At 35.0% G+C, this 144,179-nt stretch overlaps 1 protein-coding gene across 3 annotated transcripts; it reads left to right on the plus strand.

Annotated features, from left to right (window-relative positions):
• Positions 1 to 1,445: 1,445 nt before the first annotated feature.
• HNF4G (hepatocyte nuclear factor 4 gamma) lies at positions 1,446 to 85,309 on the plus strand. Of its 3 annotated transcripts, XR_015743241.1 has the most exons (12): positions 1,450 to 1,657; positions 42,674 to 42,839; positions 45,800 to 45,894; positions 60,906 to 61,012; positions 62,696 to 62,854; positions 64,077 to 64,164; positions 65,192 to 65,344; positions 67,177 to 67,413; positions 69,560 to 69,679; positions 71,365 to 71,963; positions 75,517 to 75,634; positions 84,543 to 85,309. XR_015743241.1 is itself a non-coding variant. In XM_026706070.2 (10 exons), the coding sequence occupies exons 2-10, from the start codon at positions 42,694 to 42,696 to the stop codon at positions 71,481 to 71,483; spliced, it is 1,224 nt and encodes a 407-aa protein (XP_026561855.1). In that variant the 5' UTR covers positions 1,450 to 1,657; positions 42,674 to 42,693; the 3' UTR covers positions 71,484 to 73,993. The 3 variants fall into 3 exon arrangements, 1 of the variants encoding a protein (XP_026561855.1); XR_015743242.1 differs by lacking the exon at positions 69,560 to 69,679 and having other exon boundaries at positions 1,446 to 1,657; XM_026706070.2 differs by lacking the exons at positions 75,517 to 75,634; positions 84,543 to 85,309 and having other exon boundaries at positions 71,365 to 73,993.
• Positions 85,310 to 144,179: the final 58,870 nt, after the last annotated feature.

Genomic DNA, 144,179 nt, shown 5'->3' on the forward strand with positions numbered 1-144,179 from the left:
GATGACACCATAAATCATGTCAGAGCAATGGCACAGGGACCGAAACGCTCGCTTACTAGTGTCTGCATTTGTAAGTTTACCGAGGCTTGTGCTCGAGTTACTTTTTAACGCAATCTTACTTGGTTTATCCATGTTGTATCGAGTTGGTAATCAAATGGTGAACTTTGGAATCAGGCTAAATAAGACCACCACATCCGAGATGCAAAAATGAGGACGAGATGGCCAAAAAAACTAGCTCTCCTATTGTCATTTAGGTGGCTGCGTGGATAATCACAGCATAACCCAGGCAAGTTAACCTTAGAGTAGCTTTCAATGCCAAATGTTGGAAGGCTCACCCATTCAACCAAATCCTCATGCCGTGGTAATCTGAAGACGAAATTCAAACCCCTGTTTAATTCCCACTAAATCAGCAGTGTGATTTAGCTGTATCCTGACCCCTTTTAAAATGTGCATCTCACGGAGGAACTGATTTCTTTTTTTTAAAAAAGGTTATAATTTACATTTCTTAGGTTTTAGGTATTAATAGGTTCGTTGGAATCTGTTTCTTCAACCTCTCTAGGTCTCCGCAGATACAAATCCTATTAATCCTTGCCTAGGCTTGTTGTAATTCGCTTACAAATTATTCTCATCCCACCCCTGGCAGGGGACAACTCTAGCTGACAGAAGACCTACGGAATCTGGGCTCCTGCCCACTAGCTCCGAATGGAGATGGGCAGAAGAATGGGCTCCGTCCAGCCTTGCAAGCGCTGGACGAAACCCGTCAAATCTCACATTTGATTACACAGAAGTTCAGTTTAGGATGTCCATGTATGTGCGTTAAGTCTTAATTTAGATCAATAAATGCACGCCCTTGGGATGCTATCGGCGTTCTTCCTGCTACACGCACATTTTTCTTGGAGTAACGTTGGTACCAGCGTCCCAAGAAGCTGAAGCGAAGATGTTCCTCCTCCTCAACCCTCCCGCGTTTGGTGTATTTAACGGGAAACTGCTTTCAGGACAGGTAAAGGCTAAAGAGAAACCAGACAGGCGCCTAAGGACCGTGGCCACGCCCACGGGGAGGTCGCTCTACTACCCGCACCCCTCGGTAGCGGCTCCTTGGGTGGCAATGCGCGACCCTCTGCAAACCAAGTTGGATTAAAATTTCAGAGAATGCCACGAATAAACGCACACCTCGTTTCAACGCGAAAGCCCTATCCCACCTGCGACGCGTGGCAGCTCTTCGTGAGTTGCATTCCGTCTAAGCACAGAGGCGCTGGGTTTTTCCAGCCCAAAGCAAGGCTGAACGTCGGGCACAAGGCGGGCAGGAGCTCGCCCGTGAGGGAAATGGCTCCCGGGTATAAGAAACTGAAGCCCAGCCGACATGCGGGAAAGCAAAAACTTTCAGTTTTCCTTGCGCTCCTAGTTACTGTTTAACATCCCCACCCACGTCTCAGTTTGTTTAGTAAATCGATCTGAAAGCAACTGCCGGGGCTCCGGCGCCGGCCCCGTCGCCATTACGCTAGGTTCCTATTTTGTTTCTCTCTTCCCCCGCCGGGGCAGATTGCGCTTGGTGGCCGGCGAGCGAAAGTCAAGGCCCGCCGGGGAAACTGAGGGGGAGGAAGCGCGGATATGTTCCCCAGGCGGCTCTAAGCTGACTCGCAGTTGCTTCCCCCGCCAGGTAAGTTTTTATTTCCGCCGGCGCCTCTAGAAAGACGAGAGCAGAGCTCGGCCGACCGTGCGCCGGCGCTTTTGCCTTGCTCGGAACTACGAGGCCTTTCTGGTCCAGCTGGGAGCCGGCGGAGCTCCAGTGCCTCTCGCCGCCGGGCTGCTACCATGACAAGGCGAGAAAGAAGCGAGAGCGACGGCTTCGCAGTCGAGAGGTCACGCCGCCGCCTTGCCTACTCAGGGCCTCCCGCCCCTTGAAACGGCGGGACTGCAGCCTCCTATTGGGGAACGAAGGCAGCCAGCTCTTGCTTCCCTTTCTGGCTGGAAGGGGCTGGATCCGCTTGTCTCTCTCCGAAAATGTGAATTCCAAGATTTTCTAGCCCTGGTTACCTGCCCTTTTATACTGAAAGAAGTTTTAATTCACTTTGGAGTTGGATTTAAAACAAGTTCTGGGAGAGCTCTCCCCTTCCCGATAACTGGAGCCCTTTCTTTTATCCCACTTCCGGTGGGATGGGTTTCAGAGTAGATTGTTAAGGACAAGTTGCCCCACCATCCTGCTTCCTTAAAAAACCAACCAAACTTGGATAGCTTCCTCAAAAGTGCAGAGATTTCTGGTTATTCCCAGGGCGTTTCCCCAAACCACTATAAATTCCACTGCGGTTAGGAAGTGCTTGCCTCCACCTGAGAGCTAACAGAAAGAAAATGTTAGGAAATATTAGTGCCTCTGTTATCCATTGTCCTGACCCTACTTTGGACTTTGTCTCCAGAGTTCGGCTCCATTGTTGTTTATCTATTTCATTTCCTAAATTGACCAAATGCTGTTTGGCTATAATAACAGGTGGTGGTATAATCTAGCATATTCCTTGCACTCATTTTAAGAATTAAGTTTTGCAGCCCCATATTTAGGGCAAAGAGGTCTAAATAAAATAAAGATACTGACAATTGAACAAGAAAAGAGTGAGAGACCATTACATTTGGTGAATCTAAAACTATCCAATATAAAACTCCCTTTTTATAAAAGATTATTTTGTTATGCAGATCTTTCAGTGTTTGATTAATTCTGCTAAGTTGCTTCATATACATGACAGTACATTTACATGAAACTTCCTTGTCTGATTATGGTTTTAAAAAGCAACTGAATGAAACAGTCATATTTAAAATGATAACTCTAAAGATATTGTTTTCCACCATACAGTTAATGCCTGAACCCAAAGTGGCTGATTATTCAAATCAGTATATTTCATTACCTCCCACTCTTGGTTACATTTTTTCCCCAAGATAGTAAAAGCAAAACTGATTATTTTTCTCTTTCTTGTTTTGTCTTCATGACAATTCTATAAGTTATTAAAAAAAAAGTCAATTGGCTCCAAGTCTTATCAACTGCCTTTTAAGATAATGTATAACTAGAATACTATGTGCTAGTATTCTAGTTATACATTATCTACAGTGTAACTCTTTAAAGGACTTCTAGAGGTTTGTCCCAGGATACCTAAGGGATGCTAGTGGAGAATACTGATGTAGAATATGAATTATTTAAATGAGATGAATGAAAGAGATGATAAAAAGGCCCTGCAGATGCCATTGTCCATCAATTACCTTTCACTATTGAGTCCTCTTCTTTCAGCCTGGTATTTCCCTTTATTTTAATTCTACCTTCATCTGGGGTCTTTGGGATCTTAGAGGGTTATTTCTCTGCTTATTTCTTGTCACAACAGTTTTATAGCGTAAAGTACTAGGTGAGTTTTAAAGGTAAGCCTCCTAGTCTAGATGAGGAATGAGCAGTGAGCAGGTCCTACCTTTTTGATATTGTTGACCTCAGTTCCATTGTCCTAATTCCCATGGACAGTGGAGGCATCTGTGCAGTACCATCTGTGCAGTACCACAGAATCCGGCTCAAATCCTGTGATTCCTAAGCCATCTGGGTCTTTCTTTTTATCATAATCATTGAAAATTCAAAAGTATAGTTTCAAGATAGGAAATAGGTAAACTATGGCTAGATATGTATAAAACATTTTTTTTAAAAAAAACTCCCAAACTCTTCAAATTCAGCACAGTCCTCATGCATTATGTGTACCATTCCTGCTGTATTAAGTGGTTATTATCCACTTGAAGATTGGTGACCTAGTCTAAATCATCACGGGCCTCTACAGTACACCCTGTTTTTGCACTCTTTCCACACACTGATACAGACACACCCAAACTGGTGATATTATCTTTCTGGACTGAATGACAACTTGTCCAGCTCTCTGGAAGAAACATCAGTGGTCAGCTTGCTTATGTAGCTATTTCTGTCTCTACGGTAGATCTACACAAAATAATGCCCATGGATCACATGTTGCCTTGTGCTGCTGGCACTTTTTGAAAAATAGTCTGTGGCCAGACACTCCCAAGAACACTCCCAAGAAAGACCTGCTGCTTCACAGCCATATCTGCCTGTAAGAAACATTGCCAAGCACCCCTAGTGGTATCAGGCTCATGGACACTGCCAGTTTCATTGCTGTCTTGGAGACACTGGCTATCAGTTAGTTGATTGGCATGCTATTTTCTTGTGGCCTACCATTATTGTAAAGATATAAATCTGACTCTTTCTCTAAGTTGCGCAAGCTACTTAGAGCCTAAAGCTACCACAGTACTATTAGTAAGTATTGCAATGAGAAAAGTGATACTGTCTTTTCTAAAACTGACAAATCAACTTCCACCAAGAAAGAGTCTGGATCTCATGTGGCATATTGGCTACTCTTTATAGGTACAGTGTTCAGTATAATAAGCATGTATAGAAAATTCCTGAAAGTGAAAGAATAAGTCAATTGAAAAAAGAGGAACTCTAAACAAACTTTTGGAGAAATAGTTATTACTGTATTAATGGAATTTAACTTTGAATTAAATATGTTTGGAATTTAGAACTGATGACATGACAAAATAATAATTCCTTGTTCTCCAGTATTAGATGTCTTTTATTCATTTAGTTACCTATTTCTGAGGAAGTTGGAGTTCTAAGCTCCTTGTAGATAAAACACATACTTGTATATGATTGCTCAGAAGTAAGTCCTACTGGGTTTAGTTTGGTTTGTTCCTCAAGGAGATGATTTTGCATTTCATGTAACACCAACAGACACAAAAGTAGACTATACACTATGAAATATTCAGGTAAAATGTCAGTTGTGGGAAGGCTGTTTTGAATGTTTTATTGATCATCCCATTCTCTTTTTCTCTTCTTCCTCTTGTTGCTTTTTGAAAACGTGTTTAAAGGGAGTTAAGATGGAAAAACACTTAAAATGTTCTTTTGTAACCGACTCCATGCTTCCCATAATTCCTCTGTCACTCTGTAGCTTTGAGAAAGGGAAAAAAACAGTTTAGATGCTGTTTTCATTGCGTGCTACTTGCTTCCCTGTCTCTTTCTTCCTGTCTCACAGATGCACAACAGCTCTGCCTGAGGCACACCTCATACACATTAAAAAAATCAAGCATAGGACAAGATCCCAATGCACCTACTTTTTTCAGAACATTGTCTTTCATTTTTGTGGCTTGTGCAATTGGAAAACAGAACCATTTTTCTCTTTCCTCCAATGTTCATCAGACTTGATTAGGGATAGCAAAGTAGAAATTGTCTTTCCTCATTTAACACTGAGTAAAGTGGAAGATCTGGTCTGCTTTCAAATTAACAGAAAGGTTGTATTTTCCACTGTGGGGTGAAATCCCAAGTGATATGTAGAGGGAAAGAAGCTATTGCCCAGTGTTAGCTGTTATTGTTGTCCTTCAACATGGGTTCTCAACTTCAGCAACTTTAAGATATGTAGACTTCAATGCCCAGAATTCCCCAGGCAGCATTCTGGAAGCTGAAGTTTATGTATCTTAAAAGCTGCAGAAGTTGAGAGACACTATGTTGGACTATAACTTCTTGTCTTTTCAGTTTGCAGGGGATGATGGAAGTTTTAATCCCATGTGTTTTGTTGATGCCAGTTTGCTGAAAGTGTAAATACTTTACACTACTATCAAACCTCAAAATAGCAGAAACCACGCCTTCAGTTTTTAGTAGCATGATCAGAGGCCATAAACTCTGAGGGTTCCAGAAGAGACTTGGAGGGCATAGTGTTCCCATTTTGGCAATCGGCCAGTGTGATGTGACGCCATAAGGTGTAGAAATTAAAGCCATTTAGCTAATTCAATAAATTATGGTTCAGTTACTAGAAGATACTGTGTTGCATAAAAAACACAGCTATTATGAAAGTAGTCTCATTATTACATCTCATCCCAAATTTTGGAATATTTTATTTATAAAGTTTCTACTTACTTTGTTATACTATTCACTAACATTAGTAGGAGTAGCACTCTGGAATGGATGGTAGTATTGAATTTCTTCTGGATTTTTCAAGTATATTTAAACCATTATCCTGTTTTTGTTTTGTCGTATGGATTACCTTCAGTGTTTTGCCTATAGAAATAAGTTCAGTTGCATTGAGAGGGATTTATTTCCATGTAGTAAGGTGGCATTTGATTGAAGAGTCTAACAGTACAATGTTGGGAAACAGGCAAATTCCAGAGAATTTAATGAGATTTATTACCAAGTGGGTATAGCAGAGATTCAACAAGTTTTAGTGCATGGAGGGGAACAAAATTACGGTGCACAACATGCAAGAGTAAAATACAGGCAGACAACTTGTGATTTTTGGAGCATCTAGTTTTGGGAGTTAGCCTTTATTTTTAAACTATATTAAGCCTTTTTTAGACTTAGGCTACAGTTTCCTAGTTCAGTACAATGAAAAAATGTTTTAAATGGAGCTTTAGTGCCACAAAAAAGATGTTTTTTACATTGGAGTATAGTATGGATGTTTTAACTATGAATTTAAGCAGTTCACATTTTGCTTCTTCACTGAGGTCCCCAGGTGGATTTAGGCAAACCATTATCTTGAAGCCTCTGTTCTCCATTGTTTAGTATGGAACATGACAATGGTTTATTTCACAGGGCTGCATTAGATTTAGAAGTGTGCTGAATTCTTGAAAGGCAGTAATAACATACCATACTGCTGTAATTTCATAGCTGTTGTTCAAGAAGCTCACTCAGAAAACGTCTTTAAAAAACAACAACCCAAGGCTTTTTTCTTGCTTTTTTTTTTTTTTTACTCATGGATTACTGAAACAGAATTTTTAAGATAAAGAGAAGTTTATGTTGATTTTCAGAGCAACCAACAGATGATGTCACAGTGGCATATGTATAAATTTAATTGGGACTTTCTGTTTTCTAACAGGGCTTCTTTTTCCCTTCTATCTAGCTATGCAAATATAATTTTATCACATTTAAGAAGTGTTCAGATTTTATTTCCCTATCCAGGAAGGCTTTTCTTATTATCTGTCTTAGTAGTAGATGGGAGGTTTCTGGACAAACAATATATTGCAGCAGGTAAATAAATAAATCAATTTTTAAATAAAGTATTAAACAAAGACAAACAAATAAAAACAAACAAATAAACTTCTGATCCATTGCTACCATCTGGTGGTTATCTGGATTTTTTTAATGAGTGCTTAACCCAGCTCTGGTAGTAGATATTTTAAAGACTGGAGTTGCACTTTAATACTGATTAATGAACCAAATAAATAAAGGTATGCATATGGTTTCTTTAGGTCTGGCTAACTGTAATGTGAAAACCCAGCACTGATTTTTTTTTAAAAAAACAACATAATTTTTGAAATCTGAATTCTACAAATGATATTGTAATCAATAAAACTTGCTTATAAAAATTGTAACTTAGCATGTTGTGCAAACTGAACTATACATTATAAGAAACAGTTGAAAGAAAACCCAGCATAAATTAATATAGAGGAGGCAAACTATTTTCTGCTACAGAGATTTTGTGCTTTCCTTCCCATCCTTATTTATGATGGTTTTTTTTCCACTATTTTTTTTTCTATCCCAAATTGGTCACATTGCTGCTGAATTTTGGCATCAGGATCTCAGAGGGCCTTGGGGTTTACAAACTAGGGCTGGGGATTTTGTATTCCTTTTTAAGAAAAGAAATGCAGACAGGCCTTAAAATGTTTGCACCAAACATTTTCCCTGACTTCCAGGAAATGTTGGCTCTCTTAATTCTGCTTAGCATTGTAGTCCTTGTCTGTAGAGGACTTGCTGCAAATTTTTATCCCAGTGCATTTGCTCCCAGGTAAATGTGTATTCAAATACCACCAGTATCTAATTCTAGTTAATTCAATAGTCTTGCATCCAAATAAAATTCATAAAGTTACTTGGAATTGGAGGAATTTTGTAACAATTATATTAAAGCTACATACTAAACTGAGAAGCTGTTGCTTTTTCATAATGCTTTTTTTTCATAATGCTGAGAAGCTGTTGCTTTTTCATGTTCTGACCAATGTTTCAGAAGGTCCAGCATTTAGTATTTCTTTTTTACAAATTTTTATTTTAATAAAAAAGTTTATTTAACATTCATACGTTTAGAACAAACAAACAAATAAACACACACACAAATACACATACACACACATATATTGGGTACATACATATACCCAATGTATATAATATTTCTAAAAATGTGTTTTATTGTTGCATAATTTCATTACGAATCCTAATCTATGGATTGGATGTATATATATAGTTAGTATTCACTCTGTTCCCATTTTTAACTGAATTACATTAAGATGTTACTAGAAAATAGACTCAAGGAAAAAAAGATAAGGAAGCTACTTGGAAAAAGAGTAAAGAAGTATGTGCCTCAGAAATGCATGGAGTTGCATTGTTGGAAATATGAAAAAAGAGGTATGATGAAGGAAAAGAGGCTGTGGTTGAAAAAGAATAATTGCTACAAAAATCGGGGTGAAAGGTACTGTACATGGTGCATAGAGAGAAAGGATTGTTGTATATAAAGGAAGGGAATGTTAAAATCAAAAGAGGCACATAACATGTAGAATGAATTGTATGGAAATAAGTATTTTGCATGTGGGTGAAAAGGACTAAACAAATAGCTTTCAATATGATGAATGAAATTAAAAATAGAAGTAATAAAGCTATTTGGGATAAAACTGAAATGAAGGTATGCTGGAAGAATATTTTAGAGACTGGCAAGGGAGTGACAGTGAGATGTTGAATGACATGCCACAAATGCTCATGTCTTCAGAAAAAATATGAAAAAGAAGTCATATTTGATCAGAAAATATTAAAAAAAGTTTAAGATACATTGATTGGTAATTAGAGAAATTCTAATTCATTGTTGTGGTTATACTTATAGAGTAACTTTGGTTTGTTTAACATGTTTCTAAACTAAAATTAAATCTGTGCCTGTTGATTGGAAGAATATTTCTCTTCTACAAAGGTAGCCAAATTGAACGCAAAAATAATATGGTATTGCAAATTGGTTGCTGAAGGCAATGAGAATAATATATGATGGAAGTAAAACGTGAGGATAAATGAAATGGTTTGTGAATCAACATTGATAAGGTAAAAAGGCAGGCATTTATGATATTACTTGGTTGTTTAATGTATTTACAGAAGATTATAATGAATGCTTGCAATGACATTAGACACATTAGTTGGAAATGCAAAAATATGCATACCTTTTTATGTAGACAATTTTGTGTTGTTGATTAAGAACCCAAATAGTTTGCCGTGAGATTGATACAACAAGGAGTTGGGACCTGAAAATTAATATGTGAAAGACCAAGGTAGATCCTAACTCCTTGTTCTGTCAATCTCACAGCAAATCATTTGGGTTCTTAATCAACAACACAAAATTGTCTACATAAAAAGGTATGCATATTTTTGCATTTCCAACTAATGTGTCTAATGTCATTGCAAGCATTCATTATAATTTTCTGTAAATACATTAAACAACCAAGTGATATCATACATGCCTGCCTTTTTACCTAGGTAGTTCTGCTGGCAGGAAAAATGGAATGAAGGATTGTAGATTAGATGTAAAAAATAATAAAAAACTATTCTAAATAGAAAAACATGTAAACCTTAGTTCAATGTTTATTAAAGATGGGGAATCAATGGAAACAGTTTTACAAAATTTTAAAAATGTAATCTTTTGTAAGGAATGAAAGTGAAACTGACTGTTTAAGACTGCTATTTCACTTACTTTGTTATAGGTAGTTAAGAGTTTGGGTAAAGAGAAGCAGAAAGTTAGTTGAATGTAGCAGAAATGGAATACATTAAAGTACTTAAGAAGTATATACAGTAAAAGAGGAAGAGATAGGGTCAAGAATTCAAAGCATAATATTAGGGGCTATTGTTAGTTTGATCCTCCCGACTATATCCAGTTTCCCTTTAAAACCATGCAAACTGGTTGCTGTTAACATCACTACTAGCAATGAATATGTACTTGGTGAAAAATAATGGCAGTGAAGAGAGTGACTCAGAATTGTAATATTGTAAGAGATGAAGAGAAAATGCTTTGTGTCATCTAAGCTATATGTGATTTTAAATGCAGCACTTTTGTCATGTTTCCCTTTACCTTCCTTTGTTCCAAACAGAACAGCACCAGGGTTCTGCCATAGGTTTTTTTTTAAAAAAAATAAATAAAGAAGTCACTCTACCATCCTATTTTTGTCTATATTTGTTCCTTTTGTTTTTCTGATGTGGTAACTGAATTTGTACCCAAGTGTGCACTCACTACATAGTTTTAAAGAACATTATTGAATCAGTGAGCCTGTTTTTCAGTTTCTTTTCTAATGATTTTAAGCATTGATTTCTACAAGAGCTGTGCACTGGTTGACATGAGATATCCACCCTGACTCAAGGATCCCTTTCATGTTTCTTCCCTACCAGCTGACATCTCATTAATATATAGGCAAAATCTGCAATGTTTATGCTAACAGATATTATATTTGCCATTTAAAAGCCTATTCACTAGGAAAGATCTTTGTGCAGCTTGACACTCTACACAATTCCTTTTTTATTTTTCCACTTTGAATGTGGAAACCATATGCAAATACGGCCACTTAAGGGCTCGGTTCTAATTCCAGGTTGCCATTATGCAAGTTAAAAACACTTGGGCTCAGCCTTCCATCTTGCATAACTCACCAATGTGAGAATTATCTGTTTATTCCTATTTCTTGTTCTATTAGCAGTCATGGCAGTTAATTATTACATAGAGAAAAATAACCTGATATAAGATTCTGCTAATGACATAACTAAAAAGAGATGAAAACTGGACTTCCCATCAAAAGGAAAGGTAGTTCAGCCCACTTCATAGCTTAAGCAAGAGAAAATGTGCAAGAATTTGAACTTGGATTTCATTATAAATATAATTTATACCTGAGAAACAGCAATTGCAGTAAATTTTTCATATTTCTTGGATTTTTCTACAGTACAGCTAGTCCTCACTTGTTCAATGAGCATTCCAAGTTATGATGGTGCTGAATAATAGGGATTTAAAACAGGTCTGCACAGTTGTGGCCATCACATGATCATGATTCAGGAGCTTGGCAACCAGCCTGCTATTATGGCATCACAGCATAACCATGATCATGTAGTGGTGGTTTGAAACTTTCACTGCTGGCTTCTGAAAAGCAGAGTCAATAGGAAAACTGTCAATAGGTTGCAAATGGCAATCATGTTACTGCAAGATTCTGTGACCACATTGGATTTGCCTATCAATGGCACCTGGGACTGCTGGATCTGCCATCGTAATTTGGTGCAACTGTACTAATGGTTGTACCTAGTCCCAATTATCATTGGCAAGCCTACATTGGTAAACAATTCATCAGAAATTTTTAAATTTTTGTGTAATTCCAACTTAGTCTGCAAGAAAGAAGATGACAGTGGTTGACAATGGCAGCTAAATTTGCTCAGAGCCTTTATTGAGGGATTTGTCAGGAATCTATTGAAAATCTATGTATACAGTATCTGTTGGTCCACTCAGACATCTCTCTCTTTTTCACTTTCTCTCTCTCTCTGGATATATTACTAATAATTTAAACTCCAATCTATAACATGAAATTTAGGTCAGTCTAAGATTACAGCTTTGGACCTGAAAGCATGTGAAAGAATGTGATTTGTCTGATCACATAATAGCAATTGAAAGGTAGGCTTTGGATGCTGAGTGGCTTGCCTCACAATGCTTTGGCTCATTGATCTCCTAACTTTATTTTTTAGCAGTATTAATGGTAATTTTATAGGTAGGTATGCAATTTTAAATGATGATTAATTTCTTTCTGACATCTTGTTTAAGTGAACCCTGTATGAGAACCCATCCTTGCATGGCAACTAAGCTGAAAAAAACAGGTAAAAGAAATTCCTTATTACAGCGATGTTAAGCATGAAGTAAAAGCAGGGTTGCATATCCAGTATGTTATATGAAGTCAATTCTTGTTGTTACCTGATTTATTGTTCTGATACTTGCTTTATTTCAGTGCTTATGCACAACCTTACAGGATGAAATGATTGTTATTGTTTGGCTGATAGGTGAATTCTCCTACAATATTATCATTGCAAAACATAAAATGCCATACTTTAAGCAAAGGAGCACATAGAATTCTCATTTTATTTGTGTTATATTTTATATTAAAACTTAAAGTTCAATTTGATGAACACCAGATGCCCATACTGAACTTCGTAGTACACAAATCTAAGTAAATATTCTCAAGGTTGGGTCATGAATGCATTATTATTGTGAAATTCTGATATGATAACGTAACTGCCATAATTGACAGGTGGATACATCAAAAGCAAAACACAAATGTGCTAAATTTTTAGGTATTTTGTAGATATTTTAAAATATAATTCAATCATTGTGATTGAATCAGGTTTTCACTTTACATTTTCTTTCTTCCTTTTTTTTAAAAAGGTAAATTCAGGTTGGAATAACACATATAATGTCAAAGCTGAAATCTATCAAACTGATAGAGCCAGGCTACATTTTCAGCCCTTTTCCAATTGTCAATTTAAGTTAATTGAAAGCGAAAGGTCTCGGATTCAGGATTGGGCCATTTAAACACAAGCGTGCTGCTTTCATTTCATAGAAGGGCAATCTCCCTGCACACACGTATTTTTAAAAGGTTCATTCATAATTCTCCCTTCACACTTCTATTGGAAATGACAGAATTCATTATTTTTGAGCTTCAAACTATTTTCCTCCAACTTGGGTGATGAATTGTATGAGATTTACTTCACAACATGACATGGCAGCCCTTGAGATTTTAAAATACTATGAGCTAGTTGCCTGCCCTTTGTAGCCTCTGAGGAGCAAGAGTAAAAGGAACTTTAGACTAGCCTTCTGTGTCTTAGGGCGGATCACAAAGTATTTTTAGGCCATCATGCGAACCATCATTTTAGAACCTTCAGCACTAACAGCCAGAAGTTTTTGAGGGACAACTTGTATGCTTTGTCCTGCTTCATTTCCATGGCAGTAACCAACTGGCTAGTACCCACTCTTCCCAAATATTCCATTTGTGTGCTAATTGTAAAAAATGGCTTATGATTTGGTTTGGTATCTCCAATTGGCTTGGTGGTCATGTGACTGGCTGGGCGTGGCCAACTCAACATCACTCACATCGAGGCACACATCTCTTCGCCTGGCCTCTCATGACTGTGAGGATGCTGCAACAGTCGTAAGTGTGAAAAATGGCCATAAGTCACTTTTTCCAGTGCCATTGTAACTTTGAATGCTCACTCCACACAAGCAAAGTACCAGCAAAGGAGGGGTAAAAAACTCCAGAAAAGTTCCAGAGACAGGAAGTCTAGTCCTGCCAAGAATGTAATAAGAGTTCATGGAGAGGCAGTTTCTGTAAGCAACACCAGAATGTTTCCTTCCTGCCTTCTTTTCAGGATTAGGCCAGTAATTTCTTCTAACAACCGGTTCTCCGAACTGCTTAGAATGTTAACAACTGGTTCTAGCAAATAGGTGCGAACCTGTAGAATCCCACCCCTGCATACTACTGTTAATATTTTGATGATAAATGTAATGGAACAAAATAGATGAAGTTTATCTCTAGGTTTTGGATCAATTTATCGTGCCTTGTTGGCCAATTTTGGAATGTTTCAATTATACAGAAACTTAAACATTTAACCTTACTTTCATGGATATAGATTTGCTCTTCTGATTTTTCTTTAGGTTTGCATTCTACCTTTTTGACACCCTAATATTTGATGACTCCCAATGTGTCAAGGGGCCCACAAACTTTTTCCACCAAGTTTCCTCCTCTGTGTCTCACACACAGACACATATATTTGAAAGTGGGAAATAAATACATTGCAAAGTTTTACATCTTTCTTATTAATTTTATTTTAGGAAAAAAATGATGAAAGTATGAAATTAAGTTAGAGTGTCAAGATGAGTAGGAGGTAAAAGTGCTTGGCTGGAATAGGGGCTAAAATCTGGGACAGGGAGAATACTAATACACTGAGGCTTGCATGATTATGATTAAATGATTATGATAGCCATTCTATGAATAAACAAGGCCAGAGCAGATCTGTTGAGAAAACACTCACAATACCATCTCAACATTCCAAATGTCTCCAACACATCAAAATTTGGCTATTTTTATCATATAATTTTAATGTTTTCTTTTGATCTAATAGCTATGAGATTAGCATATGCTCTCTCTTTGGAATCCTTGAGCTCTTTCAATGGGAAAATATTAGAAAGCTTACTAGAACTATCCATCAGGGGTGGGTTTCTACCAGTTCTGTCCACCTCTGTAGAACTGGTAGCTCTGAAGAGCAGCAGACATCGAACCAGTTCTGTGTCTGCTGCTGTTTTGGCCCACCCGCTCGCCCAGGCTCTTACCTGACCTTTATTTCCTGCTATTTCAACCGCAGCTGCTTTGCATGACACAGCTGCAGTTGAAAAAGCAGGAAAAAAGGGATTTTCCAACTGCTGCACACTTGCACGGAACTCTGCTCAGCTGTCCAGGCAGCTCAGCAGGTCGTAAATAGCGCTCGTGCGACTCGCGTGTGCAAAGTGTGCATGCGCACGCAACGCAGAGTAACAGAACTGGTAGTTCTACCAGTCGGATCCCATCCCTGCTATCCATCCATTATATATGGAAAAGCTTCTTTGTCATGGTTTTGCCTTTAGAGGGACACAGAAAGCCTCTTGAAATTATCTTTCCTTCTTTCCCTGATCTGTTTTTTTTAATTGACACTTTAAATGCAAATAAAGTTATTAAGACTGAATTTTGAAATCTTGGTTTACTGAATATTTTGGAAGATTGGCTGAGAAAAATAGACTTCTTGTTTATACTAACTTCTCTTATTGTTCTGCCTGATTATATGCTAAGCAAACAGGAATGCTGTTAATCATATTTGCACTTCAGTTCAGCACTTAGGACTTAGGACTGAAACTAGTCTCTACTTTACAACAAGAGTGTGCAGGTCAGCACACAGACACATGCTCTAAGAGCTCTGAAAGTGAAACTTATTAGATTATTCCAGATAAACAACTTAAGTATATATCAGTGAGATGATTAACATTTTGAATACTGTAAATAACATTCAGATTTCAACTGGGATATCACAAGAAATGTGCACTTTACAAGGCGTTCATTTTGATTGTAAGAGCCAACTGGGAAGCACTGAGTATGAAAAATTATAGCAATTTGTCTCATGATGTTTGATTGGTAGCATTTCATTTCTTTCCTTGATAAAGGGCAAATGAGGGAATATATATGGCTACTCTTCAGTTAGACAAACCACTCATTCCAGAGTACAGGTCATGGAATCATGATAATAAATTAAGGAAAACTTTCTAATGGTAAGAGCAGCTTAACAGTTGACTCCTCCACCTCATTAATGGGATATGTTCTAGCAAAAACTGAATAGATATTTGCAAGGGAAGCTTAAATTTGGATTCCTGCATTGAACAGAAGGTTGCATTTAATGGCCAATGTGGCCCCATCTGACTTTATGCTATAATAAGCAAAGTAATGGATATGCCTTAATTTTCCTTTCCAAACTAAGCAAATATACAGAAAGCAGGCTGGGTTAGTAAAATAGAATTCCCTGTAACTAGACTTGGACGTTTCTTCCTGTGGTACCTAGCTCATCTCCAGATCTGGTTCTGTATACTGTACTTCAAAGAAGTTGAAAACATACCAAAGAAACTTGGAGGACAGCATAGTGTAATATAGCACCTATTCTTGAAAAAATTTAGTAGATTTAGTCTAGATGTTAATGACCTCGTTAAGAAAAAAGTAAATTTTAGGAAACAGTTACGCCACTTCAGCAATGATGCTAGTTATCTTGGGAGATGAAGGTAGATTCATTTTTGCTGGAGAGCTTTATGTATCAACTAGATCAGGGGTTGCCAACCCTTTGGACCTCAGGGACCACCAAACTCATAAGTTTAGATCCCAGGGACCACTAACTGGTTCTGTGGGCGTGGCCTAATTTATGGGTGTGGCTTGGTTATGTGACTGGCTGGGCATGGCTTGTATGTAAATATTATAAATATTTATATAAATATTGAATTTTTTATAAAAAAAGAGCAACTTTTACCCAAAAGCAGGCAAAGCAGGCAGGGAGATTGAGTTGCTCACAGAATCACAGATTCAATCAGAAATCTATCTTCCATTGGCTAGCTCAGTCTGTCACATAAAATTTGCTAGCAAGCAAACTCACAAAATTAACGCACAACACACTATGCATGTAAATATTGAATTTTTTATTTTAAAAAAGAGCAATTTTTACCCAAAATCAGGGTAGGCAAAGCAGGCAGATTGAGTTGCTCAAAGAATCATTCAGTGATCTATCTATCTGCCATCGGCTAGCTCAGTCTCTCAAATTTGCTTGCCGTGAGTCTGCACTGAATTTGCTTGCAAGCAAACCTTCAGTCCTAAGGGAGGTTGGGCTATGCTGAGCCGAAGATCTAAAGACTAGATAGAAAGCAAGAAATCCAACCATTCCCTGCTTCCTAGCTAATCTAAATCTCCCAGCACAGCAGAACAGATGATGGTCAGAAAAAGGAAAAACAGCAATTTAGCAGGCAAGTTTACCAGGTAAGGAGTATGTGGGCGGGGAGGGTTCCTGGGGGCCATGTGGGTGGTGCAACCTTGTGTTTCTGCGCAGCCTGGATTAATTGCTTTGTGGGGGTGCTCTGGGGGTAAGATTTCTCTGTGGCCCACCAAAATTTTCTCACGGCCCACCAGTGGCCCACCCGTTGGGACCACTGAACTAGATCAGTGTCTCTCAAACTAGGCAACTTTAAGATGTGTGGATTCCCCTTCCTAAGAGGCCTTTAAGGGACATGCAAAAGTGCACCATCGTGCCTCCCATCCATGTCCTATTGTCCCCATTTATTTGTACCTATTTCCTGTATTCTTACTCATGATTTTACTTATACCTGTTATCTTGTAAGCGATTGACAAATCAAATAAAATCAAATAAAAAAATATGTGGATTTCAACTTTCAGAATTGGCTGGCTAGGGAATTCTAGGAATTGATCTCAATGTAACTTAAAGTTGCCAAAACACTGAGAAATACTGAACTAGGCATAACTTTTTGGAGAGGCTCTACTTTGGATAGGGATACAGAAATAAATGTACAGAGTCTGAGTGCTATATGTAGTGCTAATGTTTCATACTATTTCATTCAGATTTCCAGTGAATCAAACATAGCAGCAAGAGTTTGGAGGTATCTGCAGGTTTTGATATATGGATTTTGTGCATAATTTTGCATAATAAGTTTTTCCTATGCAACTTACCTAAATACCTGCATTTTACTTTTTTCTTATAGAAGCACACTTTATGCACATTATATTTTCACAACCTTTTAAAATAAGTGCTGCTTTGTATGGGCTGTCCTTCACAATAATGGATCATAGAAGACTGTTTACTGCTGCTGTCCGTGATGTGGCTAAGTACGTTTGGGAGAATTGTAGCATAATGATGTAAAATCCATAACTAGTGGTATCTGTCAGGTCTGCTTAAAAAAAGTCAGTGTGGCGATTGCGATAGGTGGATCAGTCACACTGTTATAGCTACCATCTTGACTTTTTAAACCCTTGTCTTTTACCTAGTTAGCTCTGGATGCTCAGCATAAAGCAAGGAGGAAAAAAGGCTGGGAATTCCAGGAGTTGACTCCACACATCTTAAAATAAGCCAGGTTGAGAAATACTGGGTCAGTGATCTGGGTTAGTTAGACTCAATAATTTACAATTCTCCATGCCTGTGAACAATAGGCTTTGGATGTGTTCATTTTGATGTCCCCAAATGAGGAGCTTGCCTTACACATTCAAATTCATCATCATCCATGTTCTTCAAGAAAACAGTTTATAATACAAAACTACAATGCAAGTCTCATTCGTGTCTCTTCAGCACTAACTTGTTTTTTCTCTCTCCCATTTTTGTACCTTCTAAATGAAGTTGTCCAACACTGATTTCTTCCAAGTATCTGCCTGTTTATTCTTGACTAGCACTGATATTTTTTTTCCTAATGTGGCTAAGGAATTATGTGTGTTATATTTTTAAAGAATCTAAACCTATCAGTCCCTGGATGAAGGGATGATGTGTGAGATGACCATTGACAATCTCCCCTCACTGACGAGAAGCATTTAATTCTGTTATTGGTATATGACATTCTAGATCACTATTGAAAATCAATAAGCTGCTAAAGGTCAGCCTTACAGCTTGACCTAAATCCATTTAGAGCCACTTTATATACCTCATTAGGAATGTAATTTAAAGCTAAAATGCCTTACCCACATACTGTTATATAGTGTCATTAGTATGTTTATTTTTATTTTTCCCGTCACAGAGCGTCTTGATAACTCTGTACGTGCCCAGTGGTCTCTAGACACTTACATTTACAGAATAAATAGATCAGAGGTTTTTGCATTGTGGTCCAGAAAGCTTTTCTTGCTGGTTTGCAAACAACTGATGGATGACTTGATGGTGTATCTTCTTCCTTATTTACAATGAGTAAATTGTATTAGTAGAAACTAAAAACCCATTTAAATTTTTCCCTTCTCATATTATCTATATGAGTAATTGCAGTAATTTCAAAACAATTATATGCACTTTTGAGCATGAGAAGTGATCTTATGCAGAAATGTCTGTCTACTATAAAATAATTCATAGTATAACTTAATAACTTAATAATACAAGAATATCTTTGCACATTTCTAGTGAGTTTATTGAAAATATCCAGAAAATTCATCCTATTAAGAATCAAGTGATGATTAGCATTTTATGTGAAACCTTTCCCTCTGCTTCTCCCAGATGATTGGCATATAATTAAGTTGAATAAAATATAATTTCAGTCATTTGTTTATTTATTGAACATGGGAATAAAAAGATTGATAGAATTGAGTCTATAAAAAGGTGATACAATTGTTCCTATGAATTGATAAAGTGCTTTCAAAATCATATAAAATCTTAGCAAACATACAGATACAGATACATTTTTTCTGTGATGATCTGTCTCTCAGGTGATTCTTCTGGTAATCCAATGGAGCACCCATTGCTATTGTCACTGCCCTTTCTTTTTCCTTGTCCTAGCACCAGAGCCTTCCCCATAGGGCTTTTCATAATGTGTCTAAAAGTACCCAAATGAACCATTATGATCCCTGCAACCTTCCCCAGTGATGCCCTGCAGGCATAGCTGCATTACAGTTCCAAACTCTGCAGTTGAAGCTCACAGAAGTGCAGAGTTCATAGGGCAATGTAATAGATCAATTTTGGAAAGGCTGCTTATTGAATTGAATTGAATTGAATTCTTTATTGCTATTGTACGTATATACATAGTATACATACAATGGAATTTACATAACACCCAGAGACCAGACTCAACATGCACACTCACATGATAATTCCCAAACACCTCCCCACCTGCCAAAATTCCCCGCCTCCTAAAAACACACAAGCATCCACACAACAGACCAAATAATACTGTCCAACAGCTCACTGATGGTGGTCTTAAGTTCATTGTTAAGTGCAATTATAGCTCTGGAATAAAAGCTATTCAGAAAATGTGTGGTCCGAGTTTTATAGATGGAAAGCAGCTTGCTTTGAATCATGCATGCATTTCTGTTCAAAAATTTCACCGTTCCTGCCCTGAAATGGCAGAAATATGCACTTCCCATGCCCTGCAAACAAAAGGCAGACAAGCATCATTCTGTACGAAGTTCTTTTGATCATATTTTGTCAATGTCACAAACCCTTTTGCATAATTAGCTGGCTCATTATCTTATTCTGGATTCAATAGATGCTCAATTGATTTTTTTTTCCAGTTGCCCAGCCATGTTTATTTGATGTGTTTGCAGAAAATATTACTCATTCTAACCTGCCATCTTCTAGATGCCTTTGGCTAAAGTTCCCATCATGTCCCAACAGCATGAATATGAGTGCAAGCCAGAGGTAGTTTAAATAAGACTACTGTATAGCCAGTAGTTTAAGGCTCATAAAAACACTATTCAGTAGTCCTTAACTTATAACAGTTCATTTATTGACCATTTGAAGTTATAACAAATGATATGACTATTTTTACCCTTAACAACCATTGAAACTTCTCCATGGTCATGTGATCAAAATTCAGATGCTTGGCAATTGACTCATATTTATGATGGTTGCAGTGTCCTGAGATCACATGATCATGACAAGCAAAGTCAATGGGGAAGCCAGATTCAATTAACAACTGTGTTACTAACTTAACAATGGTAGTGATTCACTTAACAACTGTGACAAGAAAGGTCATAAAATGGAGCAAAACTCACTTAACAAATGTCTCACTTAGTAACAGAAATTTTGGGTTCAATTGTGGTCATAAGTAGAGAACTATATCAGGAACAATTTGTAATTGTTTTTTTAAGCTAATCAGTGGATTTTGTTATATATAGCAAAAATTCATTTTGGAATTCTTCAGGAAACCTCAAGAAAGCACTTTTTAAAATCCATTGACAAATTGTTTCCCCTATGTGGGTGGGAAGTGCTTTGGAGACTTTAGTTTTATAAGAACAGAATATTCTGGAATGGATGAAGACTGTTATTGTGTTAGAGAATGCATCAGTGATATACCAGTGTCTCATGTAATTGTAGCTGCTTATGTTTTATTATTTTTCAAATAATTTAAATGAAACACAAAGGTATGTGAATATGCTGTATGCTTTGAATCTCACTCTGTTTAAAGTGGCAGAACAATAGATCGAGTGATCAGCGTTTTGAAAATGCAGGTACCATATTAGACCTGCTAAACAAAGGGATGGGTTTGTTCTACATGAAGACAGATATTTACATATTCTGAGAAATAGGTTGTTGCAAGGCAAAAGTTATGAGATCAACTCCAGATTTGTTCCGTGTCAAACAAATTTGCTGAAATCATTGGGTCTTCAATTAAACTTCTTGACCTAGTAGGTTTGGTCCAAGTATAACTCCTAGAATTTTCTAGGACAGAATATAGAAATTCTTCATGGCAGAATATTTTTTCTTGGTTGCTTGTAAATATTTGCCAGTCATATCTGCTGTAACAATTGTCTTGATGGACAAGATTGTGCCAAAAGAGATGAACAGAGGGAATGAGTGGGTTATTGCAATGAAAGGTTGAATTATGCTATAACCAAGCCGCCTGGAGGCCAAGAAAATATTTGCATTGTTGGCATGGTATTAGTCCATCTGTAGATTGTGTAATTAGTTTCAACATAATCGAGAACTCTGAAGCCTGTCGAATACAAGCCACGTTGGTCATGAAATTAAAAAGATTAGGAGGCCGCCTAGATCCAGTTACTTTAAGGTTGTTTTAGTCTCATTTAGGATTCAGCCTCCTGTCTGGATCCAGCTCATAGCTTGTGTATTTCAATTCTTTCCACATTGTATTACTTGGGTGCTGAGCTAGCAATTGGTATTTACAATCTACTGCATTTGTAGGAGATCTCATTTTATTTAATCCTTTGTTGTCATTCCCTCTGCAGTAGCAAAAACAGCTGCATACTCCCTGAACCTCAGGTTTGTTGATGAATCAAAAAGAATTGCAGAACTTGTGAGAATGGGGCTTATAAGATTGGTTGTGGTTGGCATTCTCATATGTGATTTCCCCCCCCCCCATTTTTTTCTTTTCTCACCCCCCATCCCCTTTTAATTTTGTTTGAGATTGAATTTTAGAAAGCGCTTTGTTCCAGGCATAGCTTTTGGCAGTGGGCTGCAGAGATGAGATTTAGTTGAATCATGCACGAACAGAAAATATGTGAAAATTGAAATGACAAGGTAGAGTAGCTTGGTTGTTGAAGTACATAAAATAACTAGGTTTGCAGAGAAATGAGAAGGATTGTATATGTAGGTGTTTATGAATCTTGAGTCATAGTTTTTGTTAATATGCTTATAGATTATAAACATATAGTTATATATTATAAACATAAATGAATGAAATCTGTTCCCCCCTACATAACTATTGCAGCTATTTCATTGTCTGACAAAATGGGGCAAACAGTTAGGAAAAGGTGGCTAAAATATTGATAAATATGCTTTTTGTTAGCGTTTTTATTATTCTGTATAATTTCTACATCATATCACTGTGTTGCTTACTCCAGTGATAGGGAATTTGTACTTGAAAATAGCTTTCCCTGCATAGATCATCTGCTCCATGAATATAAAAGGTTTATATGAATGAATAAACTCTATTATTCCCAGCTTTCACGAGCATAGTATAGCAAAGTTGTAGACTGTGAAGTCTCCATTTTTTTTCACTTTTCTCCTATTTCATAGACCTCAAATCTGATGCAGTGCATGAATCTGCACTTATGTACGGCATATTGCTATAAATTTCAGTAGTGGTGTTAACAGATTCTGTTTTCTCATCATTTTCACATTTGCTATTAGGAATATGCAAAGCCACAAATGAGTGATTTGATTCAAAGGATTTGACCAAGTCATTTCTTCAAATAAACTTTTGAACCAAGTCAAAGTATCAAATCAAATTAGGGGGCTCTGCATTACTTTGGAAAATTCAGAAATGGTTTGGAAATCTGGTGAACATTTTAGCTTTGAAGAGACTCAGATATTGCTTCAGCTTTTCTCCTGTCTAGAGACAAAATTGTGGGGGCAAATTGACTGGTATGATAGTTTTTACTCATCCGTTATATTTAAAATCTTCAGAAACATGTGTTTATAAAGCAACTGGTTACAAAATAGCACCAGCATATAAATACATGTATATAGCAATAGCAATACTCATCTTTATTAATTGTTTGATTTATCATGCATGTTGTTTATTTAGAAAATCGATGGGGAACCCACCTTAAATAACTGGCTAACAGTACAAAACTGAAGTTGTTCAGGAATCAGAAATCATGTATTCTGATCCAGCAATGATTCATTTAAGCAGTTGTACAGATCATGCAGAGTATGAAAAATATATTGAAGAACCCTTAGCTGTTTACAATTGTGGATTTATTAAACCAGATTATAATCATAATAGGGGACAGTTACGTTCTTATAGTCTTTTGTTCTTCAGGGTTCATAATAGTGAATTCGAGTGGAAGGATCTAAATGGGTTCTTCCTAAAGAAGAAGGAAAAAAAAAGAAATTGAGAGAAAAATGTCTCTCTGATATCTGATTTTATTCCAGTTACAATGGTAATCTTGATGTGCAATGCTGGGAGAGATTCTTTTCTTGGTAGGTGTAGATGTAGGAATGAACCATTTTGATGACAGTTTCTCTTCTAAGGGAAGTCAAGTTAGTTTCTACTGTAATATTATTTCGTCACCTCATAAAAGTTGTGAAGTGCTAGGGATATTTTGTTGTTTGGATGAGGGATTTCCAAAAGATTTTAAAGAGTACATTAATTTTTAGTCTATTGCTATCCACATGCTTGCAAACAATTGTAAAAGTATTTGAAAGACTGGTCTTTCTCTTCAGAAGCTAAGTTGAGTCTACCTATGTAAGGTACTTTTTTTTCTATGTTCTTGATAATTTTACCCTAAATAAAGTTCTGAATCTATATTTTGCTTCCTGCTTTCCTGAACCGTTCTCTGCTGGGTAATGGAGATCAAATTGCTGATTCCTGCAATTATTATCAGTGGGGAATTGTAATTGTTATCAGGATTAGTGGGGTCATGTGGATAAAACTCATCTCCCGCCCAGCTGGCCTGATCACAGAACTGCTGAGGCCTAGGGGAGAGAAAGGATTTAACATTATACACATCCCTAGTGAATTCCTGAAGAAAAACATTGGTCTTTAACGGAATCACTTGGGTGAATGTGCGCCTGAGGCTAATGCCTCTCAGTAAGTCGATCTGTGACAGTATACATGTGGTATATGTACTGATCCAGTTCACAAGGCCTCATACATTTCTTGAGATCTTCAGAATGATTATTACTTATCTCTTATTATTTCTTAAACTTTCTGAATATAAGGATAATTTGCTACTATGATATGAGTTAGTATCTAAAAATTAGCATAATGAAAGTACTGTTGATATTGGAAGGTTGTGCAATTTAGTTAAAACATTAATTTTAATTGTTGGGACCAGAGGTGGTATTCAGCAGGTTCTGACCAGTTCTGGAAAACTGGTAGCAGAAATTTTGAGTAGTTCCGAGAATCGGCAAATACCATCTCTGACTGAAGATTTTACAGTATCCTTCCCCTGCCATGTCTACCAAGCCACTCCCACAGAACCGGTAGTAAAAATTTTTTGAATCCCACCAGTGGTTGGGAACCTGTTTTGACATTTGTTAACCGAGGCATGCATTTGCATGACTATTTCATCCCATGAATGCTGCTTTTTCTCCTAATAGTCCCTTTCCCGTCTCTTTGTTTTGAAGGTTTCTCTTATTAGGTTGTGAGACTTTCCAGTTCCAAGAAAGGTGGGGATTTCTCAGAATAGAGACATTATCAGTGTTTACTTAGAATGTATTGCTTTTCTACCATAAAAATAGCTATATAGCTTACAGTGGCTATAAACATATAGATCAGACCTTTTTTTCCAAGAAAGCTTAATGTAATTTCTTCAATAAAGTCAGATAGGAAACTCTTTCAGTGATTATTATCAGTATTAAAAGCACTTATGATAATGATAATTATGATGGCTATTATTACAAGTTTTTAAAAAATGTTTTTATTAGGATATGTTTTTTATTCATATATCACACCCATTCTGTGATTTTGAGTCATTTTATAAATGGCTGCAAGATGCTTCCACAGAGATATACAGCAAAAATATTATCTATGTTGAGGCTTCAAGGAGCAAAAGAAAGGGGAATTTTGCTTGATAATAATCTGCAAATAACCAGCTTTTGGAAAAACTTTTTGAGCTGGGTTGAGTTGACGACACTTAACTGCTTCATGGCTTGGAAGAGTGAATCAAATGAGTATGTCTTCATAGAGGTCTAATATCCAATGCTAAGTTTATTATTATACACAAAAAACAACGGTGTACACAGCAAACGAGATGACTATGCTGGGTTTCGTATCATGAATCACTAGTTGAACACTTCCCAAGCATTTAGGACTGCGTGATATATCAGCAGATCATGCAAGCAGATCCCAGTAAGGTGGACTTCTGCAGCTGACCAATGGTGATTTTGTCAGTGCCAATTGTTTTTAAGTGCTTGCCTAGGTCTTTAGGCAGAGCACCCAGTGTTGAGTACCACTGGAACCTCCTGCACTGGTTTATGCCAGAGTCTCTGTAGTTCCATTTTCAAGTCCTGATATCTGGTAATTTTTTCAAGTTGTTTCTCATCAATTCTGCTGTCACCAGGTATGGCAATGTCGACAATCCACACTTTTTTCTTCTCCACAATCGTGATATCTGGGGTATTGTATTCCAAAACTTTATCAGTCTGTATTGGAAAGTCCCACAGTAGTTTTGCATGCTCATTTTCGACCACTTTTTCAGGCTTATGATCCCACCAGTTCTTTGCTACAGGAAGATGGTAGTTGTGACACAAGTTCCAGTGGACCATCTGAGCGACTGTGTTGTGACGTTGTTTGTAGTCAGTCTGAGCAATTGTCTTACAACAGCTCAGTATGTGATTGATGGTTTCATCTGTTTCTTTGCAGAGTCTGCATTGGGGGTCTTCAGCAGATTTTTCTATTCTGGCTTTGATTGCATTTGTTCTGATGGCTTGTTCTGATGGCTTGCTTTCTGTCTCTTTCTTCAGTGTTCCATTGGTCAGCCATAACCAGGTCTTTTCCTTATCTACTTTTCCTTGGATCTTTTCAAGGAACTGTCCATGCAGTGCTTTGTTACACCAGCTGTCAGCCTGAATTTGCATTGCTGTTTTCCTATATTGATCCTTGGTTTGCTGCACTTTGAGCAGCTTCCGATTGTCAACCTGCATCAAAGCTGGTTCAACACTGTCTTTCACATAATCTGCCAGAGCATGCTTCTCTTCTTCGACTGTCTGTTTCACTTGCAAAAGTCCTCTGCACCTGCTTTTCTGGGCAAATATAGCCTGTCAACGTCACTACCCGGGTGCAGTGCATATTATTATTATTATTATTATTATTATTATTATTATTATTATTATTATTATTATTATTATTAATAATAATAATAATTTAATTGTCAATTGTACAATTGTTTCCTTCAACATCTTCAAAGGATGTCTATTCAGAAACGTAAATAGAATGCAATTAAAAAAAAACCTTAATGCATTGATACATTAAAGCCAAATTGTAATTAAAAGAATATGCTTTAGTTAGTAATGTCTAAGCCAGATGTATTTATATTCTAAGCAGGCTGCATAATATGAGATAATAGGAGAGTCTGATTCTGAGGCAAGTAACATATTAATTTCTTTGCTAGTTAATAACATGCCACTAACCTCGATCAAAACCTGAATTATAACATTTAATTCAGTTATAAATAAGTGATATAAAGACTCAATTTCATTAGTCAGACTAAATTGTCAGTCAGCAAATAGTTTGATTTTAAAAATAATAATAAACACATTTCTTAAAAGATGCAGATATAAAAGCATTCTTAAAAGAAGCAACTTCCTCCTGTGGTTAAAATGGTGCCATTACTTTTTCATTCCCGTATATTAAAGTGTCATATTGGATAAGAATTACTTTTTAAAATTTATATTCTGACTGAATCTTTTGGTAGATTCCCACCTTTAAAACATTTATTTTGTTTATTTCTATCCTACCATTATCAGGTTTTATCAATAATTCAAGGTAATGAACATATCTAACATATCTCCTTCTTACACAGTAACGATCCTGTGAGTTGGGCTAGGCTGAGCTCAAAGAGAGATGTGAGTGTCCCAAAGACATCCAACTGGCTTTCATGCATAAAATGGACTAGAACTCACTCTCCTGGTTTCTAGCCTGGTGCCCAACCATTAGACCAAACTGTCTCTTATTCCATTAAGAGTGGTCTTAATTTTTTTTTAATCTATGTATATGTATGACTGTATATATAAATAATCCTGCAGCATGAAGAAAAGAAATAATGGGTATTGCTAATGCATTATCCTACAGTATCAAAGAGGAGTGGTGTAAATTCTGTGGTCTTTCTGAAGAGCCTAAACCATTTCTCCAGCAAGGGGATGATTTCCATCAGTGGCCCTTCTCTACCCCAATATACCCCCAAAATCTCTGTAGAATTAGGGACTCTATGGAGCAGACTTTGAAGGATGTGGATTATAGGGGGAATGGTCCTGACCCTTTTAGCTTTCAGACAGATTTTGAAAACCTGGCTTTTGCTTTATCCATAGATTTAGGTAAGCTCTGTTGTTAACAATTGGAACGTATCATTTTCCTCAGGGTTATGGACTATTGTTTTTAACCATTTGGCATTTAATTCTTGCATGCTGTCCAAAGTCACTTCTGTGGGATGAGTGGCCATATTCATTATTTATATTAAATAAATAAATAAATAAATAAATAGGAAAACTTCACTGTAAGAATTGAAGTCTAGTATTACTTGATTTGTCCCTATTTCTTAATGCTAATTAATTTTAGTATATTGATATCATAATATTACTACAAAGCATTTCACAGGAAATGAAGGTTCTATCAAAGACAGCATTTTAGTAATGACCAGGCTTTTAGATGGTTGTTAAATAATATTGTATTTCACTTACATCTTGTTTGTTTCAGTTGTTATGAGACAGCAGCGTGGTTATTTCTAGCATTTTAGCACCAAATTTCAGTGACATTCAAGACCGGCCACTGAAAATCATTTGTTCATGTGTGAGAGTCAGAATTCTTTTGTGTTAAAAGAGGATCTTGAAATATATTTATCTATTTGCCTTTTCATTCCAGGTAGAGTTGAGATAGAATGATATGGATAAATGTCACTCAGTAAGATTGGTGGGGACTTGAATCTGGATCTTCTTTGGCTAATAATTTAACTGAACCACTACAGCAGGTTTTTTGAGGGCTGAGATGGGTATGGAAAAATTAGTTATATTATATTCTTTAGCTACAAGCATTACCTGGTTCCAAGGACTGCCATTAAAAAGCACAGCTAAATAAACAACTTGGAATATGATTACTTTAGTGCATTTTCCTGGCTTTATGCCATTTTATTGCCCTTCTAATGGCTATTAGATTAGATGTGTAAGACCTCTGGAAATGTACACATTGAAATATACAAGAAAGTAAATGGTTCCCACAGAGAATCTCACTTTTCTTTACTACAGATGATGGAGAGACTAATTTACCTTGCATTGATAAGCCATATTATGGGTGATAAGTTTAAAAACAGGTTCATTCGTAGTTTTTATTATGCTCTATGCAGCTATGATTTTTATTGCAGAAAAGGGACCCTACTGGGAGACTGACAGTTGTTATAATCTAGTATTTTTATTTTTTCTTTAAAAAGACACGGTAATGACATTTTTAATCCAAGTACTATGAAAAGCTGCAGTATTGAATTACTTTTGACATTAATTTTTAAATAAATATATATGGTATTTCCCAAATAAATTTCAAAGATAGGATTAGCAGCAGTGCTTTCAAAAAACCAATGACAGCTTGGTAATTTTCAGCTTTCTATTTTGCATTCAGTGCAGTTCCTCCAGGGCAATAAAAGTAAAAAAAAAGCCTACCCGGTCAATGGAAGCTTTGCTTTGATCATTAGAATTTTGTTGGACCTGATTTACCACATTTTCTTTCTTTATTTAATGTAATGGATGCCTAGTAAGTGCTATTCACTAAGCAATGTGCAGCCCATAATAAAACCATAAAAATACAAAAATAGAATTCAGAAACAGCACTAAGACTGCCAACCTAAAGATGAGAGAACTAAAACAAGCTCATACCAAGCTCTGATGTTCACAAGATTAAATTTTTCAAGGAAACAATTGGATTTTATTCATAAATACAGTCATAGTGACATTTTATCACAAGAGTACAATATATTTTAACAGCACGTTTCTTCATTGAGGTTCAAAAGCTTGTTTTAGGAAGTAGATGAATATACACTTTGGAAAAGAGAATCCATTTTACGATTATTTCAATTGCAAGTACGTCATAATAATTAAAGCAGTTTTCCTGGCACAAGGTAAATGCTGTCTAATTGAATAAACAAAAGAATTTGTGCCTTTGATATGCATGTTTTATTTTAAATTCAAATAATCAGTTATTACATTTCAGTTACCAAAAATTTAATGCTTCTTGAAAATCATACTTCTACTCTTCTTGTTTATTTGATAGAGTTCAGATCTGATATGGGAACTTGGTTCAAGTTCAGCCATGAATTCAATATCTGGCTTTCAAGTTGATTGTTCCATTTTTACGTAGGTTCCATGTGCATAAAATAGGAATAATTGTGGTGTATTTGGGATGCTATAATGGCAAAAGTAATAGAATTTGAAAAATGTAACACATACTATTAATATAATCATGATGATATTGATTATTTATAGATGTTCATGTTCCTTCTGATCTTAATCCCCTAGCTTGTACAGATGTGTAGTACAGATATGACACTGAAATAATTTCTGCTACAGTGGGAAGGATCGAATGACATATGAAAGAAAACAGTTTGAATTTGTCGAATTACCTTGGCTTAAGGGATCCCAGTTCAGTAGATTGCAGTCCTAACATTAGCTTTATGGAGAGCTAGATTTTTTTTTTTGTTTTGGTCTTTTAATGACCTGTAATGCTTTGCAGTTGGGGCAACTGAATGGAGCTAAGTGTTTACTGGCTGGATGCCCTTCCTGTTGCCAATGCAGAGTTTGCAGTTGATATTTATTCATTGTGCCCAGAGAGAGAAATATCTGCCACTACCTAGGATTGAATTCACAGTCTCCTGATTATGAGGTGAGAGCTCCACCTCTAGGCCACCTCTCCACTCGATAGAGAGCTAGGATGATAGGTAAAAAATGTTAGTCTAATGAAGAACAATTTATTTAAGACATTTTTCTGGCATCTTATTTCTTCATTTATTACTACATACATCTCTATATTTGGGGTCTCTCGAAGTAGGTCTATAACAATCATGTTTGCTGGGATTGAGATTGTTCAACAGGGTTGGGGGGCCTAAATCCCAGAATCACAGTTCTGGGTGAAGAAGGATAATGGGTAGCCAAGAGCACTATGCAATTCTTGATTCTAAAATGCAATATATAGTTCTTGATTCTCAGATGAAAACAAAATGTTTGACAGCAAGATGAAATCTAAAATAGAATTATTTATATCAACACATTTTGGACTTTTGACAGGGAACAATAGTGAATGTGCTTGAGGACTCCCTCTAGGGACTCCCAAGATTTCCAAGAAATAGGAAGAGGAAGAAGTATTAGGTATATTTGCTGCCTTGATTATTTATAAAAAGATAATAAAGGAAGATGAACATAAAAAAATAACTATTTGAACAATCAGATCAATTGGTTTTCATTCAAAGCAATAAAACAAATAAGTGAAATGATAGTTCCTAGATTTATTTGATTGTTTTGGGGTTTCCATATATACATACAAGTAGTCCTCAACGTATGACCATAATTGAGCCTGAAATTTCTGTTGCTAATTGTTGTGAATTTTGCCCCATTTTATGCCCTTTCTTGACACAGTTGTTGACAAGTGAGTCATAGCAGTTGTTAAGTGAATTTGGCTTCCCCATTGACTTTGCTTGTCAGAAGGTCACAAAAGGTAATCACATGACCCCAAAACATTGCAATCATCACATGACCATGGGATTCCCACAACAGCTGTAAGTGTGAAAAATGGTGATAAATCACTTTTTTCAGTGTCGCTGTAACTTTGAACGGTCACTAAATGAACTGTTGTAAATTGAAGACTGCCTAGGTAGTCAGAACTACATGGACCAAAACAAAACAAAAGCATAAAAATTCAAGGAGAATAAAGATTAGCTTGTTACCTGATGAAAAATAAATAAAGTAACCAGTATGAGCCTGTGTCAAATTAGCATTTTAGCTCCAGATCACATACTCTTTTAAAAGTCTGTAAGAATTCTGATACATTTCCTTGGTACAGATAATTTCAAATATACAATGCCCTTAACTGCATAAAAGAAGAAGTAATGAAGGAATCTTCTTCCTGTGTGGGCTACCTATAGATTATCTTCAACATCATGTTCCAGGCCCCTTCAGTGCTGAAATATGGTAAGCCCCTGTGAGGAAGTGGAAATTCTCTGTAGTAGACCCATTACATTGAAGTATTTTCATCGAGGTATCCCTGGCACCATATTTACTGTCTTTTTGGTGCTAAACAAAGGCCTTTTTATTTCTTCAGAATATTAAATAGATTAATGCACAAATTTAAAATATATATTTTTCACAGAGGCTTTTAAACTATTCTGGTTTCTGCTTTTATTATTTGAATATTTAAATAATTTTGTTTATTCTGTGACAGAATTTAATGAATATTAAAAAAAAGTTGTTTTAATGTATTACAAATCTATGAATAAATTCCTATTTGGAGAGCAGTTTTCCCATTTTAATAAAGAAATAAATTGAATACCTTATAAATTAGAAAGTTGTGAACATATTAATACTCAGGCACCAATTCCCCCAAATTGCTGCAGATAAAAGGAAAACTAATTCTTGGAATTCTGAATCTCTGGTTTACACCAGGCTTATATTAACGAATTACAGCCATAACAATTCAACAACCCTAAAATAAGATGTGTGAAATTGTACATAATACTTGTAACAATTGTAACAATATTGTACCGCTGCATAATCCTTCTGTTAATCTGATGCAACCTTCTAATAAATTTCCATAGAAGTTGAGTATAGAAAATCACTGTCATAATGTGACTGTAGCTTGCATTCCCAGAATTGTTTGAACCTAAACTTCTGTCCTTCCAATATATACCCAAATAGCTTTTCAAGGGTATACCAAAAAGTCGGGCGACCTGATATTTTGGATGATAAGAGAGAAGCACTGAGAGCTCAAATCTTGATTGTGGTAGTCGATGTTTTCCCTCAAATCTCTTCAGACCTCATAGACAGGAACAATATTTAGAAGTATCAACGTTATTTAAGGAAGGCTAGTTGTACATGTTTCCAGACTACTGATGACTATTGGAAATCTCCAGAATTGTAAAAATGAGAAAGAAAAATTGTGGGAGTGAGAAATCTCTTCTATGTTAAGATTGCTTGCTGGTTAAAAAGGCTGCAAAAGTAATCAGACAAGAAGAGGCCAAGTCTTTCATTGCTTTCATACATGGTGTAGTTTCTTCTCTATCTATCTACTCTTGACTGTAGTGGTCCATGCTGTCTATTTAAAATCACAAATTAATAGCTAATGCCATGGCCATACTGTTTTTGAATTGAAAAATATTGAGCTGCTGATAATCATTTCAGAAAGACAGTGATTTACTTAATCACTGTGAAACAATCGTATTTGGGACCACCCAAATATAGATAAGATATATAGAAGTACAGGAAGCTGCAGGACAATGTAAAATAAGCTCATGTTAGAATTAAAAAATGCAGGTGAATTTTATTAATGAATACTTTAACATGGAATATATATTTTTCAACCACAAATTTTCTTCTGGTTATGAAGCAAAATTTATTCTTTGGACAACAGCAGGAGTCCCCAAGTGTGGCAACTTTAAGACTTGTGGGAATTCTGGGAGTGGAAGTCCACAAGTCTTAAAGTTGCTGAATTTGGAGATTTCTGGACTACAGGAAGATAAAATAAGGTGTGATGTATTACACCTTATTTTATATACGAGGTAAAGCTGCCAATAAAATGTAGCCTCACAACTAACTACATTTATGCTTTATGTGTATATCTACAGAGTATACATTCATTAGGAGGGACTGACATTTTTTAAAATAAAGGAATTGCTAATTTTTGAATTTTGTATTCCTGCATGGTGGAAGCAACTACCTATTGGTACATTTCCAAAAGTAAGCATTAGCTGCTTTCTTTGTTTAAGAAAAAAAGAACAATCCTACCTAAACGATGGGAGTTTTCATTGGGACTTGAAAGCAATGTACAGCAATGTACAGCAACAGGATGCTTTCTCACCTTGAATTTGAAGAGCTTCAGGATATCAAGAGCTTCACGATATCCCAAATTACAATTCCACAGAGTAATTAGTCATAAAATAACTAGTTAGTAGAGTTGTACTAATTAACATTTAATTTGGGGGAACTGAAACCGTGAGGATAAGATATGATATGCCTTACCATATGAGTTTTATGCTTAACATTATACAAATCTTAGAGAAAGAGAAGGAGTGCATATTGACCTGGCAAAATGATAAAGGGAGTGGAGGATAATTTTATTTTGTACATATTTAGCTGTAAAAACTACATTTCCATCTAAGATATGTTGATTAGAACCACTTTTTGTTCTTCACATACTGTATATCAGTAATCTGTGGTGAAGTTCTCTAAATGTCAAATGTATCCCATATAAGATATGTGACAAACATTTAGAAAATATGAATATTAAAAGCCACATATTAAAAAAGGAACTGGTGAAAAAGTTTTCTATTAAGTTAAAGGCTACAATTTATGGGAAAAGAGAAATGCTTATGAACAAATATACAAATATTTGACATCTGTTAAATAAAATCAGAAACTGATGTATAAAACAAGAATACTAAAGATTTTGAAAACAGAAAGAGAAATTGTCAAAAAGTATTAAGAGAAAGTACGTGTGGGAAGTGGAGGGATAACCTACCAATATATAATGCCATCTGATTGCTTGTTTCTTTAAGGCAATTTCATTCTATCCTTCATCTAAAAATGCCCCCAGAGCAATTTTAATCAAATTAATGAAATAGAGGCTTATTCACCCATAGGCTTATAAACAAAAAATGTATGGTATCAAAGGGGAAAGGATGAAGACAGACCAAATAAGCAAGCTCAATTGCTAGGTTTGTTAAATTGTAAGTTAAAATGTAGCACTTACAAGGACTGATTGTGGCATAATTCAGAGAAAAAGGAACTTGATAAAACTGGATCTTTAGTGGGGCTGATACCAATGGCCTTGCTTTCCATTTCTTTTTCCCTTGCTGCATAATTTCTGAGTGCCATCTCTTTCAATTCTGCCACATTGGTGGAAATTCAGAGAAGGCATCTCCAACAGACTTTCATAAGAGAGAGACTGTGATAGCTCAGGTATATTGACCCCCAGTTGCACAAGGATTTATAGTTTATAAGCTTCATATATAGAACAATATGCACAATATGCAGTGGAACTGTTTTAACAAGGAATCGCAGGAGAGTAATCACTGCCAGCTATCAATCACACATTTTGAACCAGCTGAGATTCTTTTCAAAGCCTGTTCTGTTATTGAGCTTTTCACAGGACTCCAATGTGTCATTATAGTCAGACATAACAGAACAAGCACACAGAAAACACAACAATTTTATCTGTGCAAATGTATTTCTGGCTAAGAAAGCCAGTTTGGTGTAGCAGTTAAGGCACAAGCTAGAAGTTGAAAGACCATCAGTTCTACTCCCATTTTAGAATTGAAGCCAGCTGGGTGACCATGGCCTCTCTCTCTCTCTCTCAATCCTAGGAAGGAGGCAGTGTAGCAAAATCTTGCCAAGAAAACTCCAGGCAGTCTTCAGGAATCAACACCCAGCTTGAAGGCACAATCTTCCCCCTTTTTGAACATCAACTTAATCTTAGCATCAATGTTCAAGGCTTTGTCTTCAAGTATAGTATGACTCAATCCACTCAGTCTGAATTTCTTCCTCTATCTAACTTGGAATTAACTAATGAGCCATCAAATTTTTGTCTATTTGTCTACTGTCATCAGACATGACTTTGGTTCAGAAACCTAATATCTTCAGTCTTATTAGCCTGTGTTAAATACCATCAAAGACCAGCTAGAATCCTGAGAGGCAACAGAAGCTGTGGTTTTGCATTCTTTAACCACCACTTTCTGATATTATCTCTCAGAAAAGGACCAGAGCATTTACAAGCAGGTTCTCCAAGTCCCAATTCAACAAATTTAGAAGGATAATCCAGACAAACTATATTTTCTGTTATGACTTCTTTTCTTTGCAACCCTGTATGTGAAATCTCCCCGACCTATTACTCTCTAGAAATGTTGAAAATCCAGGGAGTTATAATCTAGAAATTACTAGGTAGGAGAAAATTATTGTACAGGACTACTTAGAAATACATTATTGCTTTCAGTGGGGCTTTCTGGAATAGAAACAAGAAAAAAAGAGAGAATTAGTCTGAACATATTGTACAAGTGATCTGCCAATGACTGATAGAAGAACTGACCTTTGATTAAGAAAATTATTGGAATCAATTCAATCAGGTTTTAGTATACTTTTTGGAATGGCAATTCTAATCTGGATTTTTAGCATTGTGCTCCGTAATTACACATGTACCACCAATCTCTCTCTCTTAGTGAAACTTTATTATGAAATGGTATGTTTCTCATGGATAAGAAGTTCGTAAAACTTATCTAATCATCTATATAAAATGTTTATAATCAAGCATGAGTTTTGAATTGCTGATTATTAATGAACAACTTTATTAATGAACAACTACTTGGCTAACTATTCTTCAATCAGGAGGTTTAATTGATCTGAAAGTGTTCCTTTGGTTAGGAGGTGACAAATGTCCTTTTGGAAGACATACTCAGAGCCAAATTGTAACATGCCAATCTTAGAACTGCCAGTTGCTGCTTAATTTTATTTTCTCAGATAGTATGCAAGAAATAACCTTGATTTTTATAAGTTTGTTTTCAATTTTATAACTTGATTAATGTACATGATTAAATGTAATAAGAAAACAGGATAATTGTCACACAAAGACCTTTTACTGATAATGTTGTAATGCTTTCTGATAGCATTCTTATCAACCAACTAGTTGTTTAGATTTGTTTTTCAATACAAAACATTATTAAGTATTGAATATTTATTCCTCATTTTAAAGGTAGTATAATGCTGAAATTTTTCCAAGAAAGGGTAGTTATTCTTGCAGTTTTTACTCTGTTATACTTTTATATATTGTATTATTGTTATACTATGTACATATTTTTTCTCAACAAGTCCCAATTTCTTTTTTGGTGTAGAGCAAGGTGGTAGTGAGTTTGTTGGTTCAGGCCAGAATCATTCCAATTCAAAATTGGGCAGGAATTTTTGTCCTCAATCAAGTTTTAGGTTAAGATGATTCCAGTACTCTTAATAAGTAGCTCACTCAGTATTATATTTGATGAAATAAATGAACAAATGAAGACAGAAAAATATTTCTATGCTCATTGGATAGTTAATATGTGTTTGATTAACAACTTCAGATATCTGAGACTCTTTTTTCCTTTGACCTAGGTTCAGATCACCATGTTAACTATTAATGAGATGCAACAAATCGGTTTTACAGCTCTTTAAGGAGACTGTATTCTACAGAAAGTACATTGCCAAGTAATGAATTGCTTTACTCTTTTCTGGCTGTTGTAATCTGTTGATAAATACTTCCAGAGCATGAAACTGGAATTCTGATTTCAGTATCTAGTTGTAGATACATATTGTAAGTGCATATTTGTAGAATGGGTACACTAACAACAAAGCATACTCATTACTTTTTTTAAAAGAAAATGTTAAAATGTTAAAAGAACCTTTTTCTCCTAAGTTTGCTTGAGCAAATTATTTTTTCTTTTGAGAGGGAAAGGTCTCACACTTCTTTCCTTTCTCTTCTAGGTAAATCCTAGAGTAACCAAGGTATTAGAAACATATACAATACATCTCCACACAGATATTTAAACCATTCACATTTATTTCGGTTGAATTGTGAAGTTGCTGCTACATAACAAAAGTTCTACATGCTGTGAAAGAGTACTGATCCATGTTTTTGCTACTTATAAACTGTATGACAAACATAGGCTTTTGTGGCTGTGTGTAAAAGTTTGTAAAGGTATATAATAAAAATGGGGAAAGCTAGAAGTAGAATAAGACATGCTGAATTAGTATCATAACTCCACCCATTGTGCTATGTTATGCTAATGACTATGTTAATGACTGATTATCAGTCATTGAGACTAAGGGAAAACAAGTGTTGATTGCAGTTTCTGGACTGAAGAAATGGACCATTTTCAGATTTATGTACAGTAATGAGAATTTCAGACCCAATTCTGAACATGAATATGGCAAATTACTCTGAAGTCTTAGATCCAAGTTATGTTAATTTAGAATTTGAAACCATACAGGTGTTGTACAATGGCAATGGTGAGTATGAATTATTATATTTATGAATGAGTGAGGAAGTAAAGGAAACTGGGTAAGTCAAATATTTTACTTTTCATAATTCAGGTGAGGATTAAAAAAAATTTTTTTTGTATTATTTAAATTTTGTTTTTTTTAATTCATGAGTAAATGTATGTTAACAAATTAATACATCTTTGATTGTTGAAAAGTTTGTAGGATATAACCTATTGATGAATCCTACCATTAATGGATTAATCCTATTTATATAATTGGTAAGACTTTTATACTATTGGCTTAAATTTTGAGAACTATCTTAGATGAATAGGAGAGCTGTTTAAGATATTAATGTATAATGAATCTTCTAGGAAATAATAAAACAAAGACATAGAGTAAAATAATTAATTGAAATAATTGGATACATTTACATATTATATGAATCAAAAAATCTCATGGATGGAAGTAACTCTTTCCTAGCATTAGAGACTTTTCTGAAGATTTAAGTCTTTGCATAAGTATTTAAATTAGGGTAATTTAAACTTAGTCATTTTTTCCTTGAGTGAGAACTTTTTGAATGAGATTTAATGCTTTTGCCCATTTGTTTTGTTGGCTGTTCACAGTATTCTCACAGTATTCTTCAACCTGAAAATTAAAATATGGCAATACTATTCCAATCTTCTTTCTTCTAAGCTCAATTTTGCTTCTATAGATGCCACAGGGAATACCACTGCTTTCACAATTCTGATTATGATTTTGACTGTCTGCTCTTCCCCAGTGCTCATTTGTGACTGATTCCTTGACTGCTTATTTCTTTATTGTTGATAGTTGATCTTAAAAAGCAGAAGGTATCCCCCATTTTGATATCTTCATTACTAATTATATGGCTTGTTGTTCTACCTGTTGCCATTTTATTTAATTTTAGTCCTATTTTTCACTTGCTCCTTAACTTTTATTAGTAGAATTTGCAGAATTTTTATCTAGTGAAGTAGTGTCATAAGCATAGTACAGGTTGTTGATATGTCTTCTTTCAGTATTAAAATCATGCTCATCTTACAATTTAGGTTCCTTTAGTATATGTTCACCATATACTATAACAACTGAGGGAAGAGTATGCAGATTTATCACACACCTTTGGTAACCTGAGCAAATCTGTTTCATCATGTTCTGTCCAAAATGTGGTTTCCTGATCTGTATATAAGTTTTCTATGAAGATAATGAGATGTTCTGGGATTTTCATTTTTCTGAGCACATTCCATCGCTTCTTGTTTTTTCTAAGACCACTCTGAAACTATTAAGCCCCATTTTTTCTTGGCTTTGGCTTACCTTCTTGGTGATTTCATGGTTCTGATACCCAATGTGCTTTCTTTTCTTTCTTCATTTACGGCAGAGTCTTGTGTTATTTTTAAGGCTCTTAATAACTTTTAAGTCTTGCTTAGTCGGTTAATAACATTTAAAGTTAAATCCATAACTGCTGTTCTCTATCAATGAAGTTCAAGGTTTCAAAAGAATTCCTGAAGTTCTCTTTGAAAAATGGTAAGTATATGTTCAAGATTATATAGTAGAAACTGTCTGGCTTTCTTCTTTAACTTAACTTGGAACTTACACATGAGAAGTTCATTATCTGTTCCAGAGTCAGTACCAACCATATCTTTGATGCTATAATTCAGCTGTCTCCAAGCAGTGGGCTGTGGCCGTGACCCACTGGTGGCCTGTGAGAAAATTTTGGTGGGCTGCAGAGAAATCTCACCCCCAGAACACCCCCCCCAAAGCAATTAATCCAGGCTGCACAGAAACACAAGGCTGCACCACCCACATGGCCCGCGGGAACCCTCCCCACCCACTCACTCCTTACCCAGTAAACTTGCCTACTAAATTTCCTTTTTCTGACCATCATCTGTTCTGCTGTGCCGGGAGATTTAGATTAGCTAGGAACCAGGAAATGGTTGGATTTCTTGCTTTCTAGCTACTTTTTAGATCTTTTTAGATCTTCGGCTCAGCACAGCCAAACCTCCCGTAGGACTGAAGGTTTGCTTGCAAGCAAATTCAGTGCAGACTCACAGCAAGCAAATTTGAGAGACTGAGCTAGCCGATGGCAGATAGATAGATCACTGAATGATTCTTTGAGCAACTCAATCTGCCTGCTTTGCCTGATTTTGGGTAAAAGTTGCTCTTTTTTATAAAAAATTCAATATTTACATGCATGGTGTGTTGTGAGTTAATTTTGTGAGTTTGCTTGCTAGCAAATTTTATGTATCAGACTGAGCTAGCCAATGGCAGATAGATAGATCTCTGAATGAATCTGTGATTCTGTGAGCAACTCAATCTGCCTGCTTTGCCTGCTTTTGGGTAAAAGTTGCTCTTTTTTGTAAAAAAATTCAATATTTATATAAATATTTATAATATTTACATAAAAGCCATGCCCAGTCAGTCACATGACCACCAAAGCCACACTCACAAATTAGGCCATGCTCACATTACCGGTTAGTGGTCCCTGGGATCTAAAATTATGAGTTTGGTGGTCCTTGAGGTCTAAAAGGTTGGCGACCCCTCCTATAATTGACTCCTGCACTTTCTTTTAGCAACAATACTATCAATTTGATTTCCATGTACTACATCTGGTGATATCCGTGTGTAAAGACATTATTTGTTTGGTTGGTTGTTGGCTTTGAAGAAATTATTGGAGTGGCTGAAATTGTGAAGTTAGTTTCCTGCTTCATTTTGGTTTCCTAAGCAATGCAATCCAACTGTATTTTCCACTTTCATGTTCCAACTTTAGTATTCCAGTCTTCAATCACAAGCAACACATTTTGGTTGCACGTTTGGTCAATTTAACATTGAACTTGATCATTAACCTCCCCTTTTTCTGCATCGGTGGTTAGAGCATTTGGAGCTTAAGACTCAAATGATTGTCATATTAAAGGGTTGTCCACAAGTCTAATCAATATTATTCAGCCATTGATTGCTTTGTAGACAAGTAGTCTTCTTGCTATACCCTTTCTAACTATAAAAACAACTTTGTTTCTTCTTTGTTTTTCACATCTTCAGTAATAAATAGTGTGATTTTCTGACTGAAAGTGTCTGATCTCAGTCTGTCTCAATTCACTGATGCCTAAGATATCAATCTGTAGTTGTTTCATTTTATCTTTCACTGTGTTGAGCATTCATGCTGCTTATGTTCTATGATGCTACTTGTAATTCTATCTATGCAGCTTTGGCTTTTCTTTCCCCATATTCCCCCATCAGCAACTAGACATCCTAAATACTTTAATCTAGATACATCATAAACACCATTAGTACTCTGATAGATCATTGTTTCTTTCTCAGTAACATGTCAAGTGCTATCCAACTGAGACACCCATCATCTGGCACTATATCATCAGTCATTTTATATTTTCCGTTCATACGGTTTTCTTGGTAAAATATAAGAATGGCTTACCATTGCCTTCTCCCATAAGTTAATGCTTTTACCATTGTCACTAAAGTGATCATCTGTCTCCAGAATCTTTCTTTGTTGCTGTTGCCCTGGACGGGTTTTTGTTGGGCAGCTGGAAATAAATACTCTTGGAATACACAGCCAATGTTTTTCATGCATTCCTCACATAAGCAATCCCCTTATTACGATAAGATAGTGCAACTGGACTTAGGGTAGAATTAGTGGCTACTTTGAAAAATATTCTTATGTCTGTTCAGAGTAGATATATTTTACATGTTGTACAGTATACTTCTAGACTGCCAGTATGCCAATAATAGTTATTTATTAAATCTTGGCAATTAGCTGAGATAATTTCTTGCTATTTGATTAGAGTAACTTTTAACTTTAGTTGGATTCGAATTGTCAGTGCCTAGATTTATTTTTCCTTCCAACACAGCCATGACTGATATAAAGCAAATCAGGCAGATATGGCTCTAAGTGGAGACAGAAGAAAGAACAAATGTTTGATTGAATTACTTTTTTATTCAGTAATGTTAGTTGAAACAAATAGTATTGTTGCACTTTTTTAAAAGGATAATTCTATATTCAAAATTAAGTAACAAAATGAAAATAGAGTTGACCTTTCATTATCATGATCAATAGTAACAGAGAAAATGTGCTCAGGTTATTTTGATGAATGCACTCATTTTATTTATTTAAATATACCCATATTTCATATATATTTGACCTGCTGATTAATCAAATGAAAGAGATTTAAAACAGGAGATTGGAAGAGTGAATAAAATTGTGGGCAGAATTGGAGAAAAGCAACCCAAGCAATGTATTTTCCACTTATATTAATAGTTTGATTATTTATAGACTATTATAAACTAAATTTAGTATAAGATCAACTGAATTTCAATGTATCAATATGTACACTAAAAAAAGGCAACAAAAGTTTAGAAAATGGAATTGCAATACTTGGAGACAGCAGAATAAAAGATAAACAACTGGAGAAAATACAAAATGCAAAGACCTGCAAATAGAAGTAGAATATCTGTGGCAAAAGAAAGCAAAGTTAGTACTGGTAGTAATAGATAACTTGGGTATAATCCAAAAACATCTGCAGCATTGCCCAAGACAAACCCAGTGTGTAATCTGCAGGTCCTCCGGCACTCACAATTTCTGCTCAAGGAGCAAGTGGCAGTTGTGGCCAGGACAGCCTTCACTCAATTTCAGGTTGTGTGTCACTTATATCCTTTCCTGGATTGAGAAGCTCTCTTTTCAGTCTGTCATGCCCTTGTAATCTCCTAGATGGATTACTCCAATGTGCTTTACATGGGGCTACTCTTAAAGAGTATTTGGAAACTGCAACTGGCGCAGAATCCAGCACTGCAAATGTTTTGGGTATCCATAGGATAGTGCATTTAACACCTCTGCTATGTGAGTTGCGCTGGGTGCCAGTTTGCTTTCAAGTCCAATTCAAGATGTTGGTAATCACCTATAAAACCCACTCAGGACAAGGAACTAGTATACCTGAGAAACCATCTAGTCACAATTACATCTACTTGTCCCATCGAGTCAAGCAGAAGGACATTCTATTTATCCCATCAATCAAGGAGTTCAACTGGTGGGATCTAGGAGAAGGGCCTGTTGCCCTGCCCTGTGGAACATCTTACTTCCAGAGGTGAGGTGAACCCTCACTCTTCTTTCTGTTCTTTAACAGAAGAGTATTAAGACCTTGCTTTGCCAATTAGCATGGAGGTCTTAATAAAAGCATAATGCCCTGGGGATACTCTCACTACCTTATTAACCTCCTAGTCTTTTTCACCTGATTTATCTCCACATGTAGGTTTTGACCTGTTTTTAACTCTGTTTTTAAGCAAAACTTTTATTTATTATTTACTGTATATGATTTGAGTATGCTATTGTAAACTGCTCAGTCACTAAGTTGAGATGGGTAGTATAGAAATTTAATAAATTTTAATAAAATAAAATAAATGCTAAGAGCAAATTAGAAAAATTAGCTGTAAAATCTTCAGGATGGTAACATTTAATCACCATGTTATGTTTCTGTTTCTTCCCTATTCAGTACTCATCTTCTAATTGTAGTCTTTGTTCTTCTCCTTTCCCAGGCTCAGCAGAATCTTTCAGTATGAACAGTACTGACCATGTGATTGGTGGCATTTGTGCAATATGTGGGGACCGAGCAACTGGCAAGCATTATGGTGCTTCTAGTTGTGATGGATGCAAAGGCTTCTTCCGACGCAGCATACGAAAGAGCCATGTTTACAGCTGCAGGTAAGAGCAAAATAAGTGCTAAGGACTTCTTATTTCTTTGTGTTATGTTGATATATTTCTATTCTATCTTTCCTCCAAACCCAGAGTGGAACATACGGTGAAGACAAAAGTAACATTTGAAGTGAAGGCACAGTAATACAGTTGTGTATAAAAGGTACCAGCCTCAGTCCTTGACATCCATAATTAAAATTATTTGATTTGGGAGCTCATACAAAAAGAACATAAATTCTAACTTAAAAGAGAGTTTCAGAGCCTTTTAGAAAACCTTTCTAGAGTAGTTTTGGCCTTCATCAGAGATATCTTGGAATAATTCTGGAAAGCATAGTTACATATCTGATGACAGTATTTGGAGCATACCAGATCCAAGCAACCAGAGCCACTCATAAACAATTTGATTGACTTCTCCCTATGTTACAAGGATCTTCTCAGATTACTTGCCTTCTTGTGGGAATGAAAAAGTAAGGTTTCCTGGATCTTGGGTGAGGTCAAGTTTTTGCCACTTGTGGCTGCTCATTGTTTCCAAATTAGATCATTGCTTGATGCTTCCTTCAAGCCTAGCTGGCAGGATCCCAACAAAGAATGAATGGATAGTGTTGCATAGAATATTCAAAGATAAATAAGGTAATAATATGATCTGAAGTATTGAGTCTTTGAAGGTCAAACTAGCACCTTGAACTAAGCCTCGAAATATGGTAGTTGTCAAAGAAGTTTGTCATTTTGATGTAATAAATTTTAATTTATTAATTATATTTCCTGCTTTTCCATTGCAGAGAATGCTCAAGGGCATCCCACATAAAGCACATTGCAGTAATTATCTCATGATAACCAAGCCATAAATGTCAAAGTCCAGTTTTGACAGAATAGCCATAAATGAAAAAGTAATGAAAACTGGTAAAGGCATTGCTAATACATACACATCCAAAAGAAGTATTGACTTGAAGATCACTGCAAGGTTCATTTAGCAAAACTACAACGTTGTCCAAGATACATTATATGGATTGTGTATGGTGCTTACTGAAGGATTTAAAATATGATTAAACTGGAAAAAAGATTAGTAAAGATTTCCATGGATTTGTACCATAGAGGATACATAGAATTTATCTCTTTAACTTGACACATAGATAGATATATTGAGATCCATATAGCTGGAAAGTGTCAAAAAAGTCACTTATGCACTGAAGGATCAGTCACTGATGCTTCTGGCTTTTCATCTTTGCTGCATTCTGTTTTTCAATGCAAAAGTTTAATTCTGAATAGAAATTAGGAGACGAAATTTGAATTACCTTCTCTAAAAGAACTTTACAATAGAATAACTGAGTTGGAAGGGACCTTGGATGTCTTCTAGTCCAAACCCCTACTTAGGCAGGAAACCCTATACCTTTTCAGACAAATGGTTGTCTAATCTTTTTTTAAAAAACTTCCGCTGTTGGAGCATTCATAACTTCTGGAGGCAAATCGTCCCATTGATTAATTATTCTGTCTGTCAGGAAATATCTTCTTAGTTCTAGGTTGCTTCTGTCATTTTTTAGTTTCTCTCCATTGCTTCTTGTCCTACCCTGAGGTGCTTTGGAAAATAGCTTGACTCCCTCTTCTTTGTGGCAGCCCCTGAGATATGCTAATGTTAAACTCCATTCCAATTTTATTCCAATTTCCAATGTTAAACTCAATTCTATTTTATTCCCAAGAAGACTAAATGTAGATTCTGATGTTCAGAAATTACTCCTCTACCAGCTTTCATTACTTATTGTTGCCTTATTGTGAGTCCCTTGTTTTATTTTTTACTTGTCTTATCTCTGTTATTTTTCTTTTTCCTCAAGTTATTCCTAGATCTGTGCTACAAAGTACTCTCTGGCATTTTGTTTTATCTTCTTCTCATTTTTTGAGAAAATTGACTAGGATTGTTGCTGAGGTTAAAAAGTACTTTTCCCTCCACTATTACTGTTATAAATTCAGGTCTCTTTTTCAAGATGTTTTCTTATCTTGAGATTCTGGCTCAAATAATGACAATTTGTATGCATTACTGTGGAAAATGGTCTTTTGCACACATGTTGTTGGATTTCATTTATGCTGAATGAAGGATTATGTATGTACGTAGTTCTACTGGCTCAATTAAAACACAGTAGCTCATCTCTTTATGCCACTCCTTGCTCAAAATGATGCTCTAATGGCATTCTGTAGGCAAGCGCCCCCTCTCTCTCTTTCTCTCTAATCAGGATATCTTCCTATCTCTTTTATTATTTAAAGAAATTGCTTTGCTTTTCCCCATTGTTCTTACATGAGTTTATAACAGTGTTCTGGTATGAAATAATGATGTTGGGACAGGCAGCCTCAGTGTGTCTCTGGCTGGAAATGTTTCTTAATTCTGATGAGAGTTTCACTGATAGATTAATTCATTAATTTGCTTGAAATATATATTTATCAATTGCTATTAATAAAGATAGATGGATATTTTGTGATCAAAGGCAGTATCTCTTGGATCCAGCTCGGGGTACATGTAATATGGAAAGACGATGCTTTAATCTTTTGAGTGGCTATTTTATAGAAGCATCATTTTGACTACTTAGATACTAACAGCTAAAGCAGAAGCCATCATTCTGATCTAACAGAACTCATTTCTTTTGTTTTTTTGCTCCTGATCATATTCAACAGCAGGAAAGGATCAAAGGGAGACCAAAAGAGTTATCCTAAGCATTCGTGAAACCGAGAGCAGAATTTATATGCCTTGCTTTCAGTAGATGATGAATAACCTAATGGGATTTTACTTACCCATCAGAAGGAATTATTCCTGTTAGAAGAATGGCAAAGAGAAATGTTTCAAGCCTGATTAAAGAAAAAATGCTGGTGAAGGTTGAGAGTCAAAGACATTGTTTTGACAGTGCCCATTAATTGTTTCACTTGTGCTAATCAAGATCCTTCTGTACTTGTACTCTAATATATTTACCCTTGATTCTGTCCAACAGATTTAGCCGGCAATGTATTGTTGATAAGGACAAGAGAAATCAGTGCAGATACTGTCGCTTAAAAAAGTGCTTTCGTGCTGGAATGAAGAAGGAAGGTAACTAAAAAGAAAAAAAGAAATTAGCAGGAAATAAAATATATAAGAATATGTACTAGACACTGATATTTAGTTTGAAAGGAGGGATTTTTTTAAAAAAAATAGAAGTTTAAACATATCTTTTATATATTGCATTGCTATGCAATTTTTGTTACAAATGCTAAAAATTGATGTGATAATTTCAAATATACTTAAACACATGGTTCAGTGGTATCATAAGACAAAAATGCATTTCCCCAATCTTTGCAAAAATAAGTAGTAGTGTAGTGGCACCTATTGTGACTTTATAGATTAAATGCTGTATTTAGATAGAAGACTTGAATTAACAAAGTCTCAGTAAATATCCTTTTAGATGAATTTTAGTGTGGCATTTCTTTTGACCTCAGTTTTTCACATATAAATTGACAAAAGTAATGATAATTTATCAGTGATGTTATGAATTATGGCATATTAATAATATTACTCTTACTTCCTTATAAAACACGTTGGTTGTTAATACGTGCATAAATTGTACAAGATCTAAAGAATGATTGATGGAACTAGATGTGAATAGTAAAACTATCCATTGAGAATCTTGCCATCTGGGACTTCTGGTTGTGCTCCTGTTGGGTTGGAGCGGAATCCGTGATCATGCACGGTTTTACTCTGTGCTCACTCGTTGAAGGGTCCCAATTGGGCATGGAACCACACTGTAGGGTTGGTGAAGAAAGGGGGAACCACCTGGAGGGTTGAGGGGAGCCGCATCTCCCCTCCCTGGCAAGGTAAACCCCCTCTGAAAATGAGTTGCAGTGGTGGTCTAAAATGGCCACCATGAAGATGGGAAACAGTCTGGGAAACTAAGACTATGCTGAAGCGGTGAAGCTGTGAGCAGTGTGTGAACCAGGTGAAATACAGGGCCATTAAAAGGTACCCTGGAATTAAAAAACAAATAATTTTTAATGAAAGATAGTAGAAGCGGTGACCAGAAAGAGAGAGAAGAAAGTTGAAAACTTGCAAAATTGATTTTGGATTTTGAAAAGATTTAATTTGGAGGTAGAAAACTCAGAGGAAGACATATTATTATAAAAGACTTGGAAATTAAATTGGATAATTATCTGGATTTTGGCACTAATAGGTATAATTAAATGCTGGAATTGAATGTGTTAAAAAGAAGTAATAGCTAATAATTGGAATTAGTGAAATTAATAAAAGCTTTTAAAAAAAGGAAAAAGTGAAAAGAAAGGGTGGAACATGGAATGGGCCGCACCTAATGGAAAAGGAAAAATTTCAGTGACTGTTTAAAAAGTGCTTGATCTTTTTAAAATTGAAATTTGAAATGAAATAAGAGGAATTCCATTATAATAAAATAAAAACCCTGAAAAGTGAAATACTAGAATACTAGAAAAAAACAAAACAAAACAAAACAAAAAACCAGATACATGAAGAAATTGTCCTGGGATTGTTTGGGGACTTTGGGAAAAATTGGAAAAGAAATCAATAGAAGGAACCTGGAAATAAAGATTTATGGACATTGATTGTTGAAATTAAATATAAAAAATGCTGGTTGAAATAAACTACTGGATAATTGATTTGATATAAATATTAAAGAAAGAAAAAGAAGTGCACAAAATGGGAGAATTATGTGTGGAAATAAGATTGGAACTATAAAGCATGAGGAAAATGATAAAAGAAAGCTTGGAAATGTACAGTATCATACTACAAAAATTAGAAATGGCAACAGAGACTAAAGAAGAACAAAGAGAAACAGTGTCAGGGGGAAGGAGTTAAACAAAGAACAAACCAGCTCTAAAGAACAAGTGAAACAATGAACATTAAAACAGGGGGGAAAAGAATTAAAACTAAAAATTTGAGTTTGATGTGATAATTAAAGAGGGAATTGTTTGGAAAGTTAAACAAAGGAAAAGGAAACAGCAGAAGAAGGCATTACAGAGGAAAGATCAAGAGAAGGAGAGAGACAAAATAAATAATTGGCATAAGAAATGGAGGAAAATAATAAAGGAAAAAGGGAGAATTAAGGGAAAGGACCAGAAAATGTCAGGAAATACAAAGCAAACAAAAATGAAAAGAAATTTTACAGTCAGGAGGATGAGAGACAATGGGTAGAAGAAGAACAGGAAAAGGGATTCTGCAAGGTAATGTGTTGTGATATATAAGAATATAGATTTAAAAATAGAAAAGATTGGAACTGACATTTTTCTTTAAAGATAATTGTTAAACCAGATATAGATATAATTGAAATAAATATGGAAGTGGGATTTTATTATAAGAATATTAATTAATATTTAATAAAGTGATGAATAAAGTTAAAATGCATTATGAAAATTGTAATGGAAAGACTATTATTAGTTTTTAAAATTAATTGAATAGATTAATATTTTTGAAATCAGATGATTAGAATGTAATTGAGAAAAAGAACACCATGACTTTATGTATGTATGTATATATGTATGTATGTTTGTTATTCAGCTTTGTTCGGGTATTTTCCCATGTCATTATAGTTGTGCTTTTAAAGTTGTAGCAACGTTTCGGCAGAATCTCATCTGCCATCATCAGGCTTCTGTATAGCGTTTGTCTGTGAGTCAGACTTTCACAGCCATTTCTGTTTTAAATTTGGTGCTATCCTACTGCTGTGCCAGAATGGTTTTTTCTTCATCCTGATTGGTTGGGAGTCTTGGTCTGTGTTTATTGGTCTTAGAGTTTGCTGTGTTCTGCTTGATTGGAGTTTCTAATATCTTCTGTTCTGTAGCTTTTTTTTTTTGGTTTGATTGGCTGGCAACATTGTGTTTCCTGTATTGGAGGCTTTTAGTGCGGCTTGGGTCCAAGTAAACGGACAGCTATCATTTATTAGGAAGCTAGGTTTCATCTGGGTGCCTGGTTGGCATGTGTTTGAGCTGGAGGTATCAGGGGGGATCTGTTTGTGTCCAGGTGTTTGCCTGGCTAGTGGTGTGGAGATTTTTTTTTTGTGAGTGCAGGCTTCCAAATAATTGAAAGGCTGGTGGAGTCATCTCTTCTATTCATTCTTTCAGGTCTTTTTTCAATTTCTATGACTTCTCTAATAATTCTGTAGTTGAGACACATACCCCAAAATCAAATTCACCATGGAAATGGAAACAAACAAACAACTACCATTCTTAGATGTACTAATCTACAAAAAAACAGATGGCACACTAGGACACACAATATACCAGAAGAAAACGCACACCAACGGTTACCTCAACGCCCAATCCCACCACCACCCAGCACAGATAAACTCCGTGGCCAAAACACTAATTGCCAGAACCAAATGCCTGGCAGACAAGATACACATAAAGACTGAACTATGCACCCTGACTAAAGTACTGACAGCCAACGGCTTCCACAAAAGAAAAATCACTGGCCTGATCCACTGAGCCATAATGGAGACCTAGAAGATGAACAGACCTATGGAACAGCTGTCCTGCCCTACATAAGAGGTACTACAGACAAAATCAGTAAGATACTACACAGGCATCGCATCAAGACTGTCTTCAAAACAGACAGAAAAATAGCAGCCATCCTAAGAAACCCCAAAGATAAAATTGACCTGGAAAACCAAGGCATATATGAAGTCCCCTGTGCATCATGTCCTGCCACATACATTGGACAGACCAACAGAAGAATAAGTACCCGCCTAGATGAACACAAAAATGCAGTAAAAAAGCTGGAACACACTTCCTCACTAGTCTAAAACATGAAAGCCACAGGTCATAGCATTGACTTCAATGGCACCAAAACCCTAGCCACTATAGAAAACCCCAGCTACAGAATTATCAGAGAAGCCATAGAGATACACTATACAGAAGCCTGATGATGGCAGATGAGATTCTGCCGAAAAGTTGCTACAACTTTAAAAGCACAAGTATAATGACATGGGAAAATACCCGAACAAAGCCGAATGCCATACATGTAAGTACCCGCGAAAACTTAAGAAAACAAATACACACACACACACACACACACACACACACACATACATATACATACACTGCTCAAAAAAATAAAGGGAACACAAAAATAAGACATCCTAGATCTGAATGAATGAAATATTCTTATTAAATACTTTGTTCATTACATAGTTGAATGTGCTGACAACAAAATCACAGAAAAATTATCAATGGAAATCAAATTTAGCAACCTATGGAGGTCTAGATTTGGAGTTACACTCAAAATTAAAGTGGAAAAAAATACTACAGGCTGATCCAACTTTGATGTAATGTCCTTAAAACAAGTCAAAATGAGGCTCAGTAGTGTGTGTGGCCTCCATGTGCCTGTATGACCTCCCTACAATGCCTCTCTGACCTCCCTACAATGATTCTGATGAGGTGGCGGATGGTCTCCTGAGGGATCTCCTCCCACACCTGGACTAAAGCATCCCCCAACTCCTGGACAGTCTGTGGTGCAACGTGGCATTGGTGGATGGAGCGAGACATGATGTCCCAGATGTGCTCAATTGGATTCAGGTCTGGAGAACAGGAGGGCCAGTCCATAGCATCAATGCCTTTGTCTTGCAGGAACTGCTGACACATTCCAGTCAGATGAGGTCTAGCATTGTTTTGCATTAGGAGGAACCCAGGGCTAACCGCATCAGCATATGGTCTCACAAGGGGTCTGAAGATCTCATCTCAGTACCTAATGGCAGTCAGGCTACATCTGGCGAGCACATGGAGCACATGGAGCCCCCTAAAGAAATGCCACCCCACACCATTACTGACCCACTGCCAAACCAGTCATGCTGGAGGATGTTGCAGGCAGCAGAACATTCTCCACGGAGTCTCCAGACCCTGTCACATCTGTCACATGTGCTCAGTGTGAACCTGCTTTCATCTGTGAAGAGCACAGGGTGCCAGTGGCGAATTTGCCAATCTTGGTGTTCTCTGGCAAATGCCAAATGTCCTGCACGGTGTTGGGCTGTAAGCCCAATCCCCACCTGTGGATGTCGGGCCCTCATACCACCGTCATGGAGTCTGTTTCTGATGGTTTGAGCAGCCACATGCACATTTGTGGCCCGCTGGAGGTCATTTTGCAGGGCTCTGGCAGTGCTCGTCCTTTCCCTCCTTGCATAAAGGTGGAGGTAGCGGTCCTGATGTGGGTTATTGCCCTCCTATGACCTCCTCCACATCTCCTGATATACTGGCCTGTCTCCTGGTAGTGCCTCCATGTCTGGACACTATGCTGACAGACACAGCAAACCTTCTTTCCACAGCTCGCATTGATGTGCCATCCTGGATGAGCTGCACTACCTGAGCCACTTGTGTGGGTTGTAGACTCCGTCTCATGCTACCACTAGAGTGACAGCACCGCCAGCATTCAAAAGTGACCAAAGCATCACCCAGAAAGCATAGGAACTGAGAAGTGGTCTGTGGTCACCACCTGCAGATCCACTCCTTTATTGGGGATGTCTTGCTAACTGTTGTCTATTCCATTTGCACAACAGCCGGTAAAATTTATTGTCAATCAGTGTTGCTACCTAAGTGGACAGTTTGATTTCACAGAAGTGTGATTGACTTGGAGTTACATTGTGTTGTTTAAGTGTTCCCTTTATTTTTTTGAGCAGTGTATATATGCATATGTGATATGTAGTAGGTAAGAGATTGTTGCTATTAATGGACAATGTGGTAATTAAAAATGACTATACTATGGTAAATTTTTATAATACTATGGTAATTTTTGTAATAACTTAAAGGGAGTAAATTGGGGAATGTATAAAGTAAAGGGGGTGGCAAGTTCAAATTGACAGATAAAGGGGACAACTTTTTTTTTAAACAAGTTTTATTGATTTTACAAACAAACAAACAAAACAAAACATCATTAAACATTAAAAACATAAAACCTCTTTCCATTGTAAATCTTTACAAGGCAGGTAACACATTGCTTTATATCACATACTTATAATTTATCCCATTTCCATATAAACACGTAAATTCCCTTTACCAAATTCCACATTGTTTCTCTTTAATCATTATTCAATCATATTTCCTTTCTAATTTATCTGCTATTCAATCATCACATTTATATTTTCCTCTGGCTTGTTTATAATTGTTCTCATCTAGTCTTCCTCCGAGATTTTATTATTTAATTCTTAATTGGACACACACACATAAGACATAAATATAAAAACATAAAACTTTCTTTTAGAAAGTAACTTGGCCCCAGATTACCTCTTTTTGTATGGACTTCAATTGAATTCATGCTCTTCTTATATACCATTACCTATCTTGTTTACCATTCTATATCTATTATATAACTCCTCTCCACTTTTGCCTCGTCTTAATTCTGTTTTATATATTTAATCTTGCTTTAAAGAAAAATATTTTTATATCTTTTGTCCATTTCTCCATTTACATCTGTCTCATTTCCAATATAAAAAAGAATAATTTCCCCTGGAATCACTAATCAGAGTATGATGCCTTTCTATCATTCCCCTAAATTAAAATTTAAAATAACACCTAAATCCCAATCAGATTCTGCTTAGTACATTCTGCTATTTCAGAAACCAGTACTACAATAATAAATCCATAACAGTCAACACATTAATCCATTAAACTCTATATTTAAACTAATATTTTAAACATTCCCTTTAGTATTTTATTAAAACTTAAAATCATTCATTATTAAACATTCTAAAGTTATACCTTAATATTTTAGTCTTTTATTAGATCTTAAAAAGTTCTGATTATCTACTTATAATACAAATACCACTACTACAATACTCATGTGTACTTTGCAGAATCCCCCCTTTTTTTGAGAAAATAAAACCCATACATTACCCATTATCCCTAAAAAAAATTTTCTTTTCTCCATCTTGTTTTATACCTTTGTAACTTTTTTCCCCCTTTTCCCTTTCCTTCTTAGCCCGCCTAAACTTTTTACCCCCTCCTCTCCAAACCTCTGCCTTCTTGGTTTCCCCTTTCTGTTGCATTCCTCTTTCCTTTTGCTTTCTAGCATTCTGTTGTTTTTGCATCTTCTTTTTCTCTTTCATAAATATTTTTTTATTTCTTAAGTCCTTCCTTTTCGCTCCTCTCTTTCTCCTTTCTTTCTTAGTCACACCATTTAGTTCATTAAAAATGGCTTCTTCTTCCTCGGCTTCTTCCAGCTGTTGTTTAATTTGCTGACACATGACAAGAGCCATATCTAGGAAACAAAGGGCTTCTCCCATAACATCTTTGCCTTCTTTCCTTATTTTTAAATATTGTTTTTTTAGTTCATCAAGAGATGGAGCCATTTTAAACTGTTTTTTCTTCTTTTTCTGTATCCTCTTATTATTAAGCCAATCAGTTATTTCCAAACTTAAAACAGTTCCCAAAAGTCCCAAAATCCCGCAATCATCAAACAGTCCAGGCAGAGTACAAACTTCTTTTTACAATTTCTCTTCTAGGGGTGAAGTCAAATTAGGGAAAGAAAAAACGTCCAGTCTGTGCTTTAAATCTTTTTTAGAATTAATTTCTATTCTCTTTATCTTCAAGGCATCTCCTCCAGCAAAGTCTTAGAGTGAAATTTTTTTTTTCCCAAGCCTCTCCCTTCCCACTTATAACAAAGGACTTTAGGTTTTACCTTCTATTAAAAGGCTGGTTTCCCTTGTCCATTTGTTAATTCCATAAGGGAGGGAGAGTAACTTTCCCTTTTCATCACTTTTCTTCGCTGCTGAAAACATCAATCGGGAACATTGTAGCATCCAGAAAAAAGCCAATACTTTCCCAGGTGTTGAATATGTCCTTAAGGTCCCAGTTCGACCAAGAAAAAACTTTCGTTTTAAAACTCCTTCTTCTTCCTCCTGCACATTCTTTATCCAGTTGCCAGCTTCTTTATGGCGGCCATTAAGACCGCCGCTCCACCGTCTTGAGAGAAGGGGGTTATTGCCGGCTGGGGAGGGAGTTTGCGATACCCCTCAACCCCTGTCCGGATCCCCCCTTTCTTCAGCTGCCCCAACAGGGCAGCCTTAGCCTCCAAATCTGTCAGGATCGGAGGCACCAAGGCAGCTAGCACAGCAGGGATCGCCAAGAAAAGCGAATCCCTGCTGTCACCGAAGCTGACAAACCGGAAATTCCAAGGGGACAACTTTTGATGAATGGAATATTAGTATGTGATAAACTTGCAAATGTGACAGATAAAAGTAAATAGAAATGAAATAAGAATTTTAGATAATATTGTAAAACAAGATAGGAGAATATTTAAAGAAAAATGAAAGAAGCTATGATATGAATTGGAATTGGATAAAATAAGAATAATGAATATTTGCGAATATTTAAAGGAAAATGGAAAGTAATAAAGTGGTATGAAATTGAATATGAAAGATGAATTCGTAAATATGGTCATATTTATATTGAAATGTAAAACCATGAACCACATTGTTCACCAAAAGAGATGTTTTTTAAAACATAAAAATAAAAAATTTATTAAAAAAAAAGAGCTAGTGCTGAAAGAGAGAGAGAGAGAGAGAATCTTGCCATCTCGTACATGGAAGAGAACTTGTGGTTTGATAGCACTACTGGTAGTAATAAATATTGCACTTAGATAAGTAAAATATGTGTTTTACTGGATTCTCTTTTTATTTTAGCATGTAGAATTCAAAGTAGGATTATGTGGTTCAAGATTGAAATCTATAACTATAGGGTGAAGAATCACTGGAGTCAGAGGCTTCATCCTCAGGCTAATCATATTTCTGAGTATCTACCATACTTAGATGTTTTCTCCTAAAAATGAATGGCTGAATGAGGAAAAATGCACAAGAAACTATTATAGAGGATTGTGCAACAGATCTTGCTGTATATTCATCTCAGTGTCTCTTCATAGAGGCACGTGAAAAGATAGTTACTAACAGTTTATCCTACTCTAGAAAAAAACAATCCACAGTGGATAGATGGAAATTTCTTATTTTCTAAAATATAAACATGAGAAGTTTCTTCCATGTTTGATTCATGTCTATATAGACTGGTGTTCTTATAGCATTATCAGACATTTTGAAGAACATAGTTTTTTCCTCTGGAGTTTACCTACTGCCCATGCAACATTACAGGACTATCTGGTCATTTCAGAGATTACTGGCACAGTAGAAATCTCTCTGTCAAGAATCTGATAGTGTGAGGCACAAAACATCAGGACCAATGTAAAGTTCCAATCAAACTGATTTATTACTAATCATGCCTATTTGCAAGAATTTATTCAGCTAAGTTTTTGCACTGTCTTGGCAGTAGATAAGGATCAAAGGAATTGAAGAGGGATTGGACATAGTCCATTTGTGACTATGTCGAGTATGTAGGCTGATTTTTCCTTTGACTCTGCCCCCAGGTTCTGCCACTACTCTTACAGATGATGCTGTTAGTGTGCCAGGATCTTTAAAGATTAAGCAAATCTATACATGATCTCTGGATCAGCCTATTATTTTTGAAAAATAATAATGATTCCTTTTCTATTTTCACCTAGTCTGCAAATATTTCTGTGGATTTTTTTAAATTCTCACAAAAATCACTTGAGGTATTACAGTATTGTGCAAACCATCTGTTTTGATGTTGAAGAACAATTTAGATATGATAATTCATTGCACCCTGAATGACTCTTTTCTCCCAAAGACTTGCCTTAAAAGTAATTAAAAAGAGCCTCTGAAAGTGCACTTGGGAAGACTGACAGGTAGAAAGACTATTTAATGTCACCTCACACCCTAATTCTCACCAGATTGGAGCAAATAATTAATTCAGCTGCTTTACAGCCGATGTGGAAAACATTCAACTTATAAGGCTACCTCACCCAAATAGCAATTCTTGGCTATGAGGCCCTTGAGCTTTCTCCTCCACCCCCTTAATAGCAGAAAAAGCTAGAAGGGAAGTTTTGAACAACAAATGAGGAAACTGGTTGAATGGTTCCTAGTTGTAACCACAGAGCCTGTTTTTCATTAAACAAACAAACAAATAAAATTTTGGGGAGGGAAGAAAGAAATGACTATCCATGCCAGCTGCTCTTTGTATACAAATCTAAAATTTAACCCTATTAGTAATTGAGTTGAGGAACATTTTGGATAAAGAGGAAGCTTATACATTTGCATCATAAACAAACACAAATCCCATCTGTTTTGAATTCTTTTTCGAAAAGTTACATAGTGGTTTATTTTCAAATCCAAATGAAATAGCAATGCCAAAGCCATTAGTAAAATAAGAGTAATAACATTTAAATTTCTTTTTCAATTGCCATTGACATATTCAAAATAAAAACGTTGTCAGCTCAGTTTCAGATTATTCCTAGAAAACTGTTTAGTTTTCTTATTCTGAGATGGTGCATGAGAGGCAGTCAAAGACAACAATACTTTATTGCTTAATTTCATATAGTGAATCCTATGTTGCTTTTTAAGAAATCGGTTCTAGTGAGTTCAAGGACTCATACTGCTAGATACATATTCAAAATCAAATGTATTTCCAAATGTATTTCCTCTAGATAGTTGAATCTTCATTTCCATCATCCCCAGCCCACATAGACATTGCTGAAACATCTATGGAACACCATGTTGTAGACAGGCTAAAGTATAGGATTGCAACGTTATTGTTTTCTTAAAGAAGAATTTCAGATCTGCATAAAAGAAATTATGATAGTCTTCCAAATAGTCTCTTGACTACATTTTTGCAATCTTTATTGTTCATCAGGATCTGATGCTGTACAATGGCTATTTGAGATTTAATCATCCGAAAACTTCAGTCACAGAACGATCTTAATGGTTTCCTGATGTTCCCATGACTCTATTGTTCTTCATCTCTTCCCTCTTCACTTATCAAAGTCTCCTCTATCCTTTCTGACTAAAGGTTAACTTGGAAACTTACCTAGGATGTGATGTGAAAAACCATAGAAAATTGAAGAAAATTAAGGTAGAAAAACTTAACTAGTCATGAAGAATTACATCAGTGAACTTCTATGCATGTCTTTCATATTCTTCCCAGGTTTTCATATTTTAAGAGCACTTCATGCTGCAAATATGATTTCATAAAACACATACACATAAAACAACATTTTCAAGATAAATGATGTGCAAGCTAAGTATTTATTACTGAGAAACTTTTCAGGTTTTTTAAAATTATTTTTTCTTCCCCACACAGCCTTTCTATTTAGCTTGGCAAATCAAAACAGGTGATGATGTCTCTGGTATAATTTTATATTTAAAGCTTTTAACTGCATTTTGTTGTTCAGGTGCTGAGTTAAGGAACGAGAAAGATAGCATTTATCCAGTTAAAAAAAAACTGGGACATCATTCTTGATTCATGTTATATGATCATTTATCACTTAGTGTTTATCACTGTATGGCATTTCTTATTATGGCCTTAATAAAAGGCCCATCAGAGAATGTCCTTGGCTAAGAATCTAGCGTGTCTTCACCATAAAGCGTGTTCATTCTTCATATAAATTGTGAATACTATATAGTAAGCTGAACACATTTTTATTGAAGCACTGGTATTGCTTACAACTTCTTGGATGCATATTGCTTCACTAAAAATCACAAATAGATAACTGGAAATACATTCACTGCTCGTACAAAACGTGATGAGGTTCTATATGAACTAAAAAGATACATTGACTGGAACTATGCTTTTCTGCCCTTGATATGCCCTTATGCATAAACTCTTACAGGGGTGGGTTGGTTAGGGTTAGGGTTAGGGTTAGGGTGGAGGACGTAGCCTTATCCTTATTAATGGATATTCCTTGATGCAGTTTCAGTCTCCTTCTGTATGGTCTTATATGACTATTCTCTCAAAAGTGCCTTTTCAAAAGGTAACTGGATTGTTTTTTTCTTGAGGAAGAGGAACAAACTATTTCATTTCTCATCCAAGAAACTTCATCATAAGTACTGACAATTGAGACTGGCTGGTGGGGGTGGAAGAATAGGCTCAGATGGGATGGATCTAGGAAATGGACGGATTGTATTTCTTGCAGTCAACTGGTCCATTCATGCTTTCTGTGAAAGCTTTTGAGGCCACTTGGGGTTTATCTTTGCCCTTAGGGTATAATTGGTTGTGGAATTTTCTTGGCACTATGGCAAGAGCTTCATTGTAGATTGATGTTGTATCCCGCCCTCTTTGTTGAAACAGGGCTGCTCAGTATTAATGTAAATGACCTCTTTTACATCTCTTTCAGACTAATGATCCAAAATGTGGAGTGCTGTCTTCAAAATAGTGACCTTTGTCTTTCAAATGTAGATGGACAGCTAAATCTTGTCCTGATGGGTTTGATCTTTTATGTTGTGCTGTGCACTTGTGAAATGGTTGTTTTTGTTTCACCAATCTACAGGTCTGCACATGTCTCACCACATTGAATTTCATATATCACATTGCTCAGTTTTAGTCTAGGTATTTTATCCTTGGGATGGACAAACTTCCTGAAATGCTATAGTGGAATACAAAATTGCATGTTGAAGTCCACAAGATAAAATGATCGCACAGCAAAAAAGTGAATGAAACTTATGCAAAGTTTTTCTTCTCTTTGCTGTAAAGAATCTAGAAAGTCTTATGGAAAAGATGGCTGATGGCCATGAGAACTATAAAGGGAAGAAGGAATTGCCACATTACCTGCTTTCTCTTAGGATAAATCCTGCATTATGCTGTAAATACTGAATTTAAATGTCTTAAAAATATTTTAAGAAACCTGAATTTTGTGTAACATTTCTTATATATCATATGTGTTTAGTTAAGCTAGTTTAGGAAATGATGGAAAAATCTGTCTATCATAATTGATGAAAATGGAAATATATTGTGTACTGTATAGGGAAAGTGAATCTGTTTCTCAGACTTCTTTCAGCTCTTGGCTTTCAACATGCTTTTGTTTTTCTACATATCATGTTCTACCCATGTAGAATTTCACAATAGTTTCTTGTAGTTATCCATCCTCCCTCCTTTATTCTAAAAAGTTAGCTAACATAGTCTTGATATACGCAGATATACTCATAGATTTTTTAGTGGGGAACAGGATCATTTTAGTTTTCTTGCTCTTTATTACAGTGTTTCTTTTCTCTGAAAAAAATTGCAATATCTGCTGATACTTCTCTCTCTCTCTCTCTCTCTCTCTCTCTCTCTCTCTCTCTCTCTCTCTCTCTCTCTGTGTGTGTGTGTGTGTGTGTATGCATACAAACATGAGATAGAATACTTTAGAAATACAAATATATTGTTCATGCATCTCTAGTAGCCATATAGAAGATGTATTTCAGCAAGTACAATTTGTCATCACAGGAAATTTTGTCTTCTGTGCCATTATTAAAGGTGAAACAGCCCTCTTTTGCTTGTTCTATATTGATTATATGAGGGCCAGAATTCTTAAACTATCCTATCAGTTTGATGACCTATAAAACTACAGGGCTAGACTTGTTAAATGTTATAGATGACAGAAAAATAATGTTTACTGACTATTTAATATTTCAGTCTATGTTTCAGAGTTCTATGATTTCCATGCAAATATCTTGGAGTTTTATGATAAAAAAATATTTACATAATCCATTTAGATGTTTTATTCAGGCTTTCAATATTAAACTTAGATAATAAACACAAACCAAAATGAATGAATCAATATTATGATAGCCATACCAAAATAGTTTTAAAAATTTCAGTTGAAAATTCTGAGAAATATCCATTTGAGTAAATACTCTTCAACATTGAAAACAAAGAGCTAGGTTAATTTCTATTGGAATAAAAAAAGGTAAAGCAGTTGTTGCTGACTCTAGGGGCGGAGTTCATCTCAGTTTCAAGGCCATTGAGCACTGTCTGAAGACATTTCCACAGTCATGTGGCTAGCATGAAGTCATGGAGTGCTGCTACTTTCCCACCAAAGTGGGACTATTTATCTGCTTGTATTTACATGCTTTCAACCTGCTAGGTTGGCATGAGGTGGAACAAAGATGGGAACTCACTCTATTGCATGGTGCTTGGGTCTCATGTCCAACAAGTGTATTTCTGTTTGCAGACAGGCAATATCAGGTATTACTCAGAAACATGAATACAGATAAAAGCAAATCTTGGGCAGTGTTTCAGTTCCCCTGGGGCCTTATGGCATTGATAACTTCCCTTCCCTTCCCTCTCTCTCTCTCCCCCCTCTCCCCCTCCCTGTGTTTGTATTTAAAATTTGCTTTTTATGCAGGAATGGTTTCTTTGGTTCTCCTTAAAAATTCAAAGTGTTGAGACAGACAGTATAAAAAGTATTGGGTGGTGAAGAATTTATTTTCCTCCAGCTTGAAAAAGTGTCGATAGAGTATATTTAAACCTATTGTAGGAGAAAATGATCCATTTTAATGCACAAGTATTTAAAGGTCTCTAAATAAGCCATGATATCGTTGACTGCTTCCCCAACATATTCTACAAATAATTTGCTTCCTTGTGAATTACATTCCTCTGAGATGACATAATTACCTTAAAATATTTTTTTTTTAAATCAGCCCCATTCAAATCTATTAACCAGCTGATTAATTAAAAGGGAGTAATTGTTAATTCTGTCACTAATGCAATGTACAATTACTGTGCCTTTCATTTCTTCATCAACATATTTGTCAACTTATTTCAGCCTTTTTAAAATCAGTATGTTTTTCTTATCTTATGAATCATTAGCCACTAAGACAAATTAGCTTTCATTTGTGTGTTTCTGTGCATGTCACCTTGGGCCTGTGTGTTTGTGTGTGTGTGTGTGTGTATGCACACGTGTGTCCTTCTTAGTCTGATAGAAATTGTATGGACAAGTCCTTGTACACAAACACACCCTATTTTTTAAAAGGGTGCATGTGATGCACAGCTTCCTGTTCAGATAGTGTTTGCTCCAAGTAGAAACTAGTAATTTGGGAATAATATATAGATTACAATTTGCCAGAATAAACGATTAAAACACAGGTGTCATTCTTCTCTACGGCAAAGTATGGACAAGACCATCCTTAAATTTATATAACTGTGTAATACCACTTTGAAACATAATCCAGTGTAATTCTTTGCATGCAACCGGATATGAATACCTTATGTTTTCTTGTTCTTCCACTTCTCCTCCTCCAGCTGTTCAAAATGAACGGGACCGAATAAGTACCAGACGAAGCACCTCTGATGGCGTTGCTCCTCCTTCTATTAACACACTGTCCCAGGCTGAAGTGCTTTCTCGTCAGGTATAGTAATCTACCATCAGTGCCTAAAGAGTCACCTTAATCTCTTGAATACTCTCGGAATCCATTATTTATAACCATATCTATTCTTTTTGCATTTGTAATAACGAAATAAGACAAGAAGGCTCTCGGAAAAGAATTCTAATTTTATTCAGCTTATTTTGTAATATTACTCAATGCACTTTTCACGTTCAAAATAGATAACTGAAATGATTCAGGTGAGAAGGATACCATTATCGCCATCAGGTTTAATCTATAAGGACTCCTTATTAAATGTTTCTCCAACCTCTTGGAGTATGCCTGAAGAAGTCAGAGGAAGGTTAAGGACTGCAAAATCTACTCTAAGTACTTTTGCTATATTGATGAAAACTACATTACCATAAAAGTGATATGATATACAAACCCTTACTGTATAATACATAAAAATTTTCATATATTGTAGGAGATAAAATACTTCTACTTATGTTTCCTTTTTCTTATTCTTTTTCTTTGTACCTGAACCAACATACATTTATCACGTCTTTCTTCTAAAACATTTTGTTTTCCTTGAAATTGCTTTAGCTTTGACTCCAAACTCATCAGGTTTTTTTCTTCTTCTATAATCTTTTAGCTGTTTCTGAACAGTTGTTCAGAAGTTGTTTCTATTGTACTGCATATGAACAAGATGGGTATCTATCAAGCCTCCCTAATCAAGAAAGTCACACAAATTGACTTCTAAGCACTTTCCTTTATTGTTTCATACCTATCATCAGAAATCTTAACCCAACTAAAGTAAACTACTTGCATCATTAAAGATATACTCTGAGAACCCCCTAGAAAAGATTCAACCTTCTTCCTCCCTCCCTCCCAACCAAACAATCTAAACTTTGCTGTCTCTTGTTTCCCTGGATGCACTCTCTTCCTCTTTGGAATCTGGACTACATTTTGCCACAGTATCATCTGTGCAGCTGCGGAAGCTCTTAGGGTCCCACTGTCTTCAAAACACCCTATAGAAAGATTCTCTATTGAAACAGAATTAATATGTAGGCCGGACCTTTGACCTTATTAATCACTTTTTGTGGGGTTATCATAATTTTGAACCGTTGTTAAACCAGTCAAGGGCTACCTGTAATTGTAAGTCAAGGGCTACCTATAATTTTTTTAATGATTAATAGTAATTATTAACTATGTTTTAGTTATATTTATATTATTTTATATTTCTGTGTTTTATGTGTGCTTTAGAATTGGTTGATTAGAGGATTTTTTAAAAATACATCAAAAAGTAGATATAACTTTACTCAATCTTCATATGTATCTTCAACTTTTATCTTCTTTCTATTTTTTTTACATACGTTATTATCTTTCCCTTATAGTTGTAAGTCCTTGACTTACAACTATTTTAATGAATGTTTTATGTTATTCTAATTTATTATTTTTAAGACTGTGTTTAATAATGAATAAGTAATTTAAGATGTAACGTGGAGAATGGAATGGAAGAATATTAAAAAATAAATATATGAGTTTTGAATAGAATTTCTGAATCTACTCAGAAATAGAAAGTAAATAAAATAGAATTTCTGAGTCCTGAATAATAGAAATTTTAACTTATTTAACTTAATTTATATCTACATTTATAAATGGTAACTATTATCAAGCCTGATATAGCCTTTTGAAATTTTAACCAATCTGAGTCTTTGTGTCACCCAGATTCCTCTTTCAAGTTTAAATGTTGGCACTACTGACATCAGTGTGAAGAAAATTGCGGGTATTAGTGACATTTGTGAATCTATGAAGCAACAGCTCTTGGTTCTTGTAGAATGGGCAAAATATATCCCATCTTTCTGTGAACTACGGCTGGATGACCAGGTATGAAATAATTAAAGCACCTGTTCTTAGTTTGGGAAGAATATCATTCTATGTTTTAAAATCAAATTAAAGATCTTTAAGCTTATATTCATGCAGAACTGGTTATGGAATCTGAGAAAGAAGAGTGGTGGGATTCAGCCCCAAGGGAATGTCAACCAGGATCAGGTTCCAAAATTCCCTGCAACATAGGATGGAGGCAATATATTTACCCAGCCTTCAGTAAAAAAAATCAAGGCAACTTTTTTTACTTTTTGATAAGAATTTGATTAAAGGAAGCTGGCTTTTAAACTTGTTTTCAGTTTATCCACTTCCTTACACATTAGACAGGAAGAAAATAGATATTTGTAATGAGTTTGGGAAGTCTCTGAGGGCCACATCCAAGATTTTATGGGCTTCAAGAAGTTGTATGAATCTATTTTATTTATTTATTTATTTTATTTGTCAAACACTTACAATATAATAGAAATAAGAATAAACATGAGTATAAATACATGAAATAGGTACTACCAATAGGACAGGGATGGTAGACATGATTGTGCGCTTATGCACAACCCTTACAGCTCTCTTAGGAATGGGGTGAGGTCAATAGAGGTTAGTTTGAGGGTAAAGGAGTGGGGATTTGAGCAGGTGACAACAGAATCAGGTAGTGAGTTCCAGACATTGACCACTCTGTTGCTGAAATCGTACTTCCTGCAATCAAGTTTGGAGTGGTTTACGTTAAGTTTATATCTATTGTGTACTCTTGTGTTGTTATGTTTAAAACTGAAATAGTCATTAACTGGTAAGATATTTAACATATAATTTTATGTACTATTTTAAGTCCAATCTTAGCCAGCATAGTTCAAGGATGTCCAAGCCCAGAATCTTCAACATTTTTAGTTATCATTAGATCAGCTATCCACAATTAAGCAAGTTGTTGCTTAAGGTAATATGAATTCAGTGTCATTGTCTGCTTTTCATGAAATATTTAGGTATTAAAAATGTTCAGGAAACAAATTATCAGGAAAATGAATTCTTTAAAAGAAAAGATAAATTTTCAAATAGGTTTTTGAACTGAAGCCTCACTTCTTCAACATTTTTTCTGGGAAAGAAGAATTTAAACATAATAGGAACAGTTATCATTCTGATTATCCTAATTCAGTTCTGATTTCCTTTAATAGTCTTTTTTAATATTTTATGTACATTTTGTATGGATATTTTATCTGCTGTTTTTATATCTAAGGTTGCCCTGCTAAGAGCACATGCTGGAGAACATCTTTTACTTGGAGCAGCAAAAAGGTCTATGGCTTACAAAGACATTATTCTTTTAGGTTAGATTATATTATATTTATTTTGGCATTTTATCAATAAAAACCTATCTATGTTTACTGAAAAGTATGCATAGGACTTCAGTTTGGAGTGTGTTAGAGTATGTTAATTTGTTAACTAACAATAGGTTACAAAACAGGCTTTTTCACTAAATCCTGAGACGAGACTGTTCTGAATAAAAATAAGAATTCTCCTTACTTTAAAAAGTGAATTAAAGTTTACTGTTAGTACCATGCATTATAAATTTTATTTTGCAGATGAAGTAGTTGATGTTGTTGTTATTGTTCTTATGTCCAAGGGCATTTTACTTAGAGAAAAACACCCCAAATAGTTCTGCTTCTGGACCTGTTTGCCTTTTTCACAAGCATGACCCTTGAAATGAGGGATTTATTTCTCCTCATGATTGGCAGAAGAAAACATTTTGGCTCATTTCCCAACCCATTGCATATGGTTTGCATAACCTTTGTCTTATTCCTTTTCTTTGCTATTGGAAATATTCCTTGGGGATAAAAATATTCATATGGGCCTGCTAGACCTTGCTGGTTCATACAGGAGCTCCACTCCTTTGCTCCTAATACTTAACTGAAAGTTAAAAGATTTTCTACCGTCAGTTGGTAACATCTTACTCTCAACTTTGAACATATAATCAGAACCTTCAGCAATTGACCACAGGCAAATGGAACATGTAGCATTTTGTTCTTAAGAGCAGTCAAACAAATGCTTTTGGGAAGTCTGTGACAGGACATACATTTGTACTGTATTCACCTTTCAGCTGTTCTATGTATAGATCTACCCTATCCATATTTGTCTTCAAGAATTCATACATTTAGATGAGTACATAATTATGAAATGAAATTATATTATATGTGTATGGATATGTAATTATTTGGTAGCACACAACATGTGGGAAAAAATACAATGAGGTATATTTATTCATTCAAATGTACTGGGAGGTAGAAATGGTAATTGGCTGTGTAGTATTAAGCTACAAATATCATTAATAATTTTCACCTGATTTTATTTCTTAAGGTAATGATTTTGTCATCCATCGTAACAGTTCTGAAACTGAGATTAGCAGAGTAGCAAACCGGATCCTGGATGAGCTCATTAAACCATTTCAGGAAATTCAGATTGATGATAATGAGTATGCATGCCTAAAGGCGATTGTATTTTTTGATCCAGGTATATTTCAGAATTTCCTTTCCAAATGTAACAAAAAATGTTGCTTTCTAAATATAAGCAGAGATATTATAGGTAATCTAGTTTGTCATCTAGGTCTTTATATGATTGGGACTCAAAGGATTTTATTTTAACTTATTTTGAAACATCAGCATGCTGGCTGGGAATTATCTGGACAACATCAGATTTATAATGGATATTTTAGTTTTTCAGTAAAACTTTAATACTCATGCCAGTTGAGAAATGAAAAGGTTTTATGACAGCTCTGCCTTAGGTGTGTCACCAACTCCTAAAGAAAGGACTAACAGGAATAGAAGGCAGCTTTAGAAACTGATGGAGAGCAGGCGATACATTATGCCCTTAAATGCCTACGTGTGAGACCTTAGGGTTCCTTCTCTTGGCTGGCCTTGAGAGCTTATCTGTTGCCAGATTTTCTCTGAGTAACATATTTATTGCCCCTAACGCTGGATTGCTCAAGAAAAATTATTTAGATTCAGTGTTCATTCTGCTGGTATCCTAGGAAGGTGCAGATGATTGTATGTAACTATGTATGTAAGTATGTATGTGTGTGTGTATGTATGTATGTATGTATGTATGCATGTATGTATATTTCACCTTTATTATTTTTTATAAACAACTCAAGACAGCATATGTGTTCAGTGTTTATTTATTTGTTTCCTTCTATCATCTGCAGCTTCATTCCAGAAAGTGTCAGAGCTTTTTCCACAACAACATGTCTTAACATTTTCTGTGACAGAAATAATACTTAAAAAACTTAAGTTAGGAAAGTGGAAGGTTGTTTTTATTAGCTCTTTGTCTTAATGTTATCCTATTAAGACAAAGGGATTTCTTTCCAAACATAAACATTTCTGAGTTCATACAATCTAGCTTTTTTAATCAACAGATTATGTATGTTTCCAGCACAGAGATGAGGATAACTGGGTCTTTAATGCAATGGCTATTTTTTCAGTCCTCCCTTCTTACCATAAAGGCTGCCATTGGAAGACTGCCATTTACTGTCTTTTTAAAAAAAATAGAAACAAATAATAATAAAAAAGAAATCGTGATGAAACTGCCAGGGCTGGTACTATCATGAAGTCAAGAGTGGGAGATCTTTTCTCCCTACTCCTTTCTTTCTGTTTTTTTACAGTTCTTCATGAGAATGATCCCCCACCCAAATAGAAATAAAAGCAGGTAACCGAATTCTTGGTAGCCCCTCCATTTTTTCTAGGTCTCTTTGAGGCTTTATTTTTTCTTATTCAGAATAATTAAATATATTAATGAACAGCTCATATGACATGGATCACTGGAACGATTTAGTTTAGTTCAAACTGCCAGGAGTTTTTCAAGTCTAAAAATATCGTCATCTAGTTAATTGTGAAAGTTGGTTAACAGATAATCAGAGTTGGAAGGGATCTTGTAGGTTATCTAGTCCAACCCCTGCCCAAGCGGGAGACCCTACACCATTTCTGACAAATGGCAGTCCAATCTCTTCTTGAAAGTCTCAAGTGATGGTGCTCCCACAACTTCCGAGGGCAAGCTGTTCCATTGGTTGATTGTTTTCACTGTCAGAAAGTGTCTCCTTATTTCCAGGTTCAATCTCTCCTTGTTCAGTGTAACTACCTTAGCAAGATCCCATTATGTGCTAACTCCCATCCAATTAAACATTAGCATGGTAAAAGGATCTCTGTGATCCATTTGTAACACTTCTTCACTCTCATCTTCTTAGAGCCAGTAGACTCATTACAGAGGAGTCAATAGACTAATTCTGAGATTCAATTAAGTTATCCAATTATGTGCTGCATATTTATGTAACATTTCTCTGCCATTTGAAGATGCAAAGGGACTGAATAACCCAATGAAGATCAGGAACATGAGATTTCAAGTTCAAATGAGTTTGGAGGATTATATCAATGACCACCAATATGACTCCAAAGGTCGCTTTGGAGAACTCTTGTTGCTTCTGCCGACAGTTCAGAGTATCACCTGGCAAATGATTGAGCAAATACAATTTCTAAAGTTGTTTGGTATGATTAAAATTGACAGTTTACTTCAGGAAATGTTGCTTGGAGGTGAGTAAGTTGATTAATTTATGTTCATATTTGACTGGAGAAAAATCATAAAAGAATTGCCGATCCTGTAGTAAATAATATTATTCAGGTTGGCCAAAGGTTTGAATCAGTGTGTGTGTGTCTGTGTGTGTGTGTGTGTGTGTGTGTATGTATTCCCACATCATTATAGTTGCGCTTTTAAAGTTGTAGCAACGTTTCAGCAGAATTTCATCTGCCATCATCAGGCTTCTGTATTGTGTTCGTCTGTGAGTCAGACTTTTATAAAACTGAAACAACTGTAAAAGTCTGAGATTTTCAGAGATTGAAAAAAAGACCTGAAAGCATGAATAGAAGAGATGACTCCACCAGACTGTCAATCATTTGGAAGCCTGCACTCACAAACAAAAAAATCTCCACACCACTAGCCAGGCAAACACCTGGACACAAACAGATCCCCTCTGATACCTCCAGCTCAAACACACCCCAACCAGGCACCCAGATGAAACCTAGCTTCCTAACAAATGATAGCCGTCCATTTACCTGGAGCCAAGCTGCACTAAAAGCCTCCAATACAGGAACACAATGTTACCAGCCAATCAAGACACAAAAAGAGCCACAAAACAGACAGAAGATATTAGAAACACCAATCAAGCAGAACACAGCAAACTCCAAGACCAATAAACACAGACCAAGAGTCCCAACCAATCAGAATGAAGAAAAAACCATTCTGGCACAGCAGTAGGCTAGCCCCAAATTTAAAACTGAAACCACTGTAAAAGTCTGACTCAGACGAACACAATACAGAAGCCTGATGATGGCAGATGAGATTCTGCCTAAACGTTGCTACAACTTTGAAAGCACAACTACAATAACGTGGGAAAATACCCAAACAAAGCTGCATACCATACATACATACATACATACATATGTGTGTGTGTGTGTGTGTGTGTGTGTATGTATGTGTGGTTTTCAGCTTTGTTCGGGTATTTTCCCACGTCATTATAGTTGTGCTTTTAAAGTTGTAGCACTGCCATCCTCAGGCTTGTGTATTGGGTTCTTTTTAATCTTGTGTGTCAGGCTTGGCAGCCGTTTTTTCTTTGAATTGGGTGATGGCTTTCTGCTTTATTTGAATGGGTTTTTTCCTCATCCTGATTGGCTGGGACTCTAGGTCATTTTTATTGGTCTTCGAGTTGCTGTGTTCTTGATTAGTTGGCAACATTGTGTTGCATTGGGGTTTCTTGGTGCAGCTTGGTTTCTTGTGAATGGCCTATAATTATTTATTAGGAAGCTAGGTTTTATTTGGGTAGCTGGCTGGGGCGTGTTTGGGCTGGAGTTATTAGTGGGGTCTGTTTGTGTCCAGGTGCTTGCCTGGATTGTGGTATAGAGATTTTTTTGTTTGTGAGTGCAGGCTTCCAGATGATTGATAGTCTGGTGGAGTCATCTCTTCTATTCATACTATTAGGTCTTTTATCAATTTCTATGGCTTCTCTGAAGATTCTGTAGCCGGGGTTTTCTAGAGTAGCTAAGGTTTTGGTGCCACTGAAGTCAATGCTATGACCTGTGGCTTTCATATGTTGGACTAGTGAGGAAGGGTGTTCCAGCTTTTTTATTGCATTCTTGTGTTCTTCAAGGCGGGTACTTATTCTTCTATTGGTCTGTCCATGTGGCAGGGCATGATGCACAGGAGACTTCATATATGCCTTAGTTTTCTGGGTCAATTTTATCTTTGGGGTTTCTTAGGATGGCTGCTAAATTCAAACAAAAAACAGCTGCCAAGCCTGACACACAAGATTAAAAAGGACCCAATACACAAGCCTGAGGATGGCAGGTGAGATTCTGCCGAAACGTCGCTACAACTTTAAAAGCACAACTATAATGATGTGGGAAAATACCCGAACAAAGCTGAATACCATATGTGTGTGTGTGTGTGTGTGTGTGTGTGTGTGTGTGTGTGTACATAGACTTAAAATTCTTTCTTTTTCATGAATAACAATGATTACTGTGCTTTCATGTTTACTTAATTGTTAGATTGCAGCTAAAATATACTGATTTTCATCTTTACTTTTGTAAAGATCGGATGCTAAATTTCTTTTTAATTAGATAAACATACTTCAGATAGTAACAACCATTCACTTGAATTGATACTTATTTGATGACAATGTTGCAGGTACATTTAATGATGCTACTAATCTCCACTCAATTCATCCTCATCTAGCCCAGGATCCAGTTACTGGGCAAACTCTGCTTATAAGTTCAATAACAGCTTCTGCTCATACAGAACAGATAAGTAAGTTGATTAACAATGGATCATTTGATTATAAATGTAGTTAGTTAATTAATTACTAATTAATTGTTAATTATATCTTATAATTTGCATGTGATACAGTTATAACTAAATGATTAATTTCTCTTACTTTTGATAGTAATCTCAAGGAATTTTCATTCCATAATTCCACACGTATTCATGTCATATAGAAGGAAGAAATATTTTTTCTCCAACGCTGGTTGATCCAGAAATTATACAGAAACAGATCTCTAGTTCTGCAAAAATGTTACTGAAATTGTAATCAGTTTCAACCACCCACCCTCCAAGTTCATTATTTTGCTGTGAACAGATAATTTTTACTCACTTAGTAATTGCTTTCAACAATAACAATATAGAAGCCTTTTAATTTGCCAAATTGTGATTTAAATGATTGTATTTCTATTCTTTTATTGCCCAAATTTAATGAGATTTGGGTTTTTTTCCCAGCTTTATAAAAAAATAATGTTTTCACATCCAGTTTCGGGATTCATCAGATGATCATTTTCATTCTAGTATTCTGTAGGATTTGAAATTCAAAATTTTGTTGGATTTTGATTATCAAATTTATGTGGACATAATATATCAAAGCATGTAAAAATGCAAATAGAAAAATAGGGACCACTTTGGTGGGAAGGTAACAGAGTTCCGTGTGCTTTCAGCGTTTAGTCATGATGATGGACACGTCTTTGGACAGCGCTGGCTCTTCAGCTTTGTAACAGAGATGAGCACTGCCCCCTAGAGCCAGAAACAACTAGCACGTATGTGCGAGGGGAACCTTTACCTTTTAATATATCAGACAATAAGGTGATTAAAAAAAATGTGATTCACAATACTTGCTGATAGTTGATAATTAGATAAAAAACAACACCATCTGCCAAATGTAATTGGAACTCTTGATGGGATACAATAGAATGCACAATATATTTATTCAATAAATATATTTATCCTAAGATCATAATTATCATCATCAAATATCAACATAGTGTTTCAATAGATGCTGTAAAATTAGGCAGTTATGATTATCTCATACCATAACTAAGATTTACTGGAGTTTTCCTTAAGGTTAGGGATAGACATTCTTTTTTAGGCTGAGTCTACATTTTTCATGTCTAATCTGTTAAGATTATGAGAAGCTGAGGACTTGAGTTAAAAATAGACAGATAAAACCCTTCTCTTTTTGTTCTTCCCCATTGTTCTTCTATTTCTTACTCTCTTACACATAGAAGAAATCTGAACAAATTTATTTTATAGATATTTGCCATTGGTTCCAGAATTGCCTGTTTTTCATTCCTGTTTTAAATTTGGGGGCCTTGTTGTGATTGTCATTTGCAAACTCTCCAGATTACAGGATACCTTTAGGCTTAATGATTTGCACTAGATGGACCTTTGATTCTTGCAGTATTAGACCAATTCCTTGTGTGTCCAATCTCACTTGGCCATTAAAGAATTCTATCTATTTTATTGCAGTTGGAATTAGCCAACAGTCAGATTATTTAATTATTGGATCCTACTTCAGTGCTATACCAAACTGTATGATTGGTAACAAATAAAAGTTGTGGTTATTTATAATTCATCTCAGCCAGTGCTGGTTATTGCTCCAACGCCCACCCCATACTACTAGCAGTTTGATTTGATTATTGATAATTTCTTTTCAAATTCTTTTCCAGCAACGCCTGAAACTCCACTACCTTCACCTCCACAAGGTTCTGGCCAGGAATACAAGATATCTCCAAACCAAGTTACAGTTATTTCGCAGCAATCTCTTCCAAAACAAAAAACATTGTGATATTGATCAATGGTTCTTTTATATTATAAGCACTGCATTAACAATCTTGATGTTGAAAAACTCAGGGTAGAGAACTTTGATCCAGATAGAATAAAAGAGCTTTGCTTTTGTTTGTTTGTTTTTTATAATTTTTGCTCAATGCCGTGAATTGAGATATTTGTGGATGTTAATATTTGAAAGCTGTGCCTTCTTTGCAATGCCTTTAAATAATCACTGAAGAACATTAATATGTTGTCCTTCATATCATGTGTCATCTTAACTATTAAAAATATGTAGCAGAATGCAAATCTGATTTCAATAAAATTACTAGATAAAATATAGAGATAATGAAAAGCGAAGCAAACATTTTTGAACAATCTAAACAGTTTTTCCATTTTTTTGAATGCAGAATAGAGGTTGACTGCCAAAATGTTTCCTAAAAGGATTGGCATAATGACTGCATGTATCATTAATGGACATCTTGAACATAATAATTCAGGGGTAAGGTGCTACTACAGAAAAGGCTATGACTGCTGGTACTTGTTAACCAATGGATCCATGAAACATTCATTCCTAATTAGCAATTATAAACTAATTATAAAAATAAACTAATTAAGGAGAGAAACAACTTAGAACTAAGGAAAATTTTTCTGACAGTTAGAATAATCAGTGGAACAACTTGCCTCCAGAAGTGGAAGTTTTGCTCCAACACTGGAAGTTTTTGAAAAGAGATTGGATAACCATTTGTCTGAAATGGTGTAGGGTTTCCTACCTAAGCAGGAAGTTGGACTAGAAGACCTCTGAGGTCCCTTCCAACTGTGTTATTCTATACTATTCTAAGTAGATGTGCAGAGGTTTGTAAGGTGTTGGGAAACAAATCTTTATAACTGTTTGCCTTGTGTTCTTCTGGGTAGCTTATTGAATTTCCCTGGTAGTCTTATTCCACAAACTAACCCGAACTCATCAAATTTGACTTTCAAGCCCAGCCAATACCTATCAGGTATTGATTATTTTAAATCCCTTCTGATCCCAATGGGTAATATGTGTCTTCTGCAATTTTAGGTCCTCTACCAGAGGCTCAGGATTATGAGGGTTCTGCCCAACATCTTAGCTGTTTTTAGCACTGCACTCTTCTGCACAGAGAACTTCATTGTTGTTGGATCCATTGTCCCATCTTAAACATCATAGCCCTGAGTGCTCCTATCACCATCAGGACCACTTTGGCATTTACTTTTCACATCCTCTCTCTCCTTTGGGTCCTGGTACTTCTCCATCTTCTTGCACTCCTTGATACTAATGACACTTGGCACTGCTACATCCATCACCCTGCTGTCTTCTGGTCCACAATATCTAGTTGACTGGCCAGTACCTACCGATCTGCCTGGATCTCGGACTACCACAGGGTCTTAGCTCTCTTACTGTCCACATTAGCCTGTGGAATCTCCCATCTGGACCTAGGAAAGTCTAGTCCAGGGCTGTCAAACTCCCAGCCCATGGGCCAAATGCACTGGCCACGTCCACATCCAAATTAGCGAAGGGAAAAAAAGTCTCGATATATCATGTGACACCGCCATGACAATGTGAATTTGACACCCCTGGTCTAGTCCATACACTAGGCAGAAGCTCCAGTGCACAATGGCAGCTACTTGGTTGTGCTGCTCAGTATATACTTTTCCTGCCTGCCACTTATACCCTGCCACTATGTGTTGAATTGTTTCTAGGGTCTCTCTGTACAGTCTGCACCTTGGGTGCTATCTAGTATGGTAGACATGGCTTGTAGGGATCTGGTGCTTAGTGATTTCTCTCATGCTTCTAAGATCACTGCCTCAGTGCTATATTTTAGTCCAGACCTTTCCAGCCACTGGTAGGATTTTCCAGTGACTGCCACTTCAGATATTTGTCGATGGTACATCCCTTGCAGGATCTTGATTTTCCATGGTGCTTCCTCTGCTTGATCTTTCTTCTATGCCTGCTCTTGCCTCAGGCATTCTTTTAGCAGCTCATCTTTAGGTGCCAACTTACTGATGTACTCATGGATGTTCCAGATTTATCCAGGACAGTGGCTTTGATTGTTTTTTTTACACACATACACACACACACACACACACACACATACTTTTACATAATGTGAGATCCTGGTCAATGACCATTATAAAGATATTGGCCCATCTGAAATTCAATGATTTTCTAGGATGCCAAAAAGTTTTCACAATTCAGAAATGAAAAACTTGTTCTTTTAGAACTCTTTTATATTATTACCTATTTTACACAAACATTTTTTAAAAAGTGTATTGTAATTTATTGGGAAATGATTTATTTTCTAAATGTAGAATTATTTTTGTATGCCTAATTGTATAAAATCACAACGACTAGCTTTGTTTCAAATAGTATTGTGTTAAGTTGTTTGAACTATGATGTAATGTATGAATATAGGCTTGAGTAGCCATGAAATGGTTACCACAAATGTTTTTAGACTGACTGTTTTTCATCAATGCTCAATAAACATATATTGAAAACATATGAATGTGAAATGGGCCTTGAAGTAACTTTTTCTCCTTTGCATAATGTAAACAGTGATTTTTTTTTCAGTTGGCTGTCATAGCTGTAAGCAAAAAAAGTTAAAACTTATTGAAATCAGATGAAAAACCATGTAATGGTTCTAAAGAAATCAAATGAGATTTAATTAGACTAGATTCTTTCCTATGCTCTACTCTGTTCACTATACCCCCACCCCTAAAATTTCTAAGAAGTGGTTTTTGAGAAGAGTTATTTTCGGATCAGAAAAGAATTTGTGATTGACAGGATAATCTAAATGAGCTGAAATTTGGAAGGAGATTTCATGGAATATTTAATGCTAACTACAAAGTCCGGTTCACTCTATGCAGTGCAGGTAGAAAATAGAGGGACTTTTTATTCTTTTCAACACAATGTGAATGTGAGGAAGATATTAAGTAAAGGAATTCAGGATTTTGTTCATAAGCATGATAATTCTCTGAAAACTGAACAGAACAGGATGGTATTTTATCTAGGTAGAGACGCTGTCCAAAAGAAGTTTGAAATTTGAACATATTTATCTGTGGACTGCAGAAAAAAGTTTCCAGGAAAAAAAAATCCTTCACTTTCAGAGAGGCCATTAATCCTGGGATGTTGGTTACTTCTCTTTTCTAAGCAAACCCTCCATCGTATATCTAAAACTTCCAAACCCTCCATTGTACATCTAAAGCTTTATAGTTTAATTAGTCACATTATTTGTGACTTAATTAGTACATCTGAGTTACATGACCCCAAGTATCTTCTGTTCCCAAGCACACAGCAATGTAATACAGGGAGGACTATAGATACCATTGTTGATGCAACACATCACATAGAAGACAATATGATCATTTTAGTTAGAAGCTACATACTACTTTTCCTGTTAGGAATTAGAACACTTGAGATGCAGGAGTGACATTAGTGCTTCACTGCTCTAAAGACACCACTCTGGGTGATGGATTTCATTCTCCAATAGATAATTAGTGTCCTTAACTGAAAAATATCAATTAAGGTGGCTTGTTCTGTAATTATATCATGAGGGAGGAGGATAGGGTCTGGCAAACACTTTCCCTAATTCCTTAGGGTTTGTTTATTTATTTGTAAAAAATTTTTGGTGTCCATCTCATGATTCAGTAAAAAGTATCTAATTGTATGGAGGGGGTAGAATCTAATTTTTATCTTAAATACCTCGGAAAAACTTAATTGGGCTAGTGCACTATTATATTTAACAGAAAAGTAATTATGTCACATGATGATCTTTTAATACTTCAGCATAACTGTTGCTACTGGCTTATTTTGTGAGTTGGATCTTTGATATATTTTGTTTTTGCTATTAGTTTTGTGAACCATTTTTAGTTGGAAGACTGTAGAAAAAATAAATCTGAGGATTTCCTTGAGGGCTTTAGAGAATTATAAAGGAAAGTGAATGAACAACCTAACAACTACTGTATGCTCTTTTTTCATTTTGAATATTTTAAATATTATAAATTATTCTAAGTCAATCTTTCTTGGTGCCCTCCAGGTATACAAGAATCTACTCCATCTTCAGTGTAATATGCTGATTAACACTGTGGGAGTTCTAGTTCAACCTGATTGAAGCATGCAACATTGAGAGTAAACTGATTCAAGTTATAAATTAGGTAATGTTCCTTTACTATAAAGTTTATTTCAGACACTGATACCAACAGTATTTTTATTATCAAAAGTATATATCAAAATGAGAAGGGGTCTTTTAGTTTAATTAGTCACATTATCTGTGGATATCTACCTACATTACACTTGCACGTGAATAGAAACAAGATACGAAGGAATATTAAAATAGTTACCACAGAGAGCTCTAGATAATTGTGGAAGGAAGGAAGGAAGGAAGGAGGGAAAGAAAGCAGGCATCACACTGGATCACCAGTATGATTCTTAAATTCAGCATTTTTCATTTTTCAGCTTCAATTTTTAAGTTTGAAGAATAAATTTGCATATTCCAGAAAGAAAGAAACTTACCTTCTGCCGCAAGCCCTGTGTATAAAACAACTGATGCATGGCAGTCGGTTGTTCCATGAAGCAGCTGAGCTGGGAAACCTGGAAATAAAGCACTAACTAGAGCCAGGGCAGGTGGGTGGGCCCAACAGCTGATCATCAGAGTGAACTGGTTCGCTCCCAGCTGATCTTTGGAGATATCAGTTCGTCCGAACTGGGCCAAACTGGTAGAATCCCACTCCTGTAGATATTTCAGGATCAGATATTTCAGGATCAAATTTCAAGATTATCTGGAAAAAAGTATGCTTAGCACTTTAACTTTGCATTCTGAGAAAAATGTTCAAATTGTTTTAAAAACCCTGCATTAATGAATTCACTAATAAATGTGTGATAGACTTTTGGCTTATGAAGCTTCCAAAATTCAGTATATTAACCTTTTACAGTCTTGACAAAACCCTTAGTGACACTTATTGTGAGTTATTTTTTCTGAATTGCACTGGTAAGTAAGTCACCCAGGAACAAACTTTGGGACTATATATTATAAGATACTTGAGTGTTGTCTGTTTTTAATTTCTAATTAAATTGCTTACTTACTTGGGAGTGTAGAATAGGAAGAGAGTCTAATCGTAATATATTGACAGTGACTGTATTCTGTATTCATATACATGACTTTTTAAATCATATTTTTGGAAGCTACCTCGACTAATACATTTGCATTTAATTAAATCTCTTCTTAGAAAAACTATATAGCTAAAATGGCAAGGTATATCTAACTACCCTAAATGCACCCTTTAGTGTGTTAACGATGCTAATGTACTAATGCAATGTAGATGAAGTTAATTTAGAAATTTTATTTTTATTTATTTTGTTTGGTTTGTCAATTGCTTACAAAATAATACGTATAAGTAAAAACATAGTTATGAATACACAAAATGGGTACATATAAGAAAAATAAAAGAAACAATAGGACAGGGATGGTAGACACCTTGGTGTGCTTATGCATGCCCCCTACAGACCTCTTAGGAAAGGGGTGAGGTCAATAGTAGATAGTCTAAGGTTAAAGTTTTTGGGGTTTGGGGAAGAAACCACAGAGTCAGGTAGAGTATTCCAGACATTGACCATTCTGTTGCTGAAGTCATATTTCCTGCAATCAAATTTGGTGCGATTAACCTTGAATTTGTATCTATTGTTTGCTCTTGTATTGTTATGGTTGAAGCTGAAGTATTCATTGACAGGTAGGACATTGCAATGTATGATTTTATATGCTATACTTAGATCGGACCGAAGGCAGTGTAGTTCTAGGTTTTCTAGGTCTAGAATTTCAAGTCTGGTGGCATAAGGTATTCTGCAATGAGTAGAGGAGTGGCAAACTCTTCTTGTGAAATATTTCTGGACTTTCTCAACTGTGTTAATATCAGATACGTAATGTGGGTTCCAGACTGATGAGCTGTATTCGAGTATTGGTCTAGCAAATATTTTGTATGCTCTAGTTAGTAGTGTAATATTACCAGAGAAAAAGCTTCGTAAGATTAGGTTAACAACTCTTAAAGCCTTTTTGGCTATGTAGTTACAGTGGGCTCTAGCACTTAGATCATTAGAGATGAGTACTCCAAGATCCTTGACAGAGTTTGGATCATCAACAAGGTCTTGACTATTCTGATTTTTTTTTGCCAATATATAAGACAGAGCACTTATTTGTTGAGATTTGAAGTTGCCATTTGTTTGACCATTCTGATACATAGTTGAGGTCTTTTTGAAGGGTAGCAGTATTGTCTGTGGTGATGAATAGCTTTACATCGTCAGCGAAGAGGATGCAGTTGCTCTTAATATGATCACAGAGGTCATTTATGTAAAGTATAAAGAGATTTGGTCCTAGAACTCTACCTTGGGGGACACCACTGTTGACAGGTACAGAATTTGATAGGATGTTCCCAATTTTGACCATTTGTTGACTGTTTGACAGGAATGCTTCTACCCAGTTATGCATGTGTCCAGAGATATTGTAAGATTTTAGTTTTAGGAATAGTTTGTTGTATACCACTGAATCAAAGGCTTTACAGAAGTCTATGTAGATTGTGTCTATTGCTTTGCCCTGATCAAGTTGTGTAGTCCATATATTTTTGCAGTGTAAGAGTTGCAGGTTACATAATAGTTTCTTCCTAAACCAAATTGTTTATTAGAGAGTAGGTTGTTTGTTTGTAAGTGGAGATTGGTTAATAATTGATTCCATGACTTTACAGGTAACGCAGCATAAAGAGATTGATCTGTAATTTTCAACTAGGCTGGGGTCTCCCTTTTTGAAGATGGGGATGACCGTGGCTTGTGACCATAGTTTTGGCAAGGAGCTGGTCCTGAAAGATTTTTCAGATTATGCTTAGAGGTTCTGCTATGGCAGTGGATAGCTTTTTTAAGAAGGAGGCACATATTCTGTCCGGTCCAATAGATAGAGATGGTTTTAGATTGCGATGTAGATTTAGATGTATGTGATGATGCCCCAGCAACTCTCACAAGACTCAGAGTAAATATTTGATTTGCTATATGTAGGCTCAACGCAATGGGTTGCAATATTGAAAGAAAGCTTTTACTATAGAACTAAATAGGCTTGAGAACACTGATAGTTTGCAGTAGCATCAACAAGAAACAGATCTGAGGACAGGTAGTTGGCAGAATCAAATGAGAGCAGTGATTTCTTTTGAGCTCTGAGATCCCTGGCCTACTTCTACTGCAGATCTCACAAAAAGCCTAAAATCTATTTACAATTTATTATGGTTTGTTGCACAGTCAGCCAGATGTTTAGACTGGATTTGACATTTTTATCCATCTATTGATCTATTCCCTTTATAGGCAGATGTGGACTTTTAATGGTGTTAAAATTGCCATCTTCCAAGTAAAGCTGCTTTTTGTAATTGACCGATTGTGATTTTGTCAATACCAAAGATGTTCAGTGGTGATCTAATTGTTCTTGGATTTCACCCAATTATTATTATTATCAAATTTATTTTCTGTCCATTCTGTGGTACAATTTATTTCTTCTGGCTGAAAAGGACAGATCTGGATATCTCTTCTTCCTGATAAATTAATGCAGCAGTTTTTATATGCTCCTTAATGATAGGCAAACTGACCCCATTAGTCGTCACGAGTTATAAATCTAACATTTTAAATTTGTATTAAAGTGCTCTGTGATATATCTCAGAGCAATTATGAATTTAAATTTAGCTTATAATTTAAGGTAGTCTGAGAGCTTTTGCAGCATGTTCTTTTTTATTTTATCTCTTTAAAAGTAAAAGCCTTTCTGAGAAGCTAATAAGTGCTGCTCCCACTGCATACTTTCAAATTGTGCCTCGAATGAGCAGGGAGAAAAGAAGGATGGCCCATAAGGGAAGCCATTGTTTCTTTTCTGCTATACATCTTATGGACACAAAATTAACATATTCATTGAGTGTTATTTCTAGGGACAGTTCTCAATCTACATCATCAGTGTGGTTTCTCCAGGGCTGTTTCCTGGTCTCCCATGCCTTGGTAAAGATTTTTACTTCAAGAAAGATATTATTTAAAAGCTTTTGGATCACCTTTTATTAATAAAGGTTGTCTTAAATGATTTTTTCCCTGTACCCAAAGAGACTGCACAAGGCAAGCATAAAAAACCAAACTGAAACAATTCAGTTTTAAAGTGTGGGAAATTTCAGGGGATCATTATATATTGAAGTATGAGGAACAGTCCACTCACAAATCAACAAATATTATATTTTGTGCCATCACTGATCTTTATTGCTATAGAAAAAAGTCACAAGACATTTTTATCAATCGGTCACTGTTACCCAACAAAAATACACGTTTGGATAATTTTGTTGAAAAACATCCCAGATGGCATTAAAAAGCAGAACGTAACTTCAGATATTAATATATAATTATCCAGATGTATACGACTCAATCTTTTTCTATAGCCTAAAGAAAGAAGTTTAATTCAAAAAAAAAAAACCCATTAAGCAGAATACTTTGCATTCTAGCAAACATTTTTATTCTGAATGAGAATATAATGTTGTATTTCAAAGGCTCTGATGCACTAGATTGGAGCAGCAGAGTTATCTTTAATGTTTTTGTGGATTTCTCAAGGGAATAACTCCATCATTAAAGATACATATATCACCCTTATCCTCTACTATCATTTTTCCTCATTTTAATTCATTTTTTCATTCCATTCTATTGTATAGGTCTGTATTTTCAAAACAAGTCTTTTTCAAGCCTCTTTGAAAAATGTAAATGTGCAGTGTATTTAATACTGTTCTTATTAGTTATTTCAGAAAATATCCTCAAGAAATCTATTGTGTGTTTGTTCTATAATGCCAGAATAGCTTATCTGGAATTCTTCTCTAGCTTTTTAACTAACACCCTAGTCATAGCCTTCTTCATATTTTTTGGTACACGTTAATCTATCACAAAATCTTGTAATCTGTTAAGTATTCCAATTTATGAATCCAATGAATTTAAGGGTGGTACAAAATTTCCATTCTCCCTTGATACCTGTCCATCACCTCTACATCAGTTTAAGACCATAACACCATCAACCTATGTATTATGTGTGTTATCTTTTCCTTTTCAAAAAGTTAGCCAAATGCAAAACCTATGTTCTTTGTTTTTTTTTTAGCTTTGGAGGCAGATACTCAAATGAAAAAGTTGCATTGTGGATATGCATTAGGGGAAAAAAATCAAGTCAAGAACATTAAGAGAAGTGCAATTTGCTGTCTGTTGTTCAAACATGACATACAGTACATATGGTACATAGTCATCATGTTCTTCCATTTCATAGTTGGCAACATTATACAGAGTGTGGAAAGGAATGAAAATTAGTAAGGCAAAGAGAAAAACAAGACAAAAGAACTAAAAAAAGGAAACAAAATATAATGTAAACCACCAATACAATTTACTAACTGTTTTTATACTTTTCTATCTTTGCAAACTATCTTTACTTCCATCACAACAGTACACTGCTCTGTACATTGACTTTTGTTCTTTAAACTTCTCATCCAAAATTGTATTGATCTTCCACTTCTCTTGACCCCATTTATTCTTATTTTTAAAATTTGTTGTTCAATTTCACTGTACTTTATATGACGAAATCATCTGCATCATGGTCACTCACTTTTTAGTTCTATCCACATTCAAACAGTATTTTTGCTGTTCCTTTTTGGTTTGAGGAAACACACTTAAATATTCCATTCTCACTGTATTCAAGGTCTACAATTCTCAGGCACACCCAGCTATTCTATATAACAAAATTGACAGAAGCATTACTTTATATATAGCCATTTTTCCTTGACATTCATTCCTATTCTATCAATTGATTGATATAGCCAGCTCTCACAAATTGGCTGAAATGTTCCTCATAACACAATGTATGTTACCTGCAATCTTTCTACAAATATGTGCACATTTAAACGTTCCCCATTTTCTATTAGTAAACTTCCTAATAAGATACTAATTTATCTACTTATTCTATTTGTGTTTTGTTTTTTACCCTAATTCTATGTAACTTGCAATCACTTATTCCATATTCACTGTCAGGCACAGCTATCTTGGTCTTTGATATATTAATTTTCAGATCCACATTCCATAGCACATTATACAATCACTGAAAATCATTTCAGTTCTCAGAAAACATTGCATCATTTGCATGTCTCCTACATTAATGTCCTGAACCAATACAACTGTAAAATCAACATAAGCATTCTTTACACATTTATCCACAAATGCATTAAGACAAACATCATAATCTTTGTCTTACACCCTGCTCAATGTTGAACATTTTACTATTCTCATACATGTTTTATTTCTATCATATAAAACTCTTATCAGCTTATGATTCAAGATTATTCACATATTATTATCTGCTATATTATGTTACAGACATAACAATAAACAGTCTTCCTTCAGTCACCAGGGCAGATCTGATAGCTACACTATATACAAGTCACTTCCATATTTTAACATTTCTCTAGTTCAGGAGTATCAAACTCGATTTTATTGAGGGCCACATCAGGGTTGTGTTTGACCTCGGGGGGCATGGGGCATGGCCAGGGTGGGCATGGCCAGCTCAACGTCACTCATGTTGGGGATGCCTGTGGTGGCTCAAGCACTCTGCCAGTGAAAACAGGTTCCTGAACTCTCTTTTCACCTGCAACAGCCTCCTGCAACCCTTTGCCAGCGAAAATGGAACTCCACTTTCACTGGCAGAGGCACTACAGGCTGGTCCTTCACTGTTTCCAGGGTGGCCCCATGGGCCAGATCTAAGCACCCCATGGGCTGCTTGGTTACACAATCTATGCCTGCAGCTTTAAAAAATTTCATTACATTTATGACTTTCTTTTAACATTTTTTGAACATTAACATTTATAATATTATTTTCAATTTCATTCCTTAACATACAATATTACTCTTATTCCCTTATAAATCTCAAAAAAGGTTTCTTTCCACCGTTTCCTCAGTTTAGTTTCACTCCCCTGAATTTCATCACTTTCATTTTTAATTTTATTCAGTTAGCTTGAGGCTCTTAGTTTCCTTCACCCATTTCAATAACTTTTTTTAAAAAAAGAATTCCATCAAATTTGTTCTGCGCTTCCCTTTCTACTTTTGATATTAACCATTCCTTGCTCTTTTGACTTTGACTGTTTGGAATGATATTTTTCTCTATATACACAATATGCCTCCCCATTTTTGGCAGCTTTTATATCGTTACTGTTGCACCCATGACCCCTTTCTCTTCATATTGCCAAGTATCTTTTTTATTACTCTCTATTAACATCGCTACACATATTCTACCATACTTTGTAACAGTTTTTCACTTTGTTCCAATCTTTTTTTTTGTTTTCCTTCATCCATTTTCAATGTCTTTGTTAGCAATTAATCTCTTTTTTTAACATTTTAATACAGATAGGTCTTGATTTATAACAGTTCATTTAGTTCCATTCAAAGTTATATCAGCACTGAAAACCGTAACTTATTACCATTTCTCACACTTATGACCATTGCAGCATCTCCAAGATCATGTGATCAAAATTCAGACACTTGTCAACTGACTCATATTATGATAGTTGCAGTGTTCCAGGTCATATGATCACCCTTTGTGACCTTCAGACAAGCAAAGTCAATAGGGAAGCTATGTTCACTTAACAACCATGTTACTAACTTCACAATTGCAGTCATTCACTTAAACAATTGTGGCCAGAAAGTTCATAAAATGGGGCAAAACGTGGTTAACAAATGTCTCACTTAGCAACAGAAATTTTGGGCTCAATTGTGGTCTCATTTGAAGACTACCTGTATGATACGTGTACTTTCTCTTCAATTCTTGTACTTACACTTTTGTTTCCTTCATTTGTTTCCTTTCTTTTATGTCCATTTTTTTCAACAAGTTCAATGTTGAGACTACCAAAAATTATCTCTTCCATATTTAAGGCGACATATCTGCAACTTAAGAATGTAGAGTATAGGCAGTGTTCATGCGGTGTTCACTCAGGGATGGGATTCTATCGGTTTGGACTGATCCGGGTGAACCGGATGTTAAATTTGCATCTGGTTTGATGAACCGATTTTTGAATTGACCAGTTGGCCCTGCCCCTCTACTCCCAGGAGTCTCCATGTGGCCCATTTTCGATGCAGGTAAGTGCAGGATCTGTGTGGAGGTTCAGGGGGGGACGGGGGAAATGGGCCTTCCGGAAGCCTGGAAACAGGCCTGTTTCTGGCTTCCGGATGGCTTCCAGAGCTTGGGAAGGCCATTTTTGCCCTCCCAGAGTCCCAAGGGAAGCCTCTGGACACTGGGGAAGGTGAAAAATGGCTCTCCCAGAAGTTCCGGTAGGCCATGCCCACCATGGCTACGCCCACCCAGCACCTGGGCAGTGAACTGGTTGCTGGGATGTTTGAACCCCACCTCTGTGTGTACTTATAGACTATGTTGAAGTAAATGCACTGTTTATATAACCATATATTTGTATAGCATTCCAACTCAGGTCAACATACAGTTGCTTTATTGATTTGTCATAGGGTTGCTTATGTCATTTAGGGATTATTTTAATAATTATCAGTATAGAAATAGTTTTTTTTTTAAACTTGATCCAAAATACATGGTCTCTTTCTTTCAACTCTAAAACTACATTATTTCTTTTTTGGTGTTGATATAATCTCATTGTAATGATGGCTCCAGCAGGGGGAAAATTCCCTACATAGTGATATGGGTTTTTGTTTTACCTTTTTGCTACCCTTGATTGGTAAATCTATATATCAAATGGCAGTAGCTTTTGCAGAGTGTAGAATGAAGAATAGTCGCCATGTGTTTGCCGAGTCAGACATGCTGGCAACAAGAGCTCCAAATCTAGCTATGAATTCAGAATCTCATTCATAAACTTGTTTCTGCACTCCATTCTCAAACTCATGATATAAATATGACTTCTTTTACAGATTTTTATAATAGATTTCATAGTGCTAAGTAGCAAACAATAAGCGTATTTGGACTGAATTCAAAAGCAAATCTGTTTCAATGAAAGTAGTTCATTAATTCCATACTTTCCCATTTTCTTCTAGCTGGGGAAAGGCAGAAGAACATAAATCTGAGGAAGTAATTGCCTTCCACCTGGAATGTTATGCAACCTTTTTCATTAATGGAGTCCTTTCATGAAATAGTCAAGGAAACAAACAAAAGAAGAAAGAGAAAAAAGAAAAGCAAAGAAGACAGAAAGCATTTTTTTTTACACATTTTATCTTGAAGTTTCATCATAGTAAAATTCTAAATGCTTCATGCAAACAAAAAAATGCAGAATCAGGTCAGCTATACACCAATGTCAGTAGACTGGATGCAAAATGCACTGCAGGCAGAAAAAGATGACATTTATCAGTCATCCATACATCAGTAACTAAAACAATTTTAGGGTTGTCTAGACAGGCATCTATTATTTCTTAAATTTAAACGTTTTAGTAAAAAGACAATAGCAAATGCACTATTTATATTTGGGATTTTTTTCTTCTTTCAGGAAAAACAAGACAGGCAATGGAAAAATAGCAATTTTCAAACTGAAAACTATGGATTTGCTGATTTCTAGAAATATTTTTGACAGATTAACTCTATTTATGTGAGCAAATGTAAGATAATTTATTGCTTTATCTAAATGGCAGTGGAAATCTATTAGACAAGTGCATAAATTGTATAAGATTTTTTCTTTATACTTTAATGGCTTTAAAATTATGGCACAATCCAGTTCTGAAATAAGCATTGTTAGGATACACTGAATTCCAAGAGATTGTTAAGGACATGATTAAATCTTTCCACAGTAATATAAAGGGATTAATTTAGATTTTGTATATTATTTATTTATGATGTTTGTATTGTGACCTTCCCTTATGCATTCTTGCAAATTTTATCTTTGCAATATTTCTACAAGAAAACTAGACTGTGATAGTTAATTTATAAGCATAAAGAAAGATTTGAGTATCCCTAATTCAAGTTTAATATTCTGCATTTTAATATTCTGCATTTTAATATTTCTATTTAGTATAGAAGCATAATTTAACAAAATCATACTCAGGAATTATATTACATATCAAAGACAATATAATCGAACTGATAATATTCCTTCTCTCATTCAAGTTGCATTGTCTTGTCAGCCTGTCTTTCCTTCAGGTCATACAAGATTGCCTGTAGGGTATGATTTTAAAAAAAGTTATAATGGGGGCTGCAGTAGTATGTCATACATTAAAAGAACAGGCAGAACTTCAATTGCACCACTGTATTTCACATCTTGACTTTTAGACATCATCCCTGCAATGGAAATTATCTGCTACTATCTGAATATATAGACTCAAAACATTATTTGACTCAGTTGGGTTAGGTAAATTTAATGGGACATGTATGGAATCTATTCTTTCAAGGAAATAAGGCAAGTGATGATATGAATTGAATTTGTTGAAACCCAGGGCAGAATTGGGTAGCATTAGTCCAATAGACTGTGTACCATCTCCTATGTTTTCTTTCTGGCTATTGAGGTATCCCGTTCCCCCATCACACTTAACAGTTAACTGCCAAATTTTGCCAATTTGTCATCAGTTTTAAGATCACATTTTGCAATAGCGAAATGAATTTTTCAAAGAAGGGTAAATTCAACAGCTGCTTCTGTGTAATAACATAGGCAACCATTCACCCTGCAACAACAAAATCAACCTATGCAATCTTCTTGGGGCTAATGAGAATGAGTCTTGACAGAGCAAATTATGATTTGATACAAATGTGCTGTTTAGGTAGATTTTACAAGTCTGAGCCTCTATCCCAATCCTTTATCCCTTGAATCCTCAAAGCTTAGTAGTTATTTGCTGTTCATATTTCTTTCCCTTTTGGCTTTAGGTTTGCCATCAATTTCTAATTTCAAGACATAGTGTTGTGCTTTGTAGCCTTCTGCGAACACAAATCGTATCATTTCCATATATGATATGTAATATATTAGCAATAATTATTAATTATTTATATTGTTTGGTCTGGAAGCTAAGCTAATCAGGCCTAGTTATTTCTTCACTATTGTGAAGAAAGCTGATGGCTGTGTCCTTGTAGTTACCAGGAGTTGAATTTAACCAGGAGTTTCATTTTTTACTTTTTCTCCTCTTTAAAATAGGTATGCCTTTCCTACCTGGTCATAGAATACAGAGTGAAAAGCACTCATTTTGTAGGTTGATTTATACTAATGAAACTTAATTGCTAAATATTTTTAATATTTTCTGTTAGCCTGATAAATAAAGGATAAACCTCAAGATAATAATGGTGTACTCTTGGCCAAACTTTTTTTTTAAATTAAAGTGCAGTAAATCTTCTCCTGAATCCCATTTCTTATACTGATAAAGGGAATGACCTGCCATCTGAGCAGAACGCTCTATATGATATATCCAGAAAATAAGTCATGGTAGAGAGAACTCCATGCTGTGTGATGGAGAGTGGCCTTCATATTCAGAGCATATGGACAAGCTATTCAAAACACAAAAAGAAAACATCATGCTGTGTTATAAAGTATTGTTAGCTAATTTGAATGTTAATTCTGCTGGCAAATTGAAACCCAGTCATCTTAATTCTTGCCTATGATTTAGTTTACACAACATAATAAATTTTGGTTTTAAACCATACTTTGTTTACTAATACACATAGCCTAGATCATTCAAAAAGTTAAGCCATAACTGATTGTATAACATAAATGAGCCATATTATAATGTAGTATTACTGAGTCCTACCAGATACAGAAAAATGATTGCATCATAAGCTTGCTTTCATGCAAAGACCTGTGATACTTGCATGGCATTAGATGACAAGGAAAACAAATGCATCATAGACTGAAGAAAATGCAAGGTTCTGGATTTGTCGGAGAATCATGTTCTCATCTCATCTCCTTCCCTCCCTCCCTCCTTCCCTCCCTTTCTCTCTCTCTCTCTCTCTCTCTCTTTCTTCCAGCCATATTAAGCCACCTGCTTGCATATTTCTCCTATCTTTTATTCCAAACAGAGGTATCGCCACATATCATACCTTTTGAGCAAGGAACTTTTGGGGATAAGAATGGAGAAAAACAATATGTACTGACAATGCTTTAAGAATAGGATGGGTTGATATGCAGAAATAATGTAACAAATCATCTTCGGCAATGCAATTAATCTTTGATTCTACTTCAATAATGAACAATATGGAACCTATAGATGTCAGAAAAGGAGCTGGGACCTCAATATTTGTTCTGTGCATGACAGGTAGTAATTTTAAGGTGGAAGAATTTCCCAAACTAACTACACTGATGGTTTAATAGTAGAGTGTTGGAAACGTTAAAATTCAAATGGAAAGTTGTCTTTTACTTATCAAAGAGTACAGGCAATCTGGCAAGATCTGCTATGGGTAGCAGGGTGGTCGCTACAGAATTTGAGATTCCTGGAATCTCATATTCTGTAGTGGGGTTCCTTGGGAGAAAAAAAATGGTGGAAATAACTTTTGGAAGTAACCTGTGATCTTTTCTATTGACTTTGCTTATAACAAACTAACAAGGAAGGTCACAAATGGTGATCACGTGCAGGGTCATTGAGAGGATTATTAAGTGCTGAAACAAGACTAGTATGACCCACCACACCTACACATTAAGTTAACATCTCCCCTCCCATTCCCCAGAACCCTGTGGATTTCACGTTACCCCCTACATTGACGTCACGTAACTCCTAACCAACAGAGATGCTTGTTTAAAAAAAAAAAAGGGGGGGGGGAGGCTACCAGGGTGAATGAAAGAAAAGTGATGCTTCCCACACCTGTCCCCCTCTCCTCCTCTGCATTTTAAAGCCACCTCTTGCCAGTTACCCTTTGGCACAGCTGGCTTGCACAGATCCTCCAACTAAGCTAACAGTGGTGCCTCCTTCCTTTTGCGTGAAGCATTTCAACAGGGTGAGCAGTAGAAGTTCATTCCTCAAGAACTTGAGAGAAGGGGAAAAAGAGGAGGAGGTGGAGGGCAGGGAGATCATTGCTGCCACTGCTGTGTGGGAAGGACACGCCTTCCTTCCTTGCCGTTTGCCCTCAGATGAGTTGATTTGATCTGGCCTTGGAGTGTTTTGCTGCAATCCATCCTATCGTGTTCCCCCCTACCCCACCCTGGCACATCCAGGTTGACACACCATCCCGCTGTTTTTCTTTTTAAATATTTGGTTTTGTAAACATTTTTTAAAAGTTTCCCCTTCATGGGCCCCCTTTGAGCTCCATGAGCCCTGGAACAATGTACCGGCTGACTCCCCCTTTCCTCAGGCCTGATCACATGACTATGTCTCACTGCAATGTTATAATTTTGAGCAGGGCACTTGTGCACCCAAATCCCACCTGACCACACGGACTCTGCAATAGCTGCAACTTCACAGACTTGTCCTAAGTCCCATCCTTCAGTGGTATCATCATTTTGAACGGTTGCTGAATGAATAATGGTAACTTGAGGACTACTTGTAATTTAAATTTTGATCACTTCCTTGTCTATAGTTAAATATGAAACTTTATTTCTACAAACAGTATCTGTAAATTATTTAAGGTGGTGAATATATCCAACACACCTTCTTTCTCTTTTACCCACAACAAAAACCTTGTGAGGTGAATTGGGCTGACAGAATTGCTGGCTCAAAATCACCCAGCTGGCTTTCATGGCTAAGGTGGGAGTTGAACTTAGGGTTTCCCACTTTCTAGCCTGGTACCTTAACCACAAAACCAAAGTGGCTGCTTTAGTTATACTGGAGTACAAATGGGCTAATTTTTGATAGCTTACATCTTAAAGCCATAGTGAATAGGACAAAAATATAAAGAAATCAGAGTAATTTTTAAATCTCTCCTACCCTGGTTTGCGAATGGAATTCATTTATGTTTTTGTCTGTTTGTTTTCAGACTTGCTAAGTTTATTGTAATGTGCATACTATTATTTATTTACAACAGCTCTATGTTTTAAGTTTATCTGTAATATAAAAGTGCCTTTAACAGAGTAAAATACTTTGTTATCAAAAACAGTAAATGTGGGGGTGTTAGGTGGAATGCTTCCACTTCTGGATGGAAAGAGGAAGCTACTATTAAAAGAATCCATCCCAGGGTAGCCACACATCACTCAGAATCCAATGCAATCCTAGGCTGTACTAACAGAGGCATAAAATCAAGATCATGTGAAGTATTAGTACAGCTTTATAAAACCTTAGTAAGACCACATTTTGAATACTGCATCATGTTTTGGTTATGATACTATAAAAAAGATGTTGATACTCTGGAAAGAGTACAAAAAAAGAGACACAAAGATGATTAGAAGCTAAAACTATGAAGAATGGTTACAGGAATTGGGTATGTTTAATGAAAAGAAGGACCAAGGGTGACATGATATTTGAGAGGCCGCCACAAAGAAGAGGGGGTCAAGCTATTTTCCAAAGCACCAGAAGCAGGACAAAAAACAATGGATTGAACTAATTAAGCTACCTAAAACAAAGGAGGAATTTCCTAATAGTGAGGACAATTGATGAGTGGGACAGCTTGCCTTCAGGATTTGTGGCTGCTCCATCATTGGAGGCTTTTAAGAAAAATCTAGACAGCCATTTGTCTGGAATGGAATAGGGTCTCCTGCTTATGCAGGGGGGGTTGGACTAGAAGACCTCAAAATCTTCTGTTATTCTGTCACTTAAAGCAGGGCATTCAAAGATGACTTCCAGGTGCAAGTATGATTTTTTTTTTTATCACAGGATGCCAAGTACAACCACTTTTTGATAATAATGATTAGAGAATTATCTCATTACTGCAGAGAAAAAGGGAGCTAAGAGTTAAATGTCTCTTCTCAACTCAGCAAAAATTACTTCATTATTGAAATGCAAATAATATTAATGTTGTTTATAGTCCAATTTGCAAAATTTGGCAGAACCACTGATTTAAATATCACCCCACCGCTTGTACTAAATCCATAGCTAAAGTACCAGAATGTAAAAGGCAAGTCAATTTTTAGGGTAACAAGAATATGGAAAATGAAACTAGCACATTGAATATGAATTGACATTTCCTCTTGCAACTACGAATGCGTTTTACATTGCTGTGTTATTTTTTTTTCTCACTGCCCAAATAATATTGGCTCTTGCTTCATAGATATCAGCTCTTACATTGTATTTCAGTGTTTTTCTTGCTGTTGCTGTCAAAGTGGATAACCACTAGGTGGAGCTGCAACAATAGGTTTCTTCTATTTATGATAATAACTGGAAATGGCATGAACCAATTTGAAAGGCAATGTTCATTTTAACAATTCAGATACACTCCTGTTAATTTGTATTTTATAAAGGTTGAGCAGCCTTCACTGAATGTCTTGTTAACCAGAGTTTTAAATTTGCTTCTAAATGTGCCATTTGGGCAGTTGAGAATAATGTTTCCCCTCCCTCTTCTCCCACCAGTGATTCTATGGTGTCTTTAAGAAGCATCCACGTGTGTGCATGTACATATATGAATACAAGCCCTCACCAACAAGAGATATGATTTTCAATGTAAACCTGTCTGGATTTAAAAAATATTCCAGACATGCTTAAGATCTACACTAAAATGGAGAGACTGATGGTCTGTTCAGCTGCGAATCCATTCAGTATCCAAAAGAAAAAAAAGAGAGGAATAAGGAATCTATGTAAATAAATAAAGTGGATAGAATAATAATATCCACAATATCAAATACAAAATGGATACAATAATGATAATCACAGGTACAATGTGATTACTTAGATTTCCCTTTTCTATTTTTATAAAAACGAGGATATGCCGTCTGTTAGCTGAAAGTAAATCATTGCATTTTGACTGTTGACTCACTGATTAGTATAGCACCTTATTCTCCACATTTTGTTAGTTTTTGTTTTAACAAGTAACAGTGAGATAGCTCACTATTCTATTTTACTATTAATTAGCAGGAGATCAAGATTAATTAGTATTCCAGCATGATCCTGAACACTGTATTCAAAGACTGACATGGATAAAAATGGAAAGCTTTGAATTCAAAAGGGCTTTTTACCACTTTCTTCATTCACATTTTTTTAGAGAGTCATAGAAAAATGCATCTTTACAGACATCTCTAAGCAAGCACAAAACATTTGAGAAATAAATACAAATACATAATGTTCAATAAAGAAATCTAAGAGGACACAATTGTATTTGAGTTACCAGATTCACAATCAATATCCTGGATTTAGTGTACTGCTCCTGTCCCCCAATTTGGTCTCTGTCTAAATGTGCTAGCTTTTACAAACAACATGATTATTTGACTCACCAGTCACAGGGTGGGAATTGCATTCCAATTCATCTGGATGACATTGCTAGGGAAGATTGACAAGAGTAGGTGAATGTATATTGTTATTCTAAATATTACATCATCTTAACTGCTGTCCTGGATAGGACAGAAAATATGGCTGATATCTCTTTTTGGAGGTTCAATGCATTACTGATTTCAGTTTGCTCTGGAAAAATTTTTCCCCCCACTATGTGCTAAATCAGAAACCACTGCTTTCTTAGAGGCATTTTAGATCAACTCTTTAGTACATAGTAAAACTATTCCCAGATGGTCCCATTTCAGCCTATAGATAAGAAAAGTGCATGATGTAGAAAAGGGACAAAGAGCTGGCAGTGAAACAGCAACATTGCCAGAATGAAGAATCCCAAAATTGCCTGAACTTCTTTTTCTAACAGAATCATCTTTAAACTGATTGGAGACTTAATCAATAAAAACATCTTAAAAAGGTAATACAATCCTTGGTTGTATAAACAGAAGCATAGAACCACGTGAAATAGGGGGCTGGAGGCTAAAACATATGAATAAATGGTTACAGAACCTGGGCATGGCTAGTCCAGTGAAGAGAAGGACCAGGGGAGACATGATGAGTGTTCCAATATTTGAGGGGCTGCCTCAGAGAAAAGGTGGGTCAAGCTATTTTTCAAAACACCTGAAGGCCACACAAGAAATAATGGATGGAAACTGAACAAGGAGAGATTTAACCTGGAAATAAGGAGAAACTTTCTGACAGTGAGAACAATCAACCAATGGAACAGCTTGCCCTCGGAAGTTGTGGGAGCACCATCACTTGAGACTTTCAAGAAGAGATTTGACTCCCATCTGTCAGAAATGGTGTAGGGTCTCCTGCTTGGGTAGGGGGTTGGACTAGGTCACAACAAGGTCCCTTCCAATTCTGATTATCTGTTATCTATTAGTACTACTTTATAAATCCTTGGTAAGACCACACCTGGAATACTGCATCCAAGTTTGGTCACCACATTACAAAAAAGATGTTTGGGAAAAGTTCAGGGAAAAACAACTAAGATGATTAAAGGCCTGGATACTAAAAGATACGAAGAACAATTGCAGGAATTGGATAGGGATAGTCTAGAGAAAAGAAGGTCTGGGGTGACATAGCAGTATTCCAATATTTGAGAGCTGCCACAAAGAAGAAAGGGTCAACTTATTTTCTGAAGTGTCGCAGGCAAGACAAGAAATGATGGATGGAAATTAATAAAGGAGAGAAGCTACCTGAAATTGAGGAAAGACTTCCTAAATGTGAGAACAATTAACCAGTGGACCAGCTTGCCTCCAGAAGTTGTGGCTGCTCCAACACTGGAAATTTTAAGAAGAGATTGGACAGACACTTGTCTGAAATGGTATAGGATCTCCTCCTTGAGGAGGGGGCTGGACTCGAAGACCTCCAACGTTCCTTCCAGCTCTATTCTGATTGATTGGTATTTCTTTCATGTTTTTCCCAAGAATGAGAAACTGCATTAGTATTGTTTGACAGCATGGTTTCAGTATATTAACATGGGGAATTCAGGACAAGCTTAAAAAAATTAAGGTGGCAGTCATAAACTCCATGATTAAAGTTCCAGCCCAATTTTTTTTTACTTGCATCACATTTATCACTCATGCCCAGGTCACTCATACCCTTGAAGAGTATCCAAACACTTCAGCTGATACAAAACACAATTGCACGGGCAATCTTAGGTGCAGGCCTGCCTCTGGGTCCAATAGAAGGTGTTAGTTATGACCTTTAAAGCCCAGTTACCTACAGAATCATCTTCATTCCATTACATCAGCTACCCCACCCAGTCAGGAAGGGAAGGTATGTTGTGGAGCCCATCAACCAAAGAATTCTGACTGGTGGGATCCAGTCAAAGAGCCTTCTCTTCTATTGCCCCTGGACTTTGGAACATCCTTCCCTTGGAGATGAGGTGGGCCCCCACTCTCTTGGCCTCCTATAAAAAGTAAAAATATGTGTCTGTACCCTTGCTTGGGATGCACAGATGGTCATGTAGATGTGGGGCTGGTTCGCACCCTGAAAACTCTTTATCTCATGTTTTAACACTCCTTGTCTCTTTAAATTTTACAGACTGTTTTTATTCTTTAAAAGATACCAGAGTATGTCTGTAAGGAAGTTCTTAAATATGATAGATTAAAGATAGATAGATAGATAGATAGATAGATAGATAGATAGATAGATAGATAGATAGATAATAAAGCCATGTATATACGTTCTTTGAATTTAATTGCACTGATTGATTGATTATGTGCCATTAAATCATCCTAGATTCTTAATGACCAAGATTTTCTCCAAGACCGTGACCTGCTCTTTCAAGTCTCCCAAAAGGGCACTCATCACTTGCCAGTCTTCACAGGTAGACCAAACAGGAAACACAACCAGCTGAGCTAATTCTCGGTTATTGTAAGGCTACATTAACAGAATCTTGGATGTCTAAAAGAACAAATTTATTTATTTATTTACTTATTTATTTACATCCCATCTTTTTTAAATAAATAACTCAAGGTAGTCAACATATCTAATATTCCTTCCTCCTCTTATTTTCCTCACAATGATAAGTTTGCGTGGTGGGTTGGATTGAGAGGGAGTGACTAGACCAAGTCTCCCAGCTGGTTTTCATGCCTAAAACAGGCCCAGAATTCATGGTCTCCCAATTTCTAGTCTGGTACCTTAACCACTAGACCAAACTGGCTCTCTTGCAAATCTCCCGCTTTCTTTTTTTACAGCTTCATAAATTATGGAAGATCCTTTTAGAGTTTCCTTCTCTCCCATGATGGAGTTGCAAGCTTATCATCTTATCAGATCCTTCCTTAGGTAAAATGTCTCCTTCTCCCCAATCTTCTAAGGTTATTCCCACATACAAATGCATTTGTAACTGAGTTGATTCATCTTGCTGTTAGTCATCTTCTTCTTTTCCGCAGCATTAGAGCTTTCTCCTGAAAGCCTCACATAATGTATTGATAGTGAAGTAGGATCATTTGAGCTCAGTCATTTGGATCTCAAGTGAGAATTCTGGATGGATTTTTTTCAATGATCTATTGGTTTGTTTTTTTAGTTGGCTGTCCATGATATTCTAAGGAGTCTTGTCCAACACCATAGTTCCAAAGCATCATCACTGTCCCTATTCTGCTTCTTCAATATCCAGCTTTCAATTCCATAGTGTCACAAAGAATACTGGGGCTTGTACAGTTCTGATCTTTACAGGTATTGACATATCACAGTATTAGAATATCTTTTCCAAAGTCTACAGAATACAGAATACTCTTTTCCAAAGTACTGCTCCACAGAGTACTAATTTCCAGTATATTTCTTGACTACTTGTTACTTTTCTGTTGATGATTGATGCTAAAAGGCAGAAGCTATATACCACTTTAATATCTTCATTTTCAATTCTAAGACTATTTGTTCTGTTAACATGTTAGATCCTCTGTGAAGTTTCACTCCCAATGAAAAGCACTTGGCCATTCTGCCTGAGATTCAAGAGCAATCTAAGAGGTAGATTGAAAGTTTAGTTTTATTCTTCTAAATAGCTATATTACCCATACATTAATATGCCTGGATAGCGGTCTCTGTTGCCATCAGCAGGCCACATTCATTAGTACAGAATGATAAATCTTATGTAGTTTTTTTGTTGTTGTTAACAACCACTGTAAGGTAAGACATATTTGTTGAATAGTATATTGTTTCCACTGTGGATATAGGTAACCTGAAGTAGGGTAGATGAAGTTATTCAGAACAACTGTACCAGCAAAAAAAAATCAGTTGAAATTATTTTAAAATTTCATATTTATATACCTATTTGCAAACAGTTTCTGAAATATGTTGCTGTGATCTGAGAAGAGAAGATAAATTGTGACTCACATTGATTTTTTTAAACAATCATAATATTCCCCTCCCCCCAGCAGTCAATATCAGAAATAGCTGCTGGCTAAACCCAGGAACCAGTAAATTATATAGTACTTAGACACATACACCAGAGTAAGCTGTAATTCACAAAACATTTTGATTTGTGAATCATGGTTTATTGTTTAGTGTGAATCTGTGAATTATCTATTTGGCATATTTTATATACCATGGTTAAGAAAATCTTTAGGGTGGTTATTCATGATGAAAGCAGAGTTGCAGCATAATAAATTATGAAGTGAAATTATAAAAAGAACTTCCAAGGTGAAAAAATGTAGAAGTAATCTGGTTAGGATTAATAGCAACAATTAAAATGAATACATTATTAATATATCTTTGACACACACACACACTCACACACACACACATATACATCCCATTTCAGCCCCAGATGAAACTGAAAAAAAATGACAAAAAACAAATGCAATAGAGTGAGAAACAACCAGACTAAAATTTAAAATTTCACTCGACTCAAAAAACAGGAAAAACTCTTTTCCCAAATTTTAAATTATATTATTATGCAAGTTACTTATCATGAATAACAGAATGGATAAAAATGCTAGTTAGCAGAATGCCAATATTAAAAAATGCTGTAGTAGTCAACGGATTTCATCATGAAAGAAAACAAAAGAAGACAAAAATATAAAAGGATGCATTATAATTTTTATTTAAAAATACAGAACTTCTAAAAATGAACAGTCAGTTCAGCAATCTCACCATTACCCTTACATTCAAACACTTTCTACTTAGGATAGTAAGAGCAACAAAAGTTCAAACACGTATGCATGTATGGTGCATTCAGATTCGAGAAACATACAGAAAGGATTATTCAACAAGGACTTTCATAGTGATATATTTACACAGTAACAGAACACTAAAAAGTGATCTTGGAAGAAAGGGTGAATTTTAAGAATGATGACAGAATTTGAAATACTCATACAAAATCAAGTTAGTCTATTAGAAAACATAATTGTTATGAAAGTATGACATGTAGACAAACATGCTAAAATATGTGTGATAAAGCAGATGTAAAATATAAAAAATAGCAACAATATAATCATGGAAATAATTATGGAAGAAAAAAAATCAAAAACTTTCATCCCAAGTTGTAACCAAGGAAAAAAATCAATACAAAATGTTTCAGAGAAGGTACATAACTCCATCTATAATTTTAAAAATAGAGAAATCATACAATATGAAATGTTCAAAATGCTACAATAAGGATGGGACACTTTACCATATATGGTAGTTATGCAACACATGTATCTCAGCCCAACTCACCTGGGATTTTTTTTAAATAATAAAAAAAACTCTCAAAAGTATTAGAAAGAAATACATAGTATTATACAAAAAAATTCTAAAAATTAATTCTAAAAGTTCTAAAAAAATGTGAAACTTTAAATATTTTACCAGGATTTTTCCAGAATGTATAAATATAAAATATCATAATTTATTCAAATTTATAGTGATGGCTGCAAGGATAAATTTGGCACAAACTGGAAAAGAGGCTGTAGGAAATGATTAGGCTGTGTCCAAGGAATGGATCAAAAGTATCAGTTTGAAGTCCTTTTATGCCCACAAGAGATCCAGCCACAAGAGTCCAGCCCACCTTGAATTTCATACCACCTATTTGCTTTAATCCTTTGACTCTTTGCTTTGATTAGATTCTTGTAGATAGCATGTAATAAACTTTTATATTCATTTGAATTGCCTGGACTTCCTGATTTTCCAGTGCTTGACAGAGACACTTTGTCAAGAAGTGCAAATAAAACTTATTAATAGTATACATTAATAGTATATATTCACAATACATTCAAGTAAGAATGGCTCCCTTATGTATCATATATTGTACAACAAGGCAAACTTAGAAACTTAGAATATATTTTCTAGAGGAAAAGAAAAATTGAAATAGATAGAAGGATTCAAATACAAATTAGAAATACTTCTTATTCTATTGATTTCAGTCAAGAATGAGAAGGGAAGAAATGATTTGTATGTAATTTATTTTAATGATGATTCCCACTCTTTTGATAGTTTTCTTTTTTATTTTTCTGTATATTAATAGCAATCTTTTCCACTATTTTTGTTTTTCTTAAAAAATAATTCATTGCAATTCAAAAAAATTTATTTTTATTCTATGATTCATAATATATTTGTTCTAATATAAAAGAATAATAATATTCTAATATCTGCATATAGTTTAATAGAAAGTTTTGAGTTATTTAGGTATCTTTAATAATTTATAAAGTTGTAAAATCATACTTCATCTTACTAGTAAATTTCTTGCTACTTGTCTACAAGACTCTATTTCTTTTTTTGTAACTTGCTTTTGCATCATTGTTGTTTTTGTCATGTCGATGAAAGGAATAAATCTTATGGATACAGCAGTCTATCAGAACTTATTTATACTAGAAGCTACTGCTTGTGTACTTGGTTGTCTTTTTGTGGGTGAATGTATAGCTTTATGTGCTTATTAACCTTCTTTCTTCTAATAATAATGCATATTTTTTAAAAATGAACTTTCGCTATAACTGAGCCCATCCACTCTTTCCCACTATCTTTTCTGGCATTACAGACTTCTCCAGAGAGTTAGATCTTTGCATAACATGTACAAAGTCTTTGAGCCACATAATTTGTGCCTCAAGTGAAAAATTCGGGTTGATTTGTTCTATCTTACTTCCAATTTTTGCTCTCACATGTAAACATAGTTGATTTTAAAAGGCAGAAGCTTTCTAGTGGTTTTTTTTTTTTTTACTCACTTCATTTCCAAGACTTGACAGAACTAAAGTATTTCTCAGAGTTGACAATCAATAAGAGATATCTCAGAAACAACTTTGTCCAAAGCTGTGGATACCTCCAAATTGGAGAACAACTAGTCTGGTGGCAGAGCTTCCAATCAGATCATTCCCCAAGCACCAACAGGAGCTCATCTCAAATCACCATGCATTTGGAGTAAACAATCCCAATAGGTCCTTTGTTCTTGTGGTAATGGCAGTAATAAGTGCATTGACTAGAAATTAATATGATCACTACAATGTTGCTGTTTGATTTATGATGAAACCTAGATATAATGCATAATACAGATTCGAGTTGAGATAACTTTTCTACCTGCCTATAGTTATCATGGAAACCAGCTACTATCAGGGCAATGAATTTCTCCACAAAGAGCCATTACTAACTGCTTTCCCCTGCTTTGATATTTAGGCGGTTAAAGGACTTGAAATCAAAGTTTGCTATAAATTTTTATTCTGTTCTCTTCAAGAGTAAAACAACAGAGGTAAAGAGCTCCAGCAATTTTTTTTCAGATCAGAAACCAATACAGTGATAAGTGCATCAAATTTCTGGTTCCTTTTGTCCAATAATGGCATGCCTAATTCCTTCTACTAGACTTCCTGCCAAATATGGACCACCTCCCCAGAATTTAATGTCTTAAAAATGAAGCTAAAGGCCTCCTATCTCCCTGTTCCTTCACTTCAGAATGGGAGCTTCTACCAAACTGTTTGCTATAGAATCAGCTGTCAAACACCCATTCTTTCTTCTAACTCTCTTACGTGGTCCAACTTCATTCTTTGCTATCCATTTATATAACCAATGGCATTTTTTCAAATTTTGAAAATGGAGATAAAAATGAAACCAAAACTTTTCCTCTTGTGCTTAATAGAAAAAGAACTGGAGAAAAAAAAATTGAACCTTTGTTTTATATACAGTATATATTATATATATTATATATATTATATATATTGACAGCAGCAAGACTATTGTTTTCACAAAAATGAAAGGACATTCCATTCCTACTATGGATAAATGGTTACAGTTCATGAAGTTGGCTTAAATGGCAAAATTAGACCCAATACATTTTCTCTCAGTTCACTCTTTCTTCTATAATGAACAGATACCTTCTAGGACTAAATACTATGCATTCGAACAAACCTGACACATAAAAACTGACCCTAAGTGAATAACAATTCCAAGTGAGCATAATGAGCCTCATATCTGGGCAACATTTGCAGCATCCAGTTCAACAAATCTTTCTACAGTTTACAAGAAAATCAACTGAATATTTCATATCCCTTTACATTCTCAACAAATGGAGGCATTGTATTCATTTTGCCACTATGTTACATTATATGCTGTTAATGTAAATACCTTAAGCACTTGGCTTTTAAAAAAAACCTTGATATTATTCTTTAACATTAGATTTTCCTAATGTAAGTTTTAAAATCCAAATAGCTTAAAAATACCAAAGAACAAAATGAAACTAGAGCTGCTGGAACACAACTTTTAGTACTATAATGAACCTTCTTCTTCAATTGTTGCTTTGAAATCAGCTCCTAATGAAATTGTGTCATAATTCATTTACATCTCTAATCCAGATTTGTTTTCAGGTACATGTTCACAGGAAATATCAGAACTGGATAAAAATTAATTAATAAGTACAAGTAAACCAAAAAAAGCTAGACCAAAACAATGCACAGGAGCAAATTTTGGGAATCAGAATAGATCATTATGGCTGTTTTCAGGAGATGGGAGTGTGAGATTAATACATACAAAAGGAACAAAGAGCTGGATAAAAATATTCAGAGCTCCGTCAGATACCAAATCAGAACTGGTTTTTGTTTTGTTATTAACTACATGGAAGTGTTATTTTAGTTGGATGAGAAATTAAAAAGTCAGAGATTCAAATTATGATTCCAAAATTGGCATCTGAATTATAGCAGGAGAATTTTACCATTGGTTGTTCACTGTAACTAGCATAACATTTCTGCTCTGTTCCCAGCTCAGCTTAGTGGAACATTTTTCTCTTTCCAATCTTGGCATAGTGCATTTGGCTCAAGTAATAAATTGGGAGGGATTGTTTAAAATATGAAACTTCCTATCAAACTCTGTGATGGGAGGTATTAAAATTTAGGATGACATTCTTATTTTTGCACATTTTCAGTTTTGTTTCTTTTTCCTTTTGGTTCATTTGCATTTAAAGAAAGGAACATATTTTTTCAAACTGTTGTTGACATACTCAAAGCAGCAAGTATATTTGAAATATGTGTAAAATCTCACAAGGCTCACCTAAGTCCTATAGAAAATGACAGAAAAAAAAGCAGCAATCTCTTTACAAACCTGAGAACTGCATGCTGTAACTAAATGCCTTACCAATAAGCTTGGTGTAGGCCATGCAAACAGCATAAAATGTGATTGTCATGGGTACTCTCTACATAATATATTCATCCCAAGGTGCATGTAGATTTTTACTATTAGCTTTAAAAAGATTCAACTGCATGTGAATCTGAGTGTAAAACATAATGGAAGGAGGAATGTGAATCAAAAGATGTAGTATTTAGTGGCACAACAAGTGAGGAGTCCTGCTTAGGATGAATGCCAGGTGGTCCTTTGGTGGTAGAGATACATACACACAACAGTGGTACATTAATTTGTCAAACCAGTTTTAGGCATTCATTACAGTTTCTCAAAATGACCCAGCTGAAATGGAAATAGTTGGCAGACGTGAAAAAAAGGGTAGGGGCTTCAAGCAGTACTGGGATCATGGTTTGTCTACCTACAATCTAGAAAAATAATCATGAACATGCTAAGAATCAAGGTTACTTTCATTATTATGGCATGCTAAATTTACAATTTTTCCAGGCTAGTTAATTCTGCTGTACATAGAGATTCACTGCCTTTGTTCTGAAGTTTTGTTTCCAAACACATCCTGTGTATTATTTAACATTCTGATTTCACTGCTAACTAGTAAGGATGCATGGTTAGTTGAAATTAGCCAAAAAACACCTCTGCTTTCTTGAGATGTTAAAGGTATATATGCAGAGAAGGGCTGAGATAGAAAAGGGGCCAGTTCATAATTCAGGATTATTTTAGAGCAGTTCATTTCTGTTATTATTTTAAGTTTATACCATAGTTGTTGTATATTTCTAAGTTCTGACTTCAAATGTTAGAAATTTAAAATTTGACAGCAGTTAGAAGTGACCAGGGACAAAGACATCCAGGGAAGGAAAAAGCTAATATATACAATGGCTGAGATAGACAAAATGAATAATGGTTTTATAAGCAGACCAGGTAAACCACTCCAACTCAATTGCAGAAAATACAACTTCAGCAACAGAGTGCTCAATGCCTGGAATGCCCTACCTGACTCCATTATTACAGCCAGAGGCGGGATTCTACCAGTTCACATCTATTCACTAGAACCAGTTGTTAACATTCTAAGCAGTTTGGAGAACCGGTTGTTAGAAGAAATTACTGGCCTAATCCTGTAAGGAAGGCAGGAAGGAAACATTCTGGTGTTGCTTATAGAAACTGCCTCTCCGTTAACCCTTATTACATTCTTGGCAGGACTAGACTTCCTGTCTCAGGAACGTCTCTGGAGTTTTTTTCCCTCCTTTGCTGGTACTTTGCTTGCTCATCCAGTTGTGCCCACCATGGTGAAGCCACTGACTATCTTTGGAGATATGCCTGCTGGTGCCTCCAGAAAACCTGAACAACCAACAGATCCTTTAAAGCTGTACAGGTAATCCTTGACTTACAACAATTCATTTAGTGACCATTCAAAGTTACATAGGCATTGAAGAACTCTCCCTGTAGTGTATAGCACAATTGCCTTTTGGTATACCTCTAATTTTAATGAAACTTTATTTTACTTGTTTAGAATTATGAGTTTTGTAATCTCTTTGAATCAGAACTGAGAAATAACATCAGCTCCCAAGACTTCTTGTGATGAAAATTTCTGGTAAGTTCTGTTTCAGTGCTGTTTTGTGAAAAAGTGAGATAACTTCTCACAAGTAAAATTAGTACTGAAACATGACAAAATAGGCAGATTCATCCATCCATCTATCCATCTATCCATCCATCCATCCATACATACACACAGGTCAGGTAAAATAAGAAAAACTTAAGTATGCTGTGCCCTACCATAAAATGATGATGGAAAAACTGATGAGATTACAGGAGAAAAACTGTCCAAACTTGCAGGGTCAAACTGAAGTTTGAACAAACCCCTCCTTCAAAAACAAACTTCAGCAGAAGCCCATCTTTATTGAAAGGCAAGCTAAAAGCCAGTAATTTGTCTACAGTCTGATCACAAAGCAGAACTGGAGACTGAGGTCCTAATATATCAATTAATTCCTTCCAATTCAGTTCTCCTTTTTATTTAGAATTGATCCTCAAACTCTCATATGTTATTATTTTTAATGGTCAGTACGCCATTTTTTTTTAAAAAAAATCTCTAATTAAAAAAAATACTCCAAAAATACTTTTGAATAATTTGCCTCCTCAGAACTAGCATCATTTTCTCTACTTGTGCTTATTCATGAAGCGTAAAATAAATTATTTCTACTAAAACTGAGCTACTTTTAATAATCTTCTTATAGATTAAAATCCAAAGCTTTCCCCCATCATTTTTCACATTCATGTTCCCTCACACGTTTAAGCTTGTCTTGGCTACATCAACTAAATTTCCCTTGAAAGACTGAGAATCTATCCAGTCTCACTCAGTCACAGTCCAGGAGGAATTCAGTCATTTCAAAAAGTCTCATTATATAAGATCCTTTTATTGCCTTCTATTATTTATCTTTCTTGTGCAATCACCTTTTCCTACCCCTTCTTCTTCTTAATTCAAATTAATCAGGTTGTGCAGTGAATAGTTCTTCTTTTCCATAGAAAATTCTTTTGAAAAGATTGAAAAGTCCTCAGAAATCACAATGCTCATAAAATGGTGGAGATGAGGGGGAAGCAGGAAACCTTTTATTCTTTCCCTTAGACTTCATTGACACTATGAAGTTTCACATAATTTGCAGACTGCATCTCATAAAATACTGGCAAAATTTATTCATTTCAAATTAAATAGATGTAGCACAGAGTAATCTTTCTCTATTAAATATGTCACTTTTTGCAATTGTTTCTTAATATCCCTCACAGCTTCCATCTAAGATTAGCACTTTCTTTGCGGCCACAGTTTCACTAACCTACTGAATTATTCACTGAAGCAGAACCTTCAGATATCAGGTTAGAAAGGCCTTGATTATGGCAGGAAGTGAACTGTATAAACCATTTTTCTTTTTTTAAAAAAACCTCATAGAAAAACCAGAAACTAAATGTGTACTAAATGTGCATTTTAAAAAATTCATAATTGATAGGAATTTAGTCAGCTGTGACCTTTTGCATTTTGTTTACAATAATGTACAGTAACATTTGGACAAAGCTAGAAAAGTATTTTTTTTGTTTTTAAACTTCATATATGAGGCACGTTTCTAAATGAAGTCACATGTAGATAAATTTTATATGTTAGTGTAAGGTGGAAAGATACTGAGTGCATTATTCCTGAATGTGTCTTACAAGAAAGCTGATTGTTTACATTTTGATATCCAGATTTTGCTCCTTTGCTAAACATGTTCCACAATATTTTAACCCACTGTGGCAATGTTATAAAACTTACTTTTAATAAACTGTCTGCATGGGTCATTACTTTATGCCAATCAAATGCTGAAAAGCTGAATCAACTAAGGAAACAGTTGGTCGTTTTGCAGGTGTTAAAACACAAAAACTCACCACTCAGCTGTTTGATGACGTACGTGTCTAGAGATACCCAGGAATTTGAAATACAACTTTGACACAGAGCAGGCTCAAAGCATCCAATTTCTGAAGGCATCACAATGGGAAGAAAAAGAGCATTCTGCTAATGTCTGCTAGAAAAAGCAACTTTGAACAATAATTCATCTGAACATCTTTCAGCCTTTCAAAGATTTGTTGTACTGTGGAAGCTTTTGATATACTACTGATAACCAGTGACAAGAACTGAATGATCAAGTAACTGCCTTTTTTCCATTTCAGTCTAAAAATACTTCAGAAATTAGATTTGGGGGTTGTTGTTTTTTAAATCCATGCAGCTGGATTGCCCAACACTAGAGAAAATAAACAACTATTTCTGGAGGGCAGAAAGCATTAGTCCCATTTGCCTTTAAAATGACCCAAGGGTATGTTTCTTTCTGCTCTATTGCCAAAGTAAACATTTCTCTGTTGGGTTGCCTCTGTTGGTTTGGGCTAAAGACCCTCAGTTTGTTGCAGGCAAACTTAGAAGCTTGGTCCCTTTAACTGAACCAATGCTTATTATCCATTCTAATTGTTTCTATATCTGCCTTTAACAGCAGAGTTTACTTATGTATTTATTAAATTTATATTCCCAATGTCTTTGGGTGGTTCTCACATTAAACAAACATTCAAAGCACAAGAAAAAGAATAACACAAAAAGAAATAGCACAAAAGCTATGACCTTTTTTTAAAATATGCTTTTTCTTTATTGGGTTGTTAGTTTTCTTTCTGGATTTGATTTTTATTTTTATATCCATAGATTTTACTGATTTCTAGGCACATGAGATACAATGATTTCATTACTAGTTTCCTAACAACCTCCAAATATTAATATATTCTTACACTGAGTTTAATTCCATTGCCAATAGTGAAACTTACATACATGGATATCTGAGTACAAAGATATGTATTTATTGGTGAAATTCCCTACAATCCCAAATAAAAAATAGAAACAGAAACAAATCAACAAAATAAATAAAATAAATAAAAAACGACACTGTAGTAGTCTGACCTTAGCAAATGTGAACCTATGAATACTTATTTATAGTAGGTCTAATTGAAACCATTATCAGATAAGTATATCCAACAGTAGCTATGCTAGAGATTCAATTTGGTCAAAGCTTTGGAAAGAAGCATTTTGCAAAGCAAAGCTTTCTTCTATGCAACATTAAAGCATCTGCTTCCTTTGAAAAAGCTCAGTATTACTGCTTCAAAGGATTTCCATGGCTGCCTGGTCATATATGTACATTTGCATGACAACATATGAGCTGGGAACGAGTTGTTTCAAGTTTTTTCTCCCTTGCTTCTTGCTAAGACAAATGAGCTGATAAAGACTTTTAAGTTGGTCTTCAAAGATAAAGAAACTAAATCCCAAAGAATTCAAGACAAGTAGTTATCTTTTCCAAAATAAGTATCTACCTGAGAATAACTAATTTAAATGAATAATTCCATTCACTTTCACTCAGTGTACTAGATTCCTTCTTATGTCATTTCCTACCATCCATAGACAGAGTGTCTATGCTGAAGGCCTTCATAGATATGTTCCAGAACAATCATGCTCATTCAACATATGCCCATAGAAATACAGTCTTTGCTGAAATTTGATCTCAGGAAGCATTAGTCTGTAGAAAGATTTTCATAAATAATTAAAGGAAAAGCAGGTTGGTTCAAACTAGAAGGAATTTGCTGGAAGAAATATATAAGCTTAATTAAAACCTGAGTGCTCAGGATCTGGTTCCTTAACAAGTTAGAATCAGGGGAATAAGCAGTTCCATGGAAAAAGTAATTAGGAAGACAACAATAAATCTGCTGCAATTAGACAACTGAAGGGTTGTGAAAACATTTAGAATTAGGAGCCTCTGGACAAAAATGAGAGACCTATCCCAAGGAGTAGAGAGGCAAAACTGAAACTCACAAGAATTGAGAAAGTTTTAAAAGTGTCAGACAGAACTGTGGGACAGGAATACAACAAGAAGCTTAGGCAGGAGGCAGTGTGAAGAAAAGGGAAAAGATTAAACTAGACAGACTTAGTCTAAGACAGGGCCCCCCAAACTCTTCAAGTCATTGATCCATAAATGTTTATTATATGACAATGATTTTTAATAAATCTACTTTAATTAACAGTACAGCAAGTAATACAATAACAACCTTGACAGCTACATTGATGCTTGGAGTTCAATATTGACCACTTGGTGTAAAAGATAAGGGAATAAGTGATTAAAAAAAAACAAGAGAAAAAGGCAACTCCTGACTAAAAGAAAAATAAGAAGGGGTGGGGGGGAAGGAAGATTTTCACCTTGCTTCACTCTGCCAGCCAGAGTACTGGTCTCTGCCAGAGAAGAGGGACTGCTTGGGGCTACAGGGTATAAAGAGTCTTCCTTGGCAGTGGTTAGCCAATGGAGGAGAGAGAAGCTGGAAGCTTCTCTGATGAGGGAATCACCAAGTAAATCAGCTGGGAGAGTACTGAGGCTCAAAGAGTCAAAAGAAGGTCAGCTAGGCTAGGTAGAGGAACATTGATCAAAGTAGGTGGAAACTGAGGAAAAAACACTACAAGAAACACTACAAATTTGCAGCTGTTGTTTGGGGTTTTTTTTCAAGGAAAGGAAGAGAATTGGTTTGTTAAAATATCCACTGTGATTTAAAAAATGGCACCCTTGATAGTGCTGTAAGGTACTTCAGCAGAATAACATGGAGCTTCATCTTCCAAGGTTTAGTAGCTAAGGATCTAAGGTTATCTATGTGGTAACTGTTTTTGCATGTGCATGGCTACTGTTTTTTTTTTTTTAACAGCCAGTGCTAAATCTGTTTTTTCTAATTCACAATTAGAGAATTTTTTTAAAAAATGAATTTGCAATAAAATGAAGGAGGTTCAGCTTCCTTTGGGTTAATTGAAGATTTATTACCTGTCTTGGGATATTTTATGTAAGAATTTTAAGAGTTGGTTTCTCAGATGCTAAAATAATTCTGGTTAAAACAGTGGTTTTATATATATGCTTTCCATGAATTATGACCATTTGTTCAGTGATTATTCAAAGTTATGTTGACATTGAACAAAAAGTAGCTAGTCACCAAAGTTATAGTCATTTCAGCATTCCCATTATCACATGATTAAATGCCACATGCCTTGCAGTCACATTCACTTATGAACACAAGGATGCTTTAACTTCCCCCACTTGCCTAGCTCCTCTTCATCTTTGCTTTTTGTTTCTTTGCCCTCTGTTCTTTATGGCCCCTGACACTCTATGTTCCACCAACCCTAGCAGACCTTCGCTGTCTTCTTGTTCTTGCTGCTGATCAAGCTGACCAAGCATGTCTGACATGGCATGGCCGTTCACTAGACAGCTTCTGGCTGCACAAAACTTTCTTCCTGAGGTGACTCATAACTGTTTTCTCTTGACATTTGGGGAAGAAGATCTTACATGGCCAGCAGCTACCTCATGCAGGGCAAGTCCATACAAGTAGCAAGAACAAGAAGATGGAGAAAGTCAGCTAGGGTAGTGGAGCATAGGGTAGTAGATCCTTAAGATGTACATTGTCAAGAGTAGTACCAGATGGCCTAGCCTGAGCTGAACTGGGTTGAACAAAAGTGTGGTGAGATGCTGGGCTCGGCTTGGGTGGTTGCAGCTTCCTGGGGGAGCTGCATATTTGTGATACATTGTGGCTCAGGGGCTTCTGGCAGCTTCAAAACTACTATATGAACCAATAATTGCCTGACACATATGGTTTTGGACCTACATGCTGTCTCACAAGGCAGGTTGCAACATGGCCAGGAGGGCAGAGATTGGTGAGGGGCAATCAACCCAGAATTCTCTCTTTTGGCACAAATAACCATGCTCAAATTATTCCACTTTGGACACATTATGTGAAGATCTAAATATCTAGAAAAATAGATGCTGGGAATAGTGGAAGAAGAGAAAAGAAGAGGACAACCATCAGCAAGGGGAATGGACTAAATTACAGTGGTAATAGGTGCACAGCTGGAAGAACCAAAAGACTAGATTAGGACAAAACACCATGAAAAAACATCTAGCTATGTGATTGCTAAAAATTAACAATGACTTGATGACACATAATCAATCAAAACATAAAAATTAATATTTTTGATTCCCACATGATATGCTTAGGCTGCTGCTGCATGGGATTCATTTATCTATCTCAATTCCATCTATTCCATCTTGTTAGATTACTAAACCTTTTTTTGTTTCTGATTTTCCCATCACATGTTGAGTGAACATTGGCAATACAGACACTCCATGAATCTATTTGTCTTTCAAAAAGAGTTAAAAGTCACAATGATTATTTAAAAGGCATCCATAAAAGCCTCTATAACCAATTCTATCTCTCATACAGTTTTCATTTTCAACAGCCTCATCAATTGTCAGCATCTATGACTTCTCTGCCACTCACAATCAATATTAAAACTGCTATAAAAATAGGAAAATATATAAATATAGGAAAACATAAACACAAATTTCCTATAAATATAGGAAAATCTAATAGGAAAAATTAGAGGTAAAAGATAAGCATTTGACTGATTTTAATCAAAATGGTTACATATATACATTTGTCTAAGCACATTTTTCTCTCGATATCATGAGACGTTTTTTGTTTTTAAATCCTAGCTTATCTTTGGGATAGAATGAGTTATTATAAAAAGAGGGGAGCAATGGAAGTGAAGTTTGCAGATGATACAACAGTAATTGGTCTCATTCGAGACAATGACAAATCCGCATACAGATGGGAGGTTGTACAACTTGCCTTGTGGTGTAACTGGAACAATCTGGAACTGAACACACTCAAAACCGTAGAAATGGTGGTAGACTTTAGAAGAACCCCTCCCATACTACTACCTCTTACAATACTAGACAACACCATATCAACAGCAGAGACCTTCATATTTCTAGGTTCTATCAAATCACAAGACCAAAAATAGACACTTAACATCAAAAATGTCATCAAAAAGACACAGCAAAGAATGTTCTTTCTGCACCAACCCAGAAAGCTCAAATTGCCCAAAGAGTTGCTGATCCAGTTCTACAGAGGAATTACTCAGTCTATCATCTGCACTTCTATAACTGTCTGGTTTGGTTCTGCAACCAACAGGACAGACACAGACTTCAAAGGATAATTAGGATTGCAAAAAAAACACATTACTATCAACCTGCCTTCAATCGAGGACATGTATACTGCACAAGTCAAAAAGAGGGTTGTGAAAATATTTAGAGACCCCTCACATCCTGGACATAAACTGTTTCAACTCTTTCCCTCAAAACGACACTATAGAGCACTGCACACCAGAACAACTAGACACAAGAACAGTTTTTTTCCTGAAAGCCATCACTCTGCTAAACAAACAATTCCCTCAACACTGTTCAACTATTACAAAGTCTGCACTACTATTACTGTTAATCTTCTCATCACTCCTTATCACCCATTCCCTCCCACTTGTAACTCTGTGTCTGTAACTTGTCGCTTGTATCCTTACAATTTATATTGACTTTTTTCTAGTATGATTGATTGCTTATTGTACCTTATGACTATTATTAAGTGTTGTACCTTATGATTCTTGACTCTTGATGAATGTATCTTTTCTTTTATGTACACTGAGACCATTTGCATCAAGACAAATCCCTTGTGTGTCCAACACACTTGGCCAATAAAGAATTCTATTCTATTCTATTCTATTCTATTCTATTCTATTCTATTCTATTCTATTCTATTCTATTCTATTCCATTCCATTCCATTCCATTCCATTCCATTGTATTAAATTTCTACCTCTATGCATAGTAGACTTTTTCAAGACTGGCTACTGTGTTTTCATTTAGAAAGAGCTGTAAAGCACTGTGAAATGGTATATATAATAAGTCTAAATATTATTGCTATATAAAGCAGGAAACAAAATATGACAATATGAATTCTAGTTACATTTTAACCTGTATTATGTTGTTGATAATTACTTGGATTAGGTAAAACTTTTTAAAAATGACTCATATAACATATAAATAATCCATACAATATATGTATTTCCAAATAAAGCATTACTTAGTGTACTATTTGCTTCATTGCCTGCATGCTTTTCATAATATGTATATGTTCCATTGATAGCAATATATTTGTATTATTTCTGTGATTTAGTATCAATCTTTAATTATAAGCATGGTAAAAAAAAGCAGTTCTTCCCTGAATGATGTCCCAATAAGTAGGATTAATTTGTTTATTTTTAATCTTAGGTTTAATTGAAAACAAATATAATTGTGAAAGGGAATGGCTATCATGCAGACAATTACACACGGGTATCATGGTAATGATAATGGTAAAAATAATAATATAAACATGATTTCTAAGCATATGTGTGGCTTGATAAAAAGACAAAAGTCAATAAGTCAAGCTCCTTTGATTTATTATTTTGCCAGCTAATATGCATGTCTTTCTTCAGGAAGCATTGAAGGTTTCCATAGCACTTTAGTTCTTCTGTAGATATGCAGGAAAGAGAGTATTTCATACAGATTTAATTGCTTATAAATAATTTGGAATCCTTCACTAATGAAATGTTCAATACTGTGTGAAGAAACACACGTTCCTAGAATATTCTATTTGTACAACGAAAACATGTGAACAGAACAAATTCTCCGTGGATTATAAAAGGAAATTAATGATCATTTGTATTCATCAAGTTTGTCTCTCTCTCTCTCTCTCTCTCTCTCTCACACACACACACACACGTATATGAAATTAATAGGAACACAATATATGAGTCATGTTTATAAAATAAAAAGCAGTTAAAGAATTTGCTGCAAAGTATAGTTATAAAAATATTTTAAAAGGACTCATTATATGAATTCTAAGTTAAAATTCTGTACTACAATATCATAGAACTTGAAACTTTTTTTTTAATCTGTAAGCATAAAATAGTGGGAACATAGCAACATCCAGAATTGAATATGTATGAGCTCTTAAAGGTAGTCCAGGCAGAAAGCATACAGTACATGTACTAACACTAGTTTTATTGTAAGATTAGAATAACAGCATCTTGCAAGTCTAAAAGTGTTTCTCCCTCTCTTACATTTATTCTCCAGAAAAATTGGAAGCTTTTTTTAGTCCCATGCTTCTTTTGAATTTAGATTTTGCTTATTAGACCTTTGTCTAGGCTGTAGCTCTTCCTCCTGCATCCGGAGGTCATTAACATTAACAGCCTGTTACAATAAGCATTGTTCACAAGACTCTTAGGAACACACAGGAAGAACTACAGGCTAATTTCGTAGTTACCTTTTTTATGTATTAGAATTTCCTACAACACTCTTCCCTGTCGAGTTTCACATATATCCTAAATCTATTCTGTGAGATCCAGCATTTTGATGAGAGATTCTTGGCTTATCTGATTAAGACAGCTTCATTATGAACTGGACATTGAGTTTATGCTGAAATTATTTTATCTGGAAGGCATCTAATTATGGTTTTAAATATTTCACTATGTAAACTTGCATGGAGCAGCATGTTAAATCATTTGAAAGAATTTATAAGTGCCAAGGTGATTTACTTATGATTAACATTGTGGTTTTTGAAATTGTAAGATTTTCTCATTTTATTTTTAAGTTTTTGCTATCTTCATATTTAATATTCAAACTAACTACCAGTTATAATAATAGAACTATTAGGTACGATTCTATAGTGTTGCCCTAATCAAAACTAGCATGCTAAATGCATCAATTTTGTTACCTGGTTTTGACGTTCCTTTTCCTATCCCTCACATATATTTATGTTGAAAATGCACATGCATTTCCAGGCATACTTTGCTGAAGTCATTTTAGTTTTTAAGAACATAAAAATAAAGAGAAAGAAGGCGGAACTGGCATCCTGACGTTACGGCATGCGATCTTGGAGGTCTGAGATCACTGCCGATATCTTTGCTCCTGGACGGTCCTGTCGGATCTAAACTGTCCCGAAGAGACAGTGAAAGTGAAGAGCGCATCCTGTTGATCCCAGGGATACTGCAAAGTCCTTGGTAGATCCAGAAGAAGCTCTTCTTGCCAGCGGCAAAGAGGCAGCCATTAAAGCTGCTGAAGTTGGGACAGCTCCCAAATGGAAGAGAATACAAAAAGAGAATGTGCCGGTTTGGTGAGAACTTTTTTTTTTATTCTAAGATCTGAAAGGACACCCTAAGGAAAAGAAAGAATCTGTAAAAGTTTTGAAAGAAGTGATTAAGCGGCAATTTTAAACAGGAATGTCAAAGTAATGTTTTTTTTTCTCATTGCTGGATTTTCTATACACAATCTTGTATTTTGAAACTGGATTGGTTTTTCCGTTTACATCTATTTTTTTTCTCCTTTTTGATTTTGTAATATTTTAGGCTAGAGGCTCCCTTTAGTTATTTCTTTTAAAAAAAAATATCTTTTTCTTTCTTTTTATTAATTCTTATTATATCTTGCTCAGAAAAGAAGGGGGAAAGTGAGAACAAGGAAACTTTGTAACACTGCCAACTAGAGGTTTAAAAATGTTCTATTTCCTTGTGACCAGACAAAGCTGAGAAAGAAAACTGAGACTCTTTTTCAAGGACATTGCTATTTGATATGATAGAGGGAAGAGCATGGGAGAGTATTATTGCAGGTGCTCTTCTGGGTTTCTATCAACAGCTGGAGTCTGGTGTTGAAACCTAGGGGAAAAATGGTGATATGTTTTTGGAGAAGAGAGCTATAATAAGAGCCTTGGATAATTAAACAAAGTGCAGTGTGCCCTTTTTACTTTTTGTAAGATGTGCTATCCCTCCTCACCAGCTTTATTGTATTTCATTTTATCTTTTTTTTCTTGTAATAACTATGGGTTTTTGGTTTTGTTAGAGCTTGTCTTTGTTTTTCTTTTTTTCTTTGGAAGTCCAATCTCTACGTTTGCTTTTTATTTTAAAGGGAAAGCCTTAAAAGCCTTTTTCCCCCCTTTCCTGGTATTTTTGTTTTTTCATCTACATTTCTGGTTTATTCTCATGCACTCTTTTCTATTTGAGACCTTTCAATTGGATTAAGGTGTTGAAGAACCTGAAGAATTTTTCCTTTTCCTTTTTTTCCCTTAAGCCTTTTTCTTCATCTAACTATTGATTGGATTAAGGTATACAAGAACCTGAAGAAATTTTGTCCTCCCTTTTTTTTCTTTTCTTTTTATCATTATTATTGGGCTTCTTTTTTCTACTATTTTTAATTTGAACTATAATTGGTTACTTCACAATTGGATTAAGGTTTAGAAGAACCTGAAGATTTTGAATTGCTTAAAATGAGTAGGAAATTTACAGCTCCTGGTTCTTCAACTTCTACTTCTTCCTCTCCACAATCCGGAGGACAACGTTCAACACAGACAATGTTAAAGCAAGAAAAAGAACAAGAAAAAGTGACTCTGCAGATGATTATGCAAGGAATTCAAAATATTCAAGCAAGATCAGAGAATATTGAAAAGAGAATAGAGAACATTGAACAAAGAACAGAAAACATTGAACAAAGAACAGAGAACATTGAACAAAGAACAGGGTAAACCGATGAAAAAGTGGAGAACATCCAACAAATGATGTTGAAGTATGATAAGAGATTCCAAAAAATTGAAGAAGAAGATAAACAAAGAGACAAGAAGATTGGAGATATTGATAATAGATTAACAGTGGTTGAACAAGATAAAAGTGGTATGTTGAGATGGGAGATGGATAGATCAGAATTCTATCTTAGATTCCAAAACGTAGAGGAAGAAAAAGGACAAAACTTAGCTGAGATAATGATAGAAATACTGGCTGAAGCTTTGGAAATAACTCAAGAGAAGATGATGGATGGAATAAATGAGGTTTATCGAGTTTTCACAAGATATGTAATGAGAAATAGCTTACCAAGAGAAGTTCACATTAGATTTACAAAGAAAGCCATTAAAATGCAAATATTACAAGTGGCAAAAGAGAAAACATTGAAATAGAAAGACAAGGAGATTGTGGTCTTGAAACAAATACCCAGAAGAGTGAGAGAGATGAGAAGAGAATACCGATTCCTGACTAAAATGTTACTTAAAAAAGAGGTGAATTATAGATGGCTGATTCCAGAAGGTTTAATGTTCACATGGCAAGAACAGAGACATAGAATTGACTCAATTGAGAAAGTGGAATTATTTTATACAGAATTTTTTGGAGGGAAAGAGGAAGAGGCAGAAAAAGAGATCTCACGAATTGAATTCCAAGAGGACTGCCAAATGGCGACTGAAAAAGAAGAAGGTGCAGTAGGTGGAAAGGAGGAAGCCAAAGAACAACGTGAACTAAGATCTATGAGAGCTGCTAAACCTAACTATAAAATATAACCATGGAAGAGAAAAAATTGATTACAATTAATATAAATGGACTTAACTCAGCCGTTAAAAGAAGGAAAACTTTCACAAATTGGAGAAATTAAAATTTGATATAATTTGTCTACAAGAAGTACATATTAAAAAACAATATGAACAATTGTTGATACAGCCAAAATTAGGGAAAATATTTACTTCCCTGACACAATGTAAGAAAAGAGGAGTGGTTTTATATATTAAAGAGACCATCCCAGCAAAATTGATTTATACCGATGATGATGGAAGAATATTAATGGTGGAAATAATGGACAATAATACGAAAACACTCCTGATTGCAATTTATGCTCTGAATGACAAACAAGAAGAATTCTACAAAAAATTACATATGAAAATAATCGAACTGGACTATGCTAATATAGTTATGATGGGAGATTTCAATGGAATTGTAGACAATAAATTGGACTATACAGCATAGAAAACAATAAAGCAAAACACAAAGACTCTCCCTAAATCTTTTTTTTTAATGGTAGATGAAATAAACTTAAAAGATACATGGAGAGAAAGAAATGCTAAAACTAAACAATACACCTTCTATTCAAATAGACACTTATGGTCCAGAATAGATATGATATGGATGTCAACAGAATTAATAACTAATATTCAAGAAATAAATATTGAAACAAATACCTGGGCATATCACAATCCAATGACAATTAAATGGAAAGGACAAAAAAGAAGACCTAGATGGATGTTAAATAATACTATTTTAAAGGAAAAAGACTTCACACAGTGGATGGAGAAAGAATTGGCTTTTTTCTTTAGAGAAAACAAAAAAGAAGATACATCAATTCAGAATGTGTGGGATACAATGAAGGCATATGTTAGAGGCTTGATAATAGACTATACAAGGAAAAGGAATACTATGAAAAGACAAGCCTCTAAGGCCTTAGAGGATGAGCATAAAGACTTGAAAAAGAGCTACAGAAAATGCCACAGAAAAAGGACATCAAGCTAAAAATGGATATAATTAAACATAAAATGGGTCAAATAGAAAAAGAAGAATTAGCACAGAAAATTAGAGGTGCTAAACAGAATTACTTTGAAGATACAAATAAACCAGGTAGATGGTTAGCATATAAATTGAGAAAGGAGAAAGAATCAAGGAAAATATTGCAAGTAATAGATGATCAAGGCCAAGTTTGCCATGGTAGTAAAGAGAAGAAGGAAATCATTCAAGACTTCTAAGGGAAATTATATATGCAAGAGAATATTGATGAGGAAAGAGTTAAACAGTAACTAATTTACCTCAGATACCTAAAGAGACTTAAAAAATGTTAGAAAGCAATATAACAATGATGGAGTTAACTGAAGCACTCAAGAAGCAAAATAATGGAAAGGCACCAGGCCCAGATGGACTTCCAGAAGAATTTTATAAAACATTACAAGAATCGTTGAATCTTCCATTGCTGGAAGTTATGAATGAAGTTATGTTAAAGAAGAAGATACCTAAATCATATTACACTTATTCCAAAAGAGGAGGCTGACCCATTACAAATTAAGAACTATAGACTCATTTCTCTACTAAATGCAGATTATAATTTTTTTGCTTCAATATTGGCAGAAAGACTTAAATATTTAAATAATTTTATCCATCCTGATCAAAATGGATTTCTGCCAAAGAGACAAATTAAAGACAATATGAGAGTAATCTTGGATACCTTGGAATACTATGAGGCACATCCTGACAAACAAATGGCTCTGATATTTCTAGATGCACAGAAGGCATTTGATAATGTGAATTGGCGATTCATGTTATTACTGTTGGAACAGATGGGTTTTGCTAGAAAATTTATTCAAGCAATAGAAGCTATATACTACAAGCAAACGGCAAAGGTAATGATAGAGGGAGAACTGTCAGACTCTATCAATATAAGAAAAGGAACAAGACAAGGGTGCCCACTTTCACCTTTGTTGTTTGTGTTAACTTTGGAAGTGCTAAACAGAAATATTAGAGATGAGAAGAATATAAAAGGAATGAAAATCAAAAAGGAAGAATTTAAGCTGCAAGCATTTGCAGATGATCTGGTTTTCATCTTAGAAGACCCTTTAGAAACAGCATCAAAATTGATAGAAAAGATATGGAAAACATATGGAAAGGTGGCTGGTTTGAAAATAAATAAAGATAAGACAAAGATCTTGACAAAGAATATGCTATTAAGACAAAAGGAAGAACTGGCAGACCTATTGAAAATTCAGGTCACGAATAAAATGAAGTACTCCGGGATATATTTGACAGCAAGATGTAGTACATTAAAAGAGAATAACTATATCAAACTTAAACAGCAGATAGCGCTAGATCTGGCGAAATGGGAAAATTTACAACTGTCACTAATAGGGAGAATTTCAACAATCAAGATGAATATATTACCCAGAATTTTATATTTGTTTCAAACAATTCCAATTAGGCTTGGAAAAGATTACTTTGAAGATCTAAATAAAATTGTATTGAAATATATATGGCAAGGTAAGAAAGCGAGAATAAAGTTAAAACTTTTGCAAGATGCTAGAATTAGAGGAGGATTTGGTTTGCCTAATTGGGAGTTGTACTATCAAGCTACAAATCTGCTGTGGGTTAAGGAATGGATAACACTAAGAAACACTAGATTGTTGATATTAGAAGGACATGATTTGTTGTTGGGGTGGCAAAGTATGATAAAGATTCTAAAATGGAAGGTTTCTATGATAAATTGACTGATTTAGATAAGATTTTGACAGGTACTGATGAAAAGGTGATTAAAAATCTGTGTGGATATTTATTAGAAATTAAATTAGAAGAAGAACAAGTTAAAGAAACTATGATTGATTGGGGGAAGAATTTTGGATATGGGATCGATTTAGAGAAATGGCAAAAATTGTGGTCTCAAAATTATAAAATGACAATGTCAACAGCATATAAAGAAAATTTGTATAAGATGTTTTACAGGTGGCATTTTCCCCTGACAAGAATAGCAAGAATGTTCAAGAATAAATCCGAAAAATGTTGGAAATGTCATCAGACACCTGGCTCATATTACCATATGTGGCGGACTTGTGCAGATGCTAAAAAATACTGGACTAAAATCCACATGTGGTTGGAAAAAATGACACAAAAAACATATAGATTTGAAACCAGAGATATTTTTATTGAGAATTTTACCTGAAATATATAGTAAAGACTTGAAATACCTGATTATAAATGTGTTGTCAGCCGCTAGGATTGTATTTGCTAAAAACTGGAAAAATGAGAAAATACCATCACAGGAGGAAATCATTAAGAAAATATTGGAATGTGCTGAAATGAGTAGATTGACATTTGAAATTAGAGAACAAGAGGATAAACAATTTTATAAAATTTGGGATCTTTTCTATCAATGATTAGATAATAAAATACAGTAATGAAATATGTGGATTTTTAGAAAATAATAAATATATAAAGATGTACTTCTTTCTTATTATATCTACAAAATGATTTTAGGATAGATTTGGGGTGATAATATGAACTGTTATAAAATAAACTAAGTAAACTATGATTACCTTGTAAAACATGAATGAATTAAAGTATAGTCAAATGATTGATTAATAATGATACTAAGGTATTTAATTTTTGATTGAAAATATGAGATTATATGCAATGCAATTGTAATTGAAGACTACTAAATGGAAGCACAAAACAATTTGTAAACCAACCGGTACACTGTATGTACACATATGGAAGATAGCTTGATGTTTTTATGTTTTGTTTGTTTATGTTTGTTTTTAAAAACCAATAAAAATTTAAAAAAATTAAATAAAGAGAAAGCCATGAGAGAAAACTTGCTAATTTTCAAAATGATTGGCATGACAAATCATTAAACTGTTGTGTTTCAATAGCAAATTGAAGAGGTTGCCTCCCATTTCTTGACTGCTTTTATTTCCCATTTTATGCTGAGGTGGGCACTCTCCAAAACAAAGCAGTTGGATAAATTGCAGTTATCCATCAGTTTTATTTTAAAAATGCCAATGATGGATACATTGACTCCAGGAATTCTTATAATTACATTAAAAGCTGATACTTTGTTTGGTAGCATGCTAATTTCTTAGCTACCATTTTAATTAGAAGAAACTAAACTTGTATCCTGAGAGTAAGCCAGTACACTTTATGTACCTCATTGTGGGGCACAGTCAGTAATATCATGACTTATGGAATACAATGAGCATGCTCAGAGCTTTGCCTGTGCTTATTATTATCTTCCCTTTGCTTTTTTTGTGCAAAAAATGGTGGTGGTGGTGGTGGAAACTTTCAACAGGATTGCTGGACAAGAATTTGGAGCTCAATAAGAGAGGTGTGGTATTATAATCACACTTCAGGCTTCCCACTGAATAGTCTCAAATGTGGATATGCAATTGTGTTAAGGCTCATCATCCCAGGGCTTATTTACACTGTAGCCTTAATGAGTGCTTTTGCTGGGCTCATGCTGACTTGACTCTAAACTGATTTTAGAAAATCTTGTCTGGATTTTCAGCAAAGCCTTGTAGCATATTCAGTCAGACTTCAGGCTGTCACATCCTCCCACTGAAAAAATTCAGCTGTCTCTTACCTTTTTCTAGCAGGAAGGTGATGGCCAATCACTTACCTTCCAGTGCATAGGTCCTATGGGATATATTTTTGATAGACTGTATATGTTCGTGTGTGTTTGTCTGTATATATGCTTACAGTTCAAAAACACAAACATTAAAAATGTATACAATGTCAAAATGAACTTATATATACATAATTAAAGCATCAGATGGAGCATAACCACAAGTTTTAAAATTAAAACCATGTTCTTTCTTTTTCCCTGCTTTTCATGAACAAAGGTTGTTACAGCACCTGCTACAGCTCATCTTTCTTATTAGCATAGTGGTTAAAAACTGGTCTGTGAAGAACATTCAGTTTAAAGCCAGACAGAATATTTTATTTTTTCCAAATTACATGTTCATTTTTCTGAGCTCCTATAACTGGGCTTTTTTAAAAACAACAATAACAGCCCACTGGTTTACTGTTCCACCCTAACTGTTTTATGGGTTTTTTCCTAGTTTTGTTTGCTGCCTAGAGTCCACTACACCTGGGAAGCCAATACATTTAAATAAATAAAAGTTTGCAATTATGAAATATTTGATCCAAAAGGCACCACAGTAAACTTTATACAGAAAAAAATGGTGTATTCCAAAATGCAGGAATAACCTGGAAAAATATAAAGCACAGCAGACAAACCAGACAGTTGGGCTGGTTGACAGAAGCAGGAAAACACAATTTTGAAAGCTGATGCACCCAGACGTTGCACTGTGTTGGTTGAGCACTAAAACCATTCAATTCTGCCTTCCAAAAGTGACTGCTGTTCTGTACTAGTGAAGGGAAATCTGGCAGTACAGATGAGCCCCTAGTCTTCTTCCATCATTTGTTGATGGTACTTCCTTGTGAAAATCCAGTAAACATTGAAGGTAGAAGAACCAGATTCGAATCTGGAATGAAAAAAAAAAAAAATCCCAGCATTTTGAATACATCCAGTGCAGATGACATTAATGTATGGTTGGGAATGAGACAGAAGAGCAGAGAAAAAGTAATTTGGAGACCCAAGAATAAGTAAGAATAGTGAAGATGTAGTGAGTTGAGTATCGACTTAAGATAAGGTATATTTGTTTTGAATATCTAGTCTAGGATCATTATATTCCTATTTACATATGGCAAAAAAATGAATATAAATATAAAGGAATGAATAATTTGATGATTTATGTTGAACAATTAAAGGAATTAGCAAAAGGAATTGTATCATCTGACCTGTGATTGATATGTAGGAATCCATAGTTTGATGGATTATCAATAGTAAAATTAATAAAGAGATTGTCAGTTTGGGGTAGTAGTTAAGGCATCAGTTTAGAAACAGGGAGATAATGAGTTCTAGTACCACCTTTGGCACAAAGACAGCTGGGTGTCTTTCTCAGTCCGAGGGAAAAAAATGGCAAACTTCCAACATTCCACAAAATCTTGTGAGGAAAACTGCAAGGATTAGACCAGGTGGTAAGTCAGGAATGGAAAAATGATTGTGAGTCACCCCCACATAAAAAAAACCTTAATAAACGACACTGACCTTTGAGTAGGCTTTTGTTTTCATTTTTTTAAAACCAGAGACCTTTAATATTTTTCTTGGTATTTCCAAATATTTTGGACTTTGACCAAAAACACTAATTACTTTAGTATTTCTTAATCCCTGTTTCTGAATAGCTGGCTGAATAGATATATATGGTAAAATGAATTAGCTTAAGTTATGGAATGTTTTGGGCAAGGATGGAATTGAAAGTTGGTTGCTGAATGCGATAAGAGCAGTGTATGATGGAACTAAATCATGCGTGAGAATGAATGGAATGCTTAACAAATTGATTCAATACTTTGAGCAATGCAATAGGACAAGGATGTTTGATGATCTTTTTGTGGTGTTTAATATATTTACGAAAAAATACTTAAGGAATGCTTGTGGTGATGTAGGGGTGCTTATTTAGGGATGTGTGTATACATATAGTTTTGTATGCAGATGATGCTATCTTGTTGGCTAAGAATCTAAATGATTGCAATCAATGTCAAATTGTATGATGTTGTAAGGAGTATGACTCAGAAAATTAATGTGTCAAAGCCCAAAGTAACTGAGTTTGACAGGGAAAATGAAGTGAATGATTGCAAGAACAATGTTGAAAAACTTGAAAAGTAGATGAATGTTTTCATCTTTTTACTAAATTTGGGGAAAAGGATGTTTGACTTGAAGAAACATAAAACAGGTATGTATAAAAGTGTGCTTGTTCCAGATTTGTTTGGATGTGAAGGATAGGTGGGTCAGGAGAAACATAAAAGTTGAATGCAGTGGAAGTGGATATTGAAGAAGTGTATGTGATTAAACAGAACAATAGGCTTAAGTGGGTGATGGAGGAATGTGGATTGAATACAAATGTAATGAACCAGTATGAAAAAGGTACATTGAAATGATTTGGTTATATATAGAAAATGAATATTGATTAAAATACGGTGTAGGCTTTCAAAGCTGTTATCGGTCGGATGTTGTTGGACTTGGGATTTTAGTGACTATGATCTTGACTGTGCTTTGCCTGTAGTTTGTTCAGAAGACCACCTTACCTCAGAACTATATGAGAGATGTCAGGAAATATATTGTCTAGATAGGGGTCTCCAACCTTAGCAACTTTAAGTCTGATGGACTTCAACTCCCAGAATTCCCCAACCAGCTGGTTGGGGAATTCCGGTAACTGAAGTCCACTAGGCTTAAAGTTGCCAAGATTGGAGACCCCTGGTCTAGATCATAGTCACAAAAACCTGAAGCCCAACACTGCTCAGCATGATTAATATATCACTGAAATAATATATCACTGAAGAGTGTAAGGGCTGTTGTTGTTGTTGTTACATATGGTATTGTTACATTTGCTTGGAGACCACAATGCTATTGCAGAATAGTAGTTTGGCTGCCAATGTATGTATGTATGTATGCATGTATGTATGTATGTATGTATGTATGTATGTATGTATGTATGTATTTTGTCAAAAGCTTACAATATAACAGAAACAAGAATAAACATAAGTTTAAATACAAGAAATAGGAACTTATAATTGGGGACAATAGGCCAGGGACAGTAGGCATGATTGTGTGCTTATGCACACCCCTTTCTTATGCATACCTCTTAGGAATGGAATGAGGTCAATAGAGGTTAATTTGAGGGTAAAGGAGTCGAGGTTTGAGCAGGTGACAACAGAATCAGGTAGTGAGTTCCACACATTAACCACTCTGTTGCTGAAATCATATTTCCTGCAATTGAGTTTGGAGTGGTTTACATTTAATTTATATCTGTTGTGCACTCTAGTGTTTTTGTTGTTAAAGCTGAAATATTCATTAACTGGTAAGATGTTGTAACATATGATTTTATGTACTATGCTTAAGTCTAATCTTAGTTGGCGTAGTTCAAGGTTGTCTAAGCCAAGAATCTCAAGTCTGGTGGTGTAGGGGATTCTGTTGTGAACAGGGGAATGTAGTAGTCTTCTGGTAAAATACTTCTGGACTTGCTCAATTGTATTTATGTTAGATATACAGTGTGTATTCCAGACAGCAGAGCTGAATTCAAGTATTGGTCTAGTAAAGGTTTTGAATGCCCTAGTTAGCAAAACAATATTACCAGAAGACAAGCTGCATAAAATTAAATTTACAAGTCTTAAAGCCTTTTTGGCAATTCTGTTGCAGTGAGCTTTGGCGCTTAGATCATTCAATATGAGAACTCCAAGGTCCTTGACAAAATGAGGGTCATCAACAAGGTCATATCTGCCTAGATTGTATTTGGTATATAGATTTTTTTTCTTACCAATGTTTAGGACAGAGCATTTGTTGGTAGATATTTGGAGTTGCCAATTGTTATACCATTCAGACACATAATCAAGGTCTTTTTGAAGGACAGTAGCATTGACAGTGGTGTTGAATATTTTAATATCATCAGAGAAGAGGACGCAGTTGCTTATAAAGTGATCACAAATGTCATTTAAAGACCATAGATTTGGTAAACAGCTGGTTCTGAATGATAACTCACATATTATGCTTAGTGGTTCTGCTATGGTACTGGAGGGCTTTTTTAAAGAAGAATGCAATAGATAAGGATGGTTTAAGGTGGTGTAGTGCATTTTCTAAGTTATCTTCAGTAAAGTCAATTTGTAGATCATTGCAGTTAGTTGTTGAGCCATTACTGTTAACAAAGACTAAACTGAAGAATGTGTTGGAGAGGTTTGCCTTAACAGCTTCATCGCTATAGTCTTTCCCATTAGGACCTTTTAGAAGGGATGCTTTTTGAGTGTTTAAGTTTGGTGTTTACAAAGTTATAGAAGGCATGGGTGGATTTTGTGCATAGAAGATTTTTCTCTTGCTTTCAGTGGTATTAGGTGCATTCTGCCTTTATCTGTCAGCATAAGGTATTATATCGATTTTTAAACTTAGCTATGTATTTAGTTTTGTTTTTAGGCCATAAGGATTTTTTTTAGACTGAAGTTTTCTTATTATTTTTGGTAAATTGTTTTTTTGTTTTTGTTTACATATAGTTTAATGACTCTTTCAAGTTCAAGCAAGAAGGCATTATAATGTTCTTCTGTAGTGTTATAGTAGAGAATGTGCCAATCAAGAGATGATAAGTCAGCAGCTATGAGTTCATAATTGCCTTTTTAAAAATTGTATTTTGGAGTTCCATCATTATGATCCTCTTTAGTGGGTGTAAATTTAGACAAAAGTCAATCATGCTATGGTCATTGCAGCAAGTGATGGGAGGTCACTCTAACACACAGTGCTAGGACTGGAAGAGAGACCATCTCCAGCATCATTAAGCCACTAAGTCACATGCATCACTAAGTGAATTAAAACACAGGAGAAGACTGAAGAACCTCTTATTGTAAACTGCCCAGAATTACTTAGTCCAGCTCAGTGGTGTGGAAATTTACACACACACACACACGGATGGACAGATAGACAGACAGATAGATGGCGGATCCTTCTATGCCCCTCAATCTGGTGATTCTAGAAAAAGATGTGCAAGGTCTATTTTATAGACAAAAGATTGGGAAAGCGCCAGGCCCAGAAGAAGTAACTCCTTCTTGCTTAAAAGCCTGTGCTGATCAAATGGTACCCATCTTCACTCACATTGTTAATAAATCACTGGATATGTGTTATATTCCTTCTTGCTTCAAGCAGTCTATTATCATCATATAACCAAGATATCCTCCATCAAGGAACTGAGTGACTACATGGTTGCTCTGACACCTATAGCTATGAAAACCTTTAAGCTGAACATGCTTAAAACTGTAGAGGCAAGAATGGATTTTAGGAGGAGCCTTCCTATTTTACCATCTCTTACTATATTAGACAACACAGTATTAACAGTAGAGTCCTTTACATTTTGGGGTTCTATAATCTCCCAGAATTTAAAACAGATCAGAACTATCATTAAAAAGGAACAGCAAAGAATGTTCTTCCTGTTCAATTCAGACATAGGAAGTTCAGATTGTTCCAGGAGATACTGATACAGTTCTATAGAGGAATTATTGAGTCTGTCTTTGTTCTTCCATAACTTTTTGGTATAGCAACTAAATAGGACATGTCAGACTTCAAAGGATAGTTAGGATTGTAGAAAAAACAATTGCAACCAACCTGCCTTCCATTGAGGACCTGTATATTGTATGAGTCAGAAAGAGGGTTGAGAAAATATCTACAGACCCCTCACATCCTGGACATAAACTATTTTAACTCTTCTCCTTGAGGCACCGCTACAGACAAAGACACAGTTTTTTCTTTGTACCATCACTCTGATGAACACCTAATTCCCACAGTATTGTCTTGTGTCTAAATATATTTATCCATGTAGTATGGCTATATTACTATTATCCTTCTCACCTATTTCACTACCTTCTCTTACTGGTATCATTATTATGATTATGATTATTATTTTGTTGTTTTACATGTACACTGAGAGATTATGCACTGGAGATAAATTCCTTGTGTGATGAATATATAAAAATTAAGTTCTAGTATGAGATATATTCCTTGGTGAAAACCACCAGCTCCCCTTCAGTTTTGAAAGATGACATATAATTATGCATCTAATTTGGTCTGATTAATAACCAATCAAAAACCAACAAGTCATTGATGGCCACCCTTAACATTTTATTTAGTTATATTGGGGCATTTGCAAATAGGTAGCTAATACAGAATATTTAATGGACCTCTGCCATATATTCCCATCATAGTGGAAAAACAATTGATTGGTGCCAGATTGGGCTGGCAAGTTATAATGAATCTCATCAAGAATTCTGGCTTGTTTCATTTCAATGTCATATCAGCAAGTAGTAAAATGCTCAGGTATAGGCTTTTTCAATCAATCACACTTGATCGTTAATTTTTGTATTTGCTTTACTCCTACATTTCTTTGGAGGATTTGCTTCTTACCAAAATGAAATCTCTGTGCAGGTGACTTCATGCACATTGCAATAATCAAGGAAATGATGATAGATACATTTTATATGGGGATCTTCTTTAGAAGATAATAATATCCAGTATTTGGATTGGATGACTTCCAACTCTACGGTTCCATTATATTAGTCCAAAATATATTAAATCACCATCCTGAGTTGGAAAGTCCCTTCTCTTCATCTTTCTCCCTGGATTTTTGCCACAATTTCTAACCCTGATTATAACCCTGGAAATAGTTGCAGTAAGGTTCTCCATTAATGGTATACCCAGTGAAATGTAGTGGTTGAAAAATTTACTTTTCACCATCTGGCATATTTGCTTCTAATTTGTACTTTTATGATGTTTTAATGGTGTTACTAATGTTTTGGCAAGATGCCTAGATTTGTAGAATATAAAGACAGGTTAAAAGTGTCTTAATAAGAATACACGCTCATGAAATTTATGTTTTTAACATGCACATGTAGTACTCTCTGTATAGGAAAAACATAATGTTATATAGTGAACCTGAGGCTTTCAATGATCCTAGATTAACTTTTCTCACAGCTTCTGTAGGAGTCCTAAAGCTAGAAGGCAGAAAGCAAACTAATATGACGCATAGTCTTCCTTTATTTCCAGATAAGGGTTTACTTTCCCAAAAAATAAAACAAAAGACCTTGTTTCCACTGAATCAACATGCATGGAATTGTAAAGTTCACATTTGCTGTTGCTTTCCTGCATGCTGAAATGGTATCAGCCAGGAAAAGCATTATTAATTCATTCGTCAGATTATATAAATGGAGTCTTGCCTACAGAAGCTAGACCTTTCTGATTCTTTAGCTGAATAAAATGTTAGAAGGCTTACTTCATTTCATTCTTCATCTCTGCCTTTCTTTCTGTGCATGCATTCCATTCCTGGATATTTTTATTTTGTTTATTTTGTAAGATAGGAATGTGATTGCTTATTAAAAAAGAGTTAAATTTTTAGAATGCAATGGAGCAATGCCATTTAATATTTCGATAAAGTATCATCAACAAAAACAAAGAAGAGGACAAGCTGTTACGTTATGCAGTAACAAGCTTATGTAATACACAATTTGCATTGCCCTTAAATAGGAATTGTTCGATATCTTAAGAATGTAAAAAGCACTATAATATCAGTTATTTGTACTCCTACACTAATTTGGTATTCTAAGCATTGTTAAACAAAAATATTTTTTTAAATGCTATATTTCTGGAAAAACAGCAAAAGGAAAATAAGAATAAAAAAATAATAAAATAAATATAAAATAAATATAAATATAAAATAATATAGAACATTCCATTAATATGTGGATCTAAAAGAAATTCCAAAGTCCCCCTCAAAGTCTTGTTTTAATCCATCCTGAACATTACTGGGCCAATGTGCTATAATTTAGATCTGCAGTATAACTACAGACCATGGATAGTATCAAATGTGTTGGGACTGGGTGCACCAAAGTGGTTTCAAGGACAGAAATAAAGCACTATACTATTAGTTACTATCAATCACATTGTTGTGACCAGAAAGAAGCCCTTCCACAGAGCCTTTTGAGAAAGATTTAACCACCACCCCCATCTTCACTCATTATTGCTATGGCTAGGTGAGCTCGGCCACCTCTTGCACCAAGAAGTTCATCAGAAACAGTTGCCTACAACAAAAACAGGAAATGAACAGTGGACAAGAAATTCTCTTTATGGCTTGGATCTCTTCTTTCCTCCTTATAGATGCTGTCTGGACAATTAACTGTATCATCGTGCTGGTTGGGAAATTCTGGTTTGGAAATTCTGGGATTTGGAGTCATGTCAGTTGTTGAAAAACACTGTATTAGATAAAGAAGTAGCAGATTGTGAGGAAATGCATCATCCCATGCTGTTTCTCTGTCCAACTCCTCTTTCTCATAAGGAAAATTGTATATGAGGAGAACCAAAGGGAACATCTCCCTTCAAAGGATAATATTACTCAAGCTTATCTGAATCACCTATTTTTATCATATCATCAATCTGGGTTACCTGGTTGCATTTTATTTTTCTTCTTCTTCCTCTGTCTTTCTTTTTGTATTTTTGGATAAAATGTTTGAAGGCAAAATCATGATAATGCTACCAGAGATCATAGTCTTTGTCGCCAGTGACTGACTTGAAATTTTAACCTAAGTTGTTTGATATTTCACCAGATGGATCGATGAATTGAGCCACTGTTCACAAAAGCTTATGCCTTTCAATAAAATACATGTGGCCTGTATTTAGCACACTCCTGATTTCTCTTTTATCTTTTTCTATCAATGTTTCACTTCTGCCTTACACTCCTATTTTCACAAACAAGTCTGACACTTCCTTCACATCACCCTACTTGGTAAATGCAAAATTCCCTTTAGATTAATATGTTTAGGACCAGGAGATTGATGCGCTCACTACCCAAACTTGTTTGCAAGAGAATAATTGCTTTCCTGTGTTTTGGAGAAAACATGTTTATTGGCATCTGTAGAATAAAATTGTTAATCTTTTGAACTTTAATGTTTTTCTGAGTCAGCAATTCCCCACTGCTTTTAAGTATACTTGTTGAGCCACAATTCCTAATTGTTTGTATGATACGAGAATGATATTGGGGTAATTAATCCCCATATAAAGTTCCCCCTGAAAAGTGTCTGAATGCTCCAATTGATGCAAAATGCATCAGTGAAGCTACTAACTGGTGCACAACACCAGGAAATTATGTTGCCTGCATTAAAAGACCTCCACTGGTTGTCAATTGTCTTATTAATTTAAAATGCTAGTGCAAAGCTTTAAAATTTTCAATGACATGGGGCCTGAGGGACTGCTTCACCTGTTATAAATATGTCCAGGTATTAAGATTGACAAGTAAGTTTTTCTGAATATCCTCACTTTGAAAAGCCTCCTCATCAGGAGAAAATATGGAATGCACTTCCTTGGGGCAATTAAGACATATCTCTTTAAGCAGATCATTAAATATCTGTGACCTTACTATATGTGTTTGTTCTTTTTAATTCTTATTTCAAAATGTCTTCTATCTTTGCTATAAAATATCTTGAATAGCCAGTTTGAACCAAAAGTTGAGGTAGCAATCCAATGCATAAATAACAACAATATGCAAATGCTTACATCTGTAAATCAGTTGTACATATTTTATGTACTTTTGTACATATCTGTACATGCCACACCTTTAATAACAGATCTTTGAGGTTACTAGCCAGATCCATGGCTAAAAGAGTTGTCAGACACTTGGAATAGAGGATTTCTGAAACAAGTAAAGGAAAATAAAAAGGATTTAAGTGCTATATGGAATTAAAGAAGCAGATAATATCTTGATTGTATAGTGACTAACATTTCTGGTATATAGGACTATGTAATTTGATTTATCCTTACATTTTTATTTTGATATATATTTTTATTTTGATATATATTTGTTTAGTAGGGTAATGTGACACATTATTTTGACACGTGAGACAAATCTGTTTTGTTTTTAAGGCTTAGTATTAAAATTGGATGGATGGATTAGACTTTCTCAATTTTATAGCTGTGATGGAGAAAATCAAGTCTCCCTTACCTGGAACTTTGTAGTACTTTGACTGGAATTTGGACTATGCCAATTGTACTGCTGGATTCTGGTTTTCATTATAAAAACCATGAGCATCCTATTATTGTCTTATTTGAAATTTTGCTATCATTTACAGACTTCTAATCAAACATATAATCAAACAATCTAATCATATTATTGTGGTCTGCTGGTTTCAAATATTTCCTGCCACTACGCGCACCATTGTTAGCTTGGTTGGCTGCATTTTGGTAAATCTCTGAAAGCAAATTACATTTGGAATCATTTCCAATCTATAACTTCTGGACAGATTTCCCCAAACTGAGAATTTCTGGGCATGGGAATTCCCAGGCAACATGAACAAAAGTAGTCTGGAAATTCTGCAGCTGTAATCCAAACATTTATTTATTTATTTGGTTTGTCAATTGTTTACAAGATAATAGGTATAAGTAAAAACATAGTTATGAATACATGGATACATATAAGAAAAATAAAAGAAACAATAAGACAGGACAGTAGGCATGTTGGTGCGCTTATGCGTGCCCCCTACAGACCTCTTAGGAAAGGGGTGAGGTCAATAGTAGACAGTCTGAGATTAAAGTTTTTGGGGTTTGGGGAAGAAACCACAGAGTCAGGTAGAGTATTCCAGACATTGATCACTCTGTTGCTGAAGTCGTATATGAAGGTTACCAGGTTAGAGAAGGCTGATATAGAGCAAACATAGACATTGTATATGTGTCTCTGCAAAGCTAGCTCTCTAATGAGTTCAATTCAGGAGTGTTTCTTAGCAGAAGAGCCTTGTGATATATAACCATCACTAGTGCTGTTGGATGGTGTGAACAGAGGAAAAATATTTCATAGCCATGTCCATCAACTCAGCAGTAGCAATTCTCTGTGAATAGGTCAAGAGTCCCTAGTTCTTTATTAGTACATCATGTGCAGTAACTCTACTATGATCAATAGTAGAGCATATATTTTGCCTGAAAGAAGGCCTCTCGTGCATCTAAAATTAAAAGCATCTCAGGTGGTAGGTTTAGGGAATAGTTCTGAATGACACTTTGTGGACCAGGGAAGATGGAAAGAAGATAGCATTGGCTAGATAAATCAATAACCTGACCTAGAATAAGTCAGGGTCATATGTTTATATGTTCAGGATCCCATGGTCAACTCCTTACTTACATCAAATGAAATTTGGGGCTATTAGCCATAGGGGTCAATGAATAATGCCGTTCCATACACTGTCCCCCTCTGTATCAGTCAAAATGAATTAGTTGCAATGGTTCCAATAAAATAACATTCACTAGAATTGAAAAGATTTGCATTTAATTTCATTGAGTACTTCACTTGTGTACAGATTATAATAAAATACTGTTCATTTGAAATAAAGGTGTCAGAATTAAATACTAAATAATCTGTGCTTATGCAGTGAAAACCTGATTGACTGCAGCATTGTTTATGCAAGGAAGATATTTTGTGATGAGGATCCTTGATGCTTTAAAGTACAATCATGATTTTAGTTAAATTACACAATAACACTATCTTAATTTTCTTTTCCCTTAGAAATAGATGGATTTTAATGTGTTTGGGTCTTTTTGTGTTACAGAGAGAGAGAGAGAGAAAGAGTCTGTATCCATCTACACACGCACACGCACACACACTGACACACTCTCACTATACATACAATTCATTTAAAAGAAAGAACATTGTTCAATGTGAGACAAGGACATAATGGGTTAAAAACTATGTAAATGTTACTCTAGTTAAATTATAGCTTGTTGTTCAGATGAATACTCTCCACTTCTCATATAGCTTTAAATTATGGACAAATGCTTGCAATTGTGAACTACCCACATTGTGGCTGCCTGTTCCCAGGCTTCATCAACCCGAGCTGTCCAATGGGATTACTGTAAGCTTTCACGGCAGTCTGCCAGCCACTGATCAGAAATTCATATCCCTGGATGTTAGATTGCTCTCTTTATTCCATTCCATCCTTGTGATGGCTGTGATTGCTGTCATGGTGTTAGGTTAGAAATTAGCATTTTGTGGCCCAAATTTTGCCATCCAGAACATAATCAGGAAAGGGGGAAGAGAAGGGGGGAGGATAAAAGAATATCAAAGAACAGTAATTTCTTTTGTCAAAGAAGGAAAATGCAATGCTGCTATTATACAGACATCTACAAAACTTAGATCAGAAAAATGTCGTATTTACAATGCTATTTAGCAAATGCATCAGCAGGTGGTGTTTCCTGCAATCAGGGGATAGGATTTTTTATTTTATTTCAAAAATAATCAAATAACAATTCCTAGTAAAAGTATATGTGGGATTCAAAAACTCTTATATTTATAAGGAGGGGGAAATAGAGATAGAAACCAGAATTTCCAGCAGATAGTTGCAAGGACATGCTGAATTAATCACAAGAGGCTGGTTAGCAAGAGGTCAGAGAGACTTCTTAGCATCAGTTGGGGTCATATGTCTAGAGGCGATAGCAGTTTGTGTGTATGTAATATCTCCTCTTTGGTTTATGTGTCTGGGTCAAAAAACAACAACAGACAAATGCTTATTGTATAGAGCTGATGAAACAAGAGAAACACTGGTAGATATTGCTAGATTTTTTTTCTCTCTCCTTGTGGCTTTGCAAATGAATTGTATTTAGCTGTAAGATTTCACACACACCCTTAAACCTTTTCTGTGCAATATGACCAATAATCCTGATATATTGCTTTTCACACTGTCTTGCATAGGATGCGATTAAATAGCACAGCAATAGTCATATATCTATTAACATTCTGTCAAAACAATTAGTTGATGGTTAATTACAGAGAATGTTTTAAAAGAACAATTTTGTTAAAGATTTAGGTAACTGAAAGTAGGTCGTGGCAACATGTTATTCTTTCCAGTCATGCTAATTTCAGCTCCCCCCCACCGTCAATTGCACTAAGCAAGCTGGAAGAATTCTGACAAGTGAGGTGTACAGATCCTGCAAGGAGCCTTGATTTTTATCCACCCAAGCCTATCTGTCATCTTTAATCATGCAAAAAGCAGGATTACTTAATCATTTTATTTTATTGAAAAGAAAAAGATTTACATTAAAATGATGACATGTAAGGGAGGGAAGAAATTGGAAATGATTATCAAGAAAACATAACGTGGAGATAAAAGCTCCGTTGGTTTTGTGGTGCTCATTTAATGCAATGAACTAGTAAAGCTAACGTATAAAAATAATAACAATGATAGCTACTAAAGTACAGTCCTTTGCATTTTAAATGTACATCTGAAAGTAATATCAAGACTCAAGGCAGTGCAGGTTAAAGGAAAAGACATTATTTTTAACCTCCTCTTCATTAAAAAAAAGTATCTTTTTAAAATTGCTGTCATTTGCTACTCCACAATCCCAGCCAACCAAGTGCATTCTTTATTTTATGAATATTTTCCCCCTTGAATTCTCTTTAATGGCTAATGATGTTCTAATCAGAAAGTAAATGACAGATTTTTTTTCTATCTTTTCTTTCTTCCAAATCTAGATTTATATAGTTATATGATTAGAAGTGGGGATTGACTGCTATCCTGTGCATTGCTTACAGAGATCCCTTACCACATATTTCAGACTGCTCTTTTTTAAGCTTCTTGCCTCTTATACTAATTCCCCAGACATTTTTATTTTCAAAATTATTATAATAATGGAGCAATGTTTAAAAGGTTTACATCCCTATTGCTCTGAGCCTGTCACAAATTTATAATCTATAAGTGATAGGAAAGTAGAGCAGAAAGAAGGAAATCAATACTTTAGCAAGAACGTAAGTTGGTTAGTTTAATAAATTTTCCTTCAGAATCCAACAAGTATTTTGAATCTCTACAGTATCACTAAATGGAATGCATTTCAAGACGTTCATACCATTTACTTTTAATTTAATTATTTTTCAAATATTTAAAAATGCATTTATCTGCATTTAAATATTTGTTACATATAGTATGTCACTGCCAAATTGTTTGATCTGATCAAATTTATACATGATGAATGATATAGTTTTAAATATAATTATTTTTCAGTAAGCTCTACTAAAGGCTTTATTTTGAATGAATTGGAAATATTGCAATTAATATATCAGTCAGCCAGAGATAGTAACTTAATTAACATGACGATAAGACTGCGTACCTGTTTCTTAAACTTATACATTTCAATTCCTGCTTTTGCTTTAATTTAACAGAGAGCCCATAAATAACAATATGGAGAAAATTATATTGTATCACGAAGTTTATAGATCAGATTGTTTTTGTAATGTCAACAGGTTTGGAACTAACTATGAATTTTGTTGTTATACTGAAACTGTTAAAAATCAATTTGCTGGTTTTGGAAGAATAGTCTCAATAACAACTTTGTGCCCTTCCTAAATAATCTATTTGTGTGTTTGTGTGTTTGTGTTTGTGTGTATGTGTATAAGTGCATACACACAGGCCATGTACTAAAATTAAACTTATTTTAATGTTGATCAAAACTTCTGTGATGAAAATAGGGACAACAGTAATTTAAAGTGTAGTGGATGAAGAATGCTTCTATTTTCTTTGTAAGTTTTTTAGTATAGTAAAAACCTTGAAAATGGTACTTACTTTTTCTTTTAAAGATGTGAAACACACTGAGGCCATTTTTTTGGAAACAACTTGGTTTATGATATTCAATTTTTATACACATTTAAGGCTAACCTGATAAAAATAAATATCATTTAACATACATTTTCTTCTGATGTCTGTAAAGCAGGTTTTCAGCTCTTTTAAGAATCTTAATAACATATTTAAAAGAATGCAGTAAATTGTCAAATATGTGAGTGTGTATATGAATAAACGTACATATGTTTTCCTTAATTAGAAAGTATTATCCAGGGAAATATTTAGCTATACTTTGACTCCAAATAAAAAGGGATTCTCTTTTTTCTTGTGCTTTAGACACTTGTTTTTTTTTTTTTGAAATATTTCATTCCATTAACGATACACCAACAAACATTTTGGTGGGTTTTTTTTTTTCAAATCACATATTCTGTGCTTAATTTAAATGTATGTCTCCCAAATGAAATTAGCACAAGATGCTTAAAATAAATGTATATTTATTAATATATATATTTGCTAACCCTTAGGGATAAACAGCTTTTTGCTTGCTATAAATGGACCAGAACTTGATAACAGCCTTATTGCTAGGTAGATTTAGAGAGGTAAATTCATTGTCTAAATTTAAATCTTCTAGCACCCTGGTTACAAAACCAGGAGATTTATTTTTTATGGAATCTATCATGAATATATTTTATTGCTTACATTTACATTTGATTTTGATTTTTGACATCAGTTATGCTTTTATGGAAAGTTTAAATTCTGTCTTGGACAGAACTTAATCCCATTTTATTATGCAGCCTGCTTTCCTACCAGGTTATCACTTTGCACAATATTGTCCGTCTTACAGTAGTCTAAGTCAGCAATATTGTGCATTCATTTGCTTTTTCATTTCTGGTGAGAATTCTTTATATTTAAACCTTCAGCAAAGAGAATAGAATCTATCAAGAATCTAATGATATTCTCAATACTGCATTACATCAACTGCCACAGTGTTCCTATCACTAGGTGGCAGTATTACATAAATACACTTTCCTTTGAATGTCAAAAAGAATGGAAGCACTTAAAAATGACTTTGCATTGTTTTTACATGTGTCTAATTGCAGGTGTACCAAATATAATCTTATTCAAGAAGTACAAGAAAACTTTCCTGCCAACTTACTTTCTTTTTACTTGAAATTAAAATATTTTCCTCGTCTCTTAAATATGATTAATTAAAGCAATAAATGGTCTTAATAGGAGTTTATTGAGTAGGTGATTCTGCAAATCATCTCAATTACATCATATACATTTTCAATTGCACTTTATATTTGGTCAATTAAAGCTAATGCACCATGTCAGTAAAAATTGGTAGGTACAATATATCAAATAGCTGCAAGTGAATCATTTTCATGAAATTAATAATGCATAAATTTAGGATCACTTTAATGCTGAAATACAACAAACAATAAACTTGAACGTACTGTATACCATTCTTACTAAACGATTAACCTGAATAAACCACATTTACTAACACCTAAAATCTATATTCATTCTATCTTTCCCTTGTGTTTCTTATGCAATATCTTCAAGTAAGGACTTTTCAAAATTAAAATGAGAAATGATATGATTTACAAAGAAGATAAATTCAATATGCCTTAATGTTGGAAGGATATATAGATACAGATACATGCCAGGAAAGTGTATATATATATATATATATATATATATATATATTTCAACACACACTTATATATATATATATTGAAAAATAGAAAAGCTGAGACAGACAGTACAAATGGAAAATTGTCACAGTTAACCAGAATGGGTTTGATGATATGAACCCTCATCTAGAGATGGCAATTTTAGCATTACATTTTAAAAAAGAAATGCCATACTGACCAATGCTGCATCCCCGGTTCATGTTTGTGTCTTCTACTTCTGGGATTCAGTTTTTCTATTGTGCCATCTCCAAGAAATACATTCATCACTGTGTGCTAGAAGCATCATGCTGTACTTTTAGTAGCTTTTTCTTTAAATCAGAAAACATTTACCGAAAGAGATCTTAGTGGCCTAAGCAACACTAACTATTTTGGGCTCCACAGCTACCTTTTTCTAAATATATATATATATATATATATATATATATATATATATATATATATATATATATATATATATATAAAATTAGCATATTGGCATTCTGTTGGAGAAGATATAATCATTCTGTGGAAACAAGATAGCGATGTGTAGAGGCACTGATGAAATGTGTTTGATGGGTAGTTTAGTTTTCTTCTGTACCACCATTTCATTGCTGCTGTGGGATTAAAGAAAATGGTGGTTCCTTATAGTTTATGGAAAATGTAAATTTTATGGCAACCTTCTTTTCCAGAATCCCACTGTAATATTAGCATCAGGTCTGGCATATAAAATTTAGAAATATCCAAGCACATAGTCTGTAGTGTACTAATATTAGAATATCTAAATATATGTACAACAACATGTCATCAAACTGGAAGGCAGGCTACAGCAGGAAGTAACTACAGATTAAATTTTGCATAAGAACTAATGTTCATCAATCTTGTACAATCAGAATTACAACAAATTCTACTGCTGTAGTAGATGTTGTTTTTAAATGAACATAAACACCAGTCATATTATCTAACAATTTTTAAAAAATGTATAATTCAGCAAGGAGAAAAAGTTTCCAAACCCTGTTTTCTGTGCCTTTTGACATCTAATTCTCAGAGTTAAATCAGAGCACAGGAGAAATCCAGTCTTTTATAAATGGGAATTTTTATTTAATTCCTGGTAATAAGATTAGATGCTACAGCAGTATGAACAAATCCACCTTATTATAGTTTAGAAAAGGACTGCAGGGTTGTGGTTGTTTTGTTTTGGTCATACAGACTTTTTTCCTGCTGAGATACACCACAAAACAAAATAAGTATAGAATCTGTGACTAGTAAAACTGATTTTATTAACTGCATTAAAAATTGAAGTGTGACAAGCAGAAATAAAGAACCAGGCTGGGATAAAGGGGAAGGTGTGGGCAGCGCCGGGACAACATTAACAAAGACATCCATAAATCAAAGTATGACACCTATTTTGAGCAACCAGAAGAGTAGTACAAAAGCATTTTCTTTGAAATTGTAGATAACTTGATAGTTAAAATTTTAATCAAGTTGCAGGCAAGCTGATTGTTAAAATGAACATCATTACATTTTACACATTTAATTTTGCAATTAATGCAACTCGCCTTTAAAAAATGAATTTCTTAACTAACCAAGATCACAGTATTTTTGCAAAGGCACCATTTATTCTGAAGCAATTTTGGTGCTATTATTTATGAGGGAAAATAATCATATTATTTCAATGAGAGTTGCATTCAGTGCAGAAATGAGAGCAATGCTAGTTTAAAAAGTCAAAAAAATGTCTGTTTTACTCCTAATGTATATGGTGCTCTAGCATGCTGACAGGTGAATTCTAGGACTTGATTTCTACATATCTTAAAGTTGCCAAAATTGAGGAACACCATTCTAGATAAAATAGAGCATGAGGAAATCCCTATCAAGAGTGGACTTGAATGTATCAGCCTTCTATTCAAACTTTGCAGAAGTCATGTGACATCTTTCTAAGCACAAGGAATAGATCTGAAACCCAGAATTGTATACACCTTGTGATCCAAATATCTGCAATCCATCCTGAAGATCTATATTTTTTATTCCCAGTTATACAAATATATACACAATATATATTGTGGGGGGGAGGTAAGACCAAATGGTACTTTTAAAACATAAGCAATTTAGTCTCTCTCTACTATTATACTCTTATTCTGAAAGAGTAAGAGTATAGAACATACAGTTTCATCTGTACATGGAGGCAAAAACATTTTTTCTGCTTTCAACATTGCCAAAACATATTTGCATTAAACCATTAAATTGCTTAAATGTGCCTCTCTCTCCCTCCCTCCCTCTCTGCCTCCCTCCCACCCTCCCTCCCCCCTCTCTCCTATGTCAATCAAAGATAAGAGCTGTTACAGTCTTTTATCTCTTACTTAGGAGTAAACTCAATGGAATATCTTTAAGTGTAGGATTACACTGGCCATTTAGTTTGTTCAATATGCTAGAGTAAGTCAAACCAAAGCAATGCAAAATAAGATGGGAAATATTAAATTTATTTGATTGTCATAAAGCAATATTAGTGTTTTTTCAGTGAGTTCTTCATTAGGGAAATTATTACATGTTTATAGCTCCATGTATTATTTTAGTTCTAAACAACCTTTTAAAAAAGTGTACAAGTCACTGCTTCCGATAGTAATTAAAATGTAATTCAGGGGCTAAAAGCACCTGTTAGCGATCTCCCCAATGTGCAAATTTTATTTAGGGTATATATATATATATATTGAAAAAGCAGATCAGAGTAGAAACAAAACAGCTTCCTGTATCATCAACATAAAGAGTACATGCTCATCATATTTCATCTCCCTCCCCACTAGCCCTTTCCTAAATGTTCTACAGCATGGTGGTTATTCAGTTGAATCGCTGTTTTTAAAGCTTGTTTCTTCTACAAATAAGTTATAACACTGAGTGAACAATTTTATGTCATGTTATTCCCCAAAGATTATACTTTCCAGGATTTAGAGATGCATCAAGTAACTTGTGTGTTTAGAGAATTAGGAATTTAAGCATCAGTTTTTATTACTTCACAAAAAACAAAGGAACAATCACAATTTGCTTTTGATACATATAAATGTTACACATAATGCAAACATCATGTTTACCCCATTACACCTTTACCCCAAAAGGTGTTTTATACAAATACCCATGTTAATATTTCTTGATTACTGCTTCCCATGTCATTAACATATAGATTCAGACTCACCTACACAATAAAGCTAGAAACATTAAATCATTCATGCTGTATTTTAGATTGCACACCTCCTTTATTATGTGAATTTGCAATATGATTTCCATTTTAGTACACAAATTTGTTCAAATGTAAACATACATTTATTTATTGCTAATGCAATAAATAAAATAAAATAAAATTTAATGTAAGCATAATTATATGCATATGAAAAAATAAGTGGAGTGTATGCATCTATATTTATAGATAGATATCTTTTAGTGTTTAAAATAGGCATTTTTAAATGTTAAACTTTCTTAAAATATCTCATTAGTCTTCATTCACCTAAAATATATGCTAAACATGTTCACTTAATAACATTTCATGATAACTGTGACATTATATATTCAGTAGTTCTTGTCGCAGAGTAGCCTCAGAGATGTTGTCTGATATCCATTAGTTTCTTTAAAGCTTATCAAACAGATTTGAATTAATCAGTAATTTAAAACTCTATCTCTATGAATTGATTTTTGCTGGTACTTTTTAATAGGCCCATTTTAATGTTTTAGAAGAAATTATAATGTGATATATAATGTGATATATAATGTAATGGCTGATATTAATCTCTAAAGGAGAATATTACTTAAAATATATTACGGTTCCAGCACATTTACTATCAGATTGAGAAAGTGATTTGCAGATCTAGAAAATCTTGGCTTTACTTCTGTGGGATTCAATCCTGCATACAAAATAAGCTGCTAAAATATAATTTAGAACAGTAGGATTTAAGTAATTTAATTGGGTTCTGGATTTCAGGCCTGAATTGTAGATTACATCAAGACTGATCAAACATAAAGATACAGTTTAGATTACATGTTAAAATAAAGGACAAATCAGATTTTAGATTCTTTTTTGTATATAATCTGAAAATGACCGTTTTCCTTTATGAATAATACAAAGTTTTGTTATTTTATTTTGAACCAGAATTTTAGATAAAACTGTTAATAAGTTTCATTTATGAGTAATGAATGACACCAATTTTCTCTGAATAAATAAAGCAGACCCTGATGTGGTTTATTCAAAAGATATTTTTTCTTTGAATAACTGATTTCCATGACATATTATATGCTGTTTTGAAAATCTGCTGGTAATGAGGGACTTGCAGTTTTAGAATCAGATAAGTCAAGCCTTCCTAGCATTTGAGCCTAGATCTGACTGTTTGAATCCAAGCCATGAAATATGTCAAACCATTCATAATGGATAATGTATTCTGTACCAGCCCAAATGAATGATAATAGTTATTCCAACGTTAACTAAGATGTAGATGCTCAGTTTTTAGGGTAGGTATTACTACAGTGAACAAGATTCCTGCACTGTTCTACATACAAACTGTCCTTAAGATAAGAAGGAGGCCATATTTCAAGCAAAACAAAGCAGATAGATTGCTTGTAGAAAACCAAAGATAGAACCCATAAAAATTTCAAAAATCTACATTTACTCCTAGTGCATTTTTAATTCAACTGAAATTAATAATGACACTTAAATAGAATTAGATCTTTATGTCAACATTTGAGACTACGTGTTTTATAAAATATAATTTCTCATATAGTTGGTGGTCCTCTACATCCCAATTAGACAGAATATTACATTGACATGTAAGTAGCATTTTTCCTGGACTATCAAATTTGAAATATACCATATTGGCTGGCATTGTTATTCATTTTACTTTTCAGTGCCTAATTAGGATCTCTCTATTTATCAAAGCTTTGGCTCCCACAAGCACAATTTAATGCTTTTCAAAGTTTGTGACAACAGTTACTGTTTAATTGTTTTATTGCTTATATGGAATCTGACTCTGAAAATTAGAATATGGAACTAAAATATTTTAATGATAGCTAGATGATAGTTAGATATCTAGATAGACTTAAATGAACCTTTAGAGCAATGTATCTACGTAGTTCTTTCTTTTGACAATGAAGAATTATCTTCCCTTCTACAGATAAATGGAAATACTACTCCTATTAATTACATCCATTATTATTATTAAGCTATTCTTCTGCTTCAGGTAGTTCATTGGCTATTAAATCATTCCATTAACCTCTATTTTGAAGTTACTTTCTAACTTATTATATCATTAACAATGTTAATGGAAAAAGATCGAAATCATAAAGACAATAAAAAAACTCTAAATCAAATACTCCAATTGCAGTACAATAATGAATAAACATATTAGACCTTCAACAACGGTTAACATAAATTAAAATTTATGCTATTCTTAAAATGATTTTAAAAGGCTTAGGAAAATATCTTCTGAAAAAAAAAATCAGAATTTGAATTGCCAAGGAACTTCTCACTGAAGGAACTTCTAATTCAATCTTTTATGAGGTTGCCTGCAATGGACATCTGAATATATATTTTGATTTGGATAAGGATGTTCTGAAGTAGAATGTTTCCAATTTATTTTTAAGGAAATGGTCTCAGATTGACAATGTTGTGAATTAAGTTTACCATGGGAAAATGTACAGCTTTATTCTCATGCACTTAAACATAATGTAATAGCATAATTATAGTAGTGAATCAGGACTAGGAAGACCCACCAGCCACGAAACTTAGTAGATAACATTGTACCAATCATCAATCCTCAGTCTAGGCTACTTTATAGGATTGATATAATGAATTATGAATTAAGAAATTTATCTAACAGGTAAGAAAGGCTACACATGAGATAAAATTATAAAGTCCCAGTCTTTACAAAGGCATACATTTAGACTTTTTTAAAAAAACACTTATTTACAACTATGTATGCTACATAAAATATTAGTGATTATAAGCCCATTAAATAAAGCAACACCATTGTGAATCTTCCCAAATATATTTTGTTAAATAGAATGTCTGATTATGAGGCATCATAGAATAATTCTTACTTACAACTTTTTAAAAATTGGAACAGACATACTGTGAGAAAAGGGGAGAAAAGGCTCTAAGAGCCAAAAAAGAAGAAGAAGGTAATTTTTGGTTTTCAGAGAATAGCATATTTACATTTCATTGGATGGAATTTGCCAAAAACAAACAAATAATGCAAATCAAGAAGTGGTTAAAATTTTGAGGGAATGGGCAATTTTTACTTTGTCCCAAGTTTTATGTTAAAAGGAAAAAAGAAGGAAAGGATATTAAGTATTAAGTGGCTGAAATTGTGCAGCTGACAATGTCCAGAAAGGCTAATGTAATTCTTCATTTCTCAGTAGTACAACCCTTCCCTTCAGCCCTCTCTGACCTCTTGTGAAGAGAGTAATGTTTCTGTCTTCAGGGATAAGCTCATAAGATAAACAAAGTCTTAACAAGCAGTAGCCCATTCTTTGTTTCCCTCTGTTGAAGACATAAGACCCTTCCAGGGATATTCTTGAATTTGGTCTCTGATTCTTTCAAGTACATAAAAGGTGCTCCTTTGTAAACAGGTTCCCATGCCCTTCTTCAGATCAGAGCAACGATGCTGAAAGATTTCTGAGTAATGTGCAATGTTCTTAAGTAAATATAGATTTGGGGTTCAAAGCCTGCTGAGTTGAATGCAGTAAAGGCTGTAGGACCATTTAAAACTAAGTGACTGACACGTATGATCCTTGTCAACTCTTCATTTTCCATAGCTGTTGGCTGTTCATTTAAACTGCCACTTTTCTCATGCTTTGAAATATCCTAAAAAATTGTAGGCTGACTAAAATGTGTATTACAGTTAAAATGTTGATAGAATTAAAGAATTTTCAGTAAGATGGCCACATTTTAGCATAACAGGTTACTTCTATCTCTTCTTCAAAATTGAAATTAAAATACCATGTCTTTACCCAACTGTTGTAGTGTTTCTTCTTTCATGAGTTTCTTAAATAAAGCATACCAGTCTTTCCCAGTCTGCCATTTTTCAGGTGGGAACTACAACATCAGCTTAGGAAATTGTTTTAAATGTTGGCAATGAAGTTATATTACTTTGCCTGAGATGGGTGACAAACAAATTTAAAAAATAATAAATAAATGCTGGTCCAACCCCATTTACCATTGTTAATCAATATAATGCTTTTCATTTAAAAACATGAAACTATTTATTCACCCTCTGTATACTTTGTCAGCTCTAGAAATGCTTGCTTGTTTATAATGTGTAGCAGGGAAATCATTGGAATAATTTGAGTTGTCCAAAATGCTGTAAACTATGGGACATAAATCAATAATTAGTAAACAAGTAGTCTAGTGTGAGGTCAGACTGACTTAAAATTCAAGTTCTTTTAATACCAGTGCCATAATAACAGTGCAATCAAGCAGTGACTATGATTATGTAATTGGCAATGAACAGAAATGCCTTCTTCTCCAACCACACCTCCAAGAAATTTAATCATACTCATGCATAAAGCTAAGCAGGATCTCCATTATAACCAGGATTTGAAACTATCACTTGAAGTTCATTTGAAAATGTCAATTGAGAGAACCACACTGATCTCCCAAGCACACTTATGTTATTGAGACTGAAATGCTTTACTTGTTCAGTTTAGTTGCAGACCTGCTGAACCTTACATTTACAAAATGCAGGTGTGAATCCAGTCTGTTACTAGGAAATCTACTACAGATCTCTCAGATGAGAGTAAAAAAGGGGAAAAAAGCAACTTTTCCCAGTTCCTCTTTGCCTGGGTAAAGCAGAGGTCTCCAAACTTGGTAACGTTAAGACTTGTGGAGTCCTTGAATTCCTAGAATCTAGGTACCTAGAAGATGAACAGACCTATGGAACAGCTGTCCTGCCCTACATAAGAGGTACTACAGACAAAATCAGTAAGATACTACACAGGCATCACATCAAGACCGCCTTCAAAACAGACAGAAAAATAGCAGCCATCCTTAGAAACCCCAAAGATAAAATTGACCTGGAAAACCAAGGCATATATGAAGTCCCCTGTGCATCATGCCCGGCCACATACATTGGACAGACCAATAGAAGAATAAGTACCCACCTGGATGAACACAAAAATGTAGTAAAAAAGCTGGAACACACTTCCTCACTAGTCCAACACATAAAAGCCACAGGTCATAGCATCAACTTCAATGGCACCAAAACCCTAGCCACTATAGAAAACCCCAGCCACAGAATTATCAGAGAAGCCATAGAGATTGAAAAAAGACCTGAAAGCATGAATAGAAGAGATGATTTCACCAGACTGTCAATTATTTGGAAGCCTGCACTCACAAACAAAAAAATCTCCACACCACAAGCCAGCCAAACACCTGGGTACAAAGAGATCCCCCTGATACCTCCAGCTCAAACACACCCCAACCAGGCACCCAGATGAAACCTAGCTTCCTAACAAATGATAGCCGTCCATTTACCCAGAGCCAAGCTGCACTAAAAGCCTCCAATACAGGAACACAATATTGCCAGCCAACCAAGACAAAAAAAGCCACAAAACAGACAGAAGATATTAGAAACACCAATCAAGCAGAACACAGCAAACTCCAAGACCAATAAACACAGACCAAGACTCCCAACCAATCAGGATGAAGAAAAAACCATTCTGGCACAGCAGTAGGCTAGCCCAAA

Source organism: Pseudonaja textilis, chromosome 3 (genome assembly GCF_049901715.1).
Source record: "Pseudonaja textilis isolate UNSWEBS1 chromosome 3, rPseTex1.2, whole genome shotgun sequence".
NCBI classification, from domain to species: domain Eukaryota; kingdom Metazoa; phylum Chordata; class Lepidosauria; order Squamata; family Elapidae; genus Pseudonaja; species Pseudonaja textilis.

Coding starts and splice junctions, on each gene's coding strand:
- HNF4G (XM_026706070.2), top strand. CDS start 42,694: ATGAACAGTACTGACCATGTGATTGGTGGCATTTGTGCAATATGTGGG. Junction 61,013..62,695: donor CTGAAGTGCTTTCTCGTCAG/GTATAGTAATCT, acceptor TGTGTCACCCAG/ATTCCTCTTTCAAGTTTAAA. Junction 64,165..65,191: donor CAAAGACATTATTCTTTTAG/GTTAGATTATAT, acceptor TTATTTCTTAAG/GTAATGATTTTGTCATCCAT.